The following is a 143277-nucleotide window of genomic DNA, read 5'->3' on the forward strand; positions in this document are numbered from 1 at the left end:
TTCAGACCTTTCTCGCAGCAAAAACTTGCTGTGTGAGAGCCGCTGGGCGACCTGCTGCAGCATCCCCGGGCTGCTGGTGGTGTTCCCACCCGGGTACACCATCCGTACCCGAGGGTCTGTAGAGGTGTAAGTATGAATAAAACAGACGAACTGGAGAGGAAAGCATTTTTGCTGCCTCCTTTTTAAAAGCAAACCCTGAATCCACAGAAAAGTGGGGCTTTTTGTTGTTTTTCCCCACTTCCCGCAGCCCGTGTGTTTGGAGCAGGGCTGGCGATGGCACGGCGCAGCACGGCGATGCGCAGCTCTTCCTGCCAGGGCAAACGCTCAGTGTGGTGAGCTGTACCGTTGCTCTGCAGCGCTAAAGCAAGTGCTGAATTAACCATGGAATGAAAGGGTGACTTATGGGGACACCCCTTCCAACACCAGATCAGTGTCTCCGGTTTCCCGTGCCTTGCCCGCAGCGTTGCCCTCTGCGAGGACTGGGGATCTAGCGTCGTACCAAATCTGTGCACCAGGATCAAATCCTTCTGGAAACAGTTGGACACAGCAGGATTTTGGTTTTCTTTTGGCAGCGCTGCCCTGCAGTGCCGCACGCAGGGAGCAGTTTGCCAGGTCTCTGGGGACGGCAAAGCGGTCCCTGGTTTACTGTGCCCATCTGTCCTTGCATCCCCATCTCCTGGGCTGTTGTTGGGAACGGTACCTGGTTCCTTCAGCCCTGCTGGCCTCTCTTCGCAGGCTGCTGCTTATAGAAGTTCTGTAAGATGTCCATTAACTGCTTACGTTAGTCCTACAGCCAGCCCAAGCCTTGTCTTGGCTTTTTGTGATTTTATTTATCTATTATTATATTTGGCATCCCTCGCAGCGGTGGCCCAGGCTGTGGTCCCCTGTGCTGGGGGGGGCTCTGTGCCTGTTGCCCAGTGCCCCAAACCCCTCCTGCCCCCCAGGCACCCCCACCTGCCCCCCAGTGCTGCTGTTCCCAAGGCTTGTTCTTTATGTGCACGATTGATTTCCCTGGCCAGTTTTACTGTGGGTAAGCATATGCAGTATACAACTCCAGCCACCGCTTACTTGGCAACTAGTAATTTGAAGTTTTACTGTACATTATATTACAGCCTACAAAGTCGTCGTCTTCCTCTGGTTGATCTGAAATGCACTTAAATCATGGCTGAATGAACATATTTTTCAAAGATAAGCCCAGAGCAAATGAATTGGATTTATTTTTAATGCTGACTTGTTTCTAATGCCCGGTGACACATGAACAAACGATTGCCATCAGTTGTCCTCTTTCTCTGTAGGATATTGCTTTGGGCAGGATAATATCAGTGCATTTAGTATTATAAATCATCCCTCTGGCTTGATATTTCTTCTTTAAGGAAGAGGCTTAGATTCAGCCTCCAGAAGATAGATCAAACCTTGCTTATTGTCCTGGTCCTGCTGGAATCAACAGCAAAATTCATGAGATTTGACTGATTCGGGGACACCAGGACGTGGATGCTGCTCCATTGACTGACCCTGTGTGAGGACAGGGAGGGGACACTGATGGGTCCGAGTGTCCCCAGAGCCCCCCTGGCTCTCCAGCCTATCTGGAACCAGAGCTCAGGGCTTAGGCACGGTCTGTTTGGTCCTGGGTGTAAAAGCTGTCCTGTACTTCTGCTCATGCCCCATGGCTTGTCCAGCCCACTGCACCCCTGGGCAGCTGGGGGACAGTGACAAGGCTCTGAGGCCATTTCCAACGTGCAGAGGCACCACAGCTTTTACAGTGGCCTAAGGATGTTTGCTGCCTTACTTTTGCATTCCTTTCCTAGCTTTTTAAAATACTGCTTCGGCTTTTGTGATTTTCTGCTAAGCACAGAGCTGGTATTTTCGCAGAGCTCTCTTATACCACAGAGTATCTGCCAGGGAAGATGGCAGCTCCTTTGGGAAGGAAAGCGTTTTGCTAGACTCACACGTGTGAGCCGTGAAAAGAACATTCCCTTGTGCTACTGGAAATGGTGAACAAACTAGATTAAAATACACCGAAAGCACAAAAAGGTTCCCAGGAGCGCATCTCCAGGCACAACAAAAGCATCAGCATGCTCAAGGACGGTGATCCTGTGATCCTGGCCACGCTGCAGTTCTCCTGCGCTGCAGCAGCATCCCTACCGCGAGCTCACTGTGTTCAGGTAACGTCACCTTTGGAAAGCGGTAAAGAGCCCCGAGCGCGGCAGCAGCACGCGGGTGAGGTGGGGTATAAGGGCATTAACGTGCGCTCTCAGCGTGTCCTGAGCCTGCGGCCCCGGCGCGGCGATGGAGAGCCCAGCGCGGGCAGCAGCTCCCGGGGGTTCTGCAGCCACGGCCGAGGTATCGAACCCACCGCTTACAGTCTGTCTTCCTTTAGGTTTTAATCCCTTTTCTTCCAGCAGAGCGCCTGTTTTTCGACATTTAGGCACGTTGTGCCATATGTTGTTTTTCACGGGGTAATGATGTGAGGCACCTTAACGATGAAACTCTGGCAACCTTCCCGAGAGGTAAAGCAATAGAAACTTCTTGCTGCTGGCGGTCTTTGCAAACTCACCGGGTGACGCGAGGAGCCCTGGGTTCAGTTCAATGGAATGGGGCCGCCACGTGAAATGCCGCTCAGGTGTGACGTGCCCTGGAGCCGTGGCACACACATTTGTCACTTAATTGCAGACGACAAGTCTGGAGGGGACGCGGTTCCATGGGGACGCTGACCCTGTTTCCATCTGTGCGTCCAGAGACCCCCACGCCGGGCGCTGGCGCAGACCTGACCCCCCAGCACCCTCCCCAGCGCTGCCAGAGCCTGTTTGCTTTTCTATATATCACTGTAACGGTATTAAATGGCTTTTTAAATACCCTTCAGAATATATGCTAGAGACCTAAACAGCTATTAATAGAGAGCATTTTAAATCTCTCTAGTATTGTTTATGGCAGCCTCTTGTGAATTTGCAATGAAACGATAACTCTGCTGGGGAAATCAATTATGCCAAGCAGTTTGTTACATCATTTTTCAGTGTATTAATTTTAATTTCAACAGAGAAAATGACACAGTGAATCCATCTATCATTTTGGAATGAGGTGGTGTACAATGGCCTCTTGGGACTATTCCAGTTCTGCAGTCGCTGCTATCAATAAAGGGGAAGGAGAAATTTGGGGTAATTTCCATATATGATAAATTATTATAAATTGGAGTGAACCAATGAGTGCAATTATCACAGCCCAGGTTTGTTCTCCGTGCTGCAGATAAGCATCCATTGGCTTGAACTGAACGCGTAAACGCAGATAACGATTTGGGTGGACTTGCACTCACATATTTCAGCACCAGGGCAGGAGGTTCACTGCTGCCTCATTTGTTGCAGTGGACACCCCTGCCCTTGTTTAGCTGCAATGTGCCATTGAACCTGAATTTCGTTCATAGAGTTACAAACTCTTTTTAAAGAAAAATCACTTAAAATGTACAGTTTACTTCATGACCGTGGCTCTTCCACCTTGCATAACGTAGCTACTCTGCTTCTCTCTCATTTGCTGGATTGGGTACATTAAAAGAATTACTAAAGTTACAGAAGGGCCTTACATGCCCCACCTCTATATTATTTTGAAAGTCTATACACCAGCTTCCACCCACACAGAAATTGTTTCCAGGACGAGTAAGATAAAAGTGTTTTTTGGAGCTAGTGCAAACGTAAAGACCTCAGACTGATCCCACGGCTCTCTCTGAGGTTCTTCCTTACCTAGAGACTGATATTATCTTTATATTGGTACTTTTAATAAGAAAACAGGGATTTTCTCATGCTCCATTTTTATCACTGCAGTCACCACTTCCCCATATTTTGTCACTTGTCTCTATCCCACACAGCTCTGCTGGTACTAAAATGGAAGAAGGGGTGAAAATGAAAGTTGAAATTTTATCTTTTTATTAAAGTCTACTGTTTTATTATATGGAAGAGGAAGAATAAATGGTGACATTAACCAGAAAACCGGGAGAATTGTTCTGGTGTGACAATAGGAGGGATGCGGTAGGAGGGCAGAGGTGATGATGCTCGTGCCCTGGAGCGATGCCTGGACCACTGACTCTCAGCTACCCCGTTTCTGCTGACCAGGTCACTTCCCTGAGAGGCTCTGGGGTCCGACATCGAGTCCCAGGCCCTGAGCTCTCACACCAGTTTCCTCTCATGCAGCTGCTTTGGAGCAGAACGACGTCCGCTGCTGGAGTGCAGCTTTGGGGATGGACTCCCAAGGAGTTACGTTAACGTTGCTGTAGCCTTCGGGTGTGCCAGGGAAGGTGTGAGTTCGTGCACATGGCATGGGGGGCTGTGGGGGCAGCACCGCGTTCAGCCCAGCGCTGGGCACCCACCTATCGCCCATCCAGTGGAACCTGGATCCGGGTGCGGATCCAGCCTGACAACAAACAGGAGATCCAGCCAACCGAGGTAGGTTTTTTTCTGTGATTAATTATTCTTAATTGTTGGAGAGCAGGAGCATTAATCACGCTTTGTGCTGCCTCCTCTATTCCCCTGTGCCCCGCTATCTGCAGCGAAGCAGAGCGGCGCGGGGGGAGCTGCGGCTCGCTCCTGTCCTCGTCCCCTGGCCCTAAGAGCCCCTGTTCGGCCCCAGGACAGGGAAGGAGGGGAGAGCCCGGGCGGCGGGAGACACCAGCATCCCCAGAGGTGACGAGGGAAACCAGGAAGCCCGGTTTTCAGTGCTGCAGCCCCCCGAGAGCAGGAGCGCTGGGGGGAGCACCTGGGGCAAACGCATTAAGCGTGCAACCTGTTAAACATGGAAAATCAAATGATTGCATCCTTCAAGATGTGTGTGTAATACACAAGCAAAACATGCATATTCGGTTGATATAAACCATGCATATTTATTTAATATATTATATATATGTGTATACATACATATACAATCCATACGTAGTTATAAAATCTTCAGCCTAATGGCCAATAATCCACTGCTTATATTTTTTTTACTGCAGTGAAAACATAACGGCTTTTTGTGATGCTTGCAACAGATCAAACGCAAAATTATTCAGGTTAATCAAACTTCCAGCTGAATGTTAAGTGTTGCAGAAGGCGCTTATGATACCGAATAACTGTGGAATAAAATGGCTGATGAACTTTTGTGTAACAGTGAACAGTGGTGTCCGGGAGAGAAAGATAACCTGCATTGTACATCTGCAATGATGGGCTCCAGCTAGCGCTGTGCAGAAAAGTGGTATTTTCTGTGCAGAACAATGAGCCGTTTCCCTGCAAGCCCGCAGTGCCAGCACATCTGCAGCGCCAGGAGCGGCTCCGGCCACCACGTCTTCTCCAGGAGCCATTGTGGAGCCCAGCGCCCTGAGGGCAGAGGGAATGGACAGAGCCCTGGGCAGCAGGTGCGTCGGTGACCGTCAGACCTGGGCGTGTGGGTACAGCTCTGGCTCCCAAAATCCCCACCTGTGGGGTACAGACACCATCCCGCCTCCCCAGAGCTCCCGAACCTCCGCTCCCATCCTCATCGTGAACCATCCGCTATGGATCCCGGTCCCACTGTCGCATCAAAGGTTTGGGGCTGTGAGGATGTTTCTGGAGTTCTTCTGGCTCGTGTCCAGTGTGCTTCGTCACCAACAGGTATGTAACTCCAGGAATCACCTGTATGGCCGGGGCAGATTCCCCGTGACTTGCACGTCACCGGTGCCAGCGCAGCGGTGGGCACAGCGCAGTGGCAAAGCCGCTGTCAGCTCACCTAGCACAGCTTCTCCCTGGCTTCGAGGCTCTTCCCACCGCAGAGAAACGTTTCACTTAGCCATTTATTCAAACGTAATGTCCTTTTACGGCGTTTTTATTTCTTAACTGTTGTAAACTCGCAGCGGATTTTTATGGTCTCAGATTTCTGTTGCACCAGTTGGATGGTTTAATCCCAGGGCGAAACGCTCCAGTTGGAAATTCGGGATTTTTATTCCATCATAAAGCCTATGACGGCAGACGTGAGCGGCAAGGGTGGTGTGGGTGAGGAACACCCCGATGCTGTCTGCACGCCGCGCCTTGGTTGACGCCACCATCACCCCCTTTCAGGTGCTCTGAGGCTTGTAGGTGTCAGTAATTTGTTTCTTGCAGCGAGTACTCAATTCAATCAGCAGGATGAGGAGCCTCAGGTGACTGTTGGCCGAGCCTCGGGTCTCTGTGCCGTGATGCTCTGCTCTCCTGGTGTGTTGCCGGGGCTGAGGGCAGAGAAGAGGTGATGGAGGCAGGAGCGTCGCGGTGTTTGTCCCGTGCCGCGGTCCCTCCTCCTGCACACGGGGCTGGCTGGGCACCCACAGGCGCTGTGCTGTCCCTTGGTACCCAGGCCTGCCCCTTTGGGAACTCTCAGAGCATCTCTTGATCTCGGAATGGAAAACAATTATCTGCTATAAACCCAGCTTTGATTTAACTATAGGCCAGGCCTTGATTTATTCTCAGTCATTTCAGATTGACTTGATGCGTGCAAGTACCCTGTTGGTTTGAGGATTAAATCCAGTCTATTTTGTTCGGTCTTTCTTTAAAGTTTTTAAACACCCCAACGAGACCAATAGATTACTGGGGATTTATGGGGTTTTCAAACCACTAAAGGTTATAAGTGGCTGTAGGTGCTCTGGGAGCGTGATGTTGTCTCTGATGGGGCTGCCTCCATCCTGGCGGGACCATGGGCCACAAGGATGATGTTCCTCCACATGTCTTTAGTCCATCTTCACTTTTCTTGCCCCTTAACAGCAAAGCTGAACTTCTGGGGACATAGTGTTTTACAAACTCTGCCACTCCATGAATAGCACCCACTGAAAGGTTTATTGCATGGAATACGCTTTAGAGCTTTTCCTGGCTGAAGCTGTAAGAGCACCGGGGGATGCAGCGTTTTGGGTGGGATGCTGGTGGGCGCAGATGTGCCAGCTGCAGCGGGCTTGGAGGGAGCAGGAGTCGGTTTGGGGCGACCTCCCCACCCGGGCAGCTCGGGGCCGTGTGGCGGCTTCTACCGGTGGGACCGGCTCTTCCTCCTCATCCACGGCAAACTCCGTCTCTTTAAAACAGCGGCTTTACCAGAAGTGTGAGCTAGTTGCCTGAGGTTTTACAAGAAGCTGCTAAAGACTGCACTTAGAGGGTTAGTGTATATTTTCGTCATCACCAGAAACACCTTCTTTGAACTCCCCAGAAATTATTTTCATACTGGTGAATGCGTTATCTCATTTCTGCCCATGCATCTCTGCCGGGGAACGTGTTGTTAAAGTAACAGGAATTATGCTGGGAAGCCTGTTAGCTAATGGCAGGCTGCTACGTTAATAGTTTTGAGATTCAGCCCGGGGAATAATTTGGCGACTGTCGTAAGGGGAAGGGTTAAAATGAATTAAAGGTGCCGTGACATTGGCGCAGGACAAAATCACAGCGGAGCCGTGGCAGACACAGCCCTGAGCACCCTGAGCACCGTTCCGTGCACGTGGGTTGGGGAATCGCACCCAGACCCCCAGGTGACCCAGCAGCAGGGGAAGGTGTCCCCGTGACACCCACCTGCACTGATATTCCCCTTGAACTCCGCTGGTGCTGTTCAGGTTTGTTGCTAAATTCTTATTAAGCTGAACGCTCTTTGACAAAATCCCTTGTGAAAGTGTCTTTTAAGAAGTGTGTTGCTTCCTCCAGGTGTGTGGAACAATGACTCTCCCATGTACATATTTAGACAGCTTTTTGAATGGTATTATTTGACTGAAAATAATATACAATATTGGATAAATAATGTGTGCTTATTTTAAAGCGTATCTTGTTGTTTCCACGAACAGACAGCTGCTCTTATCAACTAAACGGATATTTGTGACAGGGCAGGATGCTCCCGTATTGCTGCTCTGCGCTTTTGCTCCTGCACACAGGGCGGTGCAGGGAAACGGCTGCGATGGCCCTGCAGGAGTGTAACCCCATCTCCTGGCAGGTGAGGTGACAAGTGGGCTGACAACAGGCACGTTTGATTCATTTTAACGTGTGCACGTCCCAGCTGACTGTGTGGAGGAAGAGGCTGCACACTCGCGGTTTGTTTCTGATAGTTTGTCATGACTGGTTAAATGCATCTCGCTCAGGACTTTGGGGGTCATCTGTCAGCCTCTGGCCTTTTACAAGGACCAGTGGCTGTACTGGCGCTGCTGAGCTGGCACTGGGAGTTTGTCTGGAGTATGACTGTAAAATTCATTAATATTGAAATAAAGAAATAAAACCCAACAAGATAAAAGAAAAGCCAGTGGCATGGAGCAACACTCAGCAGCAGACAGGCCCTGACCGATTTGTGGAGGTGTCACCAGGTGCCACCGCTCTGATACCTGTGCAGGATGACGGGGAAAAGCTCCGCAGGTTGTTCCGTGCGGGGGTGATGCTGGGAACTGGTGAGACAGGCCAGGCCTCATGCCATGCACACCGTGCACACCCTGCACACCGTGCACAGCATGCACACCATGCACACCCTGCACACCGTGCACAGCATGCACACCATGCACACCCTGCACAGCATGCACACCATGCCCACGCTGCACACCATGCATACCATGGACACCACGCACACCATGCACACCCTGCACACCATGCATGCTATGCACACCGTGCATGCCGTGCACGTCCTGCACACCCAGCACACCATGCACACCATGCACAGCATGCACAGCCTGCACTCCATGCACACCACGCACAACCTGCACACCCTGCGCACCCTGCACACCATGCACACCATGCACACCGTCCACACCCTGCGCACCCTGCGCACCCTGCACACCCTGCACACCCTGCACACCATGCACACCCTGCACACCCTGCACACCATGCACACCATGCACACCCTGTACACCGTGCATACCCTGCATGCCCTGCATGCCATGCATACCATGGACACCACGCACACCCTGCACACCATGCACACCGTGCATGCCGTGCACGTCCTGCACACCCAGCACACCATGCACACCATGCACACCACGCACAGCATGCACACCCTGCACACTCTGCAGACCCTGCAGACCCTGCACACCATGCACACCATGCACACCGTCCACACCCTGCGGACCCTGCACACCCTGCACACCCTGTACACCGTGCACACCCTGCACGCCCTGCACGCCTTGCACGCCATGCACACCACACACACCCTGCACACCATGCACAGCTTGTCCTGCAGCCTCGTTCAAACACTTTCCAGCCATGTTTTTCTCGCTGGAAAAGGGGGGGGAAAATAAGCAAAGCAAAACTCTGCTGATGTGGGGGAAGCCCGGCAGGAGCCCTGAGGGGCAGTTGGAGAATCTGCCGGCTTAAAGGCTTGTTAAATATGGTACCTGCGTGGTTGTTTTGCTGCGTGTTTTAACACAGCCTTTTGTCATTGCTTTTTGGGGCTTCTCACCGTGCTCCTTCATGTATCATTAATCCCAGTTGTGTCTGAACAGAGATCTCGGGTTTTCCGGCTCGGAAACCTGTGGCTGCAATGGAAAGCAAAGGGACAAAAAGCAGTTGTGCAGTGAAATGTGTAAAGTGGCTGAAGGGAAAAACGCGCTGCACCGGGCACCGTTACCACCGGTGTTCTATCCACGGGCCTCATTGCACTGTTGAAGCTGGAGTTTATTAGGATTTGAGGTGGTTTGAAGTCTCTGTGGGTGAACAGACCATCCCCAGCAATAGTAACAGTAGAACCAGAAACGTTGCAGGTGCTTTTGCTTCAAAGTGTAAGCTGTCCACAATGCAATGAGCAGCAGGGAGCAAAATGCCGTTTATAGGCAATTCCTTTCATAATTCAACATAACTTTCATAACTCAACAGGCTGAACGTGAGGAAAATGAGGTGTGCATTCCAGAGAGCAAGCGGCTCCTCTTCAGGGTGCTCCCGTGGTTCAACGACTCAGGTTCAAGGGGCAAATACTTACAAAGACTTTTTTGTGCACAGATTCTCCGTTTTCCGCTGGGGTGAATTAGATACTCAGTGTCTGTAGCCAAAAACCGGATTTGTATTAACCAAAATGCATATCTGCAGTTTCACAGTATAGTTGCATATTTAATACATATTCTAGTATCGCTTTCATTGTTTGCTCAGCCACGAAGCAGAAGCGAGCGCGGGCTCGGACTGGCGATACCCACGCTCTTCTCTTTGGTGTTTCTCTGCATCATTGTAAAAGATGAACCTTTGAATACAGCCTCTGATTAAATAAAAAAGCCAAACCAAAAAAATCTACCCTATGGTCCAGTAAAGCATACCCCAGCAAAAGAAATATATAGAGAGACAAATGAATAGAAATGGTCTGATTCAGAGGATGCTTATCGCACATGGCACAAGCCTCATGTTGATTTTAGAAGAGGGTCAGACTGTCTTCCCCACCAGTAACACCTTCCAGCTCTGACATCCAATATATTTCTATAGTATGTATTTATATTTAAATATGAAGAAATGGAAACATATGTATACTTCTTGGTAAAATACATATATAGGTAAAGAAAAAGAAACATGTTAGAATAAACATTTTCAAGAAAAAGAAATATACATGGGTATGTATTATAGATAAATGTAACAATGTATATAATACTCATAAGTACTGTTTGTCTATAGTTTGTATACATCATTTTTATGTGCAGCATATAATGTCATTCAATATGTCGTTCAAACCCCTCGCAGGTTTCGGACAGGATTCTGAGGTTCAGCCTCCCCTGCAGCTCCATGAGGACAGAAGATGTGGGGCCGTAGCGGTGAGCAAGAGATAACCGGTTGCTCTAAGCCCGAGTGGCGCTTGAGCTGCAGCGCCAGGCTCCAGCTGCTCACACTGCCCACAGAGCCAGGAGGAAACCCGGGCTGTGTTTAGCTTCCTTCTCCCTTTTTCTCTTGTCACCGGAGCTGGTGACCAGCGTTCTTAAATGGAGATAAACTGCATGAGTAACATAACCGAGCATTGAAATAAAGGCAGATAATAGCAAAGAACAGAACGCAGCAAAGAAAAGGCGTTCAGATCCTCTGCAAAAAGCAGGTATCAAGAACGGATGAGCAGCATATCAAACCATTATCTTTTTTAATGTAAAACCTGCACAATGTCGGAAAACCGTGGAAACAACACTAGAGGAGATTACCAGATTTAAACATCTGCAGCAAAGAAAAGGGGAGGGCAGAAATATGTGGCTGTTGATATTTATTTTTAAAATAACTGATTTTGGTAAATGATGTTGGAAACAGGATAAATTTGGGGTGACAGTGACTGTCCTTGCAGGCAGGGGTTGATCAGCACAGTGTGACCAGGAGATGCACGGTGCTGGATCCCCTGGGCAGGTGTGGATCCATGGGATGCTGAGCTCCTGCATCCCCCAGGCAGGTGTGGATCCATGGGATGCTGAGCTCCTGCATCCCCCAGGCAGGTGTGGATCCATGGGATGCTGAGCTCCTGCATCCCCAGGGCAGGTGTGGATCCATGGGATGCTGAGCTCCTGCATCCCCCGGGCAGGTGTGGATCCATGGGATGCTGAGCTCCTGCATCCCCCGGGCAGGTGTGGATCCATGGGATGCTGAGCTCCTGCATCCCCCGGGCAGGTGTGGATCCCTGGGATGCTGAGCTCCTGCATCCCCCAAGCAGGTGTGGATCCCCGAGATGCTGAGCTCCTGCATCCCCGGGCAGGTGTGGATCCACAGGATGCTGAGCTCCTGCATCCCCCAGGCAGGTGTGGATCCCCGGGATGCTGAGCTCCTGCATCCCCCAGGCAGGTGTGGATCCCTGGGATGCTGAGCTCCTGCATCCCCAGGGCAGGTGTGGATCCATGGGATGCTGAGCTCCTGCATCCCCCGGGCAGGTGTGGATCCCTGGGATGCTGAGCTCCTGCATCCCCCAAGCAGGTGTGGATCCCCGAGATGCTGAGCTCCTGCATCCCCTGGGCAGGTGTGGATCCATGGGATGCTGAGCTCCTGCATCCCCCAGGCAGGTGTGGATCCATGGGATGCTGAGCTCCTGCATCCCCTGGGCAGGTGTGGATCCCCGAGATGCTGAGCTTCTGCATCCCCTGGGCAGGTGTGGATCCATGGGATGCTGAGCTCCTGCATCCCCCGGGCAGGTGTAGATCCCCGGGATGCTGAGCTCCTGCATCCCCCAGGCAGGTGTGGATCCATGGGATGCTGAGCTCCTGCATCCCCTGGGCAGGTGTGGATCCATGGGATGCTGAGCTCCTGCATCCCCTGGGCAGGTGTGGATCCATGGGATGCTGAGCTCCTGCATCCCCCAGGCAGGTGTGGATCCATGGGATGCTGAGCTCCTGCATCCCCCAGGCAGGTGTGGATCCATGGGATGCTGAGCTCCTGCATCCCCCAGGCAGGTGTGGATCCATGGGATGCTGAGCTCCTGCATCCCCCAGGCAGGTGTGGATCCATGGGATGCTGAGCTCCTGCATCCCCCAGGCAGGTGTGGATCCATGGGATGCTGAGCTCCTGCATCCCCCGGGCAGGTGTGCATCCCTGAAATGCTGAGCTCCTGCATCCCCCGGACAGGTGTGGATCCCTGGGATGCTGAGCTCCTGCATCCCCTGGACAGGCGTGGATCCCCGGGATGCTGAGCTCCTGCATCCCCCAGGCAGGTGTGGATTCCCAGGATGCTGAGCTCCTGCATCCCCAGAGAGGTACAGGTATCCCCCTCCCCACCCCGTGCTGGGACCCTGCCGCTCACCCCACCCTCCAGAACCCGAGTTTGAGCTGGGATGCACCAGTTCCACAGTGAGGACTGAAGAATGGAGCAGGCTGGCGGGCGTTGTTTGTGCCTGTAGAGGAGAGAGCCCGGCCTTTTGCATTGACACACAGCCATAGCACATAAATATTGATGGGAATCTATCAAAGAGAAAAAGAGCCGGTGAATTGAAACTCTTTGAGACAAACAGCTATTTCTCTTGCTGAATGGCATCGAAATACCAAGCCCCAAAGCTTCAAAATATTGATGACATTATTAAAATGGGACCTTTAATTTTGTGTTACAATCATTTTAACATTGGTATTCAGGAATTTAATTATGCATGAGCCACAGCCTCAGTTCGTTGCCGAAATTAGTTTGCAGGTTTCATTTATACTTCTACACTCCGTATGTAATTTAGCCTCTTGTATAAAAGGTCTAAATCCTGCTAAATGCCTGTTTGTGGTGAGCTGCAGTAATCCCTTTCAAATAAACTGCAGATATTGCACTCGCGAATAAGCGTGGCACGCTATGAAGAAAAGTGGGAGCCAAATCTGGGAAGTGGATGCCAATGGGGCACAATTGAACACTCTGTGATACGAACCCTGAGATGTCGTGGTCTGTGGGGTGCGAGGGGCACAACTGAACACTGTGATACGAACCCTGAGATGTCCTGGTCCGTGGGGTGCGAGGGGCACAACTGAACACTGTGATACAGACCCTGAGATGTCGTGGTCCATGGGGTGTGAGGGGCACAACTGAACGCTGTGATACAGACCCTGAGATGTCCTGGTCCGTGGGGTGTGAGGGGCACAACTGAACGCTGTGATACAGACCCTGAGATGTCCTGGTCCGTGGGGTGCGAGGGGCACAACTGAACACTGTGATACAGACCCTGAGATGTCGTGGTCCGTGGGGTGCGAGGGGCACAACTGAACACTGTGATACAGACCCTGAGATGTCCTGGTCCGTGGGGTGCGAGGGGCACAACTGAATGCTGTGATACAGACCCTGAGATGTCCTGGTCCGTGGGGTGTGAGGGGCACAACTGAACGCTGTGATACAGACCCTGAGATGTCCTGGTCCGTGGGGTGTGAGGGGCACAACTGAACGCTGTGATACAGACCCTGAGATGTCCTGGTCCGTGGGGTGTGAGGGGCACAACTGAACGCTGTGATACAGACCCTGAGATGTCCTGGTCCGTGGGGTGTGAGGGGCACAACTGAACACTGTGATACGGACCCTGAGATGTCCTGGTCCGTGGGGTGTGAGGGGCACAACTGAACACTGTGATACAGACCCTGAGGTGTCCTGGTCCGTGGGGTGTGAGGGGCACAACTGAACGCTGTGATACAGACCCTGAGATGTCCTGGTCCATGGGGTGTGCACACACCTGCGAGTTTCGCTGCTGCCGTGAGGTGTTGGCACCATGGAGATGTGATGCGGAGGCACCTCTCAGGTGCTCACCATCCCTGTTGTTTTTTGTCTCTGAAATGTGATACGCAGTCTTTTTAAGCTATGAAAGTCACTGGAATGAATTAAACGATTATTTTTTCATGTTAGATCCTGCATGCAGTTATTCTGGTCATGATAACCTTGGTGGAGGTTGCACACGTGTGGATGAGCCTGGAGCTGTCAATGGGGCAGCTGGTGGCTCTTCAGCCCTTTTTGTGCCCCACTGTCCCCGTCCCCACCCACACACCTTGGCTGGTGCCGGCACCAGGTCCCCCGTGTCCCCTCATATCCCTCCGTGTCCCCCATGTCCCCCCATGTCCCCTGTGTCCCCCGCTCCCGAGGCAGCTCGTGCTGAACCGGGAGTGCAGAGCTGAACTTCTGCTGCAGGTTCTTCCTCTGACTAATCCATCTGAAGCTTTTGGCAGATGACTAAGGGTACCTTTGGTGCCTTCCTCCTACATATTTGGGTAGGAATCTTTAAGTATTGATTTTTAAAGTGTACTTCCTAGGGAATCTGTAGTTTTTTCCCCAGCATAAGTGCCTGGGGAATGAAACTTCTGTTCGTAAAAACTAAGTCTGATCTAAATCCAGCTGGTTTAGATTGGAGAAGAGACGGCAGCTTAGCTCAGAGAAAAGGGAAAACAAACTGAACAAAACAGAAAAATCAACATTCAAATCAATCTGCACTCCATACGGTGTTTGCTCGTAGTGCCAGAAGTACGTCTGTAAAAATAACATCTGCATCCATGTGAACTGAGAGTCCTCTGGGGAGCAGGCAGAGCTCAGGACCAAAGGCAGGAGCTGGGGCACAAATCCGTCGTGCTGCTCTGGGCGAACGACCGAGAGCGTGCAGAACTGCACAACTTTGCCGTAAGGATTTTCCCTCCGGGCCAGTGTTCATCTCCTCTCCTCTCCGCTCTGAGCTGGTTCCATCTCCACAGTGGCCGTTCTGCTGGTGCTGCCACCGGTGTGAGCACCGGAACGCGGAGCAGCAGCCGGGACTGGGTTTGGCGTCGGGGTTTGGGAAACTTGGGTGTTCATGGGAGGGTGAGGGACAGCAGCCCGAGCTCCTGCAGCCGCCCTGTGTAACCCTGTGTAACCCCGCTCCTTCCCGTGTGTAACCCCGCTCCTTCCCGTGTGTAACCCTGCTCCTTCCTGTGCACCTGGTGTGTAACCCACCTCCTTCCTATGTGTAACCCCGCTCCTTCCCATGTGTAACCCCGCTCCTTCCTGTGTGCCCAGTGTGTAACCCCACTGCTTCCCATGTGTAACCCTGCTCCTTCCCATGTGTAACCCTGCTCCTTCCCATGTGTAACCCCGCTCCTTCCCATGTGTAACCCCACTCCTTCCCATGCGCCCAGTGTGTAATCCCGCTTCTTCCCATGTGTAACCCCGCTCCTTCCCATGTGTAACCCTGCTCCTTCCCATGTGTAACCCCGCTCCTTCCTGTGTGCCTGGTGTGTAACCCTGCTCCTTCCCATGTGTAACTCCACTCCTTCCCGTGCGCCCAGTGTGTAACCCCACTCCTTCCCATGCGCCTGGTATGTAACCCCGCTCCTTCCCATGTGTAACCCCGCTCCTTCCCGTGCGCCAGGTGTGCAACCCTGCTCCTTCCCATGTGTAACCCCCCTCCTTCCCATGTGTAACCCCCCTCCTTCCCATGTGTAACCCCCCTCCTTCCCATGTGTAACCCCGCTCCTTCCCATGTGTAACCCCACTCCTTCCCGTGCACCCAGTGTGTAACCCCGCTCCTTCCCATGTGTAACCCCGCTCCTTCCCGTGCGCCCCGAGATGGAAATGTTTATTCAGAGTGCCTGCACCTTCAGAAACATCAAAGGAGACGGTAATAAATCAGCAGCCCTCTCTGGTCATGGAAAATTTAAGTTGTCTTAGAGATAATGCACAATTTTAATGAACTTTTCTTGTATTTCATGGTGCTTTAGCATTTCAGTGAGAAAAATGTTAAGTTCGGTATCCCAAGAGGGGTTTGGAGCAGCTCTCACTGGCCCATTGCTGGGGTCTGTGTGAGGATGATCTCCCCGCCATGCCTCTGGTCAGGTTAACAAGGGGAACGTGGATTCTATACCACTCACACATTGCCTTGATTGGTTTGGGGTTTGTTTTTTTAATGTTAAGTGTCTCTTACACCTGTGGCATTTTCGGAATAATTACATTTCTGGTGTTTTAACAAATAGTTGTGAATTAAAGGAGCTGAAGTCAGAGTAGATGGGCTGAATAAATTTATTGATTTGGGAAGAATACCAAGAAAAATAACCTCCCTTTTAGGGTAGGGAACAAGAGAAAGGACAAGCGAAATGAATCGAATAGTCCAGTTGTGGTCAGAAAACTTGGTGTGGACTCAGGAGAAGCTGATGGACCGGCGGGTGGGAGAAGAGAGAGGGGAGAGGACGGCAAAGGGGGGGTTACAGCGCTGCGAAGGCAATGGGGGCGCGCGGGTGTGCAAACCTGTGGGTGTGCAAGCCTGCGGGTGTGCAAACCTGTGGGTGTGCAAACCTGTGGGTGTGCAAACCTGCGGGTGTGCAAACCTGTGGGTGTGCAAACCTGTGGGTGTGCAAGCCTGCGGGTGTGCAAACCTGTGGGTGTGCAAGCCTGCGGGTGTGCAAACCTGTGGGTGTGCAAGCCTGCAGGTGTGCAAACCTGCGGGTGTGCAAACCTGTGGGTGTGTCACAGGACCGCAGAGCAGTCTGGGTCGGAAGTGTAAGGAACATTTAACGAAGAACTGTTGTTTTTACATAACTGAGGACCTGGCACCTGACCCTAGCAGGGGGGAAGGACCCAGAGACATCGGACTGTGAATCCTTAATGTAATACACAGTTTCTTCCCAGTATACGGACTGACACCTGTATACATACTGATACCTGTATTTACTAACTCATCTAGAGGGGAAGGACTGAGAGACATCGGACTGTGAATCCTTAATGTAATACACAGTCTCTTCCCGGAATATGTACTGACACCTGTATACATACCGATACCTGTATTGATAAGTTAATTTAGGGGGAAGTGCAGCCAAAGTACCAGGAATCCATATCTTCAATAGACTGATAAGGGGAAGGGTATTGTGTGCGGGGATGGTCTGTAAACCCTGCAGTACCAACCAATGGGGAACAGGGGAGGGAAATTGCAGCCGGGATTTTTGGGAAATATAAGCAGGGGCTTTTTGCCCTATTCGGTGTGCCTGCCGTTAGGTAGAACACCCGGTCTTGCAAAATCGTTATTAAAATACGCTTTGCCAAGGGATCCTGCCTGGGCCTGTTATATTTGCAAAAGAATTGTTTCCTACGGAAGGGACCTTCAAAGGCCATCTAGTCCAACACCCTTTCTTAAACTTTTTATTACTAAATATATATTTTTTCCACCCCTAAAGGGGTGACCATTTATTCCTTTCAAATGTTACAATACAGCCCACACAGTTTGGTGGGGTTTGGTTGTTTGGTTGGGGTTTTTTGTTTGGTTTGTTTTGTCGTTGGGTTTATTTGTTTGGTGAGGTTTTTTGTTTGTTTTGTTTGATTTTTTGTTTGTTTTTGTCTTTGTTTGGGTTTTTTTCTAGAAGTTAGCAAATTACAAATGGAGTATCTTAAACTGAGGCTGGACACGGCACTCAGTGCCATGATCTGGTCAATGGGCTGGAGTTGGACCAAGGGTTGGACTGGATGATCTCTGAGGGCTTTTCCAACCCAGTCCATTCGGTGATCCTATTGTGGGCATTAAACAATTCTTTGCAGAAACAAGGATGTTGCCGCACATGCTACAGCCGGCAGCCCCCTCCCTCCGCCCCAGGCACTACAAGTGACCCCTTAGCACAACGAAACACAGCAGACTGGCGAGCTTTACTGTTTCAAGCCAATAGTAAGAGGTTACAAAACACCTGGGCAGATCAGCGTTTGAGCCATTGACTCCTATAAAGAGCAGGAGAAGCTGCTCGCGGCCCCCAGCTGCGGCGGCTGATGGGCCGGGCGGAGCAGGAGCCGGAGCCACAGCCACAGCCACAGCCACAGCCGGCGGGGGCCGCTCCGCACCGGAGCCGGTTCCTCCGGCTTTACTCGCGGTGCAAGGGCCGGTTTTAGCAGCTACTTCGCGGTGGGCAGCCCGGACCCTACCGGTGCAGGTAAGCGCAGCTCCTGCTCTTCCAAAACCTGCTGCTTTTTCTTTTGAAACACGGCACCTTTCAGTCTCTCCCCTGGGCAGCTCCGACCTGATGGGTGGCTTTTAGAGCAGAGCCGAGAGAATTTTCTTGGTGAGATAAACAACTCGAACTACTCCAATCATGGGTAGCAGCGCTTAGTGCAGTTTATTAGAACGTGTTTGATAAAGCATAAGCAAAACAGCGCTGGGTGCGCAGGGAGGCTGCGCTCCATCAGCGCGCACAGTAACATTTCCAAACTGGCCTTTTTTATTGTCCTTGAGTTCTGGATTTGGGTTAGTTTTCATTTCTTCGGTGTTACTTGTTCTTTGCGCTCTTCAGGAGGCCTCCCTGCGGCTGGTCATTCTGGAGGAAGTTCCTCTTCTTTCCTCCGTGTCTCCTTGTTACCTTCTAGTTTCACAATTAGCCTTACGGTTGGTTTAAAGCAAGCCAGGTTTACAATTAGCTACACAGTTTGTTCAAAGCTTAGCCGTTATTTCCTTTGTCTTAGCTCCATGCCTTATGTGGTTAAGAGGGGGTCTCATTATCAATCACAATGTCTTTTGTAACTTTTGTGACGTCCTTTTTGTAACTTTCTGTGCAAGTAGAATAGCTGCGCTCTTTTGGCACGAATCGTAGTCGCATTTTTCAGTTGGCTTTGTAGGAAATGATCACCTTGCCAATAGAAGAGGCCCAGGCAGGATCTCTCAGCAAAACACACTTTATTAGTGATTTTGCCAGGCCGGGTGTTGTACCTAAAGGTCGGCATGTGGAACAGGGCAAAAAGCCCCCACTTATATCCCCCCTGCTCCAATCCTGCTGCAAATTCCTTCCCCTGTTCCCCACTGGTTGGCACGGCAGGGTTTACAGACGCCCGACCCTGCCTCATTCTTGTAATTCTGAGAGCCCCCTCCCCTTAGTGATTTATTTAAATCACGGCCTCCTGGCCCTCTGGCTGCTCTTCCCCCAGCTTAACCTTCCAAACACAGTCAGCAGTTTGCATTCCAGGATTAGTTCGAATAGACTTTGTTTCACTCTAACGATTCACAGTCTGATGTGTCTCAGTCCTCCCCCCTGCTGGGGTCGGTTGCCAGATCGGCTGTTAAAACAACATTCCTTAGTTAAACGTTCCTTACAGGTTTCACACTTGTTCCTGGGCTGCTCTTCAACCCCAGCAGCATTTCTCCTGCTCAGTGTTTTCCCATTTCCAGGCAGCAATAATATCGATATCGTCACCCCAAACCAAGCCGAGTCAGCGGTGTGGAACGGGCCAGCCCGCCTGCCCAGCTCCCCAGCGCCCGGGGGTCTGGGGCCCGGCGAGTTCAGCTCCTGTTCGCCCGATAAGGGCGGGGGGGCTCAGCCCCCCGGGAGAAAACGGCAAACCCCTGTGCTTGCTTTCCTGTGTGTGGGCTGGGGTGCACAACCATTATTGTCTTTTTTCACATCGATTAGCAGAACTCCGAAGCATCCTCTCAGTGTAATGGCTTTGGTGACAGTTCGATTTCCAGTTGCCGCGGCCCCTGCAATGCACAGCGAGGGTTTTTTGGGGGGTGACCGGCGGCAGAGCCGCCTCCCCGCAGTCTCTTTTGAAGGATGCAGGGGCCTGTTTCCCGGCCTCAAGGATCAAAGTCTTGTTGTATTCCTGCCCAGCAGAGGCGGGTGTGCTCGGCTCCTCTGTCCCCTCGGTCGCCCCGGTGCTGCTGTGGTGTCCGGGCGCAACGAACATCCCGCGGCTCCGGCGCCGCAGAGCTGCCCGGAAAGGGTTTCTCCGGCATTTATTCCATAGATCTGTGGACATTAAATCAGCAGAGTTACTGCAGTGCTCCTGCCAAAGCAGCCGCTGCATCTGTGCGGTCATTTTCAAGTTCATTTAGGGAACTGCTTAAACCTGGAACGGACGAGGTTAGAAAAGGAATGAAACAGAATACGGGTATCATGAAAAATATCTTTTGAATGCTGTTATCTAAGCATTTTTGCAGCGGTTTAGTAGCAGGCTGCCGATGGGCATAGAGGGATTTTTTGTTGTTGTTTATATTTTATTTGAAGCTTTAAAACAGGTAAAGAATTCGAATTGAACATACTTGATCTGTCCATGACACACTGAGAAAGAAAACAGGATGGTTGTTTTTGTTGGCTCTAAGTGAATACAGTATGCAGGTCGCTCATGGTTTTGTCTAATACATTGAATTAAAGTAGATTTAACTGTTTTCTGTGGGCTGGTCATAGAAACAGAGAAGTACATACTGTGATGGGGCATGGTGTATGTATAGATGCGTAAAGAGAAAGACCTGTATATATGGAGAACATGCTGGAGAAAGTTTTTTGATGGTGAAAACTGATTTTTGGACAATATATTTGAAATGGAAGCACCAGAGTCTCATAACATTTAAGAGGATCAAATGACTTCTATGTAATATATTTCAGAGGATAAGCCAGCTGAGATGTATGCATGGGCTTTGAGGCCGGGTTAGCTGTCTTGCCAAGCAGAGAGAGTCAGGGAGTTTTATTTTGCTTTTAGAAGTTGACACTGTCTAGATTTCAATTCCCATATTAGCTTTGCAGATTAAAAGCACAGGAAGAGCTGCTGCAGCAGGGAGCGCGATCTGCACCCCCTGGGCAGGGTCTGCTCTGAGTGACGCTGCTCTGAACTGGGGAAGCGGGGCTGACACCAGTTTGGTTACTTGTAACCAGAGCCGGGCACGGGCAGGGTGCGTAGCTCTGCAGGCACAGGGTGCACGGGGCTGCGTAATCTGTTGCTGTCCCCACACACATGGGTGGTGGGCTGAGGTCCCTCCTGGGGATGGAGACCTTGGCACCAACCGCAGATACCTGCTCCCAGGGCATCCCCGTGCCCACTCTGTCAGCTTTGATTTATCTGCTCTGATTTACCTCCCCTTCCCTGCTCCTGCCCAAAGCCATGAGTGTGTGGAACACGCTGAGCCAAACTGGAGGAGCTCTGGGCTTCTGTGCTGGCAGGGCACGGTTGTGCTGCTGCTGCTCCTGCAAACAGCTGCGAAGCATCCCACGCACCCTCCGTACAGCCTCTCCACTTGGCTGCTTTGCAGACTGGGGGCAGGAGAGTTTATCCCGCGGTGCAAAGCCCAGGAACCAGCAAGCTGGTGAGGAACCTGTGGGCGCAGCGTTGGCGCTCGCTTGGTGCCTTTGGGGGCCCATGTCCCAGCAGCAGCTCGCCAGGGTCTCCTGGGGGGCTCCCAGCCCAGCATCAAGCTGTCTGTCTGCAGAGCCTTCCAGTTGCCTCCACATCTGCTCTGGCTGCAAGTCAGCACAAACACATCAATAAAGAGAATTTCTCCTTCAGTCCCTGCCTGGGAATCGCATCGGTAGCTCAGAGCGCTCCCTCGCCCTGCCCGAGCCCCCGTGGCACCCGCCAGCCGAGCAGGGCCAATGCTGCTCTTGCAGTGCACACTGAGAGCTGCAGGGATCAGGTCCATCTGCCTTGTTCTTGCTGTACAAGCTGGACCAGGAGGTTTTGTAGCACCTGCTACAAGGTTTAACTCGGGTGTGCACCGTTCACTACACTGGATTGCTCCAGCATTTACCAGATAAAACCTTTCTAAATTCCTATAAATCTGTCATGTATCCAGTATTAATCTAATGATGTACCGATGCAGCTGTGATTATCTGCCATAGACAGGAAGCCACCCGGTGTTTGATGATCACTTCAATATTACAACAATGGTAAAACCAATGATAGGACTCTGGCTACACAACCGTAAGAAAAAACTCGGCCTTCTGAGCTGCTCTAATGTAGTTTTCTATGTTGAAATATGTTTTGTCTAAAGTACAAAAGGAGCACTCAGTAAATAGCTGCTTTGGGAAGCAGCGCTGTGTCTATAGAGCTCACAGCTGGATCACAAGGTTGTGACGCTCCAGATGTGTTTTGCTCTTTTTAAATGTCAGGAGTGCCGCGTGGCTCCCTGCAGCCCCACAGCCCGTGTGTCTCCCTGGTTTGGGACGGTCCCGTAATGTCAGGTTTAATCGGAGAGGAGCAGCAGTTCCCGGGGCTATATGGGAAGATGGCTCAGAGTGGCGTTGCTTGAAGAGGTTACGTGGGGTAGGGAACCTCTAAAAGGGAATCCAAAGCCTTCAGAACTGCTGCTGGTGATTTCTGAGGGTTTTCTAGCTCTGGTCACCCATATGGTGGGTGCGTGCACACAGCTGTGGCCTCCGCCTCTCTGTGTCCAGCAGAAAATGGACCAGAGGAGACTGCGCTCTCTCTTGCCATCGTATCGAGTGAAGCGAATGGGCCTGATTCAGCTGGACTGTTGCTGTGTGCTGTCAACCACAGGCTGCTCCCTTCGCAGAAAGCTTAACAGAGTGATTGCATAAAATATGAGAAAAAAGGGTGGCTGGGGGCAAGAGAAACAACCTCACTGTATCCAATACTACAGTGCAGCATAGCAGATCCCCTGGATATTCTTTTTGTAAGGAAAAGATTTGAGACTCATCCGGAGAAATTGTCCATCTGGAGTTGCTGAGCGCTGGCCTGTGCTGCTGGAGGATGCCGTGTCACCTGCTGTCACCTGCTGCTCGTCGTGGCTCTGGGTGCTTTGGGCGCTGCCTCCTCCTGCGGTACCTGCGGCCTCGCTGAGCATTTCCCTTACTTTTCTTTCTTCCCCTTTTTAAAATCTGCATGCGGAGCCTCTTCCTTCCTCTTGGTAACCGCATATAGATGCATACGGAGCCTCTTCCTTCCTCCTGGTAACCGCAAATAGACACATGCGGAGCCTCTTCCTTCCTCCTGATAACTGCATATAGACACCTCCCTGCATCCGAGAGGAACATACAGCTCAACACCAAAGGTGTGATGGCAGAGCCCTCCTATAGGGAAGGGAATATCTGCTGGCTCCTATGGGCTGTAATCGACCCTATGGAGGTGACGCTATCAGCATCATGTCGCAAAAAGTGGCACATTTGCATGGCGGGGCAAGAGGCTTCGCTTGTGCCAGGCTGCTTGGCCAAGGTGGACGGAACGGTTGTGTCTGCGCCCAGCAGCTCTCCGCAGTTGCTGGTCACAGCCTCTGCTGGGAAGGACAGTGGAGCCCAGTGATGGGACAAAGCTGCTTCCAAGGGCTGGCCTGACCTGGGGACACCTGAGCTCTTCCCAGTGTCTCATGGTCAGCTACTGATCACCTCTTCTTCTGGCCTCAAATCCCCGAAGGTTGAGTCTTCCCATTTTTTATGGGGAGGGTCACACCACCGTATTAAAATGATTGAGGCATCTATTTCCCATCATCAGGTCCTACCTGATGGCAGGGCAGGAGTTCCATACCGCACTGTAGGTGTTGGGTCTGTCTGACTCGCCTCAGCATGGGGACACGAACGGCTGGAGAATTACAGGTCCCAGCACATACGGGCTGCCCCCGTCTTTTTCTGGGAGGAATTAATAGTTCTGAGGATTTGCATATCATTAAATGGCTCTGATGTAGTTAATCTTGGCATGCTGCATCTAATTTTGGGAACTAGACTGTAAGAAAGTTATATAAGGGTATACAAGGGAGAATTCTAAACCAGCAGCAGCAGTAGGAGCTTTGGGAGGGATTGCAGGCTGGGCAAGGTCAGGCGGTTTTCCTGGCGCCCGCTGGAGAGGAGGCGCGTGGGGTTCGCTCTCCGGAGGTTGGTGCAGAGGGGCTGTGCAGCATGGCCAGGGAGCAGCTTTGTGACCGTTCCAATGGGGTTTGTGCCCCACAGCAACCCCACAAACCCCAGAATCTACCCACAAAGGCTGAGAGCAAGATGATGTCTGGTAGGAAGAATGAACGCAGGAGCGAAGGGTAAAATATTAAACCTCACTGGTGTCTCAGTTCTCCAAAAGCGAAGTGGAAGTTTCGAAGGAAAATGTATTTGCTTTCATAATGAAATTTCTGTTGAAAGCTTCTTCTCACCTCAGGTCTTCATGGAACTCCATTTTTAAGCTAGAGGACTTGAAAGATGTATTGGTTTAAATTACTATCCCTTTTAATACAAGAGGAAATACTCAGAATTATCAAACGAGGAAGCATCCAGCAAAGGCAGAAAGGATACGCACATTTTGCATAGATTTTTATGGAATTTACCTTGAATCATTAGGAAAGTTTATAGTTTAGTAGTTACGTGTACACTGATTTGCATTTTAGGCTGCATACATTTTAATGATCTCCTTTGAACTCGCTGTAATGCCTTTGATTTCGACAGTGAGAGATCTTCCATGTTTCTTCCTTTATCGCTTTGAAATAGCTTTGCCCACCGCTTGTGTTCCACCGCAGCAACTGATTCCGCAGCCTGATTCTGAACTTCATTAACGTTATCAAAGATTTGCGTGGGGATGGCAGAGATAATTTAAAGAACATGCAGGAAAAACCACGATAAATCTGCTTTGGAAAGAATAATTAACTTCAACTCGTGCTCGGTTCAGAGTTTATCAGCAAGGTCGGGATGAAGTGTTTTAAAAATCTATTTTTAAGAAGATTATAGCTTCATTATGAAAGCCCTGATGACCTCTAACAAGGGACGCATTGCTCTCGGTCCCCGTGGCGCTGGGGTGACCGGTGTGGGTGACCGTGGCGGTGGCCCCAGGGAGGTGACGGGGATGCGGGCTCTGGCTGGGCCTCAGCAGTGACTCATGCATGGGAACATCAATAATGCATTAGAAAACACCCGTAAACGTCCTGTGATACGTTTTGCTGAGACCGAAGCTGGTTTTACGTTTAGTTTGTGCTTTGCAGCTGCTGGGCGAGTGCCAGGGGAACGGTTGTTAAATGTAGGGTTTTGTTGTTGCCCTGAAAACGGGCTCAGCGTGGGCTGAAGCGCTTCCCTGGGCATTTCCATGTTCTCTAGAACCCCACACAGCTCTTAATAACATATTAGGCATTTTAAGTAGTAACCATAACAAGTTACTAAATCAGGAGTTTAGACAGAAGAACAGTTTTGGAAACCTGATAGTCACTTGCCAGTTCTGCTGTAACCTTCTGTCAGACCTCATATGACTGCTCGATTGGTTTGTAGCTTGTTCTTTACAAAAGAGCAATGACAATTCTCTTCTGGACACTATTATTATTATTACTTCATAGATTTTAGCTACTGATCTCCCTGATGGATGATTTTCTCTGTAGATCAAGTGTCCTACCCTGCTTCTGCTGTATTTCACAAATAGTGTTTTTTCAGCAGAAAGGAGATGTGAGCTACAGCTCATGTTTGACTCTGTTTATTGGGCCATCAGGAATTTTACACTGAAACATGTGCATGTGTTTTTGAAATGATATACAATCAAAGCCATTATTTTTTTTTTTTAAAGCTCTTTCAAAACATTTTTGTAATCGGTAGTGTTGAAGGGTTTTACCTTAAGGGGGTTGTGTTCCTGCTCCAGCAGGGGGATTGGACTAGATGATTTTTTGAGGTCCCTTCCAATCCCAAACGTGCTGTGATACTGTGTAATAGCTGGAGTTGGAAGGGACCTCTGGCCAAGCAGGGTCAGTGAGAACAGGCTGCTCAGGACCCATCTGTCAGGTTTTGAATATCTCCGAGGATGGAGTCTGCACAACCCCTCTGGGCACCCTGCTCCATGTTTGACCCTCCTCCTATGGGGCTGGGGAAGTCTTACATAGAAAGAGAATTTGCTGTGTTTTAATGTGTGACTGTTGCCTCTTGTCCTGCTGTTGGATGCCACCGGGGATACAGGCTCAGTCTTATTTCCATCCCCTGTGTCAGGTGTTTATCCACACGGATAAGACCCCTGAGCTGCCTCTTGTCCAGGCTGAGCACTCCCAGCTCTCTCCACAAAAGAGATGCTCCAGTTCCTCCTTCTCTGTGGCCTTGAACTGAACTCTCTCTAGTAAGCTCAGGTCTGTCCTGGGAGCCCAGTACTGGTCCCAGCACCCCGGCTGTGTCTCCCCAGTGCCAGGCAGAGGGGCAGGACCCCTCCTCGACCCGCTGACCACGCTCTGCCCGGGCAGCCCGGGAGGATGCTGAGCATCCTTACTGCAAGGGTCCGTTGCTGCTCATGGTCAGCCTGGTGTCCACCAGGACCCCAGGTCCTTCTTGGCAGAGCTGCTTTCCAGTCAGTTGGGCTCCAGTGTGTCCAGCACATGGGGTTTTTCCTGCCTGAGAACAGTACTTGGCATTTCCCTTCCAACTCCCGCAGGTTCCTGTTGGCCACTCCTGCGGTTGAGACCTGGAAGCCCCCGGTGTTGCCCAGGGCGGTGCTTTGCTCTGGTGTGTACGTGAGCGATGGAGGGCAGCTGCTCCTAGCTGCAGAATGCTCCCTGCACCCTCATATTTGTACCAGTTCCAGGTTTTGTCATACCTGTTACTGAAATTGGTGGCATGTGTTACCTGGTTAGGACTTTCCCCTTTAAGCATGTGGACACGGCTGGCTGCTTCGCTCTCAAAGCAGTGGACATGTGTGTTGAATTAAAACCCTATTCACAAGGGGAAGGCACGTGTTTATCCGTGGTACATGGGCCGGGGGGACTGTGTTCGTCACATCCTCGCTCTGGGTTGTACATGACCAGAAGGCAGAAGCTTTCAAGGCATTGAGAGCATTGGCTCGAGCAGATGTGGGGAGAGGGCTCCTTACCTCCTCTTCCCCACAGTCACCTGTGAAATTAGGCCCTTGGGTGAGTTGTAACCAGATGTGGAAACATTTTATTGTCTATTTATTTCAGCTATAGTAGCAAGAATGCTCTAATTTATTTTTATTTAGCCTTTGCTTCTCGCCCTGCGACAGTGTAGGAGCCACTGCAAGTGTCAACACTTGCCATCCTTTTCCACCTCCTAACTTAAATGCCCAAGTGTCACCTTCTGTGATCCCCTCAGGTCTGCAGCCCTGGCTGAGGGTGTCAGGGACCATGGCAAGACACCTTTGGAAAGGTGCCCTGGCTCAGCATGCCTTGGTCACTTGGGGAGATGATGCCTTTGAAGGTGTCAGGACTGCTCCCATTTTCTGGCACCTTGCTGTGAAGACAACAGAGCTGCAGGGGAATTAGAAGCAAGCCAGCCCGGCTCTTGCTCTTGTTTCCACACCGGCTCAGCAGGGCAGCGATGCTGGCACCCAGCTCCATGCTGCTGGTGCAACCAGCTCTGTGGTGTCTGGGGGACCCCAGTCCCAGCTTTGGGGTGTCCTGCTTCAGCCCCAGCCCCAGGGTGTCTGGGGGACCCCAGTCCCAGCTTTGGGGTGTCCTGCTTCAGCCCCAGCCCCAGGGTGTCTGGGGGACCCCAGTCCCAGCTTTGGGGTGTCCTGCTTCAGCCCCAGCCCCAGGGTGTCTGGGGGACCCCAGTCCCAGCTTTGGGGTGTCCTGCTTCAGCCCCAGCCCCAGGGTGTCTGGGGGACCCCAGTCCCAGCTTTGGGGTGTCCTGCTTCAGCCCCAGCACCAGGGTGTCTGGGGGACCCCAGCTCCAGGGTGTCCCGGGGACCTCAACACCAGCTCCCAATGGCTCTGGAGGAGATGGACCCTGTGGGACTGAAGTTCTTTGACAAACCTGTCTCCCAGTGACTGAGGATTCTCAAAGTGCCTGAGTTGTGGTAACGTTTTCCATTTGGAATTTCAAGATGCTTTTAGATGCTTTTCAAAGATCTAGTCCTGTAGCAGCAAATGAACAGATTTCAGGGGGCTGCATTGAAAACTTGCATAGGTGAGGGTAGGAAAAAACTGTTTTTTCTCTGAAACAGCTCACCCATGGCAGTTCAGCATGGAAAATTTCAAACCAGGATGAGATTTTCTATACCAAATACAGTGGACTAGGCTATTATTCTTCTATAAGGAAACAAAACTTGCAAAAACTTCATCTTTAAATTACTGTTTCACAGCCTTTTTCTAACACCGTCTACTTCCATTATCGACAGTCAAAATCTGTGTAAAGGTATCAATTATATCTGGAATTGCCATCAACATGGGGACTCTTCTTTTTGTTTCCTCCCAGAGCTTTAGGTGCTGCTATATGTCTCGGTGCTGTCTTACGTATAATAGGACATTCAATAACGCGCTAACAATACACTGTTATACTTGACACTTTTAATATATTCCAAATCTCAGTTATTTTCTGACACAATTCCCCGACAGACATGGGTATGAATATGCATTAACCCTTGGTTTACACGAGATGCTCCGTGAGGAAAAGCTGGGCAGACGAGGGCTGGAGCAGCCGGAGGTTTGGTCAGCGGGGGGAATTTACAGGCTCTAAAATGCTGATTTTTAAGGCAAGATGCATTGACTCTGGTGCTGCTCTTTGAGCTGTTTCACGCCAGAGCAGAGATGTACGTGCCTTCAGCTTGCTCGAGGATAAAGTGAAAGCATGTCTTAGGGCTTAAATCCAGCTTCTGTTCAAAGGTTTTAAGCAGCAGTGAGTCAACTAGGCTTCTTGGTAAATAGTGTTGTGTAATTATCTTGGTAGTTGCAGCAGGATTGTACAAAACAGTTTCTTTTTTTGGCTGAGATGATTCCCGCAGTGAAGTTTCTCTACTGGAAAATTGTAAGAGGGAATGGATGTTTCACTTGTCCTTATTTCCCCTACCTGTGAAACATGTAGCCTTGTGTTGCTTTGATCCCAAGTGACCAGTGTCTTCTACTGTAGAGTTGTCCATACCTACCCCCAAGTATTGACTGAAAGAGAATGCTGGGTCCTTAGCTGTTCCTTTTCAAGGTCTGGCTATTGTGTGATGGCTCCTTCAGGTTTTCTCCTGTGGCTTCTCCTGCCGTTGCCTGGTGTAGAAGGGAAGGGCTGTAGTCTCCACCACTGAAAAGTGCAGCTACCGAAGCCTGGTGGTTGGACTTGGACACACGTGTGTGTGTTATGATCGGACACGATGGTGTAAACTAGTACATCTAGTACATGCTGAACCACAACCAGAGCTGACCTGTCCAGGGCTGGGTTGGGGTGAAGCCCATGGTGTCTGGGTTCCCAGCTCCCAGCGTGGTGTTGGGTCGGTGCCTCCTCCAGCAGCTCTGCTGCAGCCATCGCTCACGTTTCTGTTCACCTCGAGGGGCTGGGAGGTCTGAACAGTTTAGGAATGTTTTTGTGTGGATTCCCATTTATTTTTCTTCTTGGGAAGGGTGCAGTAATGGGAGAACTTTTATTCCTTCAGTGCACTAAATCGACCTTTTGGACTGGTTTTCAAAGACCTGGCAACACAGTCTTTTTTATTAAGATTTGGGAGATGACACGTGCTTTTCATCAGAGCTGCAGGGAGTATTTTTTGCCCACGATGCCCTGAATTGTGGGGCAGGTGAGCCATGGCCCCACTGCACCCTCTGCTCGGCCCCGCAGCAGGATCAGCCCTGCGGCTCCACCAGGACTTGTCCCTGTGACACCGTCAGTGACGATCCTGCCCCAGCAAACCGAGGTGCTGGGACCGGGGGGGTGGTGTTCAGACATGTGCCTGCCCAACAGAGCAGTCTGAGTATTGATTTGTTCACAGAATCCCAGAATGTGAGGGGTTGAAGGGCCCTGGAAAGCTCACCCAGTGCAATCCCCCATGGAGCAGGAACACCCAGCTGAGGTTCCACAGGAAGGTGTCCAGGCGGGTTTGAATGGCTGCACAGAAGGAGACTCCACAACCTCCCTGGGCAGCCTGGGCCAGGCTCTGACACCCTCACCAGGAACAAGTTTCTTCTCCTCTTTCAGTGGAACCTCCTGTGTTCCAGTTTGCACCCAGTGCCCCTTGTCCTGTCGCTGGTTGTCACCCAGAAGAGCCTGGCTCCATCCTCCTGACACTGCCCCTTTCCATATTGATCCCCAGGAATGAGTCCCCCCTCAGTCTCCTCTTCTCCAGCTCCAGAGCCCCAGCTCCCTCAGCCTTTCCTCACACGGGAGATGCTCCACTCCCTCCAGCATCTCGGTGGCTGCGCTGGACTCTCTGCAGCAGTTCCCTGTCCTTCTGGAGCTGAGGGGCCACAACTGGACACAATATTCCAGGTGTGGTCTCCCCAGGGCAGAGCAGAGGGGCAGGAGAACCTCTCTGACCTACTGACCACCCCCTTCTAACCCACCCCAGGTACCATTGGCTTCCTGGCCACAAGGGCCCAGTGCTGGCTCATGCTCACCCTGCTGTCCCCAGGTCCCTTATTATCCCTGTATTGCGTTTTCTGAGTAGTTCTCTGTTTGAACGTTTCAGAGGGGCTTCAGGCTAGACCAGACATACTTTAATCTAAAAGATTTGTATTTTTAGTAACTCATGAGTTTACGGAATATCTGTCTTTTGAAAAGAAAAGCTCCCAAGAGAATATTTTCCAGGTGAAATGTGTCCAGCTCTCCCCTGGAGTCGTTGGTCCCCTGCTGCTTTCCCAGTGATGGGATTACCGCATAGAGCTTTTCCTTCTAATAAACCGCATCGTTCTGGACGTGGTGCTCAGCAGAAACAGCCCATCTTACCATGCAATTGTTACCATGCAATTAACTGCAGATTTCTCCATAGGAGAAGTGATACGGTCACTTATCTTTCTCTTTGTGCGCATGATGGGGTGGCTGGTGGTTGCTTCCTGAGCTAGTTATTGTACCTACAATACCAACAATTACATGAAGTGCTTTCGCACATCACAGTTAATTGCTATCTTCTGTAATCTTTGGACTTAACAGGAAGGCTGCCCTTGTCAAAAGTCAACGCAAATGTGGCTCTGAGTAGCTGAGGAAGGAGCTGATTTATTGGTAATGAATTAAATTAATTTTTGCGAAATGAGCTGGTGGCAGGGTTGCTGTGAATTATTGTGGCTTTGTGCTGGACCTGCTGTTGTAGAACACCTGAACTGTTTCCTTGCTGCTGAGCTGAAAATGAACGTTTGCAGGCAACAAAACCCAGCTTTATTTCAAGTGTACCACTACATTAAAACAAGTCCCTAAAATGTCTTAAGGAAATGGTGTCTGAAAAGGTTTATGGAAGGTGCTGATGAGTGATTCTCAATCAAAGCACCATGAGTGTTTTGGGCAGATCCTGAACGCAGTTACCTGGCTGTGCTGCGTAGCTCTCCTGAAGGCACTCAGATTATTTGCATGGGTAGCGGCAGCAGAAGAGATTTTCTATTTGCACAAGAAAAGTAATTCTAGAAAAAGATTTAGTTCATGACAATAGTTGACAGAGTCAATACTAAATTCACGGTTTAAATACTCAATTTTTCTATAATCAGTTCTAAAAAGGTAAAATAAAACATTTTTGGAGGGGGAGAAGTAGCTGTGGGTCAGATAGAGTACTTAGGTTTGTTTCCAACTTTTGTATATTTTATGGTTTTTAGACCTATTTATTTTCTAATAGAGGGTTTTCTGGAATGTTATGCCATTTCCTAAAACATCACCGATTTCTATCCAGTGAGAATGTCGGAATGCGATGCTGTGGGTATTTCCAAGTTCGGAAACCCGCCAGCAGCTGTGGTCTCTATTTTCCCTCCAGCAGAGATGGGCTTGGACTAGATGATCTTTCAAGGTCCCTTCCAATCCCTAACATTCTGTGGGCTGGGGCCAGGGGAGCAGCCCCTTGTGATGCCACCAGGCTGGGCTGCGCTCACCCACCTGTGCAGCGGCCAGAAACGGCCCATCAGTCGCTCTGAAATACTTGTCAAATATGTTGTCTGATGGAACAGAAGTAATGAATATTTTAGAGAGTCTTAAAACATAATTTTGTATTTGTGCATCATTCTAGTCGCTGCTTTCTGAGCCATCAGCCAGCGCGTTCCTCCTGCTATTTCAAGGACAAGTGAGACCTGAATCTCTGCTCGCGCATCTCTCGGGAGCAATAGCATCAGCATAAATCCAGGAAACTCAGCTTTATTTAGGTCACTGACTGCTGGAGAAGGTTTTAAAATTAATATTACAAGCCTTAAGTTGTTTCTTCGCCTCCCTGAAGAAGTGGGAGGTGCTGAACAGACCCATGGCTGCTCTGCAGAGATGCAAACAGGAGCAGAAGGGCCCTGGGGAGCACATCTCCTGGCACAGCCACCTGCGCTTTAACGCAGAAATGCGGATGCCTCTGAAACAGGGTTTTCTTGGGCTAAATTTTGCCTCCTTCATAAGAGACAAAGGAGACAAGTGGTAATGAGGAAGGATGTTTCGATTTGATGTCTCAAGAATGAAATAAAACGATCACTAGGGAAAAGTTATTGCTAGGGATCCACAGAAGATGTAATTAAAGCAAATCCCAGAGAAAACACAAGGGGATGCTCTGAGGTATTTAGAGAGGGGTCTGAATGGACTGTTGGAGGAAAACCAGCGATTAGCCAAGCGAAGGTGCGGTGGCAGCGGCGGGTGGAGGGGACAGTGGTGTGTCGGTGTGGGACGGGCCCTGGCTCTCCTGGGGCAGCAGGGATGTGCCCGGGCCCTTCTGTCCTCGTCCCCCAGCCTGTCCCTGGGGAGCAGCTGTGAGCAGGCAGCGGCTGTTGGGTTTGCTGCCCTGGGCTGGGAGCTGGAGCCCTTGGGTGGCTCACAGATGTCCCTAACCGGGGTCAGTTCCATGGATGTGTCACAAGGGTAAGCGCTTGGCCGGGTGCTCTGCACGAGGTCCAGGAGCATCTCGCCTCCAAAGCTGGGTCCTGCGGGAAGCCCCGGGCTCTGCAGGTCAGCAGCAACCGCTGAGCAGCTGTTTCTTCCTGACCTGTTTTCCCGAAGGCTGCAGAGAACGCTTCTGCTTTCCCCAAGGCTTTTATATCAGGTTTGCAATACGCAAACCCTGCAGCCAGGCTGTGTGCTGCCTCCGGAGGGACCGTCCCGTCCCTTCCCTTCCCTGTGACGGGAGGAAGGAGCTCCAGGCTGGGCACGCTGCTGTGCAGCCGCCTCCGCAGGACAGCTGGGATCTGCTAGTGCAGGACTTGCCCAGAAATACCTGTGCAAACCATGCAGCCGGGTCCCCGAGCTCTCCTGCACCTCCTCTGCAAGGCCACCACCCCTGAGGACGTGGTGCTTGGAGCCCTCCGTCCCCCTCTCAGCGTGGCTTCCCGCGGGTCTCCTGTGCCTGCCCTCCTTGGCCGAGTCCATGCGGCTCCAAAGACATTTAGCTTCTCCTGACTCGATATGCTGATGTTTTACATGTGCCGGTGTGGAGTGGGGGTGTCCGGGCAGTTCTGTAGTTCAGAAGGTTCTAGCAAAAGAGAAAGAAAACATTTATTTTGTGCTTTGCTTTTGTTCCATGAACATTCTGAGCTTGCTGATATCACAGCTCGGCAGCCCTGGGCACTGAAAGCCGGAGCCGGCTGGGGACCAAGGGAGGTTATCCATAGAAAACACCACATAAACCTCTTGGGAGGTGCAAAAGGAGTTTTTAGCTTTATCTTCTAAAAACTTGCCCATGTCGTATCTTCACTCAGACCATTTATTCTATGCCAAATGGTCTGCTTTATTTCATTATACTTAACACTTTTTATTAAATATACATTGGTTATATGGCTGAAAATAACATTGGAACTGAAACAGTTCCTAATGTTTTGATATTCTCCACTTTTTTTCCCCTCAAATTATTTGTCTTGTAGGAAACTTCTGAAACTAAGCTTTCCTTTCTGATTTATGTTCTTCTTTTCATTCCTTGCTTTTTACAGGGTTTCCCTTGGTACTGAAATTTCAGACCACAGCCGGCTTTGCTAAAAATACACTTGTTAAAAGGTTTGGATTTCATTTCAATATAGAGTGTGCTCGGCTGTCTCTGGGCGCGGGGATTCTCTGTAAGACACCAACTATTGATGGCGGTGGCAGCTCGCAGGGGATGCTCCCGCAGCCCCGCTCCGTGCGTGGGGTCGGGAGGAAGGAGCGGGCGCTGTGTGAGCCCCAGGGCTTCTCAGCCAGCAGGGGGGTATGGAACCAGGTGGGAAAAGTCAAGGGAAAAAGGCTGAACTGGTCACGAGAAGGTGGAGAACGGTCCCAGGGTCCTGGTGCTTGGGGTGCAATGGGAGGGTTGGAAGTTGAACAGGTTCAGCCTTTGAGGCTGGCGAAAAGCGTTTCTGTGCATCTGTGTGTGTTAGTGCTGGTGTAGCTGAGTTTGGGCAGTTAAAGGTTCATCGAACGTGCTTTTTCTTGGGTAGCTTTGTCTGTAAGTGATGTGCGTGGATGGGGCCCTCGGAACAGGAGCGCGTTCTGTTGGTGACCAGATCCTGAACCAAAGCGTGAACTCTGGGTGCTGTGATTCCGTGTGGAATGTCTTCATGCTTATGGTCAGGTATGAATTCCTTTAATTTCTGATCTCCAGAAGGGCTGGAGAACATTTGCAGGTAAAACCCATGAGTTTTGGTGATGTCTTGATTCTGGCTGCTCATAGGCTGTCTGGGCTGGAAGAAAATAGCTGCAGTTCACCTTTTAGAATGGCATGAAGCACTGGGACTGGTCAGCTGGACAGATGGATGTGGAACAGACCATGGGATAAGCTTGTTTGCAAAATATGGATGTTTTAACATAGCCAGATGGAGGGATGCGTCGTGAGCAGCCACAGTAGCCGGTACCTGTGCGAGAGGTGGAGCCGGAAAGCTGCGGGGTGCGAGCCCATAGGAGAGCTCTGCTCCACCTCTATGTGCCACGGAGTGCGAGTAAAGCTCTTCATTCCAATGAGGAATGGCAATACAGCACGTGCTCCGCTTTACTGTGCGTGCCGTACAAGTAAAACACACTGAAAATTCAGATTACAAAAAAGGCCATTGAACTATTTTGTGAGTGTAGCATCAATAAACTGTTACAAATACTTTGATATTTACCCACGTGGCTCTACTAAATGATTATTATTGCAAGCACACTTTCTACTAGTCAGATGAAGGAATAGATGCCATTAAAAAGTTAACTCTAATTTTCAATGTAATATTGTCATTACATTTCTGTAAATTAAAATGGGGCTCCCTCAGGATTTTAAAGAGATTGGCCCTGCAGCGAGCAAAGCCTGCGTCTGCTTAGCCAGTATCAGCACGCGCTTAACATTGAAACACGCTGCCGTAATTCTGTGTAGTTTGTATTTCCTTGGGATATCTTATACTTTGTGTGTGTAGTAAGAAATCATTAAACAACAGCCGAGAATGGATGGAATTTTTGTGGAAGCGTTTGGAGGACAGAACGTTGTTAATATAATGAGTAAAGGAAGCGTGTAGCAGGTGAAGCCCGTGCGTGGCCGGTGCTGCAGTGCGGCGGGGGCCGGGAGGTGGGTGATGCGCGGCGGTGCCGATGGGATTGAAATAAATAACTTATGCTTTTTCTATAGATAAACAACGTTTAATCCAATTCCTTAATTGTATTTTTTTTAACGTGTTCATTAGAGCATAAGCAAAACAGCGCTGGGTGCGCGGGGGATTCGCTCCGCCCAACACGCACACTCTTAACAATAAGAAGTGTGTTTAAACACAGTAAGGTATTACATATTCATAATGACCCCAGGAACGCCTGTACATATTCATGACCTTTCCTGCTTTTTATGAAAATGAGTTTCATATAACCATCTACATATTCCCCTCCTTGACCCTCCCCTGTTCGCCTGCGCAGTGTCACTTGGTGAATTTGAGGAAGGGTCTTTAGGGGTCTTTGGATGAAGGCTCCTTCAGCTTCGTCACAGTGGACTTTTTACCTTTTGCTCATTACGAAGAACTGGCTGGAACCCAAGCTACCAAACCGACTGAAACCGGACTGGCGCCCCCTTTTTGCTGTAAATCTTGGCTGTCTTGTCTCCTCAAGGTTGCAGCTGGTGCTGTAAAACTTCTGATCTCAGCATTTAATGAAGTCCTGCTTTTTTTAGCACAATTGGTTACATATAGCTCTAAAATAGATATTAATTATGTGGTTTAAATGTTAGCTTGTTAGTAGGCCCTTATAATATAGTTGCTTAACCCTTAAAATATTAGTTCCCTCTATCAATATAACTTCCTAAACAAGTTTCGTAATTTTTTTTTTATACATTGAACTTAGCCACCTTTTTCCCTTTTTCAAGTTCAGAGTCCGTGCCTCATTTGGTTATACCTCTAAACATTAAACATCTTAGCACGAATCACAACTGCATTTTTCACAGGATCAGCAGCACCTTGCTGGGTTCCCTCGCTCTGCTGTGCCCGGGACACCCATCGCTGCTCCGGAGCTTCGCCCGTCCTGTCCCCCCGTGTGGTGTCCGTAGGTCCCGTGTTGCTCTGAGCCTCCGAGCCTCAGCCTGCAGCGTTAGTGCCTTTTAGTCCCTGGTCCTCCCCAGCCACCCCCCGGGAGCCACGTGTGCAAGTGGATGATGCCTCGTGTTGCACCAGGGGACGGTGACAGTGACTTTTTTCTCAAAGCCTCTGCATGCTTTAAATACAGTGAGGTGAGGCAAAGCTCATCCAGGTTCTTCTTGCACCATAACCTGCTGGGAATGCACCACCTGGTGCTGCAAACTCCTCCCAGAAATCTTCCGATTCTGTGTTTCTATGGAAGGTGTTCCCGTGGCTGGGGACAACACAAACAGCCTGACAGGGAGAATTAATGTGGTTTTATCTTCGCTGAGCACATTTTCTGTAACGATTTGGAAATGTATTGTCTGACTTCAGCTGGAAACAGCACATACGTTACAAGAAAAAGGCAAATTCATCAGTGTATAGCTCATGTCAAAGCTGCCACTGGCATGGAAAACCCAAGTTATGCAGACAAGCACAGTTGGGCTGGTATGAAATATTCTACTTTATGATCCACCACGAATTTGGCAAGGAATGAAGTAAACACTGTCTTTGATCCACCAAGGGTCTCAGTATTTCCGAGGGTTGCAGCTCCGACAGCCACGGTTTGGCGTACAGCTGGCCAGGGCTCGCTCTGGTCTGATGGACGTGCTGTCAAGCTGTAAAGAGGCAGTGTGGTCACACAAAGTCTGCAGATAAAATGGTTTAATTAGCGGACTCCACCTCCTGCTGCTCTGCCCTCGAACTCTGATCACTGTGAGCAGCTGGGAAGCGGTGCCAGACCCCAGTGCTGACCTTACATGCAGAGAGGAACGTTTGTCCTGTAGCTCTGGCAATAGGTGGGGCTTGGGAGCCCGGGAAGTTGTGCAGCTTCTCCATGTGTCTCAGTCCTTGCTGGGGAGGACGGTCCGTCCCTTCCCTTCCCCGTTGCGCTGTGTTGTCCCCATTGTGGCCCAGAGGACCACCAGGGCAGCAGGGCCAGGCTGTTGTGCCCAAACAGGGCACAGCTCTTGATGGTCATCTGTGGATCAGCCTGGGAGGGCTCTTGTCAGCTCTGGAGGCATCCAGAGAAGTGCAGGGTTTGGGAGGCTGAGCTGCCACCTGTCCATTTATCCATTGGTGTGGGCTCCAGTGAGCCAGGGAGGGCAGGACCATGGTGTGAGACGGGAAGGACACAATGGACTTGGGGCCAGGTGGGCTCAAAGTGGGTGAAGGTAGCTGCAGGGGGTTTATGAAAGAGGAAGGCAGCTGGAGCATCCCACCACACATGGTAAGGCTGTCCCAATGGTGTCCCCATGGGCTGTGGTGACCCCGGTGTGCAGAGAGCCGGTGCTCTCCATCCAGCACTGGGGTCTCTCAGCTTTGAGGGAATCAATCACTGGGTCCCTTCAAAAGGCCACAAACCCACAGGAATGTCCCGACTGTCCCCAGGAGAATGTGGCATCGCCAGAATCCAGGTGATCCTGAGCAAAGACCTCAGATTCATACGAACTGCAGGGACAGACGCAGATGCACAGGGTGTGCGCATGTTGGGGGTCCTGGGGAATGCAGGAGCTCCTTCAGGAGCAGGAGGACCTGTGGATGTTCACCATCCATTCTCATTGCTGCTTGCTCTGATTGGGCAGCAGCTTGGCTCTGCTGGTCCGGGCTCTGCTGGTCCGGGCTCTGCTGGTCCGGGCTCTGCTGGTCCGGGCTCTGCTGGTCCGGGCTCTGCTGGTCCGGGCTCTGCGACCACCAGTGGAGATCCCTTCCTGGGCCGCACAGAGCAGCCCCAACAGGCTGGAGTTGAGCTGGATTTCTGGTTCAACTCACAACCAGAGGTAGTAAAAATGAATCAGCTCCTCAGAAGATGGTGTGTGCAGTCAGAGACCTCCGCGATGGCAGCAGACATCTATAAAGTGAGTCTCGTCTTCCCGCAGTGTCTGGAACTAATTGGAGAGGGGGGGTCAGATAGGGCTGAGTTAGGAGGGTAATTCTTGAATATACAATTTGGTAATTGCTTTACTCTTGTGGTTTGAAACGTTATTATCAGACTTCAACAACGGAATTACGTCCTTATTAATCTAAACACGTTGTGTGGGAGGAGATGAGGTGACTGCCGTTCTTTGGGGTGATGGGAGGACTCCTGGTGCTGTTTGCTGTCGGTCACCCCGGGCAGCACAGCAGCTGCAGCAGGAACGTGCATGGGCTCCTTTCCAGCTTCAGAGGTGTTTCTGGGTCTGGTCACAGTCTTTGTCATGACTGTAGGGAATAACAGTGGAACTGATTAAAACTAGAGGGTTTTTGAATTCAGACCTCTGTCACATACTGTAAACGTAGTTTCTGTAGGAGTTGTTTTGAAACATGACCTCGTTAACAACGCCTCATTTATTCCTTCCTCCAGCTAACGACCAACCAAGGGGTGGGGGGATCTGTAGTCATCTCCATGGAGATCCCCACAGGAGATCCAGTAAGAAATCTTGGAGCATTGGCCTGGGGTGTCAAACCTGTGGATGATCTGTTTGGAGAAACAGCAGAACAAGGTTCTGTGTGTCCCCCCGACCTGCATGGGGAGGACGCAGCACGGCAAGGATGCAGGGATGCTGATGGGAAGCTCTTGTTCTGCTGCTAAGGCTGGCTCATGGGGGGTCCTCCTGGTGATGTGGGGACGTGGAGCCAGCGGTGGTGGGACGTGGAGCCAGCGGTGGGCTTGCATGGAGACAGGCTGCAAGGTCTAATTTTTGTTTGAAAATGAGCCTTTTTGCTACTTGACATACGAAGCTAAGAAGCTGGCTGCTGGGTTTGGAAAGCAGATGTAAGGAAGCAGAGTAATAACACGTCTTATCAGCCAGCTGTATTTGCGCTGATTCCCCAAGCGTCCCCGATTTAGAGGTTCCTGGGGCCGGGTACCTGAGCCGGGCTGCGTCCCCCCACTCCAGCCCCACATTGGTGCTGGGAAAGCCGCTCTGCCTGGGCCTCTGTGTGTGCAGATCCTTCCCATGGGGCTGCTGCAACGCAGTGCTCTGATTAAGTTGATTGGGATGTCGATTGATTAGCCTCCTGCTAATGAAGTGTTGGCTGATGCTGCAGCAGCTCTCATATTCAGAACTTATCTCAAGCAACTGCCTGATCCAGGCAGCTCTCTTGTCAACAGCCGATACCTGCCACCCAAAAGCACCTTTGCTGGGTGAAGTGGTGCCAAAAAGCCTCACAGTACCAGTCACCTTGGTGGAGAAAATGTAAAATATTCACTGCAAAGCGTCATACATGGGCAACTACGTGCAGTGTTCACACCTGCAGCTTCCGACACCCCCGGGCTCCCGTGGGCTTTGTCACAGCTCGTCATTTGCATAGTGTGTTTGCATTCATTGCATGAAATAAACATGCGGGGTGCATATCCTTGGTGTGCAGCGAGCTCAACCAAAAAACGCCCAACTGCCAGAGCTCAGCTGTGTCACCCTGCCTGGGAAAGCTGGTGGCACCGCTGTGACACCCGCGCTGCCAGGGCGCAGACCCACATGGGCAATGTGGCACCGTGCAGCAACCAGCGGTGTTGCTCCCAGCACATTGGGGGTTCCAGGTACCCTTTCTGTACATTTAGAGATAAATGGATTGATCCACACATTAAATATGGTCACATACACGTTGTGTATGAAAAATGAACTCTCTTTGCGTACTTGACAGTGGAATTAGAAACCAGCCTCTTGGATGCAAGAGTGAGGAATGGTTTAATTTTTTTTCTTGGGAAAGAAGTTAAAAATGGAAATGGAAGCTACTGTGCTTTTTTTTCCTAATTATGAATGTTCAAGCTGTTTACGAGGCATGATGACAACAAACCTACTTTCCATTTAATGAGCTAAAGATAACTCTAATTGGTATGTGAGTCAGACTGGAGCCATTAAAACAAGTTTTGCACCTGCATTTTTAAGGGTCTGCAATATGGTGGTGCTAAGGATGTGTGTCCTTCCACGTTTATAGATCCTGGGCATCACTCTGATAATGCGGTTACCTGCATTTTTAATTTAAAATGAATACCCGAGTTTATCCTGATCCAGCAGAACTTGCAATTTCTTATGTGGGTCCCACAGAATCACTGGGTCTGAAACAGTGCTTAAAGCACGTGGGGTTGCTGTAGGATGGATGAGAGCCTATATATAAGATAAAGGATGTACTTAAGTAGTTAGCTGAACTTAAAGATGGGCTTATTAAGCAGTTTTTATTCTTCCTGGTTTTAGATAATTTGAAGCGTTGAAAGTCTGCATGATTCAAACTTTATAACATCTGTAAATGCTGGTAACAGAATGAAAGGATCCTTAAGACTTTTGTCTTCAAAGCAGAATGGTCTTTAAAGCTCTCACTGTGCAAGGATCACCACAAGTGTGACACTTTTGAAATAACCACCGCCTTTCTTTGATTTGTCACTTGACAGCTCAGATTTGCGATATGGAATAACGGAGGGAAGAGCTGGTGCCTCGCTGTGCCCCCAGCTGGTGGGTGTCTGGGGGTGCGGGGCAGCCGTCCCTGCCCACCCCTTGGCCGGTGGGTGTCTGGGGGTGCGGGGCAGCCGTCCCTGCCCACCCCTTGGCCGGTGGGTGTCTGGGGGTGCGGGGCAGCCGTCCCTGCCCACCCCTTGGCCGGTGGGTGTCCAGGGGTGCGGGGCAGCTGTCCCTGCCCACCCCTTGGCCGGTGGGTGTCCGGGGGCGTGGGGCGGCTGTCCCTGCCCACCCCTTGGCCGGTGGGTGTCCAGGGGTGCGGGGCAGCTGTCCCTGCCCACCCCCTTGGCCGGTGGGTGTCCGGGGGCGTGGGGCGGCTGTCCCTGCCCACCCCTTGGCCGGTGGGTGTCCGGGGGCGTGGGGCGGCTGTCCCTGCCCACCCCTTGGCTGGTGGGTGTCCGGGGGCGTGGGGCGGCCGTCCCTGCCCACCCCTGTCCAGCACTGTGGATCCGCCACCGTGAGCGGGTGATGAGGGATGAGCTCAGAAAAGCACCGCAAAGGGACTAATTAAGGTGAGCAATTTTCCTTTGTTTCCATTCCTCACAGCAGCCTAATTGGAACGTAGAGGCATTTTCACTTGGAGAAGGATTAATTTTAACTGATAAATGCCCCGGTCTCAAATAATTTTCCGTAGGCTGCTGCGGTGACGTCGTTTGGCGAGGAGATGGCTCAGACTGCAGCCCAGCGAGGCACTTACATGTGGATCAGAGTTTCAGCATCCAAGTAGTTGTGATTAATAAGAAGTAATTTGGTTAGAAGAAGCTTCTTGGCTCAGAGTTTTGTGCCACTAATCCTCAGTTAACTTCTCCAGAGCGGTCCAGAAAAGCAGGGTCCTTCTGCAGGAGGAGTCAAGCAATATCATTAAGGGTGTGTTGGTCCTGACTGCTGCAGAAGAGGCATTAAAATGTCCAGCCCGTGGATGTCGTTGCAGTGTGCCCTTGTTAATAGGTAAAGGAGCTGCTTATGGTTTTGCTCATGAATAACATGTGCATCTTCTAAAGTGAGTGTGGGGCCTGGGGACCCCACAGTGGCATCTGGGGACACGCGTGGCCGGGGGAGCTGTGCCATCCCCGTGGCCTCTGGGCTGCGGCAGGCACTGCTGTGGGGATGCAGCTCTGGTGCTTGTCCATCACATGGAGGGAAGTGGCCCTTCCTTCACCCCTCAGCGGGATCCCCACGGTGTGACGGGGTGACGTCGCTCGTTGTCACTGACGCTGATCCTGCCGCACTGATGGCACGTGCATCACACCCGCCGTGCTTTGTGGGGCCCGGAAAATGAGCGTGGGGCTTCCCTCTTTGGGAAGGGTTTGTCTGTCTGCAAGGATGGGTGGGTGCAGAAATGGGGAGTCTTGCTCCTGCTCTGCAGCCCTCACGAGCTGTCCCTGTCCCCAGGTGCCCCCTGCTCTCCCAGGACACCACGCTGCGCTGGCTGCACGTCTGGAACAACCGATGGGCAGCACCGCGTTTCCAGGCTTGGTCTTAATATCTGCAAGATGAGACCTTCAGATGCTTTACTGCTCTGTCATCATCCCTGTGTTTGATGAGTAATCTTTATTTGATTCCTTTTTAAATTTCGTTTCATGCAGAGAAGGAACAACCTTTTGTTATTTTACTGCTTGAGATTAGGATTAGTCCTTAAGAAGTCGGCGGGTGCTTTATGACCCGTTTCTGATTTATCTGCCTGCTTTTACAAGAGCACGGTTCGTTTGGAGAACTCGTAGCTTAGGAATGTGTAGCTGGAGAGTCTGTACTTTGTGTGTTGCGTTGCTGGTCTGTACTGGCGCCCTCTGAACTGGGGAACCATGGGCAGGTTGCAGGAGGGGAAGCAGTGAGGTGGAGGTTGGACATGGACTCCGAAGGTCTTGGGGTATCTCCTGCCACCGCAGGGCTATCGCTGGAGCCAGCCCGGCTGCTCCGGGCTTCTCTGGTGCTGGGAGGCAAACAGCACCAGTGCCCAGATGGGACCTTACCAGTGCCAGACAGAAGGGAGCATCCACCCGTCTTGTCCATGTCTCGCCAGTTTGGCTCTAAGGGCTGGTCAGGCACAGCTTGTCCTTCACATCTCTCCTGGCTGTTCCCATCATCTCTTTGTGCTCCGTGCACGCAGCCGCAGCCTCAGAGGTTCTGCTCCGTCTGCCTCTCGTGGCCTCTTGAGAAGCTGCACTGGTCCATAAACTGCGTTGGTATGGCACAACCACCTCAACTCAAACTTTACAGGGAGTTGTCTTGCCTGTTCTGACCTCTTTACCTTCTTCCCCTCAACCCAGGGAGAGACCATGCACGGACTTTCTCAAATAAGTCAGATATTGAAAAATATCATTTTTAATAGTCTGTGATGCATTCAAGCTGTGTCCCATGTCTTGTCTGACGCAGCAAGCAAGGTCAAAATGAACATGCTGCAACTTCCAACAGTGGAGCGATGGAGGAAGCAGGTTTGTGCAGCGGAGCGAACAGCTGGTTCCGTGCTGCAGAAGGTGGAAGTGTTGCACGCTGCTTTGTAACAACAAACACACAAGATGCTTAAAATTACCAGGCTGCTATCTATTGTGCAATTCCTCAGTAATGGCAACAAAATTTAAGCGGCTTTTGCACACAGTGATAGTTTTGCAGAAAACCGTGTTGAGCAGTGCTTAAAAGAGGAAAAAACTAACAATTTGAAGGACGAGGGAGGTAAAGGACAGGAGTCGTGCTGCTGGCAACAGTTCTTCGGGAATCACTCAGAGTTGCTGAAATCAGGGTTTCTCGAGCTGAGATGGAAGCCACACAGAGAAGTGATTCTCTGCCATGAGCTTGGGCAGCTCAGAAAGGTTCATCCAAAATCAGTTTTTCTTTTATATGTAAATTCTGACTATGACTTTTCCAAGCAGCTGCCTGCAAGCCGTGCATCTGTGATCCGTTTTGGCCCCTGACCTCAACATTTCAAATGAATTTGTAAGAGTGTGTAAGGATTTCCTGAGATGGAATATGCTTGGATAATAGTGCTGATTCCGTCTGATTCCACTTTTTTGCTGGATCGGGTGACACGGCTGATAACACAGTGGTGCTTTGGGATTTGTTCAGTTATTTGTTTTCCCTCGAGACCGCACGTGGCGCACCAGGTTTGGTGGGCTTGCAGCGCTCCCAGGTATTTCGGGGGAGAGATTGAAGATGCCATGCCTATTACAGTAATAAAAACACTAATAATAGATGTGGAAATACAGGACATATTTTGGATTTCAGCCCGCAGCCTCCGTTCTGTGATGCTCCTCACCCAGTGCGTCTTTCTGGCTCCATCCCAGTAGGGACCCGCTTTCTCTTTAGTCCGATAAGCACGACTGTGAACTTGTCCCCTTTAGAGAGAGCTGTCCTCTGTGCAGGACATGTGCACGTGGAACTCTGGGCCCTTGGACACCAGAAGGGCTAGATACATTTGGAAAAACAATTAAAACCAAACAAACCAAAACCCAAGCCCCACACCGGCTTGTGGGTCAGTCAGAGCTGGCCATCCAACACAACTTTGCAAGCCCCACACCGGCTCGTGGGTCAGTCAGAGCTGGCCATCCAACACAACTTTCCAAGGAAAAGTGTTTTTTTCATTTTTCTTCCTGGCTTTAAACATAAAACTGTTTTTCTCTCTATTTTTCTTTCCAAGAGAAGTCCCTGGAAGGGCTGGCTCCTGCAGTTCCCGTGTAAGCATCAGGTGCAATTTCAGAGCCATTTGGCCGAAGACGCGTGTCTGACAGAAAGGCACAGCTGTAATTTCTCAGGCCTAGCGAGGGATGCCAAATAAATCTATATCTTCTTGACAATTATATCTTTACAGGAGCTTTGGAAAGAACATCTGAAAAGTGAACTTATTGATAAGCTTTCTTATTAGAGGAAAGTGCTTTGGTGAAGCCCGTGAATGCAGTATTTAATGATGGATCTCTTGGAAGAAGCAGCTGTGGGAGGCCAGTTAGAGGCAGCTTTTTATTGACAAACTTTTATTTTAGAAGTTCTTCTAACAAAGCCTTAGCTTGAGTCACTTCGTGGTGGATCTGGAAAAACAGATAGGAAGCATATGTAATTTGTGCTTGAGTCAAACCACAAAGTAAATTGGCTTAATGTCCACGCTGATGGCGCATTGACTGGGTTCACAAAGGGGTGCGTTTGCAGGAATGGGGGTGCAAACACACACCCAGCGGTTCTGCATTGACTGGGTTCACAAAGGGGTGCGTTTGCAGGAATGGGGGTGCAAACACGCACCCAGCGGTTCTGCATTGACTGGGTTCACAAAGGGGTGCGTTTGCAGGAATGGGGGTGCAAACACACACCCAGCGGTTCTGCATTGACTGGGTTCACAAAGGGGTGCGTTTGCAGGAATGGGGGTGCAAACACACACCCAGCGGTTCTGCATTGACTGGGTTCACAAAGGGGTGCGTTTGCAGGAATGGAGGTGCAAACACACACCCAGCAGTTCTGCATTGACGGGGTTCACAAAGGGGTGCGTTTGCAGGAATGGGGGGGATGAGAACACACACCGAGCGGTTCTGCATTCGTACAACAACAGGGAACCGCTGGATGGGGAAAACTGATCGCAGAACGTGGTGTTTCGGTGCTTCTGCCAAAAGCTGCCCCGTCCCCCTCCCTGTGCCCCCGTGTTGGGAAATTAGTGACTTTGAGAGAGAACAGGGCTCGTTAACAGCTCCTAGGAGTAACACTACATGGCAAACGGGAAGTACCTCCAAAGTCAGATATGAGATTAATTAACGTTACCTGTGATCTGCTTACACAGGAGAGCTAAAGGCTCCGATTTTACTGCTCGTTCCGTGTTCGTGACTCTCCCGTAGCTGGGCTGTCCGAAAGGACAAATGTAGCTTAATTCAGTTTGCTATTTAGGACATCTATATATAAACACAGGAATATAGGATGTGACCCCTGGGAGGACCTTTATGCACTCCTCCTCTATTTGCCCTACTTCTGCTAATGATGTTTTCCAAGTAGGTGCTTATTCATGAAACTCCTCTTGCAGTAAACGTCTGTAAATTCTGCAGGATGTATTTTCTGCTGTCCTGCTAAGGCGTTCTTGAATCTGAGCAGACAGCTATTACCTGCCAGCGGTGTAAAAATGTAGTTCCTATGTGTCAATGCTTTCAAATTTCTGTGCTTTGACCAGGACCTGTTAGGGCTGAATCCTCCTCGCCGTCCTCGTGGGGGTTTCCTGCGCACCGATGTGGCACTTTTTGATTATTCTCAGCCCCAGTGAAATTCTTTCATAGTCTTACAGCAACTTAGTAGGAACTGAGCTGGAGAAATAGGAAGGGAGTTCACCTGCCTGGAGGAGCTTGCAGGAGTCACAGCATCCGAGTTCTACAGAGAGCAAAACAAACCAAACAAGGACAAAATAAATTCAAAGATGGAAGAAAAGCTGGCAGGATTGAGGTGGTATGGGCACCAGCTGGCCTGCTCCCCCTCTGCCGGGGAAATTGAGGCTGGAGATGAGAAAGCAATTCTGTGCAGAGAGAGTGGTCAGCATTGGAATGGCTGCCCAGGGAGGTGCTGGACTCACCGGCCCTGGAGGTTTTTAAGCTGAGATTGGACATGGCACTTAGTGCCGTGATCTGGTCAATGGACTGGAGTTGGACCAAGGGTTGGACTGGATGATCTCTGAGGGCTTTTCCAACCCAGTCCATGCTATGAGCAATATTGGAGCAACGATCAAAGCAACGCAGGGCGTGAGCAGTGGGCTGTGCGGAACAACACAGGCGAAGCGGGAGGGAAGCCCAGTTTTTGAGCAAGAAGGGAGCAAATGTGGTGGAATGTGGACATCCAGCTGGGGATGGAAATGCACCCACGTGCAGTGGCTTCCATCGGTGTTGGAAAGAAAGAGCCTGGTGAATGTTGTGCTGCATACAGGGGGTGGGAATCCTCTGCTGGGGTGGAGGATGGACATGAGAGTTTGAAAAAATGGCATGGTATTTTGGAAAAAAGCAGAGCCAAATATATAACTAGCTACACAGATTTGCCTCGCAGCGTTTCTGTGGATTGAAACCCCACACTCACGTGGGAAAATCGTACTCTAGTTTTGATCTTCTGACCGGAATGGTATCTGGGACTGTGAAATGCTAAAGAGGATTAGAGAGGTTGCGAGGATATAAAAGAAGTAATAAAAGATTTCAGTTATCAGTGTCATGCACAGGCTACATTTCTGGATGCAATAAACAACCGGTGTTTGTTGGAGCAGGCAAAAGAGAAAAGCAACTGCAATTTAGTCATGAGCAACATGGAGATGGGGCTGCAGATAAAGTTATAGAAGAGCCATATTGTGATGGAGATGAGGGCAAGTTAAACATGCTTGTAGAAGTTAGAAAGTAAAAAATATGTATGATAATAATACCTAACTTCAGAAGAAAAGCTCTATAAAATGGAGCAAAACAATTAAAGGATCAGGTAATGCAGCAGAAATGCCTATGGAAAATAGGTGAGGTGGGATGTAGCAGGCGAGAGGCTCCGAGTGCCCCAGCACATCTGCTCCCAGCTGTGCCCCCTGGCACAGCTGCATCCAGCTCTGCCCCCCCCCCCCCATCTGCACCCAGCTGTGCCCGCCCCCCCCACCCCACCCCCCCTGGCACATCTGCACCCAGCTGTGCCCCCAGCAGCCCCACACCTCACAGAGGGTGAAAGTCAGAAGGCAGCCTCCAAAAAATGCATAGCCCACCTAAAGAAGGAAAACAAAGAGCACAGGCATGAGCTAATTACTGCAGATTTGCACTTAACAGGGCTCAGGAAATTTCTGGGGAGCAACAGGCTTGGAAACTAATAATAAAACTACTATTATGGGAATCAGAATTGATGTGTAACAAAAACTTGAGGCCAAGGTGTAGTGAAGGCGGGGGGGGAATCCAGCAGAACTTGCTGACCCCTCGCGATGAGCTTGGTGGGAATTGCATCAGCAATTTAATAGGAATGGTGATGAAGACGACCAGACTCGGACTGGCTTCTGTAGAACATCCGTGTGTTGATATCCGCTTTATTGCGCTGCATTCTCGCGGGATGCTGTTCCGTTACAGAATCATGCAGTTTCCTTCCACCTTACCAACTCTTTCCATATATCTTCTGATCCTACTCCTAATGATTCCTCCGTCTTCCCTGATGTGGGAATTGCATCACATGGAGGTGAATGTCCTTTTAAATGCGAATGTCAAACTTGTATGGGGTAACCCAAAATGTTTTCATTCTTGTATAACGATTTTCAGCAAGTTTCTAACGTGACTCTGCTGGCTTCGTGTTTTCCAGCCCTGTGCAGTTTCGCCTCCGATTTTGCCATTTCTGTTTGCTCCCCGCTGGCAAATGTCGCTGTTTGTGTGTGCGGGGTGACGCAGGTGGGGCTGCGGCAGGGCTGGGTGCTGGGGCAGGGCTGGGTGCTGGGGCAGGGCTGGGTGCTGCAGGGCGGGGTGCTGGGGCAGGGCGGGGTGCTGGGGCAGGGCTGGGTGCTGCAGGGCGGGGTGCTGGGGCAGGGCGGGGTGCTGGGGCAGGGCTGGGTGCTGCAGGGCGGGGTGCTGGGGCAGGGCGGGGTGCTGGGGCAGGGCGGGGTGCTGGGGCAGGGCTGGGTGCTGGGGCAGGGCTGGGTGCTGCAGGGCGGGGTGCTGGGGCAGGGCTGGGTGCTGGGGCAGGGCTGGGTGCTGGGGCAGGGCTGGGTGCTGCAGGGCTGGGTGCTGGGGCAGGGCTGGGTGCTGGGGCAGGGCTGGGTGCTGGGGCAGGGCTGGGTGCTGGGGCAGGGCTGGGTGCTGCAGGGCTGGGTGCTGGGGCAGGGCTGGGTGCTGGGGTAGGGCTGGGTGCTGCAGCCCCTTGTTTCTCCACAGCATCCAATTCACTTAGAGGAGTGTTTACATGTTTATCTTGCACAAAGCAGTAAATCTTGGTCTCTTTTCTGTAGCCATTTCTCAGGTTTTATCTCCCCTTGTGGTCTGACTCCTTAGCACTTTATTCATCCTTCATGTCCTGTTTTTTCTGTTGTTTTCCCTGCGTGTTCCCCCATCATTTCTGCCCCGGCTGTGCAGGACAGGAAACTCCCCGTGGTTTCCCTGGGGGTGCTTCCATTTCCGCAGATATGTCCCACTTAGTCCCGGCACTTCCCCGTGTTGTGCTCAGTAAAACGTGCCTCCTGCTTTGTGTCTTGTCACGTTGAAAATTGCATTTGCTTTTCTTTTCTTCTGTAGCTTTTAGTGTAGCAGTAAAATCAGAAAGACGTGATTGTGGCCCCCACAGCTCCCACTTTTCTGTTTGATCTCCAAGCAGTTTGCATCTTAACCACGAGCAGGTGTTGCAGTGGACTATGCAAAGCGTTGATGGGGTTGTTTGTCCATCGGAGCAGGTGGAGCTGCTCTGTGGGGTCTGAACATCTCCAGATGCCTGTGGGGACACTCGGGGTTGTCCCGTTGTTGTGGAGGGGCAGGGAGAAGGGACCGCTTTATACTACTTGCAAGGGGAGCATCCTCTGCTTCGTTTATTACTTCTTAAAATTGCTTGTTATTTTGCCTTTTCTCCTATGTACAATGCAACGTGGTCTGAAACGGTCCCTGCTGTAGAAGTCTGACAGACCGTTTTATTATCCAGATGCATATCTGAAATATTCCTGCTCTCGGGAGCTTTCCCTGTTCTGTGTTTGTAGCTCGCTGTCTGTGCTGTTTTGGGAAGCTCGGCTGACCACTGGCTGTACAAGGTGCGCGTACAGCTGGCAGTGTTTAGATCTCGGCAGAATGACAGTGCAATGCAGTGATCCCCACGTTACACACAGCAGATGCAGGAGTGAGGTCCTCCCTGCCAGCCCCGCGTGTCCCCTCTGCCCAGAGCCCGGGCCAAGCTGGCACAGAGCATGGCCCCTGGGTAGAGCCAACATCACGAACTTCACCACACTCTGTACGACCCGAGGGCCAAAGGCTTTTGGAAGCCATTTGGATGCTGCTTCGCTCAGGAGCGCCAGCTAAATGGCTTGGATGGCTAATACCCACTTTGAAAAGTGACTTTGGCACCAAGACCTGGAGTAGCAAATCAGCTCATAAACTCTTGTAAAAGCTTTACCTGAACTTCCCCGGGTTGCTGGGAAAGGAAACAAGGGGAAACGTGCCGGGGGAGAGGCAGAGTGGGTTCCCAAGGCTGGCACGGGCTCTGCCGAGGGTGCTGAGCACCCAGGGCCGTGCTGGCTCACAACACACCCTGAGCGCCCCGGGAATGGAGCCCCTGAGCTGCGCACCTCTTCAAGGATAATCTTTTAATGAAGTCTTCAAATGGTAGAGAGCCTGCTCCACATTAGGTGAGCTGCTTCACTGCTTAATTAACTTTATTCCTACTCTGGATTTGTTTAGTTTCACCTTCCAGCCTTTGACTCTCATTATGACTTTTCTTTTGCTAAATTGAAGAGCTGCCTGGTATCAGAATCACCTCCCCGTGATGGCACTGAAGAACACAGTGAAATTGGCTGTTACTCTTCCCCTGGATAAATTAAAAAGGTCAAGTGCCTGTAACCTGTCTCTGGGTACAAAACTGGCTTTGCAGGCTTCAAATCACTCTCACCAGCCTCTGAATTCATCGGGTCGCATCCTGGTGCCCCAGGGCTGGACATGTGGCCGTAGCAATGCAGCATCACCGTGTTCCCTGGCACCGGGCACAGCGCCCTGCCTGCACACACCGGTGCCTGGTGTGCGCCCCCGTGCCTCGGCGCTCCTGGGGACCACAGCTCCCTGGAAAAGAACGGCAGCATGAATAAACATCAGGAGTAATTTTCTGAGAAAAGCACAACTTCATCAGCGACTGTAAGGAGCGGGGCAGGATGCAAACGCTGATTAGAATATTTATGCAAACCAGGCTTGATGAGATCCATCCTGACAAAATAGTCATAGGTCAATCCATTTTAATTTCCCTGCAGAACCTGGGGCTGGAGGGCGCAGAGCTCCCTGTGCTGCCGAGCTCTCCAGGAGGACAGATCCTGCACATCACCAAGTCTTGGTGATGCTGAGCAGGACAGTCAGAGTCACAGAATCACAGGTGGTTTGGCTTGGAAGGGACCTTAAAGCTCCCCCAGTGCCCCCCCTGCCATGACAGGGACATCTTCACCAGCTCAGGGTGCTCAGAGCCCCGTCCAGCCTGGCCTGGGATGTCTGCAGGGATGGTTCAGCCACCACCTCTCTGGGAACCTGGGCCAGGCTCTCCCCACCCTGGGCTGTCTTAGCTAAAGCTTTGGGAATTGCTCTCCATGTCAGTACCTGGTGGGTTTGGGCGTGTCTGAAAGAGAATTCTGTCTGACCTCTCCTCTAGCGGGTTGGTTTCATTTTGGGTTACTTCTTGCCTTTTGCTTACTGGGGCTTTTGGGGCTGGTAGGAACACATTTATGTAAAGTCTCTGACAGCCCCCAGGAAAAGCACGAGGGGTGCTCTGGGCAGGACCGGGGCGGCACACGAGTGGGTCCTGCGGGAAGGGTCAGTGCTGTGGCTGAGAACAGCAGATTCCCCCATTGCGTTGTTTGTTTTTCCCCACCACCCCCAATTCTGATGTTAATTTATTGTATCTGTGATCACAGCAAACCGCGGGGATTTTCATAGAAGTAGATGAAGTGTCAGGCAACAGAAGATTAAAAAAGGAGGCTGCTGGATAAATGAAGGGGTGGATTAGAAACTACATAAAGCAACTTCTCCTTGCATTACCTTGTTTATGGTATTGGTTAATTTTCTTTTTAACCTCAGTTTTCTCTTGTTTTTCTGTGGTGTGTGTTGTGTTATTTTTCCTATGTACAGGTTGAATGTCGTGCTGCGAGAGGAAAGGGTGCAGTAGAAGTGGTGGACAGCATGTTTTTTATCTCTGGTTTCTATGATAATCCCAAGTTTTCACAACAGAGCTGTGTGTGTTGAGGAGCCGTCTGTGCGATGAGGCTGTTGTGCTGTGAGAAAGGCTGGAGAGCTTGCTCCAGCCACGCTGTGTGCGTGTACGCTTGGAGACTGCATGGAAATGATGTGAGGCTGGACCAGCTCTGCTGCGGGACGGGCTGAGAGAGACGGGGTGCTCAGCCTGGAGAAGAAGAAGAAGAAGAAGAAAGCTCCAGGGAGACCTTAGTGCGACCTTTCACTATATAAAGAGGGATTATAAGTAAGATAAAGACATTTTACCAAGCCCTGTACTGACAGGAGAAGGGACCATGGTTTTTATTTAACCGAAAGAGGGCAGATTTAGATTAAAGGAAGAAATGTTTTACACTCAGGGTGGTGAGAGCCTGGCCCAGGTTTCCAGAGAGGTGGTGGATGAACCATCCCTGGGGACATCCCAGGCCAGGCTGGACGGGGCTCTGAGCACCCTGAGCTGGTGAAGATGTCCCTGTCATGGCAGGGGGGACTGGGGAGCTGGAAGATCCCCTCAACCCAAACCCCGCCGTGATTCTGAGGGGTGGTGCTGGGCATCTGCTGCCTCCGGGCAGGGTTTTGTCTGCCCCTGTACGTGTGGGATCTGCTCTGGGGAAGCAATTCTGGCTGTCTGACCGCAGACAAGTGACCTGGGCTTTGTCTCAGCAGGCGTCAATGCGGGGGACGCGCACGAGGGGGTTTTAATAATACTCATCACGAACATGCGGGCAGGTGCTTGCTGGGCATAATTGCAGGGGATTGAGCGGACAAAAGCGCTTCTGCGGTCATCTCTGTTATCTGTGGCCATTACCTTCAGTGATCTGGAGAAAATGCAGACACGCTAATTGTTTCTGCGCTTCAGCCCCATGCGCAGGGGTGAGGTTTCCATCCCACACCCCACGGTGAGGTTTCCATCCCACACCCCACGGTGAGGTTTCCATCCCACACCCCACGGTGAGGTTTCCATCCCACACCCCACGGTGAGGTTTCCATCCCACACCCCACGGTGAGGTTTCCATCCCACACCCCACGGTGAGGTTTCCATCCCACACCCCACGGTGAGGTTTCCATCCCACACCCCATGGTGAGGTTTCCATCCTACACCCCACGGTGAGGTTTCCCTCTGCACCCATGGTGCTCCCCACGGTACGGGCAGCCGAAAAGGCCCTGCTCTCTAGAAAGCAAAGCCAGACAAACAAAACCGTGCATTTTTAAACCCGTCGTGGCCCTTATTTCAATAAAATTTTGCAGCAAAGAATTAGAGCTAATTATATGTTTTAGGGAAAATAATAATTTTATTGCCCTGAGTTTGTCACCTCTTTGATTAAGTGATTTATTTGCACTCTCTCATTTATTTTCTTCTTATTCTTAAGACCTGTTTTTAGGTTGTTATTCTTCTGACTGGTACAGAGGACACTTCATATTCTGGTAGTGCCAAATATCCCAACGAAGGCCTGGCACCTATAGATTTAACAGTTTGCACTTTAAAGATACGAAGCAAAGCAACCATTATGTGGGAATACACAGGAACAGTGCGTGTGGAAGATGGCTCCCTCTGGATTTTCATGTACTTAGTCACTGGAGCTAAACACACAGAAATAAGGAGGGCTGTTTTATGGACGTGTTCCTCCTGCTTTCTGGTGAAATCCGCCCTTGTCTGTGGTGTTTTCAGGTCTGCGCTTTCCCCGGTGTGCACAGAGTGTGTTTTACAAAAGCAGCTGCATTGCTGGTTATTGCAACTTGGGCTTTAAGTGGTCAAACTCATAGAGGGATGGCCAGCAATATAGACACAGGATATAAACAAAGCAAACTGCTAGGGAGAAATATATATGTATATATACGTATTGTCTCTGCAAAATAAATCAGCTGGGAAAATGCTGAGTGAATAAAGCTCACTTCCAGCAAGCATCCTTATTTCTGGTCAGGAGATATATTGCTGGGTTGTTAATTGGACCTCTAATTGTTCCCTCTGTGTTGCAGCGTTTGCCTTTTGAATTCCGCTACCAGCGCTCCCGGCCGTTTCTCTGCCTCTCTCTGTCTCCTACAGGACCAGCAGCTGAAAAGGGCCCGGGGTGTTCAATACGCGCCGAGGGGTGATGTGTGTCGGCAGGTAACTGCTGCACTGCCATCAGGGCTCCAGGGCCACTCTTGGACTTTCTTCTGCCAGTGTCCCGAACCCTCGTTCCTCATTATTTTCCACCTCTTTTTGTAGAGGTGGGAAAAACAAGAGGTTCTGGTGTCGCACAAGTATTCCCAGCACATCTTCAGCTATATAATGAAGCACCACCGAGCTTGGCAGGAGTTTAGTTTCTCTGCTAATTAAGATTAAAAGTGGAAGTGGTCCATTACACAGAAAGCAACTCTTAATGAAAATTTAGAAAGAGTTGAGAAAGAAGGGGAAAACCCATTTTGCTTAAGGAATCACGAGCGATGCAGTGCCCTCCTCACAGCACGTCGGTTTTGGTGTGTGATGGGCGTGATTGACCTTGCCAATGAGAGCTGTTGAGACAGGACGTGCCAGTCGGAGCCCCCCGTGTGCGGCCTGGGGTGACGGTTCGGGGTGTTCTTTGGATTCTCTGGGGCTTTTCACGGCAAACTCAAGGTGTTGATTTTGGGCTCGGTGGGAAGTGCAGCAGCAGAGTGAGCAGAAGGTTGCGTGATTCATCTCCCAGGAAAGCACACGTGGAGTCTGAGAGCTCGGAGAAGGTGGTGAATGCGGTTTTGACCGTGGGGCTCCCTGTGGCACAGCTCTGGGGACGCTACAGCCACACAAAAACTGGGGATGCTACATGGTCTTGTGGAACTGGCCTAAAGGACTGTGGGATTATCTCAGCAGTGAAAGGAGAACTCTTTGCAGTGTGATCCAGGGAGAAGAGGAGGAGATCTGTGCTTTATTTCTTAGAGAAATGGGAGTGACTGTTGTATGCTGGGTGGTCGCTGTAATGTGCCCTATATCATCAGTCGTGTGAACTCTGTCTCTCGGGGGCTATGTAAATCTGCAGTAACTAAGTGCTCTATACCAGTCCTATACTCTCCACAGCCAGCTGTGGTGGGATAGGTGGATCGGTACCATCTCCAGTGTGCATCGTGCCCTATCTACTCAAGTTCAAAGTGAATTTGCAAACGAGTTAAACAGTGAAGGCTGAGTAAAACCAGGCGTGTGCTTTTGTGTGGGGTTGTGCCCTGAACAGATCCAGCAGGATCTGCATTTCTGTCTTTCCCAATTTGTGGATTCAATTACATCTTTGCAGATAAAGCCCTTTGCTTCTCCAGCAGAGCCCTGTGGCACAGCCGGGATGCTCCACAGGATCTCTGGGGCTGATGTGGGTCCTGTGATGCTGCCCAAGCCTAATCTGCTTTTCTAATACTTTAATTACCAGTTCTGAATGAGTCCTGGCGTCAAGTGTTGCCGTTACTGCTGTCTCGGGGTTGGCAGCGCAGGGGTGAAGTTACTCCGTGTAACCGCTCACCTACAGGTTTGAGCTGCTCCAGCGCTCAAGAAAACTCCTCAACAAAAGCAGTAAATGCAGCTTTCACCTTCCCACAGATCTGATGCAGCAAAGGAACTGTTTTCACAGGCTCTTTGGATGTTTTCTGCTGGGAATATTTTGTTCCAAGCTGCACAAGAGTGCTCCACTGAAGAACAAATCATGCTATTAGGCTTGCACTTTAATCTTCCCTTTGGGAACACAGAGCTTACTAATGTAATCTTGATGGCACCGAAAAGCATTATTATAATTTTAATGCACATAACAAATTACCATTGTCCCCTATTTGCAAAGGTGAAGGAAGATATCTTCTATGCATATGATCGAATGAATGTAGGAAATTCCGTTCTTGTTTACCCTGGTTCAGCCCTGGCCTTACTGCAGTGAAAGCTGATTTTAAAGTCAATGTGCTCTGGATAATCACTGTGAATTATAAAGTTAAGATATGCCCTTACAGGTTAATTGGGAAACAGCTGTATTTTGTGTGTTATCCTGGACTTCATGATAAAAAAGCTCAAACTGGACTTCCAGCCTGTGCTGAAAAGCCCGATCTGCACGGCGATTCAAAGTTGGCACATGGATGCCAACGCTCAGGTCTGGCAGAGATCTCCCAGCAGCTGACCGCTCCCATTTCTGATATCAGTACAGAATCATCTCACCCAGAGCGGAAAATGTGTGTGTGTGCAGTTACCATGAGCATCCTGTGGTCTCTGGGGGTAGGGAAAAAGTGCAGTGGGCATATTGTGTTGTGCAAAGAGCCCACAGACTGGTAACAAGACATGGGTGGAACTTCATAAACGTCCAGCCGTGAAGAATGACCAGACTTTATTTTGGCAATATCTCCCATTTTTAAATAGAAGATCTACATTTCCAACCGTGACTTTTAACAATTTTAACAAACATTCTATCAGTGATATCTTTTGTGGAAAAAAGAGTGTTTTTAGGAGCACCACCTCAGCGCACTGTATATCAGATAGAGATGGGGATCGGAAATGCAGCCCAGCTCAGACCTGCAGCGAGAGCTGTTTGTGGAACAGCTCGGGAAGGTCTGTCTGCAGCAGTCGCTCAGCTGCAGGCATTTTAAAGTAAAGAATAAATGTTCCTCAGCAAGTTATGCACAGTTTCAAACTGCTCCTGATTGAAAAGGTTCCATGGTCTGGGCAGTTGTCTGCACTGGTACTGTGATTCATTAACCTACAGTTACAGGAGAGACTGAGGAAACGTGTGTGTCAGTTCTGGATGCTCTAGGTTGCTCGGGGAGCATCTCCCTCCTTGTCTCTCTTTGTGGGAAGAGTAAGAGGTGCTCCCCAGTGGAAGGATGATGGGGGCAAACATGTTGCCATGTACCCACCCTCCTTGCAGTGTCCGGCACATCCCCACAAGGAGATCCCTGATCCTGCATCGCTGTAGCTGTTGCCTGATAAAACCTGGGCGGAAATGGCTCAGGGATCAGCTCCTGTGAGCAGAGGTGAGGGTGTGTGGCAGTTTCATCGGACTCATCTGCGGTTCTCAGGTTCGCTCAGTGTGTGTTCTCCTAATATGTGTCCTGCCCAGCTGTTCAGGAAACCCCTTCAGGGCCAGTTCCCTTCTCTGCAGCAGAGGGGGCAGCTCGTTATTCATTAATATCCCGCCTGAACTGCTCTTGGTGTGCTTTTGAGCTGTGCTGAGTATCTCAGGGCCCTAAATACTGGTGTCCTCAATAACATATCCTAGTGAGCTTCATAGCAAAACTAGAAAAACTGCTAAAATAAAACCTGTAAATGTTCCCACAGAGGTGCAGACCCTTTTTGCTTGACGTGGAATCGTACGCCGTCGGGGTGAACCTTCAGCAGCCCTTTAGTGACATGGACTTGACGTCCAGGAGATGACTGCGTCGTGTGGGATAGTGCAGGACAGAATGGGCCGGAGATTGCCACTGTCTGTAATGTCTGGCAGCAGTGCTGGTGGTTTGGGGAGAGGCGCTAAAGGACAGGAAAGCACCAGGCAGTATCGTTTGGCCTGAGGAGCAACACGCAGCTCATCTCCCTCCGGCAGGTTCCGCGGTGCAGCCTGGCTTACAGCCGATCCTAACAGACAGACCGGGTTGAGACGCATCGGTCTGACCCAGGCTTGCGTGGTCTGATACTACAAAGATACTGCTGCATAACCTCAATGAAGAACCTTACCATGGATCCAAAGGTGGCTAGAAGGCAACTAAAGTTTCCAAGGGGAAACATAGTGGTGAGGGATAATTTTAGTATCCTCATTTTGGTGCTGTTCTGGATTCCTTTGCTGGCTTGGAATCGCGTGTGTCATCCCGCGATGGGTGTAAGGCAAGGAGAGGGGTCCCGCGAGGGGCCACGGGGACCCGCCGGTCCCTGCGCCATCGGGGCAGGACGGGACGGGGGGTGGTTACACCGGGTTTGCCAGGTACAAACCGTGTCCCATCTGTCTCAAAATTCACGGAGCAGAGGTTCTCCATTCGCTCCATAAGGAAGTTCTTCCCCAGCTCTGCGGAGAGTCAGAGCGGCTCCTCTGGGCGCTGCCGGCCCGCGCAGGACCCGGTCCCGCCGCTCCCGGGCACCCTGCCCCTTCTCCAGCGCCCGCGTCCCTCCCGAGACGCGATGCCCAACGCCTTATCAGCCCTGGGGAGAGCGGGAACCTTCCTTTGCATATCTGACACATCCTGCCAGCTTCTGTAGATCCCTGTATATTACTTTTGTGACAAGATGACATTATTAACTCATGTTCAGTTTGTTTTCAGCTGTCACCGCTGCTGTTTTTTCCCATCATGCTGCCTAGCAGGCGATTCCTATTCTGGTATCTGAATATTTGTTTTCCTCTCATTTGTATGTGCACTTGTCTGTATTGAATTTTGTCTCTTTGATTTCAGACGATTTTCCAATTTATCAAGATCACTTTGAATTCTAATCCTATCTGCCAAAGCACTTGTAATCGTTCCCATACCGATGTCATTCACAGTTCCCTCACTGTGTGGCTGAAGTCATTAATATTTAATAGAAGCACAACCAGTAGGGTCCCTGCTCAGTAGTATTTAATATGTCCTTTGCCAGGGAATCATTTGTAGCAGCATTTTCAATGTGTTTCTGGTCCATAATCTGTTCTGACAACCAGCTGCTAATGATGCAGATAATGTTTTGATTAACCTAGTATTTAATGATAAATTTAGATCATTGACAGTTACCTCAGGTTGGTGTCTCTAAGGTGTTTTTCCTGCTCGGTTCCTGCTGCCATCCTTCTCAAACAAACACCTTCGACTTGGTTCCAGGCGTAGAAACACATTCAGCCTTTCCCGTGGCATTTGGCGTGCAACTTCTTTGTTAATGGGCAGCTTTAGACTTCATCATTCCCCCTTGCTGTTTGTAAGTTCTGTACCTTAGTCTTTGGATTTGGGTTCCTCCTGGTCACCCTCAGCCAAGTGTCCCTGCGGTCACGGTCCATGGATGTGACCACTGTTTCCAGCGATGGAAAGGAACCAAGCGCACTTGGGTACGTGCCCATGTGCACTGTGAGCTGTGCTCGCAGGACAGGGCCAGGCCTCGCAGGGCTCTGCTTTGGCGCTTGTGGCGGATGAACACGGTGACATAAAGGACTCCTTTTCCTTTCCAGTGATTCTTAATCCACACGCACAAGAAGGAAAGGAATTGTTTCTTTTTTCCCTTTATAGTCCACAGACTGTTGCGAGATTTCCTTTCCTAGCTGCTGTGAAACTATAAGCCTTTTAAAAGCCATGTTTAGCCCACATTCAGCTCCAATATTTGAAATCAGATTGTTTTCGTGGGCACCTTTTCAGGCCAAGGACGGGCTGTTTGCAACGTGTACTGCGGGCTGGGGCTCGAGGGGCTCGGCACGGACCCAAATACATGTGAGATGATGCTGGTAGGACGCACAGTTTCTCTCTGATACAAGAGCACATCTCCTTAGTATTTCACTTTGTGCTGGCCCGGGAAGCAAACTCACACTCGATAACCATCTGGGGAATTTTTTCAGTAACTTGAATTGAGAGCATCATGTTTTTCAGTGATTGATGGAGCTTGGATATTGAAATGTGAATTAAAATTGACCAGCATAAATGTTAAGTACAGTTGAGGAGTTTTAATTAAGCTCTTTGCTTCTGTAAAACTAGAAATTGGTATTAGTCTTTTTGGAGTTTTCGTCTGAACAGATTGGTTATGCTGATGCTGTCCAACCAAACACTTCCTCATGGTGTTGGGCAAACTGTGTAGTCTGTATAGCTTCCCCAGCCAGGTCTTTCTTGTCATTTTGGCAGGTTTCATGGTTGGAAACCACCTGTCTTGCTGCTGCAGCAACAGCCTGATCTTGATTTGTATCCCACCCTCTTCAGAGCAGCAAAAGAGACAATCAAACGATAACGTAGTTCACCATGCAGCAGCTGCAGCCGGGATGGTCCTGGCTGGGTGGGACAGGACAGGACAGGACGCGCCTGCAGAGCTGGTGCAGCCGGAGCCGGGGACTGGGCAGGGTGGCCCGCTCAGAGCACCCATGGGTGCCCTTCTCCTCCGGGACCCTCAGCCCCAGCACCAATGCACGGCAACGCTTCCCAGCCAACCACCAGCATGACGTTACCTTGATTGTGCTGGAGAACTCGCGAAATGAGTAAGAGACCACTGAACACAAAAACCAGAGTGTATCTCCATGAGGACCGGTGGGGTCTGTTCGTTCCACGCCGTGGGCTGACATCAGTGAACCGAATCTGGCACTGGTAGTTTGCTCTGATAGCAAAGGTGAATCTGCAGAAAGGTGAAAAATAATCAGTTTTATAATACGCAACTGGGAACAGTAACTAATTTTAGGATGGATATTTTGCAGAGCAAAATGAATAGCTAATGACTTCACTATTTTAATTACTTTAGGAAAGGTTGCCCTGTAGGTTATGTAAAGGAGTTTGCCTGGTTAGATGAGTATTACAGCTGAGATTGGAGAATATTATTATTACCATCTATCATAAAATGCACGTGATGCGACCAGGTAAGTGGATACCTCCAGTTTTATTAACTGCATTTCAGTGTAACTGATGAGGTTCCAACCATTTTGAATAACTCTTTTGTCTCTAATGGGCTTGTAAGATGTTTCCATCATCCCAAGCCGGTGGGCAGCAGTGACAGGAGAGGCTGAGTTTTGCAGGCGATATCGTTAGGTCATGGATTGTGGCTTTGCAGAATGCGTTCTGTTCTTCATGGGGTCGACGGGGCAGGGGGCCGTGGTGCACCGGACGCAGCAGGGGAGGAAAGGGCCTTGCTGGAACATCAATTTTAAATACAGTTTTCTTTAAAACAAAAAGGCAAACAATCAAAAAGCACCCCTCTTGCTAGCAGATTTGAACACGCATCCGACGAAAGCTAAAGACTGTTTAAAATTAAATGGAGGCGGTGGATGGAGCGATACTGAGTTGGCAAGAAATGGAGTTGGTGGAGCATCTCCCGGCCACGTGGAACATCACTTACGCATTATCCATTCACATCAAGTCCAGGGGCTCCTTCCCTATGCAACATGATTAATTCATAAAATTATTTATAGGGTTATTAAAAATACAGCTTTCCCAGCTTGCTTCTAGCTTTTTCCTAGGCTCGGTTGTTTTTTAACAAGATCAGTTGGTTTCAGCACTCGCCTAAGAATACAGCAACAGGTAAAGTACTTTTGTAGTTTGTTTCAGTTTTATCAGGAATTATCAGACAGGAACTCCAAGGGAACACTTCATTATGAAAAGCTGAAAATCAGCTCTACAAAAATAAAGTTTAATGGGCTTAAGGCCAGTCTTCTGACATTTTCTGCCTAATTCCTCGCTCTGTGCTGTGGCCCTTACTCAGGGCCCTCGACAAAAGCATTCCAAATAACTCCACTATGACTGCCAGTAGCTATTATTTTATCAACTGTGGGGGCGTTTCTGAACACAGAAAGAAAATGAAAAACAGGATTCTTTTTTATCTTTTGGGGAAGAAGGTCATGTTTTGAACAACTTAATTCGTGCCTGCTATGGAGTATTTTCACTTAGAAGCCAACGTTGCCGTGACACTTGTGCGGTCTGGAAAGCCGTTCCGCTTGCTGTTCCTGCGGAGCATTTAAAACCTGCTCTTCTGGCTTTGTGTAATTACACTGCGGTGCTGGCAGACTGTGCTTTTTACAGTTATCATATCTACTGGATGTCAGCAGCACCCAGAGCAGAGGCGTGCTCAGCCGCCCCGCTCCCTGAGAACTGCAGGATCCAAGGTGATGGTGGCTGGCATGGCCAGTGCTGCTTTGGTCCTGCCCGGGCACCAGCCGCGGCACAGCTCGGTGACACAGGTGCCACCGCAGCTCGGGAAGTTGTTATTCTGCTCGGAAAAGTCCAGGGTAGGAATTGCTGCTGAAGGATGAGAACGGGCTCTGTAGCTGGCAGAGGATGGGTGAGGTGGGGAGTTTATCCAAGGCCGGTTGTTCCTTTGCTGTTGGCAGCAGGTGGCATGGGGGCTTGGGGACGCGTTGTGTGTTCAGGTTGTGGCTGGTGTGCCCAGGGCTGCGACAGCGGCTGCTCCAGCATGAGCTGTGAGGTAGAAGGAGCGTAGGTGTGGGTTACGTTACTGCCCTTTGCAGGGGACTCCGATAACAGGAGGGGAGCGCAGGCTCGTGCCAGGGCTGGGCAGCAGCCCACCGTGGGCTGCAGAGCAGGGCCGTGCTGAGAGGGTGCTGGAATAGCCATTTCCACATCATTTTTCCCAAGATTTGTGCCCCTGTCTGCCATTGCAGCCCCTGCTGAGCCTCGGTGCTGCTGGGAGCCGTGTCCCGGAGCCCGTGCCTGTGGCGCCTCGTTGGGTTCGGTTTGCTGCGTGCAAACCGCCCGCTGCCCGCTGTGGAAGGGTGATTGAGCTCAGAGGGGTGGAGACACTTGCACTCAAGTCCTAGTAAAGGCCTCTACACTGTTAGGCATCAGATTTTACAAGGATGAGGATAAAACCAGCTCTTAGAAATGTGTCCAACAGCTCTGCGACGTGAGATGGTTCATGTGAAGACCTCTCACCAGCAAAGTGACACTGTTGTGCACACAGGAGTAAGAGAGAATTGCACTTCACTTGGGCACGGTGGATTATACATTTAAACACCAATCGCTTGAGAATCTTGGCAGCTGTTAAGCGGATATTGATGGAGGTGTGACATGCGCAACAGGCACGTTGTACCACAGGCAGCAGAAGCAGTGACCTGGGAAGGGGCTGTGACCCTCACCCCGGGAAGGCAGCGAGAGGCAAAGATGGGGATGTCCATGAGCAAATCCCTGAGCAAATCCATGAGCAAATCCCTGAGCAAATCTCTGAGCTGATGGCAGAGGCTCTGGGGCCATCATGCAGCCTGTGCTGGACGCTCATCTCCATCCTCTGGGTGTCTGGGCTCGAGCTGCGTGTTGGGGTGTCTCTTCAGCTAACCAGAAATGTGCGGTGCTGGGGCAGCTGCTGCCCTTTGTGGAGTGACTGGAATGGGAAAATTCACCGTTTAGATTTACTGATAGCTAATCTTTAACCCTTTTTTCTGGGTAGAGAAAAAAATGGGCTTTTCTCCTCTTTTCATGTCTTAGATCAAAGCTTGCTCATTCTAACTACTCTCTTGATATTGCATTTTGTCCTTTTGGCTTCAGAAGCACATTACACAGACACAATTCCTGCTCTGGCTTTGAGCTTCTCTGCACGAATCTCCTGATGACAGCACTTGTACGAACTTGCCGGGAGAGCTGCCCCACCATTTTCAGGACAATACCCGGCGTGCGAACAAAGCGTTTCTGTTGCTGGGAGCCCATGGCAAACTGCACAGTGGGGCACTCTGGAACTTCTGCCATTTAACAGCGTCCAAGGGAAAACAGGAGGGGGGATCAGCACCTGTTTTGTGTCTTCTCTGTAGTCTGGACAGTCTGTGCTGTTAGTCGGGTTTTGGGCGGCTGCTCTGAGCCAAGCGCTGCCCTTGTCTGGTGTCATAGAATCCTAGAATTTGGTTGGAAGAGACCGTTAAGATCATGGAGCCCAACTGCCGCTGTCCTGGGAGGGCACCGCTCAGCGAGGACTGGGATGCTGGAGAGGAGACTGCAGCCTTTCTCCATCCCTTCCACTCGTGGTTTCTGTTTCCCTCACACGAGCTGCACACTGGGGAGCCCCCATGCTGAGAGCTGGGGTAAACCCACGCGCGCTGGGCCCCTCGTGCTCCGAGCTCCCCGGCTGCACCAGGTGCCGCGATGTGCGTCTGACCCCGTGCTGCCGCACGCTGCGGGCACAGCCCGAGCAGGGGGCACCGCCGGCCGCGCCACGGGGTGCTGCTGGGTTGGGAACCGCAGAGCACAACCCCAACGGTGAAAAACAGAGTGATATTCTCCTTTTCTTCCCAAAAATCCCTCTGTCGATGTGAAGACTTTGGACAGTAGGGAGACAGAAATTCATAAAGCGAGTGATCAAAGAGCTGTATGAGCTGATGGAGTCGGTGCTGTGACGAGATCAAATGTTTCACATCAAGGCGCCCATCAGAGAGCCGCGTTCCAGGGAAAACAGCTGTCAACACGTTGCTTGTTTGCTCCCTGCATAGATGCTAAATTTGAGCAATGAGATCGGTATCTGTGTCCCCCTCCAGCACCCTGTGGGGCGCCCACAGCCCCACGCCTGCTGCGGGCACCGGGGGGGCAGGATTGTCCCCTTGGTGTTGGTGGATTTGGCGCTCACAGAGCTGTTGTGCTGACACCCCTGGGAACAGTTCCAGCAGGGGGCGTGCTGGATTTGCCCCTGCAGCTCTGGTAACACTGTCCCTCACCCTGGCTCCTGCTGGCTTCAGTGAGACGTATCCTCCTTTCTATGCAGACCAGTCGGAACACTCGGATATCTGTGTGCCCTGCAAGCCGTTTCCTCCCCAGCACCCTGCAGCACTTTGACAGCAGCCTTTCCCTCCACCTGTCAAAGGGAGCAGCTCTCCTTCCAGCCTGGTGCTCGGGATGGGGCAGGGAGGGCAAATTCGAAGAGCTGTTAGGCAGATGTTTGCACAGAAGTCTGTAATTCCTTGAAGGTATCCATACCTGCTCCATGGTGCTCATCCTGAGCTGCCAGTGGGCTCGGAGAGGCCGTGCTGGGAACGCCGGTCCCTCTCGTGCTGGGACGGGGCTCAGGCACCCTGGCTATGAGCCCCCGTACGACATGGGCAGGGGTGGCACAGACACCCCTGTGGCTGAGCTTTCCTGCAGAGCACCTCTCCCATCCACCTGCCAGACACCGATGCTTTTTCCCCAGGTTGGTGCAGGCTTGAGCCAACAGATTTGTGGATGTGCTCTGAGTCTGAATCCACCTCTTTTCTCGGAGACATGAGCCCCTAGAGCGCGGTGTGTGCACCGCGTTCCCCAGCACAGCCCAGCCCGGCGGGTCCATCGCCGAGTGGCTCCGAATCGCGGCCGGTGCCATAGCAAACGACACAAGGATAAATGTCCTCTCGCACCAGTGCCTCTTCTATTGCCGGAGTCACTAAAGATTGCTTCCCTGACACCAGATCTCTTATTTAATCATGCAATGTATTTGCCAGTGCATCATTAAGTGTAGATTTGTATATCCTTAAATTAAATTTAGCTACTAGGCCTGAGCTATTTCCTTCCTGATTGCCCATTTGTATGAAACAATAGCCATTAATCTCTCTTGGTTTTCTGGTGTGCTACTTTTAGAGTTTACCACCTGAGGGCTTGGCAGAACAGAGCAAACGCTGTCATTCCTTGGTAGGAGGATTCGGAGTGCCCTTCTCCTGCTTTCTACTCAACCTCTGCAGATTAAAAAGCCCCTATTCTACAGTTAATTTCTTCTTCGCTCTTGGTTTCTGACTTTCATGTGAGATGATTGAAAATATGGAGCTAAATACGGGTCTTTCATTTGAACGAATGCAAACTGTGCCAAGTCCCAGGGTGTGACTATAAACTCGTCATGGTGGTAGGGGCATGGCTGGGGGCGATGCTGCGAGCAGGGGGAGCCCAAAGGGAAGGCTGTGATCCAAACACAGGCTGGGGAAGCTCTGCTCACTGCTAGCGGGGAGAAATAACCCTGCAATTAGGAAAACGTTAATTAGAGCAGTGAGCTGTCTGTCCTGCAGTCTGTGAGATGGGCAGGCTGGAGGGTGCTGTGTGGTTCGGTTTGGGGTGTGGGTGCTGGGGGTGAGTCCCGTGTGCCCCTGGGTGAACCGGCTGTGGGGCCATGAACTCCCAGGTCCTGCCGGACCCCCTGAGCTCAGCTTTAGCCCTGGGCGTGGGGCTGGCAGGAGCAGCAAGGGCTCGCCTGGGGAAGGTGCCGGTGAGACGCGGTCCGTGGCACCCGCTGCAGCCCATGCCTGCGGGTGTCCGTGGCCCTCCCTGCTCTGTTGATTACAGCTTTCCGACAGCTTTCCGACAGCAGGACTTCCAGTGCCAATAGGGCTGTGAAAGCCCCAACGCTGGGGGACAAGCCTCGCCCAGAGATTGTTTTGTCCAACCCCATTCTTCTGTTGGCAATTACGATTTCTCGGCACTGCTTCCTAAGCTCGGCTCTCGCTGAACTCACCAGCGGGGTTAAACCGCAGAGACACCCCAGCACAGCCGAGTCCCCCTGCAATTGCTGGTCAGACCCTGCATGTTCACATTTATTGAGAGCCAGCTCCGATATGGCCATTGGGGTCACCGTTAGATCCTCTTGGAGATGCTGCAGGTTCCCAGCCCAGGGTTACATATAAGAGTCACCAAAAAGGGTCAAAAGAAGTTACAAAACTTTTCAGCTGAAGTGAAATAGGGCTAGAGGATCTGGATGATTTGTCTGTGTAAGATGCAATATATTGGGCTGGATTTTATTGGTAGTTTATTTGAGAAAAGTCATTGATTTTTCTGTTTGCATCAAAATACACTTTATTGGAAACTTATATTTAATACCTCTTCCAAAAGACTAGAAATTCATGGAACTTGTATCCACCAAACCCCCTTTCCTCCCCACCCTCCTCTCTCCACCCCCATGTATTAATGGTACAGGAAAACTGGAAGGCAAAGCACCCGGCATGCGGATCCCAGGGGATATCCAGGCGGGAACATCCGACTGCGACTCTCAAATGCATTATTGTCTTCAGCTTTTCCTGTTGACAAACCCGTCGCTATGGCTGCAGCACAGAGACTTGTGCTCCGCCTCTATTGATTAATTGCACTCGAAAGCCGGGAGGTTTCCCCTCCTCTGCTGTGTGGCACGGTGGGCAGCCGGGCTCCGGCTCTGCACGCTGGCACCTCTGCAGCAGGGGCTGTTTGCACCAAGAAACGCGGCTTTTTCATTAGCTTGTCTTGCCCCTCCTTCCATCTCCAGTGGTGGTGAGATGCCATCACCAAACCTGCATGAAGCCAGGTTGGGTTTCAGGAGCGGAGACACGGGTTTCCATCATGCCTCACAAGTGACCGTGGCCACATTCGAAGCCATGTTTGCAAGATAAAGTTCAAGAATATCTGAAGTGTGATTTCTCATTTAGTTTCCCTCTAAAGCAAAGGGAAGGAGATTTTAATGGCATTATTTACAGATGCTCAGGTAACCTGCTAACGTGCCTCCCCTGAAAAAAGAGGTCTCCCCCCTCCCCTTCTACCCCGGCTTTTAACCACCCACTCTTGCTGCTCACTCTGGGGCTTGTCAGAGCCTCCCGTGAGCTGATGTAGGTCACAAAAAAATACTTAATAGGAAAATAAGCAAAATAAGTGATAGGTGTTCATTAAACCTGCTTGGGATCGTCCAAGGAGGAGCAGAGGGAGGTTCCTCGGGATATGGTGGATCTCAGTCGGGTAGCAATGAGGCGCTAAACCTGCTAAAAGGCTGGTGAAACTGCTCCTTCCCACCACACCTGCGCCTTCCACCGCTCTGAAAGAGCGGTGGAAGGCGCAGGTGTGGTGGGAAGGAGAAGGTGGGGTCTGTCCCACAAGGTGGGGTCTGTCCCATGTGTGGGATTCCATCCTCGGCCAAACCCACAGGGAGGATGCAGGTCAGGTCCTCCCTGAGCATCCCTGGGGTCAGGGCAGGAGGAACCACAGCCCTCCTGCACGGGTCCGGCTGGCACCGTCCCCCAGCACTGTGACATTGCCACCTAACGCTTCCTTGAACATCTGGCATTGTGAAAAGTCTCTTTTCTTATGCTTTACTCTCTTGGGTTGGCATGCAAGTAAACTCGAAGTACAAGAACTTGGTAGTGATGGAACCCCTGTTCTCCTCTGGCTCTGGGTGGTGCATCACGGCGCTGTGGGCAGAAATTGCCATTGTAGAGAACGGAACATCTGGCTGGGGCACAGACCTGAAAGGCTGTGAGAGCTGTAGTGTGAAGATCATCCTCACGCCAGCATCAGAACCAGGTCACTGGGACTCTGCTGCATGTTTGCCTTCTAAACACAATTAAAATGAAACTTGTGGGCTTATAGGGTCAAAATGATGATTTCAAACTTTAGGGTATCTTTTTCCACTTAAAAAAAAACCCCACCAAACAACAAAAACTTTGCTGAAATAATTTATACTCTCTAATACTTTTGATCCAATGGGTTCTCATTTTCCAATGGAAAAAACTATTAATTTGAAAGAGTGTTGCCCTTCTCTCGCAGGTCCAGACCACGAGTGGCAGTGAGCCCAGATATCAGCTGCTTCCCAGGCCCCAAACTCCTCACTTGTCACCCGCTTGAAGAGCTAACATTTTTTTCAATACCTGCGACAAGATTGTGACGGGAATCTCTGAATTCTGCACTGCGCTTTGTGTGTTCTCCTGACACACAGCAGCGGGGAGATTTATGTTTTGTAAACTGTATTGATGTGCGTCTCAGATCAGCGACTCCATAATAACTCCATAATGCCATGCAGAACAAGGGAAGCTGCAAGAAGGGAAACAAAGAGAAGAGAAAATAGGAATAAGATACAATCTGAGAAAATACTGAGAGCACAAAAGAGAAAGAAAACTGTTGCACAGTGGAATGACAGCAGGGCAAGCTGCACACAGATGCTGGACCCAGCCAGCTTGGCGCGGTTGGGTGACCATGGAGAGGGGTGCGAGGGATGGGGGACAGGAGAGGGACCCAAAGCGCTTTGCTGAACCCCAGAGCTGCACCAGAACTGCTGGTGAGGGCCGCGTTTCACACAGCTGCGCCCTCGTTGCCTTCGACACTGTAATTTAAGTTCCATGAAATCATTAAGCAGGTATTCATATGTTGAAAAGCAGACAGAAATAATGAAGTATATGATGGAGAGGGCCATCATTCATCCAATTTATTATGTTACAACTTCCATCTGATTGAATGATGGTTGTGAAACTACTCTCTGTCCATATATTATCCTATGTTTAATGTATAGGATACATCTGTTCAGTTTAGGATGGCAGACTAGGGACGGTTTATTTCTGCAGGCCTTGTTCCTGTAACTAAGTCTCCCTTTTATCACCTGTGCCGTCGCCAACGGGCGCACGCTGGGGAAGGTGCTCAGCGGATTTAACTGCTGCGCTCTGCAGTCGTGGCGCCCCTTAGAATGAAAAATCAGTGCTTGCAAAGGTGGCGAAATCGGAGTTGGTGCCAGATCCCCTGCGGAGAAACTCAGACGTGACCTGGGCGTCCCCTCTCACCTCTCGCCGACGTCTCTCCCGCGGGATAGGCTGCCCTGGGGTGCTGTGTTAAGGTCACTGCGGAGCTAATGTGTCCACCTGGGCACTGGGTTCCACCTGTGAGGGACAGGACAGGCTGCCCTGGGCGCTGTGCTAAGGTCACTGCGGAGCTGATGTGTCCTCCTGGGCACTGGGTTCCACCTGTGAGGGACAGGACAGGCTGCCCTGGGCACTGCGCTAAGGTCACTGCGGAGCTGATGTGTCCACCTGGGCACTGGGTTCCACCTGTGAGGGACAGGACAGGCTGCCCTGGGCACTGCGCTAAGGTCACTGCGGAGCTGATGTGTCCTCCTGGGCACTGGGTTCCACCTGTGAGGGACAGGACAGGCTGCCCTGGGCGCTGTGCTAAGGTCACTGCGGAGCTGATGTGTCCTCCTGGGCACTGGGTTCCACCTGTGAGGGACAGGACAGGCTGCCCTGGGCGCTGTGCTAAGGTCACTGCGGAGCTGACGTGTCCTCCTGGGCACTGGGTTCCACCTGTGAGGGACAGGACAGGCTGCCCTGGGCGCTGTGCTAAGGTCACTGCGGAGCTGATGTGTCCTCCTGGGCACTGGGTTCCACCTGTGAGGGACAGGACAGGCTGCCCTGGGCGCTGTGCTAAGGTCACTGCGGAGCTGATGTGTCCTCCTGGGCACTGGGTTCCACCTGTGAGGGGCAGGACAGGCTGCCCTGGGCGCTGCGCTAAGGTCACTGCGGAGCTGATGTGTCCTCCTGGGCACTGGGTTCCACCTGTGAGGGACAGGACAGGCTGCCCTGGGCACTGCGCTAAGGTCACTGCGGAGCTGACGTGTCCTCCTGGGCACTGGGTTCCACCTGTGAGGGACAGGACAGGCTGCCCTGGGCGCTGCGCTAAGGTCACTGCAGAGCTGATGTGTCCTCCTGGGCACTGGGTTCCACCTGTGAGGGACAGACAGACAGCTGCGTGGCAAAGGGCACCTGGAGCAACGAGCAGACCAGAGCTGGGTGGGGGGGTCTGGGGAAGCTGGCAGCCTTGGCCCCGACATGGGATGTGCAGAATGAAGGATGCCTCTGCTGTCTGCTGGTGGATACAGACTCAGTGTCAGCCTATGGACTGGTCAAGACTGCACCTTTCTTGGAGCTAAGTGGATAGGAGGCCCTCCCGCTCGCTTCAGAGCGTGATCTCAGGTCAAGCTTTGGCGCTGAGCCCGGTCCCAGCGCAGCAGAGTGGGCGCAGGGGGGCAGGACGTGCTGCTCCATCACCAGTGCTCTGCTGTGGACCCATCACCTGCTCCTCCTGCACCCTCCCCGCCTCCTGCCAGCCTGTCCCCTCACGCAGAGGGCTTTGAACACCCCTGCTACTTATATTGTATATAGGTGATGGATGTGCTGCCGTCTTGTGGGGCCAGGATCCCCAAAGTGAGCAAAACCCCAGCAGTGTTAGCAGTGGGGGGCTGCAGGGACCCTCTGGGGCTGGGGTGTGCCCAGTACAGGACTGCAGAGAAATGTTTGAAACCCAATGTCTTGTGACAAGTGAGAAGGATTTAATGGTCCTGTCTAGGCTTAAACTCTATAAATCTAAGAAATGGTGGCAAACAGCTGCCCTGGGTAGGAGCTGGCAATTTAAAGCTCAGTTATGTATTGTCAGCTCTAATTCCCGGCGGGGATGGCTGAGCCTCTCCGCTCGCCCTTGCTGCGCATGAGGAGATAACTCAGCTTTCCGCTAGAGCCGATTCAATCCCGCCGGGTCAGAACCGCAGGAGATTTGAGGCTGGGAGAGAAAAGCCCAGCTCAGGCCAAGCGCAGCTCATCGGAATGCAGGGAACTCGTAACGGGCTGGGGGTTTGGGCACAGTGCCCAAATACCCCGGAGGTTGGGGGGAGCGCTGCGCTGCCCGCTGCTGTCACCCAGGCGGTGCCCTGGGGACCTTCTCCACCGGTAACTCATTCCTTAAGATACTTCAGCCAGGTGAAGGTACACACGCATGAACTGTCATTATTGCAAAATGGTAAATGAGATGGAAAACTTACAATACAGATTTTTTATTTAAGATTCATTTATACTGAAATTACTTCTCAGCATCTTATTGTCTGTCTATTTCCGAACGGCTGCTCCTTTGACATGGTGACACCGTCTAGTCATTTCATCCCATGAAACACACATGGCGTACATAAACAGATTCTTAAAGGAATGTGTGCTTAGGAGAAACAACTGGAGCAATAATTACAATTTAAAGTTTATGTATATGTAAACATATAATTATGTAGAAACATATACAAAATTTATATAACATATACAGTGTTATAATATAAATATCTAACTAGAATATTGAACCCAAAACAAACGTTTTCCAGCATATAATGGAAGGGTTGAAAGGCATCCTAACACTTAATTTAAAAGGGTATATTTCAAATGATCAATTACTACGTGGTTTTGATATAATGTATAAGTCAGATGCATCTTCCGGTGCCAGCACACGAGGCAGAGCTGTGGCTTCATCCCATCCCACCCCATCCATCCCATCCATCCCACCCCAACCCATGCCATCCCATCCCATTCCATCCTATCCTATCCTATCCTATCCTATCCTATCCTATCCTATCCTATCCTATCCTATCCATCCCACCCCATCCTATCCTATCCCACCCCATCCATCCCCACCCCATTCATCCCACCCCATTCATCCCACCCCATCCCATTCCACCCCATCGCATCCTATCCCATTCCATCCTACCCCAACCCATGCCATCCCATCCCATCCCATCCCATCCTATCCTATCCTATCCTATCCTATCCTATCCTATCCTATCCTATCCTATCCTATCCATCCCACCCCATCCTATCTATCCCACCCCATCCTATCCTATCCCATCCCATCCATCCCATCCCACCCCACCCCATCCCACCCTATCCCATCCCATCCCATCCCATCCCACCCCATCCCATCCATCCCACACCACCCCACCGCGGTGCCCCTGCAGAAGGGGGTGCTGCAGGGCCACCCCAGCCGCAGCACAGACCCCAACAGCAGAAGGCACCTGAAATGCAGTGAAAGCTTCCCGCTGAGCCTGGCACTTTTCCGAGCTTTCCCCAGGGAAGAAATAATGCTGTGGTAGAATCTGTCTTCCTACAAAACTGCTCCGCGTGGGAAAAGCAGGTTTGCTGTCAAAGAAGCATTTAAGTAGGCGCTTTTCAACTCAATCTGCTTTTAATCTTGCAGGATGCTAATACTGCTGTTCTTGGGCTGATAATACCTTTCTGTCACCAAAAAACCCACAACTTCAAAATCTTTTACAGGCATCTTATTCTCAATCTTCCTGTCATACAGATAAGTAGAGCTGTTTTTATAAATCATCGTACGGAGACGTTTATGAACTTCCAAGGACAGAAATAGAAGATAGGATTAGGGTTGAGCTTAATTGTTTTTTGGGATCTGATCTTTTGAATGATTTCCATTTCAACGTGGGGCAGGTTGTTCCAGACCCCGATGTGGTACTGCGGGCTGCAGGTTGGTGGGGATTCTGCATACAGGGCGAACGCACCCGAGTCTGGACACAGCTGCCAGTGCACCAACAGAGCTGACAGCAAAGCCTCCCTGCCCCGTCTCTCCTGCAGTAATGAGTTTTACCACCTGGCACCGATTTAATTTCAAAGGTGTTAATTGATTGTGGGAGGGGGTGAGGCTGAGCATCACCTACATATGGAGCCACAGCAGCTGCTGCAGCCCTGGGGGCTGAGATGAGCCTGGGGGAGCTGGAAACCAGCACAGAATACCCAGAGCACCCAGCCCAATGTGCTGCTGGGGGTTTGAGCCACCAGGTATCCTTTCCTGGAAGCACTTCTTTTTCCCGGTAAAGAATTGTTGTGTTTTGCTTATTGAGCTAATTGCTGTTAATGTAAAGTACACGACACTGCCAAATTGGGGCTCTTTGGAAGATTTTCCTCCGAGTGTTGTTTTCACACGTGCTGTTTCATTGCTAACTGGTTTTGGAAGGCTCAGTAGATAGTTATGGAACATATGTCCCTTCCTCTTCACTGCCATGAATTTCATTTTCAGGCTGTAAATGTATTTTTCTCCTTTTGTTGGGATATTACAACACATCTCTCTCCTGGAGAGGATTATCTGGGACTGCGACATTAAGTGGCAGGAGATTTCAGGTTGGTTATTTGTTGGTTTATTTTTGTGCCTGTCTTCCCTGTGTTTCTCACCCTTCGCCTATTTGAGTTCCATTATTAGTTCTTCAACCCAAGCAGCTTTACAATCTAATCAGAGAAAATAAGGCTGAGTTCTTGCAGATCATCTGGGCCATTTGTCCAACAAAAGGCCTGATAAACTGCATCTCGGTTTTCTGACAGGGGCTTTTCTGACTTGTTCTTGGGGAGAAAACATACTACCAACAATAATAATAATAATAAAAAAAAGAAGTTTTTGGAAAAAAAAAAATCTGTTTCAGTGCTTCGGCCTTCTGCTTTTCACGCTGATTTTCACAGGATTTAACCTGGATCTGGTTTGCTGCAGTCTTTTCTGTCTGTGGTTGGTTTTGTGGTGGTTCTTGGGTTGTGCGGGTGGTTGTTGTTCCTCTGTCTGTGTGTCGGTCCGGTTTTGGTTTGTGGGATGTTTTGTGTGTGGTGTTTTGTGGTGTGCTGGGTTTCGGTGTTTGGTTGGTGTGGTTTTTTGGCTTTGTGGGGGCGTTTGGTTGGTTTTGTCTTCCCTATGGCTGAACAGGGAGCAGCCGCTCAGGCCGTGCCCCGTTGGGTTTGAGTGTCTCCAGTGATGGAGCCTCCAAACCCCTCTGGCTAAGCTGGGCTTTGTTTTTCTTACGGGGTTTATGATATATGTGAAGACTATTGCCATGATTGCCCTCTGTTCTCTCTAATTAAATAACACCACTTCGTTTGGCCTTTCATTATAGGCCAAGTTTTTTCCCTCATCCGTGGTTCTCGTTTGGATCACATCTTCTTTAGAAATGTGGTGTTAAATATAAATCAATCATGCTGTTGTCTTGGTTTGTAATTGCACATAACCCCAAGACGCTTCTCTGTAATCCTTCACCTACCTTCTCGTTCATCTGGGCAGGAATGTTGCTTATCAGACTTCATCCTGATGTTAATTTAAACTTAGTGATATGGTGGAACCCCCTTGAGGAGCAGTTTTGTTTCCTGGGATGCCCGCATCCCTGTCCCATTAGGAATCGCCTGCAAGTGCAATAACTGCGCTGTCTCACCGGCCTGGCCTGTGATGGGGAGAACACCGGGCTGTGGGACCCCCCAGGACCCCAGCCCCATCTTCCATTTCTGATCTGCTTCCTGGGTGATGCCAACCCACCCAGCTCTAATGTGGTCTATCAGGAGCAGGTTTCCCACCCCTGCTCATGGTGTGGGAGCATTAGCAGGTGTGTTGAGCTCAGTTTAGCAGGACCTGCTGTTCCCACCAGGTCCCTGTCCCCATGCACAGCACAGGGCCCAGAGGAAGGGAGATGGTGGGGTTGCCACGAGTCATTCTTGACTAAAAATCACTCATGTTACTCATCTCCTTGGTATCTTACAGGGGTTTGCAGATATGTGGTTTGATTATTTGATCCCAGGAGCTGAGCCTGCACGAGGAGCATTGCATAGGCAGTGGAAGATGAGCGACCGTTTGCCTTTTTCACAGCCTTTCAGTCTCGTTCTTCCTCCAGAATTTCTCTGAGATAGCAGCAGGAGTTCTGAAATCACTCCAGTTCTCAAACTTCAGGAAGATTTCAGCAGGCTCAGCTTATCTGAAAACATTAAACTTTTCTGCCCTGTTCTTTGCTGTTGTAGCCTGAGCTCTTACTCTTGTGTCAATGATGCTAATCACATTACGTGGCTGATTGCAAGTGCCCTTTTTTGAGTGAAGAAAAGCGGTGAAATGATTAAGCAGTGTGTTTTCCAGCATGACTGGCCAGCAGCCCCTCTCTGTTTATTCACCTTTCTGGTCTCTCTCTCACTGCTGCGGGTCCATTTGCAGAACATTCCCAGCTGCTCCGTGTGCCCCCAGCTGGATTTACCTCCCTAAGCACCTGAACTCCTGGCTTTTCTCCCTCTGCTCAGCCCATTTTTTCCAGCACTTGCCCTCAGTACCAGTTGAACCAGTTTCTGCTTTCTCTGCTTCTACGTTGTGCCTGGGTGATTTGGGCAGGTGATGCTCTGTCCTTCGCGCTGTGGGAGTTTGTGGTTTTGCCATCAATATCCCCCCGCCTCTACAAAACTGCCCTCCCCAATTACATTTTCCTCTGGTTCTCTGAGATTGCTTGCGTGCATCCTGAGATCATCCTCTTCAGCGCATCTTTTTCAGCAGGCTGCCTTTCCACCTTCATTTTCGCAGCTCTTCCCCTGTGGACAGTGGTCACCTCCAGCAGAGCTTTTGTGGCTGAAAGAGGCGCTGCGCCTGCTTTTGCTGTCAGGTGGAGCTGGTCTGAGTGTGGGTTTTCCTGGGACAAAGCTAGGCTTTGTGCAGGCGGGTTTAGCAAGCGTGGTGTGGTGTATCAGCGCTGGTGACACAGCGCGCTGCAGCAGCGGGTGCCCATCAGCAGCACAGGCACTGCTTCCCAAACCACTGTTTCCCCAGGGAAATATTGCTCGGTGAGCACATTTACTTCCTTAGGAGTTTATGGCAACCTGTAATCATTATGGAGGTAGGTGATGAGACCAGGACCCGCTCCCCTCGCCCACCCCGGGCTAGTCCGGGGCTGGAGCAGCCATGTGCTGTTTGGCAGCTGCACCAAAAGTGACTTAATTTACCCCTTCAGTTAATGCCAGTCAGGCTTTCAAACTCAAAGCAGCTCTAATGCACAAACATCACTCAGCTTAGCACCATGTGGCAGCAAACAGGATTGGGGTGCACCTGCCCCATGCTGCATGGGTGCTGCTGCCCCAAAGGGTTGTTGGAGAAGCTGACACCCAAACTCAGAGCCTCCCATTCTTACTCTGACCTGCTTTCCTTAGCACTTGGGGTTACAAGGCTTTGTTTAATTACTGCTGCTTGTGATCTTATCTGTATTAAGAAAAAAAACTTAATTACTTCACTAGTAATTTAGACCTTTTCATGGCTCTCTTTGTTTCCATTAACCATTGTGAAGCCAGCTGCCTGTTACTGGGGTTATTATCGATGCAGGGATAGGGGTGTTTGGGCTTTAATAAAGATAAAGCCAGCTATCAAACAAACAAAAAACAATCAATCAAACAAACAAAAAACAATCAATCAAACAAACAAAAAACAATCAATCAAACAAAAACCAACCGAAGAAACGAACAAACAGAAAAACCCCATCAAACCTGCATTTCCGTGCATGTACATGCTTGTATGTAGGTGGTTGTGCTAGGCTTCCCATGGAATTCCCAACCGATGTTTCTGTGATAAACACATGTGAAAGAGATCCATTTTCTTCAAAACCAAGCAGAACTGGAGATTAGGAGGATGAAAAGCGGGTGGCACTGTGTGCACAGAAAGAATGAGGGACAAGTAAATTGCAAGAAGGAAACAGAGGGCTAGGAGAGGACAAAAACCTTCAGACATTCTATTTAGAGGTCCTGGCAGTCGTCAGTTTCTTCCTATAGCCTGTGGGTCCTCCAGGGGAACCTTTGCTCTCTGAAAGTACCTTTATTAGACTGACCTATTTTTATATGTTCAGACCTTTGACTTCCCATTTTCATTTTACATCTAAGAGGTGAAACTCAAGGTCCAAGAGCTCTTCAATGGAAGCAGCCTGGAACAAAACATGCCGCAGCTCTCCTGGCGAACGAGGTGCTGTGGCCGTGATGCGGGGCTGGAAGCTGCTGGGGGGACCTTTTCCTGCAGGGTGCAGCACCTCAGTGGGGATGGTGATGCTGCTGCTGGGGGTCCCAGCACCCCATGGTTCCCCCCTGCCTGCCCCAGTGCCCGTGCAGCCCCTACTTGCCCCGTTGTTGGCCATGTTCCCTCAAAGGGAACTGTGTCTTTGCAAATCGAGCCACAAATAAGCATTTAAATTACCGCTGTAGCATTTTTCCGCACATCAAAAGCCATCAAAAGAGCAACCGGTTGCATCCGAGCAGAGACACTGATCTGTGGTTGTTCCAGTCCCTCCAGCTTTCTGTTCGTGGGCAGCTCATGAAAAGGCTCTCGGTGCCTGATGGATCTCAGTGGGGCTGTTAATCACTGTCAACAGCGCCTATCATGCGCACACACGGTGCTCTTGGATGCACCGTGTAATTCCGGGCTGCATGTATTGCCCCCCTGCTGCTCATGCCTGTATTTGTAACAACTCTAATTTTTGTTAGATTCAAAGAGCTTTCTGATCATGTTTTTGCTTTAGCTGCATGACACAGTCAAATTACATTACAAAAGTCTGTTGTAGCGTTCAGCGATTGTGAAACAGCCCAGTTATCTCACAGGGGCACATTTAACACATATGAAATAAGGTTTTTCTCATAGCCCTGCAAAGGCAGATGAGCTCTGGCAAATTTATTTGCTTGAGTAGTGAAGACTTGTAGTAAAATCTTTTAAAAGTATGTTTTCTTGATAGTTAATAGGTTGGTAGTGTTGGATCCTAGGGGAACAAGAGTATATGTGACACCTCGTGATTTTTCTGTGGTTTTGGGGGATTCATTCCAATGACATTATGATATTCCACATGTGTAATCCTGCCTCCCAACAGTCCCTGTCTGGACTCAGTTTGCACGTGGTGTATTTGGGAACACGAGCGTCTCTGGGGCCGGTTGCTGGGCAGCCCTGAGCTGGGTGGCGACAGAGCAATAGGCGCTTTATGGGCTGGACACCGCAGGTCTGCTTCGTTTCTTTGAAGTATTTTGAGCGTTGTAGCTCAACAAAATCGGCCTGATAAATATGTAGGGTCTCGCTCTTGGTAGCGTTGAAGATAAAAGCAAATAGCTGCATTTCTTTCTTTCATCTTTATGTATCCTGCAAAAGTAATGTGCATCTGCCGGTGATGTTAATGTTCATCTTTCTGTGCTTTCCTCTGATGGAGAGATGTTTCACTAAGTATAAGCCCTTGGCAAAATATAGTTGGAATAAGTATAAAAAATAAGTCTAGCTCTTAATTCTTCTTCCGTGTTCCTCATTCAGATTTAGTGATCGGATCCTGAATTACTTGGTATAGTTTACCTTCTCGAGTTTTATCCCCCTCCCAGCAGTGCTTGTTCTTTGGGTTGATAAACTTGGAGACCTCCCGGCTTCTGGGGACCACGGTTGTGTGGGGACTGCGTTTCAAATGCAGAATCTGCACCCACTTGGAGACAGTGGCACACCGTGTGCTAGGAAAGTTGTAATCGTGGCCTTTGGAATTACTTTAATACCTCAAGCCATCAGTAGTTAATGGGAAAGTTTTCCTTGCTAGAAGAAAATCTCGCCTATCCTGTCCTACACTTTTCTTTTTGAGCTCAAAGGATGCCTCTCCCCAATGATTTGTACCTGTCCTGTGTTTAATTAGTTTGCTTTTCTTTTTGCATGTCAGACTGAAAAATTCCAAGTTTTCAGAAGAAGTTCATGTTATTTGATCCAGAGTTTCAACTGTGGAACTTCAACTAGCTTGTATTTTTACTCCAGGTTTTTTATTCAGATAGTTCATTTCCACCATGGTAGAACATCCTTTTACTCGTTTAAAAGTCAGACTCATGATTTTGCATATCATTTTTCTTGCAATCTGTTTGGTTTTTAATGCTTCCAGGTACATACAGGTGTACTAAAGCTAGATACATGTGTGCACAATATCTGTGGGAGTCAGTGATGCCCTCAAGATCCGGGACTTTTTTAACCTTGTTTGTTAGAATCAAGTGGAGGCCACACACTTTATTTTCCTCTGATTAGTTCCCACAATGATACATCAAGAGCTGTCAGCCAGCAGGAGCATGAACCTTTCCAGACATCAAAACACAGAATAGGACAATTCAAACGTAATTTCATAATGCCATCTAAATCCATACTCGTTGGGTGGCCCGACACCAGGACCCTGGGAAATGCAGGTCCAGCTCGTTCCCCTCTCCGTTGCCCAGAGATGCTGGCCTGTGCTCCTGCCTCACCTCCTGGCGCGGGTGGTCTGTGGGGAATATCAGCATAGTGAGGAAACATGAGACTGTGAGACCAGCACCCACCTCGAGACCCCCGTTAGAACCGTTTTGTGCTTTGTGTCGGCTGTGCCAGTGTGGTGTTTGGAATCGGAAGGTGTTTTGCTCTGCTCGCTGCAGAAGGCTGCGCAGACTGGTTGGTCCCGTGTCCGGAGCAGGAGGCTGCACGGGACCCTCCTGCTGGCTGCGTTTTTAAGCTGGAAAAGCCCCAATGTCACCGGCTGTTGGGAACTGTCCTTGAGTGTGCTGGCAGTGAATCCCTGGAGGTGCAGGGGGTTTCTCTCACTGTGGATCTGTCACCCAGTGAAGAATCGAGCCAAAATCTGACCTGTTTTTTAAATATAAACCAGTGCTTCCAGTGGGAACCCAAACTGTGCTTGGTGGGTGTCTGTTCCCATCCCTTGAGATGCCCAGACAGTCCTTGGGTTGCTCTGCCTTTTGTGCTTTGGTTCATACTGCCCGTGCCTGCCACTTAGGTCAATATTCACACTCTTGTTATTCATAAAGTGTTTTACAAGTGTGCAGCAGAGGCTGGGGAGATCTTTCACCTGATGTGTTTCATGGGGAATATGCCCTTCTGTGTAAAGCAAAACCAAAGGTCACAAACGTGGCGTATCTGCAAATGCAATTTATGAATCCTATTCATTTTTGTGATGCATATTCAAATCCATGTAAATGTAACATGGTGGTAACCGTTTGGAGGAATGTCCTGATCTCCTCACAGGCTCCCTTAAGCACAACTATTTATTGGGGAAAATAGAGAGATGTATTTGTCACACTTCTGTCAATGAAGGATTAACTAAAATGGCAAGACGCACCTACAGGAGAATTACGGCTGTGTTGTGTCTCAGGACTCTGTTACTAAAAATGAGTGAAAGTCTTAGTATTAGATTTAGTACTAAATTTGCTGTTTAAAACAATTGTTCAGAAAGCCCATAAAGTCAGACAGTTACTAATGGGCAATTTAAGACAACTGGATAACTGAAGTGTGAACAGCTGAAATGCCCAAAAGGTCAGATGCCTCAGATTTGATTTTTCTATCCAGTAAAACTCTTAATGACTACTTTAATTAAATGACATGTTATAGCATGTTGGTTCAATGAATCCAGAGAAGTTAGAAATTGCAGTTTCCTGGATAAATCATTTGAAGATAAGTTGAATTGTTAAAATAATCATCGCCTACCTCAAAAGGTTTCCCCTGGCGCTCTCACAGTTCAGAACTCAAACACGAGCCAAAGCCTCATTGAGCCGCCAGCGCTTAATTGGAACGTGGTTTTGTAAGTTTGCTTTTCCTCTCTGATAACCGGACCGTGAGGGATACAAACAAGCTTTGCAACTGAAGTTGGCCACGGCATTGTTTGGAAGTGCTTTATTCAGCAGGGTGGGTGTTGATGCGTCCCAGTCACATATCCCCCTTTGCTCTGAATAACGTGACTTACCCCACTGGTTTCTACTGCTGCAGCATCGGAACATGTTGAGGTGCTTGCTGGGTTTTTTTGGCCTTCCTGAGAATAAGTTCTTATATAGATGGACAACTTCATCATGATAAGGCTGAGGTCCTTGCAGATATTAAGGCTGCTGATTTTAAGGTGATTTCAGCCAGCATTAAACACCAAAGACCTGCTGAGGAGCTTGGTCTGAAGTGCTTGTGTCAGGCCTGGCAAGGAGCCCCTGCAGGATCTCATGTCATGTTTCTCCCGTTTCTTCTCTTGAGACAGAAAGAGGAATTCTGTATTAGCAGCAGAGGCGTGACCCGCATGTAAATGCCATTTAGGAGTGGTTCAGTTTCTCCGTTGCCTGGATGGCTGTGTACAGTTGTAGCTGGTGGAGAATTTCCGAGAACAGCCTCCATAGAGGTATATATAGCACGTAAATGAGTGTTTTCCTCATTGTTAATAACACAGCTTTATTTTTAACTTCTTTTCCCAGCCAGTGGCACACAGAACGAGGATAGCGACAGGAGGAGTGAGGAATACATCTAGAAGCTGTTGAAATGCGGGGGTGAAGCGGCGTAGCCGTCAGTAGCGGGATGTTCAGAGCCCCCTCCGGGAGCTGCGCCGGTGCAACTCCTGCGCGTAGTGATGGAGATGCCAGCCTATTTCTCACTTGAGCAAGCAGGCACAGAGGAGCACCGTCTGACATCATTTATTTGGGCTTTCAAAATGTCTTCAGCCGAGTCCCAGAGCACCGAGTAGGAATAAATGGCCATTGGACTGTGGCGAAAGGTTAACAATGGGGTGTTCAGAGGCTTCCACATGGGGACTGTTGCTGCCTGGCGTGCTAATTAACGATGTGGGGAAGGGGATGACTACTGATGTGGTACATTTACAGATTATGGAGTTGTGCAGATCAGCCAAAGCTGCGGTTCTCCAGTCTGAATGGATCCCAATAAGGCAAGGTGATGAACAGGACAACAGCAAATAAGACTCAATGCTCAATGTTATGAGATATAGCGTAGTAGGATGATACAATTTGGAAAGCTCAGGTGTCTGGAACTAACAGCAGCATTGTGAATCATAGAAATATTGTTTGGAAGGGATCACTGGAAGTCGTCCCACCTTGAAGCACCAGTGCAGGTCACCTGTGATTTTTGTCTCGCTGGGTTTGGCAATCTCCAAGGATGGAGACTGCAGCACCCTTGGGTGCCTCTGCCACCCAAACATCTTGTCTAAAGCCTCCCAGATTGCAGCTTGCAGCTACTGCTCCTCACACTGCCGAGGAGGGTTTGGGTTGCAGCTGCCCTTGCGGTGGTGGGGTCCCGTCAGATGTGCGGAGCCCTCGTTGGAGGTGGCAGGGCAGTGGTGGGATCCCATCAGATGTGCGGAGCCCTCGTTGGAGGTGGCAGGGCAGTGGTGGGATCCCATCAGATGTGCGGAGCCCTCGTTGGAGGTGACAGGGCAGTGGTGGGATCCCATCAGATGTGCGGAGCCCTCGTTGGAGGTGGCAGGGCAGTGGTGGGATCCCATCAGATGTGCGGAGCCCTCGTTGGAGGTGACCGGGCAGTGGTGGGATCCCATCAGATGTGCGGAGCCCTCGTTGGAGGTGACAGGGCAGTGGTGGGATCCCATCAGATGTGCGGAGCCCTCGTTGGAGGTGACAGGGCAGTGGTGGGATCCCATCAGATGTGCGGAGCCCTCGTTGGAGGTGACAGGGCAGTGGTGGGATCCCATCAGATGTGCGGAGCCCTCGTTGGAGGTGACAGGGCAGTGGTGGGATCCCATCAGATGTGCGGAGCCCTCGTTGGAGGTGACAGGGCAGTGGTGGGATCCCATCAGATGTGCGGAGCCCTCGTTGGAGGTGACAGGGCAGTGGTGGGATCCCATCAGATGTGCGGAGCCCTCGTTGGAGGTGACAGGGCAGTGGTGGGATCCCATCAGATGTGCAGAACCCTGATTGAAGGTGACAGGGCAGTGGTGGGATCCCATCAGATGTGCAGAGTCCTCGTTGGAGGTGACATACCCTTAGCCCCTGGCCATCGGGATGGCTGATTAATGAAGTTTCTGTAGTTTCTTTGCTAACAGCAAAGCAACTTGTTGAACCCAGGTCAAAGTTAATTTAAAAATTGTGCAAAATTAAACATTTTTGTTTTTTACTAAATCTTGTAGGAACTTTTCACTGGAAATCTTTTGTGACAATGAGCTTTTCTTATTAATCAATGTTTCTAAAATGCCTGCCTAGAGCTATGCCAGCTCTGCTGGACCCCCGCGCTTCTCCTGCCCACCCAGGCTGGTTAGAAGCTGCCTGCTCCTCCTGACGATCCCTGAGCACACGTCTGGGAGCGGGGTTGGCCAGGACTCACCTGTGTGGTTCAGGTATGGGCAAGGTACCGGTCCCATCCCACCGCTCGTCCCCATGTCCCCCCAGCACCGCGGGACCCATGTCCCCACACCCACCTGCAGCTCCCGCGGCTGCTGATGAGATTAATGAATGTGCCGTGGAGTTAACGAGAAGTGACGTGGGGAGAATGAAGCAATGAACATGCCTGGGGTGAAGCGGCGTAGGAGTTGTGCGGCGGGTGTAAAGGTGAGCGGGCGGCAGACGCAGCGCGCCGAATATTGATTTTTCTGTATGACAAGTACTATTTCGGTAATCTTGACTGTCTAATAAACAAAACCCACAATACAAATCGAGGGGGCATGTCCAATAAATCCCATGTTTATAAAATAGCTGGATTCTACAGGGCGGATTAATTATGGATGGTAATTAATTTGAGCTGCTAACAGCTAAACCCATGAATATTTTAGTGGAAGTCCACCTACAGCACCGGCCCTGGAAATTAAATCCTGCGTTCCAGTGCCTGCTTTTATTCTGAAAACATTGCTTCCATTTGTGATGGGAAGCAACAGCTTATAAACACTGCACTAATCGCACAGCGCCACGCGCTTTCTGCTGCTCCGTATGCCGTGAGTCATCTGGCCTGTTTTGTATTACAATGTTATCAGAATGGATCTCATGATGTTATTATAATGCATGTAAAGCTTAGCAAGAAAACACTATATAAATTTTTAATATAATTTTCTATTCAGTGCTCATGTTTTGTAGTGCACAGAGGCAAATTATTTTAACCAGTTTATGCCTGAGCGCATGGTTGCTGCCTGGGTTGCTTTATCTCCACCCTCCAAAACTCGCTGTGATGAGAAAACACTTGCTATGTAATTTTATGAATGTTCATGCTATGTGAAGATTGCCCATAGTATATAAGCCTATTTTTCTATTTGAGTTTTTATTTCATCCTGCTGGTTGTCCAACAAGACAAGATTTTCATAGAAATCAAACATTTTCCATCATGTGGTCCTTCAAATACAGGAGTATCTGAAGGTCAAAGAAGCTTCAGAAAGACGATTTCCACCTCCAAAAATTTACCAGCCCAATGATCGGGGTTTACTGATGTCCTCCGCGACCCTGTATTTATTTTTCATAGTTTTCTGTTTCTGTATTTGGAATTCCGTATTTTGGCTGTGAGGCTGTTAGAGGGATGATGCTGGACACACAGTGTGTGAACCTGGAGCGCTGGATGCTGGACACACAGTGTGTGTGTGAACCTGGAGCGCTGGATGCTGGACGCTGGACACGCAGGGTGTGCGTGAACCTGGAGCGCTGGATGCTGGACACGCAGGGTGTGCGTGAACCTGGAGCGCTGGATGCTGGACGCTGGACACACAGGGTGGGTGTGAACCTGGAGCGCTGGATGCTGGACATGGGTGTTGTGTGTGAACCTGGAGCACTGGATGCTGGACATGGGTGTTGTGTGTGAACCTGGAGCACTGGATGCTGGACACCCAGGGTGGGTGTGAACCTGGAGCGCTGGATGCTGGACACGCAGGGTGGGTGTGAACCTGGAGCGCAGGATGCTGGACACGCAGGGTGGGTGTGAACCTGGAGCGCTGGATGCTGGACACACAGGGTGGGTGTGAACCTGGAGCGCTGGATGCTGGACATGGGTGTTGTGTGTGAACCTGGAGCACTGGATGCTGGACACCCAGGGTGGGTGTGAACCTGGGGCGCTGGATGCTGGACACGCAGGGTGTGCGTGAACCTGGAGCGCTGGATGCTGGACACGCAGGGTGTGCGTGAACCTGGAGCGCTGGATGCTGGATATGGGTGTTGTGTGTGAACCTGGAGCACTGGATGCTGGACACACAGGGTGGGTGTGAACCTGGAGGGCTGGATGCTGGACACGCAGTGTGTGTGTGAACCTGGAGCGCTGGATGCTGGACACACAGGGTGGGTGTGAACCTGGAGGGCTGGATGCTGGACATGGGTGCTGTGTGTGAACCTGGAGCTGCTGCAGAGGGAAGAATGGTGACTCTGACTCTTTGTTCTGCTTCCCTGGGCACTTTGCCCTTCTGCTGGCTCATCATCTGTCACAAATAGCATGAGAAGAAATCGCCTGGGTGTGGAGTGGTCTAGCCTGACGAGATAGTTAATTAAGAGCAGGCTTCTCTCAACAGGGGAAGCCAATGATATTGGAACAGCAAACGCAACAGACCTTGAGGAAAAGCAGAGAGAAACTCTCAATGGGGAAATAATCCGTGTCTGCTCCCAAATACTCTGACAATGTCTGTTCAGCCCCGCTTGAGCTGAAGGGTTGGCACTGAGGGGTGGGAAATGGAGGGGAAAACGAGCGCCGGGGAGCTGATGGGGCAGGGGGAGTTTTCCCAGGGATGCAGTTGGGGTGAATGTGATGTGGAAAAGCTCACAGGAGCAGCTGAGGTTTATGTAAGGGAGGCAGAATGTGTTTTTTCAGGTGTACCTTTTGGACTGAGAGCGCATATCCCGTGAGTTTGCCTGTTCCCGCTTGTTTCAGAAGGGACCAGTCACCTAAATGTCCTGCTTTTGGGGACTTGCAGAGGGAGAAAATCTCAAGGTACTAAACACAGTTGGGCTTGCTGTGGAGACTGGACAAGAAATAGCCTAAAATGGCTGTAATTTGTTTTACTCATATAGAGAAAGGAGACAACAGCGAAATCTCCAGCAGGATGCTCCTGGGATGGGAGGACAAAGATAACGGCAAAGCTGCAGCCACATGGATCTGCCCTCTGGAGTCTGTGGCTCCGCGTCCTTCACTGTCGAGGCAGCTGGCACAATTAACTCGGTGTTAATGACGCCCCTTGTCCATGCTCGGAGCAGAACTTCCCAGGGAAGGGAAAAGAGCAGCTCGTCAATATTTACGGTTGGGGTCTGGTGGTGGGAACACGAAAGCATGGGACACTCTAAGAGGCTGCTTTATTCTTAGACTAAACGCTGTTACTTGGCAAGTCATCTTCCATAAAAACACAGACAGAAGAAATCGTATAAATAGCAGGAGTAAAGGTCAGACTGACTGCTCCCGTATGCATCAAAAAGATGAGTATTTTGGAGAAGACACGTCAGGTCTCCCAGGTTGGGTTCTCACCCTGTCTGTAAGTGACTGAGGAAGGCAGCAGATGCTCCTCTTTTCTGCGGCATCTGAAGAAGTGCCCGGCCACAGCCACACCACTCATGTTTTCATTACTTTTCATGGAGTTCTTCTCTAGAAAAGTGAGGAATGAATGGTTTGGTATCACAAAGAACATAATCTGGATTTTAAAAGAGGAGCTCTGCTTTGTTAAGACTGGTTTAATTCAGATTCTGAACACTTATCTGAGAAGAAAAGCTTTCCTTGTGGAAGATTTGCATGCCCAACTTTCTCAGCTGCGGAATAAGAAAGCCTTTTTAGACTTTCTGGTTAAAGCAGATTAGATGAGATTTAATACTCTTGATTTATTTGTTTACGTGTTTATTTGCTTTTTAAACCTAAGGGTAAAAAAACGTGGGCAGATTTTAAGTTCTTTCATCTCCAGGAACAGTAATTTATTTTAAACCTCGCTTATATAACACAAAGCAGCAAGATTGTGATTCCCTTTTCCATTTAAATAGCCTTCAATATTTATTGCATGGAGTTAACAACCCCTCGATCCTGCGGCTCAACATGCGGCAGATCAGTCAATTACAAAGCCAGAAGGAACTTCTGCTTGATACCGGCCGTAAACCTCCCCTGAATTAATTTCTTTTTAACTAGAGGAGGTCTTTTAAGAAAAAAGTCCAGTTTTGATTTTTAGGTTACCATTGACTCTCAAAAAAATGCTCATAGGTTTTAAGGTGACAAATGTATCTTAAAAAAGGAACAAAGGAGTCCTTGTCCCTTTGTCTCCAAACCAAGGTGCCCGGGTGCTGTGCCACGCCCTGCTCAGCCATCCCCAAGCTCAGCACATGCAGGTCCCTGCATGGCCAGGTGGCCCTGGGGACACCTGCCCCTATGGGAGTGTCCTTGGTGGCTTCCAGCACAACAGAGGACGCGGTCCCTGTGGCAGTGGTGCACGCAGCAGCTTCCCCAGCTCTCCACTGGTCTCTATACTCATGAAATTGGCATTGGTGTTTGTGGCCGAGGGGTGGGTTGGAAGCTGGTGTTGGTGCCCACCTGCCATGGTTCTGAAGTCATGCTCACCATGCTCTCGGTATGGTCTCTGCCTCCAGGAGTGGCCTCAGTCCTTCGTTCCTGAAGCCAGGACGTTAAAATGGGCTTTACGGTTGGCTTGCCTGTAGGTGAGTGATTCGCGTGTGCCGGGCTGACCAAAGGGCAGCAGAACTCTGTTGTCCCGTCATCCCATCTGCATCCCCGCAGTCTTTGTGCCATCTGCAGGCTCCATACAACGTGGGTTTATGTTCCCTCCCAGGCCATTGGTTGAAATGCTCAATAACCTGGGCTGAAGAGCAGTGCTCGGGTACCCTGTTAGCGCAGAGCCCACGGCCGCCGTGCCCCCGAGGCCCATCAGCCGGTTCAGATCCCCACAAGCGCGGTGCGGAGCTGCTCTGCTGAACCCGCGCTGCAGGAACCGGGGAAGCCACGTTTCGCTTCCTACAGTAAAACCTGACTGCTGGGGCTTGTTTTTCCTGCAGGCGATGCCTGTGATGGAAGGGAGGAGGCCTCAGGTTTCAGCCGCATCCCTTTGTGTTGAAGACAAAGGGTGGTGGTGAGGAGCGGGATGGAGTTAGGACTGCAGTCTGCAGCGAGACAGAACCACTGTGTGTTCTATGCTAATATTTCAGGAAAACAATTTGCTTTTGTTGTGCTCAGGACTTCTGCATTTGTATGCAAAAGAAAAAGGACTGATTAATGCCTGAATCAGTATACTAAGTCATTTACATAATCTATTCATACACTATATTATGTATTTCTGACACTTTTAGGGTAAACTTGTTTTAAGAATTTCTTAAACGATTAAAATGTGTTGAAGCAAACATTTTTTCAGTAGTTTTCCCGTTTAGAATAGAAATGTCAGGCATCTCCCCAACCTCAAGGCACTTCTTTCTCAAAGTCAGGAAACTGAGATTAATATTCAGGTAGCCACACAAGCACCAGTGATTTAAAACTCCAATTAATATGATCAAGATACTGACATTTCAAATACCATTTACTTGATGCTGCCAAAATATAAATCTCTGCCTCAGCGTTAATGTTTGGTGATTTAATACGTGGTATTGCAGATGTCTCTTTCTTCTGCTGGGCTGCAGACCGAGGATGGTGTCCTGCTGTGGTGACAGTGACCCAGGCCATTGCCACCAGTGCTGTGACCTGGCCCCTCTGGCCCTGCCTTGGTGCTCAGAACCCACCTCTGTGGGCAAAACACAAAGTGGTCCCTGGGCTGTTTGAGCTGATCTGCACCAGCTCCATGTCAATGTGTGTCCCGCTCCCCACCAACCTGCTCCAGACGCGCTGGGGAACGGTCCTTGGAAAGCAGCTGTGCTTTGCTCGGCTTCTTGGAAATGTGGAGTGATTGTTTATAGCCAAGATGCAGGAAGGAATTGTTGGCCCTGAGGGCGGTGAGAGCCTGGCCCAGGTTCCCAGAGAGGTGGTGGATGAACCATCCCTGGAGACATCCCAGGCCAGGCTGGACGGGGCTCTGAGCAACCTGAGCTGCTGAAGATGTCCCTGTCATGGCAGGGGGGGCACTGGGAAGGTCCCTCCAACACAAACCGTCTGTGATTCTGTGAAACTGTAGTGTCCAAGAAGGAGATGAGGTGTCTCACAGTCTATGGGAAGAGTGCGACCAGTCCAGCTTAGGAATGAGAGGTGGTTTGAGGGGCTGAGGTGCGGGGCCAGCGCTTTGCTCTGGAGCTGGAGGAAGCTGTGATGCCCCTTTCATCTCTTAGGGCTGTGATCAATGTGCCATTTGTATTCACTTCTCCGGTGTCAGAAGTGTGGACCAAATCCGTGAGGAGTCTCAACCAGGCGATTGTCTCAGGTACAGTTAAATGAAATAATTGAATAAGGGGGCCTCCTCCTTTTTAATTAGATTGCATCAGAGCTTCTTCCATCATGGAGATGATGATTTGCTTCAATTAGCTTTATTCTCAGATGTGAAGCATTCTACCATACTTTTTTTTCCCTTTGTTAGATTAATTTAATTAGAAAACACTATTTTTATGAAACAGGCTATTGTAGCTTCAAGAAATTAATTTCTGTACGCAGAATATTTGAAAAAAAAAGTAATAATTTGGATAAGTAAGCGTCAGACGGAATATCTCTATTGTTGCTCATGCCCTGAGGTTATATTTTTAATTGCATGTAATAAATATAACTTTATTAATTAGAAATTATCTGGAAAAGAAAGAGTGCTTTTTTCTGCTTTATGGTATACAGAGGCTTAAAATAAAATTACTGTTCTGGGGTAGATGCATCTAATCCACCTTTCTCTTTTTGCTCTTAGACTGACAACAGAGTCAAGGATATGAAATATTTTCTTGCTTGTGTTTTTTTTTTTTCGGTTGGTTTGGTTTTGGTTTTTTTTTTTGCTGATTGGAAAGCCGTTTGTTAGCTTTTAATTGGAGGAAAAGGGAACTTGGGGAGTTTCTTATGTGACTGTTTCCCAGAAGACTCTCTTCCCCAAGTTCTTGCCAACAAACCAAGGTGTCCATGCTTGGTATTCATTTTGTGCTTGTATCAGCTTTTTATGTCTTATTTCTTGCACAGTGTCGATGTTAATTTTCTGTTCTGCAAGGTGTCTTCCATATGCAAAACCCTACCTTGGGGGTGATGATTGGATTTAGGATCGAGAACTTGGTTGTAGGTTATGAGAGAAGGGGAAATAGTGAGGCATGGCATAGCTGCTTTGATTTCTGCTTCTCTCCAGCTGCTTTGTTGTTGTTTGCCAACAAGGAGAGCTGCTTCCAAAGCACAATAATCCACAGACTTTCTTCCTAACAGCACCAAAAAATTCATCTTCCATCTCATCCTGTGCACCTTATTTTGTGTGCCTGCATTTCTCAACCCAGAATCTAGGTACGTGCTTCGATTCTTGTTTGCAAAGGAGAGCAGTTTAACTCAGCCTTTGCTTGGAGGGGAGCAGTAAATGAATGGTGATTTTGGGCGTCCTCCTGCTGGAGCCCCACCAGCCGCTCATCCAGCCCCACGTCCTGGGGCCATGCTCCAGCGCCACCGCGGTCCCGTGTGGCTCAGGGGTGCTGCCCTTGGCGCACCGGCTGGCTGAGTGCCTGGGGACACGTGCAGCAGCATCCTGCTTTCCCCCAGATTGGTACCATGTTTTACTGATACCAGTTTTAAGGTTTCTTGGTCCTCAGGAAGGAGGGGAGTGCTGGGTGTCCTGTGTCACCAGGGACCCACGGAGCCCTGCCTGTGTGATGGATCCTGCGCACGAGCAAAGCCAAGGGAAGATGTGGCCAGATCCAGATTTTAGCCACCTTTGGGACGTTAACGTCAAGAACGTGCTGAGAGCTGGGCCGGACAAATAAACACAGCATTCAGTTGGAGGTATTTACCTGGATTTTTGAATGCAAAATATTCTGCCGTTACTTCTGTGAAACTGACTTTAGGATTGGTTAATCTTTTCCTGAAAGCTCAAGAAAAATCTCATCAGGGTCCAATTTCAAACCATTTCCCACCCAATTGGTTTTTTGCTATCACAGACACCAAATACAAAAAGTTAGTAACCTGGGAAGATACAGGCATGTATGCACTGAACTCCTTCAGTCTGAAAAGGTGATTATATCCTGGAGAATATTCTAGAGAACTCGTAATTCATTTTAAAATGATAGTAATAGCAGTAAGTCCTGCTTCTCTGTGACCCTGAGACTCGCAGCTCCAGACTTGGCCCAGCAGGGCTCAGGTGAGGGGACCTGGGCTGGGGTCACACACACACCGTGTGTCCCACCTCCTGCGTTCCTCTCGCTGTGCTGCCAAACCTGCCTGTGCTCAGAAACAACGTCATTTCACATAAAAACAGGTGTGTGCATCTGTAGAAAGGGACGGGCAGTGGAGCTCAGCAGGGCAAGGAGGGGTTTATTATTCTCTCTAAATAAATAAGCCCCCAGCAGTGTGACTGGGCAAGGGCTCAACGCTGGGATACAGAGAGGCTGGAAGCCCTGAGTGTGTGCTCATGCTGAGCAAAGAAACAGGATGACTTACTGGTGACTTACTGTGATAATGAGATGCTTTCTGTTCCATCTGTAACTGGGGAGGATGTTAAAGAGCAACCGCTCTCCACTCCTGAATCAGCAGGACTGGCATCTAACATCGTTAAAAATGGGCAGGAATCTCCGGGAGCTGCAAACCTCGTGGATCTGCAAACCTCGTGGATCTGCTTGTCTGCTGCTTTGAACAAGTGAAACATTGGGAGAGATCTGTGGGAACAGAACTGATGTCATGCCAGTAGTTAAAGGCAATGGGATGTCCTAAAGTGCCCGAAAGTCCGATATGAATGATGGTTATGGATTATGGCAAGGCTGATGTGATTGTCTAATGTTTGACCAGACAGTATCTCCTGGTTGGTTATCTAATAATATTTGCTAGGATGTTATGATGTATTCAATACTAAGTCACAAGGTCACAGCATAGTTATTGCCAATCAGCTTTGCTTAATAGAGGGACTTTTCTTAAATCTGGTTCCATTTTGGCTGGTATCGTGCATTTACGTGTAAAGATAACTGCAGTATCTCCAAGTGCCACAGCAGCTTTGTGCTCATGCCCCTGCAGCATGCAGAGCCACTTCCACACGCTCCGAATGACCGAAAACAGAACACACAGCAGATACGTTTGAACAGTTGACAGTTCTGCAGAGAGTTTCTCCGGTGGCTTTCCAGGGCTCTGTCCTCTGCCCAAGAATAGTCAATATCTTCACCAAAAACATACACCTGATGAAAAAACCCAACTTATTTTGCCAAGAATTTGTTAATATGCAGCCTTAGGAAGTGTTGTGCACCTCAGATTTGTATTCCACTTGGAGACAACGAGAGAGAGATGACACCTAGAGGGACGTGAGCTGCATGTTCCATGGCTGGCAGGAGAACTGGGGTTACCTGGTGTGCACACTGGGGTGGCCCCCACACCACAGGCACTTCCAGAGCCAGAGGATGCTGGTTTGGCTGTTGAGAACTGGGGTTACCTGGTGTGCACACTGGGGTGGCCCCCACACCACAGGCACTTCCAGAGCCAGAGGATGCTGGTTTGGCTGTGGAAATGCAGAGGGATTACAGGAGAAACTTTGCTCCCACAGGTATAACAGGGCCCCTGTAACTCCTGAGAAGTTGTGAACTGAAGGAGACTGAGGCGCCCATTTGCTAATCTGTTTAGTGATGGCGCCAGTTTGCTCTCAGATCTGTCGGTCAGGGGCCACATGTCCTGAGTGTCATTCCCTGTGCTCTGTTTCAGTTGTACTGGTACCTGTTTGACAGTTTATTACTGATATTTGCAGAGAACGGGGTTCAAATGATTCGCTGGGGAAGCAGCTGGAGTGTGAATGACAACGTGACACAAGGATGCACCCGTAGCCCTGGGTGGCAGCAATAACCAGTGGCTGTGCACCCAAAACCTTGGAGCACGTTCTCACGCAGGAGGCAGAAGGCTGAAGGTGGTGTTGGTCGGCACAGTGGGTGCTGTCACCCAGCCGGGGTGCCTGGGGCTGCCCGTGTGTCCTGCATCCCACCCAGCGCCCAGGGAGGGGATTCTGGGGTTAACAGGGAGGGGGCTGCCAGTGTGTCCTGCATCCCACCCAATGCCCAGGGAGGGGATGGACGCCCTGGCCCAGGGGGCCTTTTAACTTCAGGCTTTTGGCTTTGCAGGAAACAGCTGAAAGCCTGTACAGAGGGCTGTGAAGGCAGCAGTGCCGCAGGGGGAATTGTCTGATGCTCAATCTCAGGCCAGCGTGAAACCGGCTCTGCTCCCCAGGGCTGCCCAGGGACTCTCAGTTCTTAGCACGCTTAAGAAAACTCGCATTTCTTTTTAAACCTCTTAAAAAATGCTTCAGGGTGTTGGCTCAGTGGAACTTTGCTTTGCGCAGAAATATCCAGGTGCTTCGAGGTATAACCGCTGCTGCTTTACAGCTACATGCGGTCTTTTATATTGCGTGCCATGGTTGTCTAAAAATAAAGGGATTTTGGAAGGGTTTTCTGAGCCAAAGGTAATGATCTCTCACGATCTTAGCAAAGAAGTGATAAGCTTGTAAGTTAGCTAAATAATGAGTAGAAATAAAAACTTTAAATGATATGTTAAACAATGCTTGAAGGAAAAGATGAGTCCTGGAAGAACTGCCGGGGTCTGACAACACCACTGCCGGGGTCTGACAACACCACTGCCGCTGCCCTCTCTCTTGAGCCATCAGGGCACTGGCACGGGTGACCATCAGCGTTTAACGAGCCCTTAGGAGTGCGACAGCAGCCTGGGGAGGGGGATGTTTGCTGCTCTGTGGATTGCTTCCCTGTCTTGACTCAAACCCGGTTTCTGGGGCTGTAATGAACACTTTTGGCGGGGTGGTTGCAGACCAGGGAAGGGTGTTAACACCTCAGCGAAGCCCAGCCGCCTGTTCCAGAGACTCAACCCCACGGCCCGGTGAAAGGATGGGGAAAGTGTGTTGTCCAGCAAACTAGCATGAAATAATTAACCACCGGCTTTGATAAGCTGGTACTCACAAGTGAGCTGTGAACAAATCCAGCAGAAACTGTGTATTTAACTATATGCATGTTTCTATATATGTATAGACATCTGTATAAATCCCATGCATCCTCCAGTTGAACCCTGGCCGGAGCAGGGGAGGGCTGCTGTTAAAGGTGAAACCGTACGAACATTACAGGCTTTTAGTAATCTAATATCTGCTATCTTTAATTAGCTCACTGTTTTATATAAATCCCCATTTAATGAGACCAAAGCAGCAGTAGTGATGCCATTTGTGACCCCTTTGCCCCACAGCGGACCCCATGCCGCAGGAAGGTGTTTTCCTGTGAAACTTGGTGCCTTTTGGTGGTAAAACTGCAAACTGGAAGGAGGGTGAAGGGAAGGAGCTCCCAGACACCCCACGAGGTGCAGCTGGGCCAGCCCGTCCTGGGAAGCACCGGGGGGGATTGAGGCTGTGGGAGGTGCGTTTTGGGGACCCTCTTCCCATGGGGGTGTCTTCACCCAAATTGTGCGTTTTTGATGGGTGCTGGAATTTGGGTCGTGGAGCCCAGAGCGTGGGGGGAGCAAAGCTTTAATAGTTTGTGTTGGGGGTGCAGGGATAGGGGAGGGCGGGGAAGGTTAAAAGTCTCTGACAATAGGCAAGTATTTCCCAATAGTATCCTTTCACACTTGGTTAGAGAGTCTCCAATCGTGGTTATTACGCATAATGATGTAACTGTAATTGCTTCTCTGTACAATGGTATTAAATTAAATTCACAAAATGTCAAGGTCCTTTGCGTTTAAGTACTTTCCAGCAAGGGTTTTAATGGCTATTGCTTTCAGTGCTTTAAATGTTTTGAATGGACTGATGTCAGTTGTTTGTCCAACTTCTGTCGGCAATAAAACCCTTGAGGGGTGTGGCATCCCCTGCCACGGATGTCACCGCTCTCCCTGCTACAGGTGCTGTTGTGGCAATAACTGAGTCCAATAACGTGCTCAGCGCTGCATTTCCCAGGCTGGGAAGGAGGACGTGGCCAGGGCTGGAATGTGGGGCTGTGCTGGCCCCTGGAAGGAGGGAGGGACGGTGGCTCAGCCCAGACGTGACCGGTGTCCCCAGGGCGGGTGGGTCTGGCTGTTGGGACCAGGTGCCCTGAATATCAGGTGTGATTAGAGGTCACTTTTTGCAGTGAGTTTTTGCTGAGTTCATCCAAAATTTAGACGTTGCTTTTTTATCATTCCAGGTTATTGCAGGCAGCACAGCAGTCAAGGTGGGTAAAAATAATCCCCATTAAACACAACGGGTTTTTTAGACCTAGAGTTATAAGGTGTGTAAAGAGGTTGGGAAAAACATCTGTTTCATGGGCAAACACTCAAGCAAAACTGACAGATGACTGCAGCGGCTCCACAGATCTATGGATGCAGATGGCCAGCTAAGTCTGTTTCACATCCTTTATTAGAGCTGATGTTCTACCAGGGCCTGTAATGGCTGCATAAGGGGCAGTGATTTTGAAACTGAAAAAGAGCAGATTTAGAGTGGATAGAAGGAATGAATGTTTTACTTGAGGGTGGTGAGGGGTTGGAACAGGTACCGAGAGGTGGTGGCTGAACCATCCCTGGAGACATCCCAGGCCGGGCTGGACGGGGCTCTGAGCAACCTGAGCTGGTGAAGATGTCCCTGTCATGGCAGGGGGAGCACTGGGGGAGCTGGGGAGGTCCCTTCAACACAAACTGTCCTGTGATCCTATCCATTCCGTGAGATGATTTGGGAGCCCATCAGTGCTGATGGGCAGCAGCAGCAGATGTGCATAAGAAAGCCAGCTCTCTGCTCTCCTGCTACAAACGTTGTGTAAAAACCCAGATGCACGGAAGTGCGAGGGCAGAGGAACTGATCCCTCGTGCTGCCTGTTCTCCACGCCCTTTGCAAAGCCTTTTGTCTGTGCTGTGCCGCAGGAGCTGCCGGTGCTGTGCCAGGGCTGCCCGGCCCGCAGGACCCAGGGATGGGGAGCAGGAGTGGTGGGCAGAGCAGGGACACACGTTCTGGTGCTGGCAGGGCATGGGGACCAGGGTGACAGCACTGTCCTCCCGGGGATGTGGGGCAGGAGCGATGGGCAGAGCAGGGACACGCGTTCTGGTGCTGGCAGGGCATGGGGACCAGGGCAACAGCACTGTCCTCCTGGGGATGTGGGGCAGGAGCGATGGGCAGAGCAGGGACACGCGTTCTGGTGCTGGCAGGGCATGGGGACCGGGGTAACAGCACTGTCATCCCCGGGGACGCAGAGCAGGAGCAATGGGGAGAGCAGGGACATGCGTTCTGGTGCTGGCAGGGCATGGGGACCGGGATAACAGTACTGTCATCCCCGGGGATGCAGAGTGGGAGCAATGGACAGAGCAGGGAGGCGTGTTCCTGGTGCTGGCAGGGCACAGGGACCAGGGTAACAGCACTGTCCTCCCGGGGATGTGGGGCAGGAGTGATGGATAGAGCAGGGACACGCGTTCTGATGCTGGCAGGGCACGGGGACCAGGGTAACAGCACTGCCGCCTGCACACCTGTGTTCCTGATTGAGTCTTCAAGTGCAGAGTAATGTGAGGTGAGTGAGCACAGTCCCACGAAATTGCCTTTCCATTAAATTCCTTGTCATATATGAGAGGGAAGGTGGTTAATTCAAAGCAAAGGTGGATGAGATGAATTTGCTGTAAATGCCTCCTGAGCTGCCCCTTTAAGTCTTGAGCTTGCAGCAGCACATTCTGTACCCTGTGGCACCAAAGGCTTTTGATCTGGCAGGTCAATACTTCTCTCCCTTTGAACTGATGCTGCAAAGAATTGCTTCATCTTCCTCGGAGGGAATGCGGCATGTCACTGCGCCGGCTCCCACAGAACCTCCCACTCGTGATCTCATCTATGAATGAGGCCCTTGATTAAATTACCATTAATGGATACTGCATACGAAGCAAATGTCAGGAGGATTATTAGCGAGGGGTTCTGAAATATTGAATGACTTCTATTGTGCTTGTAGCCAACACTGCGCTCATTGCCTGGGGCCAGTGGGACCAGGGGGCTGGGGAGTCTGTGTGGCACTGCCAGCAGAGCTGTTGGGACCGTCATTGGGCTGGGGATGGCCATTGTCGGGCTGGGGATTGGCATTTGCAGCAGCAGCATCCTCGGGCAGGCGTCTGCCCCCGGGAGCAATGTTTCCCATCTCACTGTTGGGGATGTGCTTTCCCTGCTGCAGGGCTCTGCTGCGTCCTGGGACAAGGAAACTCTTTCTCCAGACCTCTGCCACTGACCTGGGTGTTTGTCCTGGTGCCTCTGCCGCTGCTGCTCTGAGGACGTTGCCGGGAGCAGCTCCTGTTGCCGGGAGCAGCCCCAGGGCAGCCGGCTGGCCCGTGGCTGACCACAGGCTGCGGTTTCCCCGGCTCCCCGCAGTGCTCTGCAGGCGCTGGGGGCTGCGGGGAACTGCCGGGGAGCACAGGGAGCGAGGCCCTGCAGTGCTGCCCGGGGGGGTTCGGTGCAGCTCGTGCGCTGGGGGCACACGGCACCGCAGGGGCTCTGAGGTGGGGTGGGAGTCTCACTGCACGGCTCTTCCCTCATTCCCTTTGTGCTGCCCACAAGTCCCATTTGCTTGGTCTCATGTTCTGCACAGTCGGTGTCTTTATTGGTCCAGAACTCCTCCTGAAATGTTTGTCCCCCGGTCCCCATTCCTGAGCTGCTCCGCACTGCTCTGCGTGCCCCATCCTGCGGGACGTCACAGCTCCGCCGTTGCGTGTCACATGATGCTCTGTGCAGGGAAAATAAACTTCAGGGTGTTCTTTTTCTCTTCGGTAAAGAATTCTGTGCTTCACGGATAATTTCACACCATCCATTTGTAACGCGTAAGGGTGCCAGGCAACTCGGGCCGTTTCTCTCCGAATCTTCATTCGCAGCTCTCCCCCATTCCTGCTTTTCATAGAGGGGAACACACCTGGGGCACGAGGGGGGTGTGTAAAGGGGGGCATCGCGGAGCTGGGGACGGTGGCGTGTTCTGGGGTGCACCCAGCCCACTCGGGGTCGTTCTGCCGGTGGCAGAAAGCGTGGTGCTGTTAGTCCATCCGCATCAGAGCATTAAATACCATCGGAGTATTATATACTGCATTTCAAGATTGTTTTCTGCCAACTTGAAAGGAAAACTCCGTACGCGTAGGTGTGTGCAGCTGTGTGTCACGCTGCTGGGGGGCCAGAAGAATGTGATTGCATTGTAAGGTCATGGATGTGTGGGGACATCTCTGCATTGTATTCCCGTAGTGCAGGTGTTGGTTGGATGATCCTTCACGGTGATTTGAAAAGGCAGGTGGGCAGCTCAGGGCAAGACCCTGCAGTTTTGGTTTCAGAGTCTGACTTACTGTGTGATTCTAGGGAAACAATCTCGTTTCTCTCTGCCTGTATTTTCCACCTGTAAAGAGGGGGAAATATTTTTAAATGGTGATGGCAGCTGCTTTTGCAAGAAAATGTGACTGTTATGTGGCTGAACAAAGACAAAACACATCAACGCTACAGTGTTGGAGAGACGTGTGGTACTGAAACCCCAGAAATATTTCACTGCAGTATATATTGGCACAGGGACAAACAGACCAGCGCTTGTAGTGCGCACAGACGGTGCGATCTGGTTCCGTCACGCTGGAGAGAGGTTAACAGCTCCAGAGCACAGCTCATGGGAAGGGAAATCGAGGTACGTGTACGGCCAAGTGTCCCTGGCTGCGGGGGTGGCATCGAGCTCTGCTGGGTGGTGCAAAGCGCTGGGGAAGCCATCGTCCTCAGGGGAGCTGCTGGGTCCCAGCATCGCACCGGCTGTTCGGGACAGCTTTGGACCCTCCTCCCCAGCATCCTCATCCGCACCAGGCTGAGCGCGGGCAAAATGCCTCAAAATTACAGTGCTGGCATCCCCAGCATTGCTGAATGGTATGTATGTGATGTATGCATATGTATAGTTGTATATATGTTATCTGCACACAGAGGGACGCACAGGCATGCTTGTCTGTTCTATCCTGAGCTCTCCAGCCCTGGGCAATGCACCTCTAGACATATCCAATGTTGATGATGCTGATTTGTTTTCTTCTGTGGCTACAGCAGTAAATTATTGAAGATGAGAAGAAATAGCTCGTGTCTATCACGAACAGCAAACAGGTTCATCCCCACCGAAACAAGAAGTAGTTGGGCTGAAGCCTGGCCTGGAAGATATTAAATGCACCAATAATGAGAGAATACAATAGAAGCAATTGTACACTGAAAAATAGGAAAGAAAAAGAGAGAGAGAGATATAATGTGAATAATAAATGAGAAGAACACAAATAGCTGTAAGTAGGCAGCAAATTGGGAGATAATGGTATCACTTTAAATAAGGATAGTAAGAAAAGTTCATGCAACTGGCATAAAGGTTCACGTGAGATTGTTGTGCTCTCTTGAGCCCCTAAAATCCATGAAATGTTCCAGTAAGAGAAGCCCTGGACTAGAGCTTCTATAGCCCTCCTAAATTCATGTGTGGGACTATGGCTTCTTGCAGCCCGGGGTGGTTACTGAAACTCTCCAGTATTTTATTCATCATCAGAGCTATTGCTTGAATTTGTAAAACATTATCAGATCTATAGCTGTTTTTTGGACAGAAATGCTATTACACTTTTGAATTTGATATGTTCCACACATTAGAACAAACAAAAGGTAGTGTCCAAGAGACCAGACAGATATAATTTCTCATTATACTGGATGCCTTAATGACCTTTAATGATTTAACAAGCTTAGCATAACGTAGTAAGAGTATCCTTTCAGGCAAGTTTCAAATCTTAAACCCATTAACTGTAAATTAACGTGTTGTGTGGAGAAAACACATAACGAGAATGTGTATGTGGAGCAATACACCAGCTAAGTTGTTAGCAAGTTGTGTTTTCCTTGGGCAATAAGGAGCTGTCAGCAGCCTGACAAAAAGGTTCTAAAAGATGAACATTACAGCAGGAATAGCTGGGGATGAAAACACCTCATGGCACTGGGAAATTCAAAGTGTGGAAGAGAAACGCCTGCAGAGGTCCCTTCAACCCAACCACTCTGTGATCATCGTGATAGCGTAGATTTTTCATTTAATAATTACAAGCCGTGTGGACAAATGTGCTGAAGTGCTTTTGAATGCTGTACTGCATCATACATGCTTCAAGTGAACCGAAATAAACAACTTTGTGGTCTGAACCAAAGGGTGGGGATGCTCATCCATCACCTCCCAAATTCCATCCCTGCAGTAGCACAGAGCAGCTGAGGATGCCAAGAGGTCCCCACACGCCGTACGTACAGATCTCATCTCTTTTGAACAGCGTCTCACAAAGTCCGGTACTTATCCCCTCCAGAAAGGACGCAGGTTTCTTTGTGCCTCAGATCCAGGAACACTGGGAGCAAACACCGGGGCTTGTGTGTTACTAGATGTCATTTTTACACGACTGAATTTTCCTTTTATTGCGATCTAATGGTCTCAAACACTGAAAAGTGCCTGGCACATAAATTGCTTTCCTCTTGCAGGCAAGTTTCCTGAAGAAATTAAATAGACGTGTCTGTGCTTTCCATTTGCACATCTTTCTGATAGCTGAACCAGTGTCAAACATTTGCCAGAAAGGAGATAGACATTAGGTTTTGTTGGTTTTTTAGGGAAATTTCTGGGTGTGAGCCCATCAGATATCTGCTCTGTCTGTCCAGTAGTGGTGGTGGTTGTTCTGGACTAGTCACCAAACACCCTAATGCCACCAAACACCCTAATGCCACCAAGCACCCTAATGCCACCAGACACCGTAATGTCACCAAACACCGTAATGCCTGTCAGTGGCACAGGGAGGAACTGGGGACCAAACAGCACGAACTGGGAGGAAATAGGCTGTGGTGTCCCAGTGCCGCTGGAGCAGGAGGTGCGGGTGAGGTGACGCGGTATCCCATACACAAGGGATGCAGAGGAGCAGCCCCGTTACCAACCCGCACAGCTGCCCCCAAACCCAGCAGGAAAGGGGCACCAGCCCATCCCTTACCTACACAGTCACCCAAGGAAAGGGGAATGTGCAGTTGGGATATATTTGTGTTTAACTAGGTTCAGATCTGCTAATAAAAATCGAAATTAAAACAGTTAGCAATAATGTGGTAGAGAAATTGCAGATTTTTAATTTCATTGCAGATTAGAGGGAACTGGGACTTCGTGTGTTTGAGAAATGACACACTCCATAAATATTTAGTGTGTCGGATCGGCCACTGCAGATGTGTCGTAACAAAATCGGAAGAAAATGGGTCTTCCTCCAGCCGTTAATAACTTCCAAGCAACCCATCACCGCAATGAGGATCGACTGGTGCCAGATGTCTGAGCACAAAACGGCGGCCAGTGACCCCATCCTGCCTGGCAAAGCCTGGTTTGGGCGCTAAGGCCTAAACCTGCTCCCTGGGAGCCCCCAGGAGAAGCTGCACCACAGGGCAGAATGCTTTGTAGACGTTTTTGAAACTATTTTAGATTAATTACTGTTCTTCTAATGCACCCTTCACCTACAATTTCTCTGTCTCTTTCTGCAATATGGTTGATGAAACTTGAGGCATGTGCTTTATCTTTCTTCTACCTCTTTTTCCTCTTTATTTGAAATCCTTGGTCAGATCTACATTCTCATCTTGTGCAAAATCTTATGTTACCAACCCTATGGTGTATCTTTAGTATACATTATGGGTTTGCTCCAAAACTCATTGAAATTAACAGGATCATCTTCCTTTGCTGCTGTGGGTCGGGAAGAAGGACACAGCTCTGTCTGGAGACATGAAAATGCTCTCGAGTCTCATTTCAAAATGTAATTCCACATAAGAAGTGTTCGTGAACTCAAATGCCAAGTGCCCAAGTGTTACCTCTGTGAAACGCTCACAGCCATCATGCTTTACCTTCCCAAGCGCTCGGTGACCTGCCCTGCATTTTCATTAGTAACTCCTAGAAGTTTTAGGCAAAAATGCGTAAAACCAAAGTAGCAAAACTTGAGGTCAGTTTTTCAGTGTATCCTATAAGGTTAAGATGCAATATGCGGTGACGTGGCAAGGCAATGAGTTGGTGGGGTCAGAGTGATAGAATACACACCGCACCTGTATGGCTTTGAACCGTGGACGCTCCTCACTCATCTCCCGGCCCAGCCGCTTCCAGGACAGCGTTCTATGGGAAGGTGGTTAGAAATCTGCAGATGAACTGGAGTGTTGTTCTGGACTGCAGCCTCCCACAGGCCATTTAGTGTTGACTCTGATGCTTCCAAATGGTGATGGACTTGAATTTAGAGAAACAAGACGGCACTGACAGATGCAAACCATTGCTTGTGGCAGCTGGGAGCCAAGCAGCTGAAACGAATGGTGTTGTGCTGCGGAGCTGGAGAGCTTGGCAGCAGCCCCGGCTGTAAAACCCACCGCTGCTGCTGGTGGATGGTTTATAGTCTTCACAGATCATCAGGCTCCAAAATGGGAAGAGTCATGGAATTTGGAAAGAAGAGGCAAAACAGTGGTGATGTGCCCTTGATAACTGGCTCCTGCTCTGCCAGAGCGAGGTGGCGCAACCCAGGGACATTCAGCGTTGTCACCACTGGGACCATGGAGTTCTGCTGCTGAGGAGAGCCAAGGCAGCGGGGAATGAACAGAGGAACAACGGGAACGTTGTAGCTGGAGGCTCAGGGAAACTCCAGAGCACCAACGCAGCAGCTGCTGGAGGAGCAGATGTCCCCATCTCTCCTTCTGGAGAGACAACGACAACCCAGTAACGTCAGTGACGTGGAAAAAAAGGCTTAAACTGAACAGGAATGTCACAAGAATTACTTTGTGTGCCCGAAGGGTGCATTGGACAGCAGTTCAAGCGATGGCTGTGGCCGTACCCGTGGAGCCCCGCTGGCCGTCCGCCCTGGGCACAGGGAGTCCACAGCTGCTGCTGGGCTCCTGCTGCCATGGTCCTTTCCCTTTCCTTGTCCTTTCTCCTTTTTTTTTTTTATTATTTGTGCTTCTCTTCTCTTTTTCTTTTTTCTTTTTTTTTTCTTTTTTCTTTTTTCTTTTTTCTTTTTTCTTTTTTCTTTTTTCTTTTTTCTTTTTTCTTTTTCCTTTTTCCTTTTTTCTTTTTCCTTTTTCCTTTTTTCTTTTTTCTTTTTTCTTTTCTCTTTTTCCTCTTTTTTCTCTTTTTTCTCCTTCTCTTTATATTTTTTCTTTCTCTTTTCTCTCTTGTTTCTTCCTTCTCTTTTTCTTCCTTTTCTTTCTTCCTTTTCTTCCTCTTCCTCTTTTCTTCCTTTTCTCTCTTTTTCTCTTTTCTCTTTTTCCTCTTTTTTCTTTTCATTTCCTTTTCTTTTTTCTTTGTGTTTTCTACTTTTCTTTTTTCTTTTTCTTTTTCTTTTTCTTTTTCTTTTTCTTTTTCTTTTTCTTTTTCTTTTTCTTTTTCTTTTTCTTTTTCTTTTTCTTTTCTTTTTTCCTTTTTTCTTTTTCCCTTCCCTTCCCTTCCCTTCCCTTCCCTTCCCTTCCCTTCCCTTCCCTTCCCTTCCCTTTTTTCCTTTTCTTTTCCTTTTCTTTTTTATTTTCTCTTTTCCTCTTTTCTTTTTCCCTCTTTCCCTTCACACCCACACAATCTCACTGCCAAAACCATTTCCTCTTCTCTGATTGCTGTTACTGTATTTCCCGCCGTGTGCTGGGTGGCGCTGAGCCTGGCTCTGGGCTGTGCCCCTGTCCCTGCATGTCCCTGCGTGTCCCTGTCCCCGCGTGTCCCTGTCCCTGCATGTCCCTGTCCCCGCTCCACCAGAGCAGCCCGAGGGCACGTCCAGCCCCGATGGGCGCACAGGCATGGGAAGGAGTTTGCTCTCTATAACATCCCCTAGCACAACGTGCCAAGCCGGTCACACCGTGCTTGCACCCACGCTTTCCCTCGCCCGGGTGATGCTGGTGTGACGGGGACACCAGCGCTGGGCGACGCTGCGGGGGAGGAATCCCCCACGGCAGCCAAGTGCACCATAAACTGTGCTCACTCCTGCACGTAAGGGAGAAGCAGCATTCCCTCTCAGTCGTGGGCTGCAGGAGCCATTTGTGAACCAGATCGTGTGGTTCGCCCCTGGTTTTCATCACACCGGAAAATCTCGGTGTCTGTTTGGACAAATCTGGTGGGAAACACCAAACGTTAGGGCTGCGAGTGTCTCACAGCTCATTGTAGCCAACTTATTTCCTCGGAGTGCCGGCCAAACACGACACTTAATTCTTGTGAAAATGTTAAAGAAATAAATTATCTTAAAAATTTGTTTTTAAAATGGGATTTTTTAACCAAAACCCTGCGTTTATAAAACATGATCTTTTAAAACCTGTCTATATACAGTGTGTTCATGTGCATCTGTGCTTGATCTGCAAACCTCACAAACACATGAACATGCAGCTTTCTTCCTCCTTTAGAAGTACCAGCAGTTTTTTATTGAATATATAAACAAATCTTTAGCATTTAAAAGAATTAATAGAGCCCAATGGTTTTGTTTTCCTGTGCGCTTTTCTACAACAGAAGCTTTGCTTCTCAGCTCTGCTTTCCCACAATAAGATATGATAGTTTGCTGTGCTGTTACAGAAGGTAACTGCGCTGCAAAAAGGTGTAAAATCCAAGATCGTTTTCTGGTTGTTATGTCTTAAATTAGAGCAAAGCTTCCTGAGGTGAAAAGAATCTCTTTCCATTACCACGCTCTTGGCTGTAAAATGTGCAGGTTCCATCTCATTATGGCTTAAGAAATTGGCACCTGGGGGCCGTGAATGACGAGCTGTGGGCTGTGAACTCTGCGGACAGTTTTACGGGGTCAGCGATGCCCTGTCCTGGTGTGGCACTGGCACCTTCAGCTCTCGGCCCTGTGCATCAGCAGAGCACATTTCTTCAGGCCCTTAACACGGGGTTAGGTTATTTAGAGGCGTTTCTCTTTAGAGTTAAATAACATTCCTCTAGATAAAACTTGTTATCTTTTTGTGTGTGTTTGTTTTGATCCCAGTACCATATGGTCCAGTGGATGTTGTTTAACTGCTATAAATAATTTAGCGGCAAGTAGGTGATGTAAAATATGTGCCCTGGCAAATGCGCGAGTACTTTTAGCGAAATTTATAATGGAGCGAAATGACAAAGCGGAATGGAGAAGACAGTGAAATATGAAAATCCTTTTATACAGCACAACTGTAATTGACTTGTGTGCTGTGCAATAATGGGCTTAGCGAACAGTGCTTGCAATATGGATGTTCAATAAATTACATAACCGCTTGCTGTATCCTCTCCTTTGGGCTGCCGTCCAGCGATTTGCAATCGCTCCGAATTGTACGACGGTGCCAGAGTCAGAATTTGGAATATCCTAAGTGATGTAGAGGTTTAAGCAATTAGGAAGCTTAAAGCAATTTCATGGGAAAGTTGCTTTTCAAGTTTTTATCCCGAACTTCCCGCTCTCAGAAACAATGTGCCGGGTTTCCTTCGGAAAGCCCTTTCACGGGGAGAATGCGCTGGCCTTGGTTTTCAGACTAAAGCTCAGAAAACTTCCTTTTATTACCATTGGATTTATATCTTATTGATCATTCTTTTGTTTTCACCAGAGGTTCCACAAGGCTTTATTTGGAGGGGAAAAAAGTACCATTTGGAAACAAATGGAATTGTTCTTGATTTGTGTCCTGGGGCTGTGGTGTCCCAGTGCCAGTAACCCCGAGAGCTCATGGGGGCCATGGGGTGCGCGTCACTGCCTCCCCTGCTCTGCACCCACACGGGGCAGCAAACGTCTGTCTGGGCCAGAGAGAATGACGACGATTAAATCAACACGGGTAGGATGGGAGGGTGGGTTTGAACAGATTCTTTATGGCTTCCCCCACTTATGAGTAAGCACACACTGTTTGTACTTACACGTAAGTACTGTTTGTGTGAATAAAAAAATATATAAAAAAGTATATACATGTATATTTATGTATAAATATACATATACACGTGTGTGCCTGTCTTTGTATATGAGTGTTTATAGATATACACAGAAAAAGTACTTATAGATAAGAAAATCCTCCTCCAGTCCAGCGAATGCCCAGGTACAGCCGGTACTTGTGCAGACCCTGCCTCCTTAGGCCAGGTTTAACTCCCAGCCCATGTCGTCCCCGTGTGTCCAGCGATGCCGCAGACGGACCCACCAGCTCCCAGCCCACGTGTTGAACACTTTGCTGTGCAGACTTGTTTCTTAAAAAATTCAAGGTTTTCTTTGGAAATGCAGCATGAACAAGTATTCCTGTTCTCAAGCAAATTAAAATGATATTTTCTAACACCTTAGTATCTTGTGCATTCTTGCTTATTACCACATCAGTTCCTACATGTATTGATCTGTGTGTCTGTGGTGCGGGCAGGCTGGGAACCCCCGCGGCTCCCGGGCAGGGAATCTGCAAAACCCTCTTCAGATGTTCAAGGGAAATTACCATCCTTGAGCTTTACACACACTCCTTTGATTGCCATCATCATTTTTAAAGTGAGGGAACGTGTAGAGCTGCGGCTGGAGATCAATTCCCCTATTTTTTCTGCCCTTTGTCCCTTGCTTTAGTTCCAGAGAACTTGATGTGTGCCCAGAGGTGCCAAAATCCGTTTGGGAAGCAGGAGATTCTGCAGGACGGTTTGTTGGCCGACACAGCGATCGTGACGGGGTTTTGAGAGCTTGGTCCAAGCTCTGGGCCCCTCAGTTCCAGAAGGGCAGGGAACTGCTGCAGAGAGTCCAGCGCAGCCACCAAGATGCTGAAGGGAGTGGAGCATCTCCCGTGTGAGGAAAGGCTGAGGGAGCTGGGGCTCTGGAGCTGGAGAAGAGGAGACTGAGGGGGGACTCATTCCTGGGGATCAATATGGAAAGGGGCAGTGTCAGGAGGATCGAGCCAGGCTCTTCTGGTGACAACCAGTGACAGGACAAGGGGCAATGGGTGCAAACTGGAACACAGGAGGTTCCACTTAAATATGAGAAGAAACTTGTTGGGGGTGAGGGTGTCAGAGCCTGGCCCAGGCTGCCCAGGGAGGTTGTGGAGTCTCCTTCTGTGCAGCCATTCAAACCCGCCTGGACACCTTCCTGTGGAACCTCAGCTGGGTGTTCCTGCTCCATGGGGGGATTGCACTGGATGAGCTTTACAGGGCCCTTCAACCCCTGACACTCTGGGATTCTGTGATTCTCTGTGCTTGACAGATAATTTACACCCAAAAAAGGGGATGTGCAGATGGTGCTGCAGTACAAACAGACAATACTTTGTGTCTGCCAGCGTGTCAGCTCAGAAGGAAAGGAAAGGGAAGGGAAGGGAAGGGAAGGGAAGGGAAGGGAAGGGAAGGGAAGGGAAGGGAAGGGAAGGGAAGGGAAGGGAAGGGAAGGGAAGGGAAGGGAAGGGAAGGGAAGGGAAGGGAAGGGAAGGGAAGGGAAGGACAGGCAATCGGGAGGAAAAGAAGGACAGAGAGAAGAGAACTGGGAAAATTCAAAATGCTTTACTAATGCTGCTGGTAAAATAGAAAAAATAATACAAACTCTACCAAACCAATCTGGAAAGTCCCGGCAACTGCAGAGCCGGCAGCCGAAGTCCTGGACTGGACTCTGCAGCCAACCGGAGCTGGATTCAGTCTGGCACTGGCCTCGGTTCGCAGGGACGACTCGCAAGGTCCTCTGCTAATGTCACCATAGGGAAAAGGGATGAGATCATCGTGATTTCCCACTTTTATATGAAGTATCAGGTGAATGGGGTGTTATACTCAGTTGGTCAGTTTTTGGTCACCAGTTTCTCGTTGCCCCTCTCCCGAGATGTCCATCCATGCTTATCAATGACCTCGCATTCCATTGCTGTGTCTACCAAAACATGGATCTGGCTTTCAGGAAAATGCAGCTGATCTGAACCTTGAGCTGACAGGCACATTCACTAAAAGAGAAACCTGGTTTTAACAAAACCAGGACAGGAGGACACTTATTTCTTCTGTTTTACCCACGTACTGTCCAGAGGTGTTTGGCCCTGGTGAGGAAGAAAGTGCCATGGCCCCCGGGTCCCTCCTGCCCCCAGTAGCCACTTCTTCCTTAAAAAAGCCTCAGGTCCCCAACTCTGTTATGCAGATCAACATTTACTGATATTTACAGCACAACATTTTCCTGGGCTGGAATCCCTCCCTGGCCAGCGTTGTTCTGAGCGAGTTTGCATCCTACTGACTTCAACAAATCTCATTTTGGTGAATCAAATTCTGCAAAACATATGATTTTCCTTGTCAAAACAATGTGAGATTTTGACATTAGGGTTTTAGACCAAACACATATTTTGATTGTGTAAATTTAAAAATACTGTCATTTATCAATCAGTTTTTCTCAGTTTGAAGGCAGTGAAAAGTGATTGATACGTGGTTGGGAACTGCTCCTTCAGTCTTGTCATTAAAAATAAATTGCAGTTTAGTCCATGGCCTGTGCATTTTTCTTCTGCGAAATTTTGCAAGGTCAAGGGATTGTTGACATAACATCAATATCAACTATACATTATACTGTATCTTGAGAATGAGTTCAGAAATAACAGGTTTGCTGCCAGTCGGGTAATACCAACCTACGGCTGTCATTTATCAGGAGCTGGCATTGATAAAGAAGAAAATATCTTGCGAACATTGTGTGTTGGTTTGTCGGGGTTTGGTTTTGGTTTGGTTTGTTGTGATGTTTTAAGGCCGTCACTAATCTCTTCAGCAATACAGCTGCTGCCAGTAGGAGGCTTGGAAATGGTAATTTTCAATTTATAAATATTGCCCGTTTAGCTTTAAGGTACACCAGGGAGTATTTTATGGGGTCATTAATTCTTGTCTCGAGTGTGATATGTTGGTGTCTTCATTCCCTTGGGGCACTTCATTAGCAGTCCCATGAAACAGGCCTTGAAGTATCTAACAGCAATTAAAACATGTCCCTTTGTTCCTAAATCCATCTTTCTAACTCTCTTTTAAAAACAATTTACTGAAGGGTGTTACGTATAGCAGAGTTCTTGTACGCAAGCTGCAAACATAACCCAAAGATGCTCTTGGGACCAAGGGTTGGGGTGATCAGTCAGGTCCTCTAGTTTGTGCTAAATTAGCTGGAGTTTTGTCATTTCAAAGTTATAGAAGGAAGAAAACTTGAGGCCTGAGAAGTTTCGTGCCGTAACCAAGTGGCACGATGGGGATGCCGCGATGTCCTCAGCACCAGAGGCACAGTGGGGATGCTGTGATGTCCTCAGCACCAGAGCTCCTGTGCCTCCATCGTCTCTTTGCACATACAGAGAAGCTGCGGGTTGTTTCCTAAACACTGGGTTCTGCTTGATAACAAAGCGCAGGGTTAGACAGCAAGAGGAACGTGATCGCGGCAGTAAGTTACTAAACGGGATGTGCCTTCAACAGCAGCGGTTTGCCTGACCCCTGTGAGACAGACACAGGGTCAGTGCAGCCAAGGTGGGCTTGGAAATAAAACTGCACATTAAGCAAATAAGGGGCAGATGGTATGCGTATAGATCAGTGATTTTTTTTGGGGGGAAGCTCCTCAAAAGATTTAAAATGCGAACTCCACCTCTTAACGCCAGTTTAAAATAAATCTGTGGTTGCAATAATTTCAGTGCGATTGATGAGAACCGGTCTGGCAGAATTACCTGGTCTTAATTAGGCCCCGCCTAATGTAAATGCAAGCTGGCAATTAGCACCTGTGGGAGGGCTGATGGCCCTTCAAAGGGGCAGCCGGGGGCAGAGCCCCTGGTCCGGCGGGGCAGGATGGGGCAGAGCCCGCGGTGCGGCGGGCAGGATGGGGCTGCTGCCTGCGCGCTGAGTCCGCGCTCTAACGTACGCGTGGGTTAAAGCTTGGTTAATTCTTCCCATTTCTCTGCTGCTGTAGATGATGCTGATGGAATCCGGTAGGTAGTTCACTGTGTTTTAACACGAGTTCGAGGAGCGGCCTGGAGAGGGAGGTGTGAGCACATGCGGCGCTCCAGGGCGCTGCTGGGGATGGGTCTTGTTCGCTGGATATTGTGGCGGTTGGGGCACACACGGGCCGCCCCGGTGGGGAAAGTGCTGTGGGGCTTGCAGAGAGGCGGGGAGCTCGCCCAGCGGCTGTGGGGGGGGTGTGATGGGGAAACCTCTGTGTTGCAGGGGTTTAAACCGCGTCCTCAGAGCCCCCCAACCGGTTCGGTACGAGCCCGTGCTGTCTGCCGGCTTTAGGTGTCTGACCTCACTGAGAACAAGGGCTTCTGGTGGTGCAAGAGCCCTGTAAGAACTGGTACGGTGTTGGTTGTTGGTGGGGTGGGGGTTTTTGGTTTGTTCTCCAGCAGTGTAGCTTACATGCTTGCGGCAACAAAGCCCGGGGGAGGGGACACCGTGATCTGCTGGGGCCGCTCTGTTTCGCTCTGTCACCCCCTGGAAGCCCAGTTTGTAACTGGGGGACGCGGGGCTGGGCTGCAGCCCCTGTGCGGTCCCCAGGCGGTCAGGCTGGTGCCGGGCTCCCGGGGGCGATGCTGGGAGGAGGCGGCAAAATCCCCTTTGTTTTCTTTTCTATGCACGTAGCACTTCGATTTGCAACAGTTAATCCTCTTCTTGTGATAATGGAGGTAAATATTTGGGTTTCTTATGTTTTGTTGAAGTCCCTTAGATGGTTGAATGGCTGGAGGAATGTTAATGATGCTCCTCTTGTGGTCACGGAGACTCCCTGTCTGCCTCTTACTGCTTTTTGTTGAGTTTGTCTTCGGTTTATATTCTTTCTCATTTAAAACGGCTGAAAACGTATGTAAACCAAATAGCGTTTTCTGTGTTCTTCGGATGGAGGTGATGGTATCTGCTCTGTGTACATCCCTGTGACCAACTGCCCCGTGTTGGTGTGCGTGTGAGCAGATGCAGCGTGTGAGAATCGTGTTTACGGGCCGTGATGGTTTCACAGGCAGGCACAGGGATCCTGGGTTTAAACTTGCACTCTATGAGGATCGTTTTGTTGCTGCCTTTTGTTAGTTTGTTTTTAAATCTGATACCCTTGGTTCCTGCCATCGTTCCTACCACTAGCTTGTTTGCCTCTTCCCAAAGGTAATCAGCCATAGGGGAAAATGTGGATGTTTGTGCTCCCTCTGGAGAGCGGGTTTCATTCATTTCACGTGGAGAGTGTCTTATTTGCAAGGTGCTTTTTTAACCTTTAAAATCGCGTGATCTTTATTGTGCTGGTATTGATGTGGTTGTTGATAAAGCTGAACGGTGGGTGCGCTCAGTCTGCCTGTGCGCCTGCATTGTCCCTGTGGTTTAGCTACCGCTGTTCATGTGATTTGACGAAAAATCTCGATCCTAAAGTTAGTTTTGGGGAGCTATTACGGCCTAAGTAATGTCTAAGGAATTTTCTTTTAACTATACCTCCTATTTCAGATGCTACAAGGTTGTTTTATCTTTCAGCACACTAATAACTTGTTTTTCTGTATGTTTTTAAGGGGGACAAAGAAAGTGTTGTAGCCTGTGTTTACGAATGCATTGCCAGGCTGCCAGAGTAAGAACAATGAGCAGGGCTGGGTATTGTTTGTGAGAGATACTGTGAGGTGCAAAATACAACGATACTGTGGGGCCAGGTAAGAACAGTGGGATTTTTGCAGGCGATGCCTCAGACTGATGGAAGAAATGTGGTGCCAGGGCTGTAGTCCCCAGGCCCAGGTCAGCCAGCAATGCCACCCAGATGTGGTGTTGTCCAGATGTGTCCAGTGAGGCCGTGAATACGCAGAAGCCCAGCGGGTGGTTTTAGGGGGAGCGCTCAGGTCTCCCGTAGGGCCTGGTGAGTGTCTGGGCAGGATGAGGCACGGAGCTCAGCTGCTGAAGCACTGGGGGATGCTCCTGACCAGTGTCACAACAGGGATTGCTGCCTCGTCCTTGGGAGGCTGGTTCAGCAAGGATCTGGCATAGCGGGTGGTGGCAACCATGGTACAGGGAGCTGCAGCACAGCAGAAAAGCATAAGGTGAATACCTACAGACAAACACTTCAAAGGAGTGGGTTTGAAGAAAACCTCTGGCAATTAGTGTGTGTGTGATTGTTGTTGTTGTCTTTTTTTTTAAGAGCAACTCAAAAAGCAACAAGCCTATGATTGGTTGATAAGTTGATTGTTAATAGCTAAAGTTTCTGTATCTCAGCACCATTGGCTCTCTTAGAAGTGATCACAGTATCACAGGAGTGTCCCCCCAGCTGAACCCAGCCCAGTGCACCGCTGGTGACCTGGTACCGCTGTCTGTGTCCCAGCAGACCGAGGACTCTGGTGCTCAAGGAAGGAGCAGAGCCAACAGCTCTGACTTCTTTATCTCTAAAGCCCATCAGTTCCCTTCTCAAAAGAGCCCATGTGAGGCTGGGAGAAGCAGTTAACTTATTTCTCCTTCCATTGCTAATCTTAATGTTTTGCCAGATTTGCACGTCCCTCGTCTGAGCAGTCGGACACTTTCACAGCCTATTTTCTTTCTGTCCGCTCTGATTTCTGGTTATTTGGCCCTAACAAGGAGAGACTGCTGCTACTGTGGAAGGTGCGTGCAGCTCTGGGCTCCTGGTGCTCTGACCATGAATGGATTTCCCTGTTCCTATCGCCAGCTTTCTCTCTGTTCTTATCTAAAACTGTTTTGATCACTGTGATCCTGCAAGGACCAGAAATAAGGAACCATTAGATCCGTGATCTGACCTCTCTGGCCAGTCAGCAAGACCACCTGGTCGTGTTGGGAAGTGGTGTGAGGAAGGGAATTTAGATGTCTTCCTTTTGAGCACCGTCAGATACCTAAATGGCTCTGTTTTTCACTTACTCTATGCCAGTGACACGTGTGGATGGGAAGGAGGGTCCGGGTCCGATGCCAGGACCCCTGACAAACCTGCCCCCCCCCCGGGCGCTGCCGGGTGCTGCTCCCCCTGCCCCCTCGGGCGCTGCTCCCATCAAAAGCCTCAGCAATTCTGCAAGCGTGTAAACTGGTGTGGGAACAACCCCTGAGTGCCCTAGGAAGTGCGCGTAGAAACATAAATGATCTGATCTCCACAGTAAAATAATAACTGTGATACGAAGGAGGTGCCACTCAGTGAGAGGCTGGTTTTTAAGAACAAGTTAGTAGATGGTATGGATAAAACAAAGTGTAAGAGCCTGTTTTCTTTTGCAATTAAGATATACTGGGTGAGAAGTACAACTGAAAATTGCTTGTCTTAGCAACTGCCTGGCTGGTGGAAAAGCAGATGGTTATATAGCCTGGTAAGGAGGAGACGGTGAGCAGAGCCAAAGCGCAGTGACTGTGTCCTGCGGTATTAAGCGATGTGAAGTATTAAATGTATTGGACAAGTAGAGAGAAAACGTCATACCTGACAAACCTGAATTTAATCAGGTCCATTTTTAGGACTGTTTCTCTAGTCCTTCAGGAAACGTTACTGGACACTTGCAGGGCAATGGGCACCTGCTGCTCATCCTCCGCTTCCCCTTGCTCCCCAAGCCCTGGGTGTCCCTGGTTCTTCAGGCTCTTATTTCAACAAAGCAGCACTTCCCAATTCACTGGGGAGATGTGCAGTAGCTGGGCACTCTTAAGCTTTTTCAGCTGAACTTAATTACTACTGACTGTGCTTCCAGAGGGCACAGGTCCCTGCGCCTTTCTGCTCTGAGCTTGCTCCAAGCTTGTGTTTGAAACAGGGACATATGCAACCGGTGGAAACCGTCTTTATTGTCTGTGATTCAGAAAGTGTTGGTTTTATTACTAATCTCATATGGAAATAGTATCCGAGAAGTGGAAAATCAGAAATCCAGCTCATGCTGATTTAACACAGCCCTTGGACTGAGAGGTTCTGCTTGCCGCTGTGAGAGCGCTGCGGCTTCGTTAGAGCTGTAATAAGAATAGAATGAATTACCGTGGACCACTTTTCTCTTTCCAGGTTGCCTAGTTTGCAAAGCTACATAAATCTGTGTGAAATACTCGCACACGTCTTTCATTAGCTCCGCTCACCCCTCAGAGGATGCGACCTGCACTACCCGCCTCGCGCCAATTCCTCCCCCGAGGTGCCAATTCCTCTGCTCTGCTGGCAGCACAAATCCGAATTGGCCGCGCTTATGCGGCAGCATCAGCCCGGTTTGGCACCTCCCAAGCTGGATTTGCCTCCTGGAGAGCCCAGAGCCGCGTCCGGGGGTGATCTGCTGCCCCCATGGGCTGGGAGCACCATCCCAAAGGCACCCTGGGCTGGGCTTCTCCCAGGGAAACCTGCTCGTGCTCTTCTGCTTTTGTAGCAGAGGATTAAATACGCTGCAGTGAACATCAGAAAGGCCTTTTCGATCTCCCGCAGCTGGCTGAGCGCTGGAACACGGCGGCGAGTGGGGCACGTCGCCCAGGGTCCATCGCCCAGGGGGTGTGCCGGGGATCAGCGGGGATGTGCGGCGAGGGCTGTGCGCTCAGACCGGGGTTATGTACGAACACCACGTGCTCAGAGCTCTCAAACGTTGCTGAGAATGACTGACTGCGCATTTAGCCTATGAATACAGTAATTAGATGAGTGGATGATGTATGGTAGCCAACGGTATGGAATCTCAGGTTTTGCTAAAGGACAGAAAGCACTTGGGTTTTCAGCTTTGGATGGCAGGGTGCTGTGCTGCATCCTCCGTGATACAGGGAACAGGGGTATCTCAGATATGGTCCAACTAAAGACAGCGAAGGTCGTGGTGTTGAGCAAGTTTATTGTGGGAGTTCAGAGTGGGTTTTGGGGGCCCTGGCTGGTGGCAGAGGGGAGTCCGGAGCACTCGATGCCTGGAGCTGGTGAGGGCTCTGGTGGTACTGAGACGAGTTGTATCCTGGTGAGAAATGCCCCGGATGCTGCTCAAAGGTGATAACCTCATCCTCTTCCCTGAGGGAGTCTGTAGTTAGTAAAGTGATTCATATTGAGGAGAAATACTTCACTTTTGCAGTGCCAGCAGCTGCATCATGATGGCATTTGTCAGTAGGTATTGCCTTGTGATTTTAGTGCCTGTGCACGGTACAATTTGATTCAATAACTCTGTGATTAAACAGTAGAATGGAGGGGAAAGATCCAGAAAAGCTCCAGCTGAGCAGAGTCCACCCTTGTCCCCCTCATCTCCTTCCCAGCACTAAGGGGAGCAGATCCCTTATTGTAAGAGTCTAACGAGGCAGGACAAGAGTTGTCTTTTCCACATCACTGGCTCACATTGCTGGAGAATGTTTATGGTGCCCCTCGAGCTGAATTGAACATGTTTGTGCTTAAATATAAAAACAATTTAATGAACATGCGTTGGGCAGAGTCCAAGCACGAGATGCAGTTCTACGTGGGGTGTGCCGAGATGAGTTAAAGCAGGTTCTTTACAGGTGATATACTTGCCCCAGCACTCATCCTGAGCGTGGCTGCATGGGGCACCGCAGCCTGGCCATGGGTCCAACCCTGAGCCCAGCTCTGCCCAAATGACAAAAATAACAAAAGCCCCCCAAACCCCACCCACATCAGAGAAACCAAATGTTTCTTGGCAGCTGATTGACACAATTTTATGCCTCTATGGCAGTTTGCATCTTGATGGACTTGTTAATCACTCTACAGCAATAAAACATTACTTTCTTATTTTTATTACTGTCAAGCGCCTTACCGGTGTACTTGCTAACACGAGTTATCTGCAGTATCAACTGTATCTAACAGCAGCATCTGTCCTCCACAACCAGCGCCGTTGCCCATCCTCGAGGGCGCTCTCTGAAGCGCAGTCAGAACCCGCTTGTCTGCGGTGAGCGCGGCTCCGCGGGCGGTGACTTTGGGACTGGTCCCGCTGAGCGTCCCTGTGCCGCAGCCTCTCTGGGCACGTTTTGGGTGACATCCCCAGCTGTGCGGCTCTGGAGAAGCAGCACTGTGCTAAACCCAAAGGGAGCTCATTGCCGTCAGTGTCGCTGTCCTGGGGGCTGGGGACCAGCGTCGCTGCAGCACCAGACCTGCACCAGTAAATCCCAAACTGGGCCAGACTGTGCGTGGGGAGCGCAGCTGTCTTGTGAGAGTCTGCAGCACTGAAATCCAGGCTCTAATTAAAGGTACTTAAGGACCATTAGCCGAGCTTGTAAAAATGCTTTTTAATCCAGTTTAATAACTGGGAGTCCTAGTTTAATTGGCATTATGAAAATTACATGTGGACTGTTTTCTATAGGAAATTATAGGTGGAATTGATATCCCTGTGATGTGAATTGGTGCTACCCAGGCTTCAGACTGCCGCTACGTACTGAATGTCACACGGTCTGTTGGCTGTCACCGTGCCGTGCACCACAGCTGTCACCAAGCGCTAATGCCGTCTCAAGGTTTGCCCAAATACTGGAGCCACGCTCTATCTGCTCATCATAAGCTTATCCTCCTGTAAGCAGAGATTTTTGGTATGAAATATTTTATTGAACTGCTGCTTCTCCATCAGCTCTGGCAGGACGGCCTGGATGGAGGAAAGCCCATTTGGTCCCAAACTGGATGCTTCTCTTTTGGGTAGCGCCATGGTACTGATGATTTTTACTCTAAGTTCTCACCCACAGGCCCATTGCCATTTCTTTCATGGGTGAAGCCTTGATTCTAATGAAGTCATTGGAATTTGGCCCCTAGGTTTGAAGGGAACAGTCATAGCAGTGCTGTCATAACTAGATTTAATGTTCTTCTCTACTATCCCCAGAACAGCAGTGGAGAGTAATGAATGATACAAATTTATTTCATACAGAAAAAGGACATTGCTTGTCCTTTTGGTTATTCTCTCAGTTTCAGAGGAAAACGCTCTGAAGTGTTGCACTTGAGTCAATTGTTCTCCGTACATAAATATACACTTTAAACCACAAATTTTTATGTTACAAGTGGAAGTGGAGTTGGTAATATTTTAAATTCCTGTAAGTCATGACAACACTGGTATCTTGGTGCCCAGAATAGTGCCCGGGGTTGCCTCCTGATGCTCCAGGTTGCCCTGCTGCAGCGGAAGGGTTAAGGGACAGACTTTTTCAAGACACATTTCGATAGCTCTAGTAACCTTGATAGCTCTAGTAACCTAGTAACCTTGATAGCTCTAGTAACCTCGGGCATTTTCTTGCTTAATATTAGTGTCTTTTGTTTTAAAAACATTTATGGTGATTGCTCTTGTAAGGAACATTTAACAAAGAACTGTTGTTTTTACATAACTGAGGACCTGGCACCTGACCCTAGCAGGGGGGAAGGACCCAGAGACATCGGACTGTGAATCCTTAATGTAATACACAGTTTCTTCCCGGAATGTGTACTGACACCTGTATACATAATGATACCTGTATTTACAAGTTAATTTAGGGGGGAAGGACTGAGCGAAATCGGACTATGAATCCTTAATGTAATACACAGTCTGTTCCTGGAATATGTACTGACACCTGTATACATACCGATACCTGTATTGATAAGTTAATTTAGGGGGAAGTGTAGCCAAAGTACCAGGAATCTGTATCTCAAATAGACTGATAAGGGGAAGGGTATTGTGTGCGGGGATGGTCTGTAAACCCTGCAGTACCCAACAAATGGGGAACAGGGGAGGGAAATTGTGGCTGGGATTTTTGGGAAATATAAGCAGGGTCTTTTTGCCCTATTCGGTGTGCCTGCCGTTAGGTAGAACACCCGGTCTTGCAAAATCGTTATTAAAATACGCTTTGCCAAGGGATCCTGCCTGGGCCTGTTATATTTGCAGAAGGATTGTTTCCTACACTCCTGTATTACTTCAGTAGTGCTTTTGTGTCAAGTATGCTCAAGTATTGTGTTAAAGTGAGTTATCTGAGAGGCCGGGCGGTGGGTCTGACTCTGGGGGTGCGGAGCTGGGGGGCCCTGCGGCGGGTGGGAGCCACAACCCCCCACATTTACCCATTCACGGGGGCGGGTGACAAGGATTTTATAAACCAAGGCAGTATTTGTATGTGGATGGCCGAATGGGGTTCTCCCAGCCGCAGGGTGATGCTGGAACAACCACATCTCGGATCTGATGTATTGAATTTCCGAGAGCCGCTGATGCCAGGCTCCTCTTTCTCCTGATACTGCTACTGTGGCTGGAGGGAGAACGTCACAGTTCAGAGATCACGGCGTGCGTTGCTGGCACCTTAGACAAATAAGTATGTTCAAAATCCAGCTCTGCTGCTCAGCAGAAACAGCCAGGGGATTCCAAAAAGTCCAACCCCAAACCAAACAAAGGAGAGTTGACTATTCTTGGCAATCCCTCTTCTGCGCACCATTCCTAAACCAGTGCGTCCTGCAGAGCCAGAGTGGCTCGGTTCAACAACACCGCGCTTGCCCAGACCTGGGGATGGGGACTCTGTCCAAACTGCCTTGGAGCGTCTGTGCTGCTCCCAGAGCAGGTGGGCAAAGGGGCAAATGAATGTCCCAGTGTGCTGTCCAACTGTATTTGAGTGATGTGATTATTGGGGTGGGGGTGTTTGACAAGGAAACATCTTGTGAGCGGTAATGGGAGCAGAGCCTGCAGTGATTCACCGATTACACTCAAACTTGGCACAATTATGGAAGTGAGACCAAAAGCTGATGTAAAGCTGATGACAGCCCCATGTCCGCAGTGCGGTTCTGGTGTTAACGCTGCCATGCTGAAGCACCATTTATTTAGTCTTGCCAGATAGGCTCGACCCAGCTGAGCCGGGGCTGGCAGGCGAGGTCTGTCCCAGCTCGCCAGCGCTGCGCTGGGTGCTGTGGTACCAGATGATCTAGTTCAGAAATTTGGGAGGGGTTTTGTAATTATTGCTCTAATTTACCTTGGGTTAGGTCAAACTATAGTTCAGTTAGTCACATGGATCGTGGGACCATTTCTACTCATAATTATGAGAAAAAGAATTGAAAAAGGGAAAAATGAAGATCACCAGGGCAAAATGATACAGTAACCTGTCTTGGTGTTCTGGTTACCGCATTCGTTTTTAGACAGAAAGGTACTTTGTGGTACATTCAGCCTTTTCCTTTCCCTTTTCCCTTCGGAAAAGTGCTGACGCTGCAGGAACAGGACCCCCATGAGATCTCTGCCACTCCGGCAGGTGTTGGGGTTCGAGTCCCTTCCTCCCCAGCTGCTCTCGCCTTCAATTCCGTGCTGGGGTATTTTTGTGGCTTTGTTGTACCCATCTCACTTTGACCTTCACTTGCTAGATATCCCTTTACAAAGCAAAATGTGGGATTGCAGAAAGGCTCATTGCTGCTTGCGTTCGTTATCCATCGTGTTTTAAACTGCGGAAGCTCCCACTGTCTCTTTTGCAAACTTCTGCCAGTGGTGCCGCCGGTAAATCCCCTTTTCCCTTGCCATAGCAATTTAGCTGTGCCTGTTCCTTCTGGGTGGAAACCTGCTGGTGTTCAGTTCCTCGGCAGTTATTGCCTCCTTTTTCCTGTGCACATTACAGCAAAGTCATTCGATCAGGCTTAAACTTGATTTCCTTTGTTTCTCTATCTGGTTCTTGGGCTTATGTGCGTCATGGTCTTTAATCTGTTCTGCGCTTAACAATATTTTTAGGAAGAGCAATGAATGTTAGATGCAACTGCGTGGTTCTGTAGACAGTAATATAACTTAAACAAAACGCCCAACAAACCCAAAGAACTAAAAAACCACAACCACAAACCTCAAAAAAGCCCCTCAAACCACAAAATCCAGACACACACCCCCCCCACCGCTCCGGAGGGGCCGTGCTGTGTGCTTGCAATGAAGCTCCCATGGTGTGTAGTCCACACCTTCCAGCACCCCCACCAGAGTCATGGCCAACAAACTCCAGTGGACACAAACTGGCCTTGATTTTTCCAGACTTAGGGCCTTTATGACACCCGTTGACTCTGAAAGCTTCACCCGGACACAGTGATGCCCGAGGCAGCCATCCCTTCACACAGCACACTGACCACCGAACTGGAATCGTTAGGTACAGACAGCTCACTGTGGTGGTATGAACGGAGGGGTGGAAAAGCCCTCAATAAGAATGAGAATGATCAAGGAAACTAGCTTTTGGCACAAGTTTTATAGCCAATTTTCTCTTGCGTGTGGGTCCTGAGGCTCCAGGACCGCTCTGAGCGGTGGCACCCGGTGCTGGGCCTGCCGTGGAGCGCTCCCCGCAGCATCTGTGTCAGCTGGGGCTGGTTTGTGGATGTGATTCATCCTGCAAACACTGAAATGAGAGCAGAAACCACCCAGGGGTCAGACCTCCAGGACAGGGACTTGGTGCTGGGAGTATAATATCTATAATACCCAACCTCAGCCTCCCCTGGTGCAACTTGAGGCCGTTTCCTCTGCTCCTGGCGCTTGTTCCTGGGGAGCAGAGCCCGACCCCCCTGGCTCCAAGCTCCTTTCAGGCAGTTCAGAGATCAGAAGGTCTCCCCTCAGCTCCTGTTCTCCAGCTGAACCCCCAGGTCCCTCAGCCGCTCCCATCACCCTTGTGCTCCAGCCCCTCACCAGCTCCGTTCCCTTCTCTCCACTCACTCCAGCACCTCAAGGCCTTTCGTGGTGTGAGGGGCCCAAAACTGCCCCCAAAACTTGCGGTTTGGGCTCCCCAGGTCCCAGCACGGGAACGGTCACTGCCCTGGGCCTGCTGGCCACACCAGTGCTGGTACCAGCCGGGATGCGGGTGATCTCTTGGCCACCTGGGATGGAGCAAAGCAAAAGGACGCTGGTGCACGCAGGTGCCCCCGACCCCCTCGCCGGGCAGGCTCCTGTGGTCCTGCTTAAACTGCTTTTAATCTCCGCTTTCATCTGTTTTCCTGAGACTCTCCAGTCACTGGTAATTTCTCACCACCGCACAGGGCTGGTGTGAAGTTTTCCAGCTTTGAAGCTGGGAGAACAAAGGAAGATTCCCTTTCCCTCTTAATTTCTCGCTTGGCAGTGACAGGGGCTGATCCTCACACCAGAATGTTTTGCTGTGTGTTCATTTCGCGCCTGAGGCTTAAATGTTCCGGGGCAGCTGTTGCTATGTGTGGTCTCGCTAATGTTCCTGATGTAATATTTATAATAACCTGCAAATAGAGCCCCCAGACCCCAGCAGCTGCTGCTTCCCTTTCATTTCTCCTGTCTGCTTGCTTCTGGCAAGGCCAAAACCGGGGAGAAGCGGGAGATGAGCCAGTGATGCTGCCCAGAACAAGGGTTCGCTTTCTGCGCTAATCTCTGCGCCGCAGCCTCCCTAATAGTCTCTATATGGAATTATTATGCATTGGCAAATAACCGCACCTGATGAATGCTGGTTTTAGAAGGGCGAAAACTCAAGCAAAATCTGTTTCAGGAACACAATCTGTCAGTGCGTAATGTCAGGTCTGCCCTGATAATGTGGTTTGGTGTGTTATTTAGGTGATGCTCAGCCCTCTGAAGTGCGTCATGCCCTCCGGCTGTGGCTGCTCTGAGCAGTTGTGTTTCTCTCTAGGTAGAGCAGCACCATTTGTCAGGCGCCGACAGGCAAAGCTGGGCTTTCTCTGCTCAATATGCAGTTTGTGCTGGTACTTAATGAGAGGAAATAAAATTAGTTCAGCTGACCTCATGGACCAAACTGTGTCTTTGCACCACAGCTGGGATTCAGTCACGTAACTGCAATTTCAAAAGACTGTTCCACCAAAACAGCGACAATAAAATGGGTGAGTGACAGTGCTAAAAAGAAAATGTATCAAATGTGATTAGCATTCTTAAATAGTTCATGCAATTAAATAAGAAAGCCTTTTTGGGCATCCTGACTTCTTTTGTTCTGTAGTTCTAGGGGGTGTTTTTCAAGGCCAGGAATGAGAAGAGGAAGAATTTGGTTTTGCACACCAAATTCAGACGTGAAACCTGTTCTTGTTTGCCAGGAGCAACATACAGGTTGTGTCACTTGCACACCACAGGTACCTGCAGTGGGCAAAGCTCGGCTGCATCTCTTCCCCTGCCCCTTGGGCTGCTGCAGCAGCTGTGCCGTCTGTCTTCAACACCACGAGGTTGCTCTGGAGGTGGTGGGTGACCCCAGAGGTGACCCTGGGGACCAGGAGAGCTGCAGCATGGGGCTGGACTGGGAGCGGAGCGGAGCAGAGCTGGGAGCCCGTGTCCCCATGGCTATCGGGGCTGGACTGGGAGCGGAGCAGAGCTGGGAGCCCGTGTCCCCATGGCCATCGGGGCTGGACTGGCAGAGGGACAGAGCTGGGAGCCCGTGTCCCCATGGCCATCGGGGCTGGACTGGCAGAGGGACAGAGCTGAGAGCCCGTGTCCCCATGGCCATCGGGGCTGGACTGACAGAGGGACAGAGCTGAGAGCCCGTGTCCCCATGGCCATCGGGGCTGGACTGGGAGAGGGACAGAGCTGGGAGCCCGTGTCCCCATGGCCATCGGGGCTGGACTGGCAGAGGGACAGAGCTGAGAGCCCGTGTCCCCATGGCCATCGGGGCTGGACTGGCAGAGGGGCAGAGCTGGGAGCCCGTGTCCCCATGGCCATCGGGGCTGGACTGGCAGAGGGACAGAGCTGAGAGCCCGTGTCCCCATGGCCATCGGGGCTGGACTGGCAGAGGGACAGAGCTGAGAGCCCGTGTCCCCATGGCCATCGGGGCTGGACTGGCAGAGGGGCAGAGCTGGGAGCCCGTGTCCCCATGGCCATCGGGGCTGGACTGGCAGAGGGACAGAGCTGAGAGCCTGTGTCCCCATGGCCATCGGGGCTGGACTGGCAGAGGGGCAGAGCTGGGAGCCCGTGTCCCCATGGCCATCGGGGCTGGACTGGCAGAGGGGCAGAACAGGGAGCCCGTGTCCCCATGGCCATCGGGGCTGGACTGGCAGAGGGACAGAGCTGGGAGCCCGTGTCCCCATGGCCATCGGGGCTGGACTGACAGAGGGACAGAGCTGGAAGCCCGTGTCCCCATGGCCCCCCTGCTTCTCAACTTGCCGTTTTCAATCTGCTTATCCCAAGTCCAGCTGCCCAGAACAAGTGGAGCTCCAGGTGAAATGTGCTGGTGTGAGCTTGTGGCTGAAATGTGGCTCAGGGTCTTTGGGAATCTGATCTGTCTGCTTCATTTTTCTGGGGAAAACCCCACGTTTCCTGCAAAAACCTGTGCTACAAATAATGACAAGAAAAACTTAAAACATGTACTTGTGTTAAGTAATGGTTTAGCTTTAGGATTTCTTTATTTCTTTTTTATCCAAAACAGGCTTTCACAGGGGAAAATCCTTGTTTGAGAGTCTTATAGAGCCTTAAAATAGTTTCTTTCTTCAAGGAAAGGAGAAAAGCTGGTTGATATGCTGATTAGTGAATCTGATCCTATTTCCTTGAGGACTGAACAAGACAAATATATTCATAGAAGGGAAAGCAGCAAGAAGAGCAAGGCTAACGGCAGCTTCCATTAGTCCCTGTCTGAATCAGCACTTGGCTTTGCGGGTTTCTCCAGGAGCAGGTGAGGATGAATCAACATCAGGCTGTGCAGGAGCTGGTTCTGAGAGGTGTTGAAGGTGCAGAGTGATGCACGGGGCACAGCCATGCTGTGCCAGCTTTAAAACTCTATTTTCTTTAAGAAGCGATAGATAAGAGAATGAAAGGAGTGAAGACAAAGACGTAATAAAAACGTCAGATAAGATCCAAGCAGAGGTGCCACTCTCACCTTTGGTAATACACACCTGCCCACCCGCTGGGACGCGGGGCTGCCCCCAGCGCCACCAACACTACCCTGTGCTCCTGCTTCCAGGCACCGCAAACCCATCTCTGTGGCTTTCTCAGCCCTGCTCTGGAAGGCACCGGATCAAACCCTCCTGCCTCTCAACCTCAGCTGCCCATTGAGCGACCTTCTGCAAAGAACCGGCTCAGATTTCTGCTGCTTTGGCTGCTCTATGAGTTAATCACCAGCAGCATCTGGAGGTGCTTCCCAGCCCTTGGACCTGGCCGGAATGTTGTGCCCCCCGGTGCTGCCGCCTGTCCCCAGGGAGCTGTGGTGCAAAGCTGAGCAGCAGCAGGGTCACCAAGCTGGGACGTGCTCCAGCTCTGCCCCTGTCACCGAGGGGCCAGCAGACGTGGTGCTGAGCACACGTGTCTACAGCTGCTCCTGCTCTGCGTGGAGACAGAAACCATTATTTAATGAATAAATAATACACCATTTTACCCTCGCTGGCACATCTGAAATTTGGCCCTGGTATCTCTGAGAATTTAGCATATAAATCCGAGTAGAGCCACTGGCATGCAGTCAGATTTTCTGCTCGAGAGGAACAGGTTTAACAGATGTTTATGCAAATTAGTGGCAATCGAATTAAAAAGTGATTAAGTGACTTAGGAGCAGGGTTGGTTTTGAAGGAGGTTGGCGGTGTGGCTGGGGTTGCGGTGCAGGGAGCGCTCCCTGTCCTGCCGTGGGACGCTTCCCGGGCGGTGTGGGTGCTGCCGTGCCCGTGGAGGGGACGGGGTCCCTGTCCCACGGCAGGGGCGGCGCAGGCGAGGGGCTGCTCCCCAAGGCGCAATGCACCCCCTTTCCTGGCAGCTCCCCGAAGCCCCCCGGCTGCAGCAGCCATCTCGGAGCAGCTGGATCTCTCACCCGCATGTGTATCGTTACAAATCAAGGCTTAGCAGCAAGATTCTAAACTTCAGATGGTTTTGTCCTTTGAATACCAAAAAAACCCAACCAATACCCACATCACCCAAACCCAAACCTCCGCTGTACGTTTGACATGGTATCTTCCTCTTAGCAAGAGCTACTCAGAAATATTTATACCGTGTCTTGTTAAAGCAGCTATAAATAATACATTAGTGTTGCAGAAATGTCTGCTGTGGTTCCTTTCTTCACTGGAGGTGCAGTCTTTTCCTGAGACAGGCTTCTTTTTTCCTTAACTCTTTAATTCTTGAAGTGCTGTTGTGTGGACTATGACAGATATATAACGTGAGCTACAACATAGATCAAGCTATAACTTAGCGAAAGCGTGTCCTGAGGCTTCTCTGATAGTACATGCAATGTTTTTTCCCTTAATTATCTTGTCATGCTAATTGCCTTTAATTATCTTGCCGTAATAAATCCAGCAGGTGAGTTAGTGCAGGATACTCACTGAGCAACACCGGTAATTTCCACCGCTTTGGATTTTCTGTCAGTGCTTTTGCTGACGAGTCAGGATCCCTTTGCTTGCTCCGGGAGCTGCTCAATGCGAATAGTGCCCTATTTTATGTCCCCTGTTTCTCGGTGACAAAGGAGCAGGCAGAGCAGGGGAAAGGCTGCGGGGGGTGCTGTCCCTGTTATTTTGCTCCGTTAGGGCTGTGGGAAAGAAAACTTTGTGGCAGTTGGACCGGAGAAGTTCTATTATTACTTTTTTTAAGAGTTCGCTACTGCTATTTGTTGTAAAGGCTTTTTTGGACACAGTTTTTGAGGTTAAAAAAAACAAACCAAACCAACCCAACCAAACGTGTCAAAATATTTCTCTTCTGTATAAATATTTAAAGGATTTAAGGTATACAGAGAGCAACTCGAGTTTAACAAAACAGTGTGTTCTGACAGCCCTTGTGTTGCTGGCACAGCAGGAGCTTTAATTTGGGCTTTGCTGTTGGAAGGAGACAGGGAGGGAGGGAATGAAGCTGGGGTGGGAACGGCCTGTCCCCCAGCCCCTTCCCGTGCTGCTGGGCAGGACTGGCCCGGTGGCCACCGCTGAGCTGGGCTTAGCCCCCTCTCCTCACACGGCCGAGGCAGCTAGCGCTGATCCTAACTCCGGGGGACAGGGGAAAAAGGACCTGTCTCTTTCTGATCTCGTTAGCTGCAAACTGAATCTGGGTCTCGTTAGCGGGTGCTGCAGTGCAGCGTGTGCTGGCCCATCAATCAGGCTGCTGCTCAGCATCCTCAGCAGGGCCGCAGCAGCTTTTAAGTACAGACAGCCTGAATAAGGCCCTAACACAGTCTAAATCGATAATTTTAATCCCCTTTTTATTTTTCCAGAGCTGGCTGATTTAGTTAGGTGCTGCCTCAGGCACAGATTGTTGGTGAAGGCTGTCGTGGTCATCCCAACACCTTCTTTGCATGCTGCCTGTTGCCTTCTGGCTGCATCTTTTTCTGTATCCTGCTCTATAATTCCCCAAGCTGCACGGCTACGTTGCTGATACCAATCGCCAAAGCTGGTGAAGTTCAGAGGGTAACGAAGTGCCCTGGCATCTGCCAGAAGTGAAAAGGGGCAGACAAAACCTACAGACTGATTTCACTCTGTTAAATGAGGTCCTGCTCTCCCGCAGGACCCATGCGGTGTCACGCCGGGCTGAGGTCGGGTCTCTGAGCAGCTCTGTGCTGGGGGTGCCCCCTGTGCGCTGGTCCCGGCGGGGGGCTCGCTGTGTCCTTCCCAAGCGCACCCGCTCTCTGCATGCCAGACAAGGCATTAAAAATTCATGGCTTGTGGCGTTCTGTTGTAAAGCCGGTAGTTATAATGACGATTGTTCTCAGGCAGCACAGCGCTCTGGATGTGCAGGAGAAGAATAAGTGGCTGGTGAAACATCCCTTTGAAGCATGTGAAGAAACAGTAAGCCTTGTTCACAACAAACATCTAGATACAGCTTTTCATTATTTTTAGGTGATTAGCCTGTGGAAGAACTCTCTTTTGATTTGGTTTCCCATGTGTTTGCTGGAATTGAATCTGCACACCAATGCGGTGCCGCACTGAAGCCACTGCTTTCTTCTTTAGGGACAGGTTCTGCAGTGCATGATTTTAATGACAATTTGAAGGGGTCAGTGAGGCCCTGCTGACGTGCCACTGCTTTCTTCTTTATCTACAGATTCTGCAGTGCATGATTTTAATGACAATTTGAAGGAGTCAGTGAGGCCCAGCTGACGTGCCACTGGTTTCTTCTTTATCTACAGATTCTGCAGTGCATGATTTTAATGACAATTTGAAGGGGTCAGTGAGGCCCTGCTGACGTGCCACTGGTTTCTTCTTTATCTACAGATTCTGCAGTGCATGATTTCAATGACAATTTGAAAGGGTCAATGAGGCCCCGCTGACGTGCCATTGGCAGGGGGGCTTTCCCACGAGCCCAAGCTCTAGAATAAGTGCTGCTGCACTGTCGCTTTTGGAGCGGCTGCTGCAGGATCCGGCCCAGCCCATCCAGCTCGTTGCACTGATGCCAGGCAGGTTCGTCACTGCAACATCTCAGTCTTCTAAAACCAGTGTGACGTCTCAGTCCATGCCTTCTGCTGGCTTTGCTTGTTATTTTAGCTCACTGTTGCTGGACAGCCGTGTTTCCTCATGCCAGCACGTCGGAGGGGACTCTGGTGTCCGGGGTTTGGAGCAGAGCGGTGGGGATGGGAAAGCACCTCGCAGGGCAGCATCACCCAGTGCCCCTTCAAACCTGGTAGTGCCAGGAAGAAAGGGTGATTCTAAGTGAGAGAGACTATGTGGGAGTCTATAACCTTCTGTATTGGATTTTAAACGCACATTTATGCCTTCAAACTTTATTGATATATTTCTCTGGTACCAGGTTTTGTGGCACCCACCCTTTGGAGCACCCTGTGCCCCAGGGCAGGCGAGGGCTTTCCCTGCGCTGCACTGAAGGACAAAGTAATACCGTGTTCTCAAAGTGACTGGTGGTCTTTGATTAGATAGTAGGAAAGAACAAAGTTGGCCATGCTTCTCAGAACCAGCGGCTTTGCAGGCTGTGGTGGTAAAGCCACGCGATGCTGTGGGCTGCTCAGCTTCCCTGTCTGTCTGTCTGTCTGCCACACGGCTGTGCCTGCTGCCTCCTCCTCACCCATCCTGATGCTAATGTGCAGCAGTTGCTCAAATTTAAGGTATTTCTACTTTGATGAACTGCAGGGGAAAAAAGACATATATATAGATATATGTGTATATATATATAGTGTCTATATTCTAGTTCAGCACCCAAAGTGCAGATACATGCTCCTTTCCTGGCTGGACACCATCTGAGAATATAATACTGACATTTGGAGTGTTCTAGATGAGAACGCTATAGAAATATTCTCAGCATCCACACATGATTTTGCAGTTGTCTTAGACGATGTAAATGCATGCAGCAAGCTGATGAGACCCAGCAAAGGCCTGAGAAGCCGTCTGAAGCAGTTTGTCTTAATTTCTGAGCCTTGTAGGGTCTAGAAGAACTTACTCCTTAATTTGGACCAAAAGGTCCTGTCCATAGAATTATCAATGGATGAAGAACAGGCGTGAACTGAAAATGCATGAGCAATAGTAATGCAAAACTAGGAGTTCTGGTTATTCTAGAGATACTGGGACCAGGGAAGAAAGCAATCACAGCAGGAAATGTGTAGGTCGGGGTTAAATGCTGCTGCTTCTGCTACTAAAAGTGTATTCTACGATTCACTAAGCTTTCTTAAGGGTAAAGGTCAAAACAGTCTGAAGACTTAATTTTATGTAAACAAGGTAAAGAAAAAGTAATTTATGCTTGGAATATAGCAATGGTAATAAAACTCTCGATATGTAGATCCTGATCCATCATCTATTCACGTTAGTGGAAATTCTTTAATTCTTTGCATTAACCTCACTGATCCTGGGATTCGGGCATATAAAGCTCCTCTTATTCACACTCTTGTATCCTCTCTAGAAGTAAAAAAAATAAAGCGTGTTTGTGGTTTTATTCTATTTAAAAGAAAAATAAACCAAACCCCTCATCTACGGTGGTTTCTAAGCAACAAAGTGCAGCTAAAAAACCAACCACCAAGTAATTTTTGTTCCCTTGTATGTGGCTGTTAATAATGTTAAGCGATGGGGCTGGTTTCTCCCGACGGGTAAGGATGCTCGGTGTCAGTCGACGCTAATTCCTCCGCACCATCTGCAACTCCGCAGAGAGATCGGTTGAAAAGTTGCCGACTTCTCTGGCCCTTCAAAAGCATCAGAGAAAAGCACTGGAACACGCTAATTGAGCCTCCTGCAATCAACAAGAGACCAAGAAAACATTCAGCGAGTTATTGCCCTGGGAATATGGCTTGAGATATTTACAGGCTGAGCATGAATGGAGCGGGAGAGCCGCTAATGAACCGTGTGCTCAAACGTGGGGACAGGATCCATCGCCTTGGGGCATCAACCTCTGCTCGTGGCTCTTTAAAGATTAAGCATCCTCACCATATTGTTGTTGTACAGTGTGTGTTGGACAAAGGGCCTGAGTTGGAGTGCGGCTTGGGCACCTCTGGAGAGTCAAACCCGAGGATTATTATTGTTCTGTTTTATTCTGTTAGGTGGGTGTTAGACTTTGAGGAGCGGTGTGGAGGTCCAGCCAACGCAGTGCCCTGTGCCAGGTGCTGTAGGGCGGACACAGTGACTGTGTGCACTCTCCTTCCCGCTCCGCTCTTCTTGCTTCCCGGTTTTCCTGGTTAAACACATGCATTTTACAATATTTTTCAATGTAATGAGAGCTGAAATTTCAGGTTTTCATTTTTGGGCCTTTAATGACTTCAAACAAAGCAGTCTTGCCCAAAATACCCAAACCCCAGTGCAGCTGTTGGTGACTTGGGCTGTGTGTGAGGAACCACCCTGAGCAGCATCTCCAGCTGTTGGTGGTGACTTGGGCTGTGTGTGAGGAACCAACCTGAGCATCATCTCCAGCTGTTGGTGGTGACTTGGGCTGTGTGTGAGGAACCAACCTGAGCAGCATCTCCAGCTGTTGGTGGTGACGTGGGCTGTGTGTGAGGAACCACCCTGAGCAGCATCTCCAGCTGTTGGTGGTGACTTGGGCTGTGTGTGAGGAACCACCCTGAGCAGCATCTCCAGCTGTTGGTGGTGACTTGGGCTGTGTGTGAGGAACCAACCTGAGCAGCATCTCCAGCTGTTGGTGGTGACGTGGGCTGTGTGTGAGGAACCACCCTGAGCAGCATCTCCAGCTGTTGGTGGTGACGTGGGCTGTGTGTGCAGCACCTCCTGGTGCTGCTCAAGCAGGGTGGGATATGCTGTTGGGGCCCTGAGCAGGGCACCGGGCGGAGGGGAAGCAGCTCTCTGGCAGGGGGGCTGCAGTGCAGCCCCTGCTCATGGTCAGCAAGCCAGTGTCCTCCCTTGGGCTGGAATTAGTTTTTACTGTGAACAGTAACATAAAAGGGAAATTTGACAGTGATGGATTTGCCTGGGAGGGCGGTGACGTGAAGGCATCCATCACGCTGGCAAGGGGCTTGTTTCTGCCATCGCTGCTGTTTCCAGGGTCCCTGGCTGTGCTGAATAGAGCTGCCTAAATGTATTTCATCTGCTGAAGGCATTTTTTTTTCTGGGCAGGGGGGAGTGGTTTCCTACCAAAATATTTTACCGCTTTGAGTTTCTTTGCACAGGGCTAATGGGAATGGTTCACTTCCATTTCTAAGAGCGCGTGGTTTGTCACTAACACAGGGAGGAGTGCACTGAGCCCCCTGGGCTCCGCTGCTGCCCCAGCGCATCCCCAGCTCCTCCAGCACCGATCCTGCAGGGACTGGTGCCTGGGGCTGCTCTGGGGGCTCCGACACAGTGTCGAATGCACAGAGGCAGGCAGTGGGAAGACAGTTTCATAATCGCACTTGGCACACGGTGCTTTGCCCCTCCAAGCACTAAAGCAGCTCGAGTGCCGTCCCCAGGGCTGTGCATGGGGCAGTCCTGGAGCCGAGCTGACGGGAGGCGTTTCAGACAGCCCTCTGGTCAAGGCTTTGGTCTGAACGTCTGGATTGCAGCCACCCTGGCACGCTGATGCCGGCTCCTCTCTGGGCAGCATCGCCAGCCTCTCTGCTTGGGGATTTTTCTGTATCTGAGCAGCAGTCGTGAGGCCCTGGGCAGTGCTGCTGGGATCTGGGCTGTGGGTCAGGCAGGTCCTGGGGCTGTCCCCGTGGTCCTGGGGCTGTCCCCATGGCTGGGGCTGCTCCAGAGGCTCTTTGCAGCTACCGTGTGCTTCAGGGTTACCAGCCCTGGTCTTGCAGAGAGATCCTGCCCATCTCTGGGTCCCTGTGCAGCGCGCACAGCCGCTGGGAGCACATCACCCCAAACGCGTTTTGTTCTCCTTCCCGAGTGGCCCGTGGGCCAGGTGGTGGCCCCAGGTGGTGCAGTGGCTGCTGCTGGGGGGATGTCCCCACGCCCGGAGAGCACGGGGGCTGGAGGCCACTCTGCAATTCATTTAATTGCTTTTGGCCTGGTACGTTGTTTTGTAGCTGCCAGTAGCAAACCGCCGGGTTTGAGCAATCTCGTTGAGCAACAGCTCAAGAAAGTGACATTTAGATTAAAAGGGGATTTTGATTTTTGCTTTTAAAGTGCTGTTAGCTTCCCTCTAAGTGCATGTTGTTCAATTTAAATGTATGGCTTGCTCGCTGTGAGTGTTTTCTGCTTTAAAATATGTTGTAAAAACTTGCGATGAGAAATTAAAAACACATTAAGAGAGCCACAAATCATCCATCAGTCCAACTCATCTGTGGGCTACCGGAGCTCCAGACCTGGCCCCTTACTTCTGTCTGTAAGGGCAAGTGACATCAAAATTCTAGTTTTACAGAAACAAAGTGGAAAATAGCGACTCTCAGGGTTTCCCATAATTCATGTCCTACAGATAAATAAACACCATTCATTATTTTGGTTCCCTGTTGGCAGCAAAGTTTGCGAAATGGCAATGCTTCCCTCAGAAGAACATTTGGATTAGCAGCGTGGCATCGTTAATGGCGCTGGACCCAGCGCCTCTGCCTGTTCAACATCACGCACATCTGGCGGAACGGTTCCTCCTCGGGAGGGGACGGGGCCGTGGTTCCGCCGGCTGTTCCCCTGCTCCCCTTGGAGCCCCAGCCCAAGCCTGTCGTGTAAAATACTTTATAATATTATTCCATTTTTCAGTAGAACACACCTAAAGCTTGTGTTTATACATGGGGAACATTTCCTGAGCTCGCAGCAGTGGTACTGAACAAAATCAGCTCATCTCCCTTTCTGTCTGTTTGTTTTTACCGTGGATGTTCTGCAGCAGTCGCAACAGTACGAGGAGGAACACCAGGTACTTCCCACAGGGCCCTTGCTAATCGCATGGCAGCTTCTTCTCTAAACTGTTCCTTACCTACAAATATCAGTAGAGAGGTGGTTTTGTTTGTTTGCTTTCTCTTATGGAGAACTTAATTATTAATAACTCCAGTTATCCTGTTGCTTGGGTGTTTTGTGATGTGGGACTTCATTGCCCACTAAACCCCCAGCCGTGGTCCATGTCCGCTTGTTTCTTCAGGTTGCATCAACACAGAGAAAAAGGCTCAGACAGGCAGAAAAATAACCTCTCATTTTCTCGTCAGCTTCAGCCCTCGCAGATACAATAGAGCAGGAACACAGTGATTTTTTCCCAATTGGCAGAACTGCCACTTCAGGCCACTTAAAGGCCATTTGACTTCTCGCAATAGACATAGTTTTGAATTGCAGCCTTCTCCGCAGAACTGGGCGCACATGGATATGTGGCATTGCCCACTCGTTTCTCAGCACCCGCGGGTGCAGGGACCTGGGGACGCCCCTGCGAACAGGATTAAATTCCCACCCAAGGGCACCCAAACCTTAAACAGTAAGGCCAGCAATGCCTCTGTGTTCATCCCGCTCTGCAGCACCAGGGGGCAGTGCTCCCAGGTCATTCAAAACGGGACGAAAAGAGGCGGTGGGAAGCAGTGGCCAAAGATGGAGCACGTTACAAAACGGGCTCTGTTGCCTCCAGGTTCAGTCCCGTGAAACTAGAAGAAAATAATGTTAGCTTTTTTAAATTAAAAACATAAATTAAAATAAAATAAATGAATGATTTCTTTTTTTTCCTAAACAAACAAAAAGCCCCCAGTTAATTATCCGATGTTAAGCAGAGCACCAGGCACCACTAGAACAGGGAATCAGGTGAGACTTTGCAGGGAGATGCATGAGCAGAAGAGCGCACCGTGAGCTTCAGCATCAGCAATTCCCCCAAGCCAGGATGTGACCGTGCCCTTGGCAATGGCTAAAACGCTGGAGGATTATTATTTAGCATATTCTAAAAGACCCACAAGTAAGCGGGGAAGTGCAAGACGGGCAGCAGGAGGCAGCCTTGGGTTTCCCTCGGGGGCGGCATCAGACGTGGCCACGCAGCCTATTTGAAGATAAAATGGAAATGAGAAGAGCATGGACATCAAGCAAAACTTCTGCTGATCCCTGAGACTGTGGAAAAACTCGTGAAACCCTATTCCACCAAGCTATAATGATTTCTGCAGTTAATAACATTCTGGGACGCACTCGTGGGAATTGAGTGGTTCTGTTTTGCAGGCGGGAGTTAATTTCTAAGTTTTGACTTGAATTATTCAGGAACAGAGGAAAGCTTACTTAGGCATTCGGTAATGACAGGCTTCCTCACAAGTCAATAAATAAGCCGACATGTAATCTTGGTTTTTGATTAGAATTAGTAAAATCCCTGAGCCTGGCTGGACCGCAGGTGGGTGTCCAAGGAGGACCTGCCCGCGGCTGCTCGGGCTCCAGCAGCCGTTTGTCTGGTCCTGTAAATTCGCTCCTGTTCTGCTGGTGTTTAACAGCAGTAACTCACAGCCCCGAGCTACTGAGAAGTAAAGGACGTTTGTCAACAAAAGAAAGCGACTTTAAACAATCTGTTTCGTCATAACTGTCCTTTGAATGTGACACTTAAAAACTGAATTCTTGCTACTTGAAATGTTACCTTCTGTGTCTTCAATATGAACGCACGCCTGTGCTTCACTTGCTGTTCGGCACGGACACCGCAATTACGGTGAACTGTGGGTCCCGCGGGTGGGTTGTGACACCCGACACAGCCATTGACAGTCCGTGGGACGGGTGTTTGTGTCCGAGTGACACCGCTTGTGACACCGCATGTGCTGGCGTGGGGAACGGCGTTCAGAGCTTCGGGTCTCCTCGGTGAACAGCCAGAAACACCCCTGCTCTCTGCGTGTCCTCATGAACTATCTCTAGCAGAAAAGTCACTTTCAATAACGTGACTGCACCTTCCCAAGCTTTGCCTTCCCTGTATCTATATATCCTACATACCGCCACCACCACGCGGTCTTTGGAGAACAGTGTGACACGAACAATAGAACCTACGGGAACAATGAATCATTTTTGTTGAAAGCAATAATAACTTTTCATTTGATCACAAGGTGAACACTGAGTGAAAGTGTTGTCCTGCAGTTCCAGCGTGCATGTTTTATCCTAGGGATCTGGCCATGTGTGTACAAGTAGTGGAAAGAGCATTGTTTGATGATCGTCGTTGCATTAGTGAAAGAAGTTTGACTCATTTACCGCTGCTCCAACCCCGTCGTCTTCTGCAAATCAGATCGGCACCGATTTCTCCCTGCAAGGCCAGGGCTGGGCAGCCCGGGCGCCCCCGGGTTCTGCAGAGCCGGGGCTGCGGGGGCTCCATCGGGACCCCCACACAGCCGTTAATTGCTTAAAGACCGTGCTATTGATCCCGTGTTTGTCTGCTTGCTCGGTGAAGAAACTGCGTGCTATTGACTCAAATCTTCACTATTTTATGTCGGTACTGTTTTGTCTATCACCAAAGGGCATGTAACCTTAGTTGAGAAAGCTGTTTGGCGATTTCTACTGCGATTAGTTACCGCAAACTCAGTGTTAGCTGTTATTCCTTATATTATTCAAAAGAATTAGCTACATTTTTATCTTGCATTGATTTTACTCAGGTCAACAAGAAACTGCACTTTCTAGATAATTATTTTCGTCCTTTTAAAATAGCAATTGATAGTCAGTTTTTTCTTTCACGTTTCTCTGCTATTCCTCTTTTTCCCCTCTTATTTCCTAACAGTTTAAAAGCACTTTATTTTCATAAATACTGTTTAGTAGCCTTTTTAGTGACTGTAGAAAAGGAAGAACGGCCTGGCTGTTGTGGACACGTCTCTTCAAACACTAAGGAGCAATCCGTAGCAATACTTTCTTCTTGTTGATAGTGGCACTGCTTCTGTGTGTTGATGAATATAGCTTTCAAAATCCCTGATGAAATTTTAAAACCAAACTCATGGTTTTGTCTCTGCTGGCAGGGAGTTTTCAGGTATGATAACTTCTCTGATCAAAATCCCTGGGTTTACATCTATTTTGATATGTTCCTCCCCTCCTTATCCAGAACGCAGGGCTGGATTCTCAGCCGAGAGGCTCCTCTGGGCACAGAGGCTCTCTTGGTCTCAGTTCTCCCTCTAAAGCTGGTGATGCGGTGCTTCCCTTGCGCGTTGTGGCTCACGCAGCCGTGCGTCGCCGCCTTGTTCTTCGCTCGCGTTCCACCAATGTGACCAAGCCGTGGGCTCCTTGTGCTGAGCCAGCACCTCTTGTTCCGTGCTGATTCTCCTTGTGCACCCCTGGTCCTGTGGCTCGGGACGGCACCCATGCACCTGAATTTACCAGTGGTTCCTGACAGCCTAGGGTCCTCTTGCCCCCCTCGCCCCTGCCTGGTGATCTGCGGGACACCTCGAAGTTACAGCTTCAAACATCAGCCTGCTCAGATACTGGAGAACAGTATTCACAACCTGAAGTTAGCCACGTGAGCCTGGAAATGCTGTCCTTAGCAATTCCTGTGAGTGCCTGTGCAGAAAATACAGGATGAAGCTGCAGAGCAGCCTGAGAACCTTATTTCTCATGTGGCTTCAGCAGGAAACTCCACTCCTTTCTGGTTTAATGAGTCAGGAGATGCTGCACAGCTCTTCTCATCGCGCTGATCAAAGGAGCGGGGCTGGGTGCAGATCAGACCTGGTTTTAAAACACCTTTTTTTTTGGGGGGGGTGAGGGGTTCACTTTGTCTTTCTGAGCCATCTGTGCTTTCTAAAGCAGGACTAATGTTCTTACTTTGTTGTGAAATTTTCCTGACGGTCCCCGGCTCGAAGGAGCAGAGCAAAGTGGAGGAAAGCTGGTGGCATCCACAGCAGATTGATTCGTATAACTGGTGACAGCACGGGCTCGTCCTGCACCCCCAGAAAGCAAAGTGCTCCGGCCAAGCGTGTTCCTCGCTGGCTCAGGGTCCGCTCGTGGCACCGCGGGTGGGGATCCGGCCCAAAACGCGTGTCTGTGTTACCAGAGACAGCGTTTCCGCTGGTTTGCTCTCACCGTGTGCTCCAGCCTAAGGTCAGCTGCATTGGAAATATGAGTAATTGTTCCCCAGGCTCTAGAGAGGATGCCAGTTTCTTCATCTTGAGCTGCTGCTTGCTCTAGGTGATCTGTACTTCTATAGAAAGCAAAGAGTGAAGAAAGCAGCAGCTAATAACAAAGTGTGTGTTAGTGCTCAGCTAACTGTGCTGGGATCGAGAGGGGAGCTACAGGAGTCTGTTTCCAGGGCACAAAACATCCCTGTAATTTTCCAGGTGCGATACTTCGGTGTTGTGGGTTTTTTTTGCCTTTCTTTCCTGTTCTTCGCGTGCTGCAGCGCGGCTCGGTGCCGGAGCGGGTACAGCGTTGCATTGATTTCCCCGCCGGCTCAGAGCAGCATCCAGCATCGCTGCTGTGGGTGTGCGTGGGCAGCAGAGGAGACGCGCGGCACACGGGACCTGTACGGGGATTACTGGTGCCTGAAGAAGTGTTTGTAACTCCTATTGAATGGCAGTTCAAAACCACCTGGCATTTTGTACGGTCTAATAATCCGGCCTGGCTCTTATCTGCACACTTTTGCGGTGAGATAGCAGGAGGATGGTGCACTCTGCCCTCCACCTGCAGCAGTAATTAGCCGGACCAAGATGTCTATACTCCCGTTTTCCCCTCCAACGCTTCTCAGTGACATTTGATGGGAAGATGAACATTGCAGACCGGTTTAAGAATAACAGATATAATCTGGGGTTTTGCTGGCTGCTGTGGAGAATGAAATTAATTGTAGCCTCAGGGTTGTTTTGTTTCCTGGTGTAGCTGCAGTTGCAGTGGGATGGGCTGGGGCTGGCCGTGCGTCCCCAGGGAGGTGCAGGTCACGGACCGGGCTGCAGGGGGTGACAGCCCAGGCCTGGCGGTGCCCAGGGACGGGCTGTGGGGACGAGGATGCTCTGGGCATCCCCTGCCCTCCGATTCTTCCTGAGCCAGAACTTGTCCTCTCACAGCACCCACCATCAGGTTAATTAACCTGAACTCTGTTTTACTCCTTCAAATATTCTGGTGCAAGCAGAATTGGGTTTTGAGATCTCCTCTGCACCTTTCTCAGCCCTTCCCAGCTGCTACAATGCCGTTCTGATTTGTGTCCTGCACCCAGTTAGGAGAGCGCCTTGAAAACCCCACCGGCTAAACCTTGCTTGAGCGTGGGTCAGGCTTTAGTGTGGTTCACTGTGCTCTCGGCATTTGCGCTGTTAATGTGTCTTGAGAAAGAGAGCAGGTTATTCCACTGGAGACAGAAACCTCTCTGTATGAAGTTTTCCCCAAATTTCCAGTTTCGGTGGCCGTTGAGCAGATTTGAGCTAAGAGGTCCTGGAATGATGACGGAAAGGCAGCAGCTAAAGCCACATGCAAGCCTCTCCATGTGGGAGCCCTGCCCAGATGAAGATTGCTAATTAACGGGATGGAGGTTACTAATTAAGGGGCAGTTAGGAAAGGCAGTTGCCGTCTCAGACAAGTCATTGTGAAGTGTAGTGACAATGAACCCTCAGACAAGTCATTGTGAAGTGTAGTGACAATGAACCCTCATACAAGTCATTGTGAAGTGTAGTGACAATGAGCCCTCAGACAAGTCATTGTGAAGTGTAGTGACAATGAACCGTTGTCCTCCCTACCCTACCGCACCTTTCTGCTGAGAACAGATCAAACCGGCACCTTTCTGCTGAGAACGCATCCAACGCCTGGTAGCAGAACAACTCCAGGGTTCTGCATGAGGCAGGACTTGGGGTCACCTCCCGGCTTGGAAAGATTCAACATTTGGCCCGTGCCGTAGGAAACAAAGGTCTTCAGGTCTGGTAATATGGAAAAAAGCCCCATCGATACTAAAAAATATCTTTCTAATGCCACGAATTCAAAATGCTTTTCAATCTGACAAATATTTTAGTGTATTATGAATCGTTTTTTTGCTGGTTAAGTGTTTTTAGCTGTAGTTTAAACTGCAGTTTAAAGTTCTGAATGTGTTTCCACACTGACAAGAAGCGGTACTAGAGGCAGCGAAGTGCCAGCAGGACTTAGATCACCAATGCACGCCAGCGCCTACGCCTTACATCGGACTATTTGAGAGTGGGGCAAAAAATACACTCCTAAAATTAAACAGAAATCAAACTAACGAGCCAACCCGAAGTGTTCTTTTTAAAGCTGCCTATGAAAGAAAACAAATGAAATGTTTGTAATTGCACTTGTTAGAGCTTAACCACAGGTAATTTTTGAACGTTGTATAGAAGCAATTCATGTTAGCAACGCTGATAATTGGCTGCAGTGCAGCAAATGGATTTCACCTGCTATTTTCCACTAGAGTGGATGACCCTTAGAACTCGCCATCCCAATCACCGAGGCTGCGTGGTGGACAAGGGGTGAGGAGATGGTTGGCATTGTGCAGCAGAAAAGGGGTGGTTTGGGGGCAGTGTTGCAGAGGAGCAGGTGGGGGACACAGGACTTCGACTGTGGGGGCACTGGGAGCAGCCCAGGGACGTCCCAGGGGTGAAAGCTGAGTGCTCGTGTCCCCTCACCTCTCTGTACGTTCTGTATTAACCAGTCCTTAGGGCTCCCGTGTTTATGCTGACTCCATTTTAATGTTTAATGTTCTTTTGTGATATGGTGCTCTGGATATTCCTTAGTCCTGGATTTGTGCGCATGTTAAAATACTGTCTCTTATTTATTTAACTGTAGTGTTCTCGGTGAGCACTTGGGTATAGTTTTGCATGTTTTAATTTATATTTAGTAAAGATATATCTAAGATGTTAAACATGAGGCAGTGTGACCAAACGGTTACGTTTCTGTCTCTAGTAATATCCTCCTTATCTCTCTTTTTTCACTTGTCCCACACTATTCTCCTATTAGGATGTACTCAAAATACATCAGCACCATCCTTCAGCTCTGGGGAAGGTGCAATAATATGTCTCGCTTGTTGATTTCCTTTTACTCTTTCATTACCTACAAATGGTTTGTTACTGGTGTTCCCAGAATGGGACAAAGCAGTGTCAATATAAATACTATAAAATGATGCACAAAGTAAGTGAAGTTTCATGGGGAAAAACGAGCTGGAAATTAGGCCATTGTTTCTTTGGCAAACAGTTGTCCTTCAATGAGCAGGGAGTTGGACCTGATGATCCTCATGGGTCCCTTCCAACATGGGATATTCTGTGACTCTACTACAGAAAACAGAACTTGACACCATTTAACTTGACTTTTCACCCAAAGCACCAGGTTTTGGGGAAGGGCCGGCAGCAGCTGCACGTGTGGCTGCTGGTGGCATCCATGTGCTTCCTCGTGTTCCCACCACTAAATTACGTCCTTAATGAGGAAAGACGAGCCCTGCCCACAGCTGGTGGTTCTGTGGCCCCAGGGATGCGAGGCTGAGCTGCGGTACCCGTGGTGCAGATGTTGGTGCAGATGTTGGTGCGTGGTGCAGGTTCCACGGTGCATTTTCCCTTCCTCACAGCAACGCGGGGCTGGTGGGACCAGGGGTGACAGTCTGGGTCACCCTTTGTGCCGGTGCTGGGTCAGGTCACCCACTGGGACAGCACTGAGCTTCAGGTGTCTCATGGACCCTCAGAAGGGCGAACCATGTAACTGAACTCAGCCCAAGTGAAGCGATTAAGATCCACTTAATTAGCTCAGGCTGCCGAGGGCTGTGAGGACCCGTGAATCGTTCCTGTTTGACATCGCCGGTAGCTTACGAAGCTGTGAAAATGTGCCTGTGCAGCTGAGCCCCTCCGGCTGGTATTAACCTAATCCACACAAACAAACGGTCAAACAAAACCCAACCTAAACCAAACCAGCCTCCTGCAGAACACAGAGCGGGATTTTTCCTTGGCCAGCTGGGGGTGCTGGTTTCTCCCCCGAAATCCAGCCCCGATGCCCCTTGCTTCCCTCGACCTGGTGCCCTTGTCTCATTTCCCGGAGGATCCATTGGTGCTGCTGCTGTAGTGCGAGGGTTTTCCAGACCCCACACTCTGGGACAGAAGCTTTTGCAGGAGGTGACGCAGACCAGGACACACGGCACAGCTGGTTGATGGGAATTGCACCTTTCCCGTGCAGGTGCTGGTGTCACTGGTGCTGCGGCCACCTCCAGAAATGGGGATCGTCAAGGGACATGAGGAGAAGCCGCGTTCTGCAGTGACACTGTGGGTCAGCTTTCATATGATAGTTTTGCAAAGCACATATTGTCTGCAGTGCGTCCTGCTAACAGACAGTAGTTTAGTTTATTTTGCTAACCGAAGTACTGGCTCTAGAAATAGGAACGGACTTCGTGTTCTCAGGAGTCGGATTCCCTGACTTGGGCTATTTTGGGCTGTTGTGCTGTTGTTTCATTGCTGTTTAATAATAAAAGGGATGACAGAGTTAAGGAAGTTTGATTTTACTTCCACCCATCCCACGATATAATGAACTCCCAGTCCAATTAATTTCTGGTTTTAGTGTTTTTGTTTTGTTGGTCCTTGAAACTACTCAGATAACTGATCCGATTACATCTTCAAGTCGGGAACTAAAGTTGAAATGAAGCTAGGACTTGCCAGAATCTTTTTAGGTAGATGTATTTTGAATGAAATGGTTTTTACTACTTCCCATACCCATTTCTAATATTTTCCTGGATGTTTACGAGTTCAACTGGCAGCACGTTGGGTGAAGAGGCTCAGGGACAAACTGTGCAGCCAAACTCTTCGGTGCTTCCTCCGTCTGCTTGAGGTTTGAAGCCGTGGAGCTGATCAGGGGTCACTTGTTGGTGAAATGTTCGACTGCAAAAGCAAGTAATGGCCTCACAAGCTTCTCCAAGGAAAGCAGCAGCTATTTAATAGAGGAGCTGACAGAGACCTTGTCCTGCTCACCACAGCTATTTAGTATGGGAGCTGACAATAAAGACCATGTCCTGCTCATCACAGTTATTTAGTATGGGAGCTGACAATAAAGACAATGTTGTGCTCACCACAGCTGTTTAACGGGGGAGCTGACAATAAAGCCCATGTCCTGCTCACCACAACTATTTAGTATGGGAGCTGACAATAAAGCCCATGTCCTGCTCACCACAACTATTTAGTATGGGAGCTGACAATAAAGCCCATGTCCTGCTCACCACAGTTATTTAGTATGGGAGCTGACAATAAAGACAATGTTGTGCTCACCACAGCTGTATAACGGGGGAGCTGACAATAAAGCCCATGTCGTGCTCACCACAACTATTTAGTATGGGAGCTGACAATAAAGCCCATGTCCTGCTCACCACAGCTATTTAGTATGGGAGCTGACAATAAAGCCCATGTCCTGCTCACCACAGCTATTTAGTATGGGAGCTGACAATAAAGCCCATGTCCTGCTCATCACAGCTATTTAGTATGGGAGCTGACAATAAAGCCCATGTCCTGCTCATCACAGCTATTTAGTATGGGAGCTGACAATAAAGCCCATGTCCTGCTCACCACAACTATTTAGTATGGGAGCTGACAATAAAGCCCATGTCCTGCTCATCACAACTATTTAGTATGGGAGCTGACAATAAAGCCCGTGTCCTGCTCACCACAACTATTTAGTATGGGAGCTGACAATAAAGCCCATGTCCTGCTCATCACAGCTATTTAGTATGGGAGCTGACAATAAAGCCCATGTCCTGCTCACCACAACTATTTAGTATGGGAGCTGACAATAAAGCCCATGTCCTGCTCATCACAACTATTTAGTATGGGAGCTGACAATAAAGCCCGTGTCCTGCTCACCACAGCTGCCTGGGGTCACTTCCCTTTGCCATTTCCCAGCCCTGGGCGACTGGTCCTGGTCCCATAGGTGGGTGCTGTGGAGGAGGCAGCAGCAAAGAGGTTGGAGATATGGCCAGAAAACCTTTTCCTGTTGTTTTCCATCATCTGGACGTTTGAAGATCACCAGTGAAGTAGCTGGAGGGTAAATGAGGAAAGGATGTCATATTCTACAAGTTCCTCATGGAAGGAGTGTAGCATATACATTAAATAAATATTAAATGGCAATAATTATCAAGCTGTGACTGAGTATATCAACATAAAATAGTAATCTACGTAAAAGTACTTCAGTGCTCTTTCTCTGCCTAATTGATTCATTTAATAAATCCATTAGAAAGAACCTGAAAGGGCGTTTGAATTACAGAAGTGAGGAAATTGCCGAAGGGAGGGAGGAAGATGGGAGAGATCCTACAGGTGGGAACCTGGCACTCGGTGTGGACAAAGCAGCCACTTACTCAAGGCGAAACTCTTAAAGAGAAAATAGCTGAGGCTGTGAGAAGAAAAGCAAAGGACCAGGTCTGCCCTTCCGCCACCTCAGGTCGAAATCCAAATATCCCAACACAGCTGCTTGTTTTAGAGACTGAAACCGCAGATATGAGCACGTTGTGTGATGAGGGGAGTTCCCAAATGAAAGAGGCCTTTACAATGCTCTTTGTGGTCAGGAAGCCTTTTATTTGATAATTATTAGGTTACAATAGCAGCAGCTCCATATAGGCTCAGGCTGAAGCGCTCGGGTTGAAGCCTGTGGGGACAAACACAAGTGACTGGAGAGAGGACACTTGGTTTTCAAATGGAGTGTGCAGTCATTTTACTCACCAAAAGTTAGTAAGATCCAATAAAGACATATTTATTTTTTAATGGAAACAACAGCAATGGAAGAACTGTTTGATCTCTGGGGAAAAGCAGCGAGTTACAGGGCTGAGTTCCAGCAGCGATGTCCCCGTGTCCAACCCCATTGCACCAAAGGCACTTCTGGGCCGACCAGCAAGCGCCCTGCTCAGCGCTAGCTTTGGAAAGACCTAGAATGATGATAAATTCAGAGGCCCTGGCGGTCACTGGTGACGTGAGCTACTCAATGAACCATGAGCAGGAGCCACTGTGCCAAGCTAAAGAGATTGGTGCTGTTCTGAGGATTTCAGAGCCAATTTAAACAATGTAATGTTTAATGCCATATACTTTGGGCTTTCTTTGTTTTTTCTCTATTACATTAATAAGGTTTTATAGTATATCTTGAAAGGTTTTATTCTAAATTCTACTGAGAACTTGGCTCCACATGCCCTGTTCTACTTCCCTATTTTAGTTTTTACAACTGTCTTTGATTTCCGAGGCAGATATACGTAAGGAATTAGGTTGACTCTCTCTCCCTGGAGACCATCAGAATTTGGGAATTCTTTGCTCTACAGTTTTGAAATACGAGGCTATGTCTGAGAATTTTTACAAGCTTACATATTGCTTCCATGCCTTTTGAATTCCTCTTCTGGTACTTTGCATGGGGGCATTAAATTGCCCAGGTCAGGCATTCATTTGATCCCCTGGCAGTGACCTCCTGTGTTCTTGTTCTCTGAGATGTGGTGATGTCTTTGCTTTTGAGGGTCTCTCGCTCTTCCTTTCAGCATAGAGGAGGGAACCCCGCACGTGGTGTCGTGTCTTGGAGGTGGCTCAAGGGTCTTTGTGCACAGTCACTCTCCTGCCCTGCACGGGCCACGCTGCAAAGGTTATTGCTTGTTTTTATGTGATTTACAGGTGAGGGTAAAGAGTAATATTCTATATGTTGTACATGGATGGGAGGAGGGGTGCTGGCAGGGCTTTAGAGGGTTTGAAGGGCTTCTTCCCCGTGCAGGGGGTTCCTGTGCTGTTTCTCCCCCCCAGGTGCTCCAGGCAGGTACAGGCCCCTCTGATCCCTGGGGTCCCTCCCATGCCTGGGGTCCCTCCCATCCCTGGGGTCTCTCCCATGCCTGGGGTCCCTCCCAAAGCGGGAGCTGGGCTGGAGGCGATGTGGCGAGCTCAGGACACGGTCTGCATCCAGCCACCGGGACACGGTTGCGTTGCAGAGACCTTCTGGCCAGCTCAGCACCGCAGCTCCAGCATCCAGGACCTGCGTCCAGGTTCGGATGGAGATTAGAGCCGTGTTTTCAGTTGCACAGTGCAATCACTCAGTTAAGAGAGCTGCAGTGCAAGCCTCTGTCTTACTGCTGGTGCGGAAAAGCACTGACCTTGTGGAAGCTGAAGTGTTTAAGAGGAGGCGCGGATAATTACCGGCAGCCAGTTGAGACTGGTAGCAATTACAGCAGTAACTTAAAGATCACAAGATATTAGCTTTCCATATTAAAGTGCATGGGGGCCAGCCAGAATGCTTTATTTGGGGCATTTAATGATCCTGTTTAGCTCCTGTGTTGTAACTCTCTGGCCGAAGATCTGCCCACGGCCGTTCCCTGCGGTGG

The 143277-nt window shown here is 49.9% G+C and overlaps 2 long non-coding RNA genes across 2 annotated transcripts; both read left to right on the forward strand.

The window, feature by feature from the left end:
- The first annotated feature begins 2961 nt into the window (after positions 1–2961).
- LOC139828034 (uncharacterized) lies at positions 2962–8197 on the forward strand. Its single transcript, XR_011739202.1, has 3 exons — positions 2962–4427; positions 4973–5606; positions 7778–8197. It is a non-coding gene; the product is annotated as an uncharacterized lncRNA (long non-coding RNA).
- Positions 8198–18112: 9915 nt separating this feature from the next.
- LOC139828035 (uncharacterized) lies at positions 18113–93793 on the forward strand. The gene is made up of 4 exons (XR_011739203.1): positions 18113–18230; positions 89891–90080; positions 92020–92175; positions 92387–93793. It is a non-coding gene; the product is annotated as an uncharacterized lncRNA (long non-coding RNA).
- Positions 93794–143277: the final 49484 nt, after the last annotated feature.

The sequence above is a fragment of the Patagioenas fasciata genome, chromosome 5, assembly GCF_037038585.1.
Source record: "Patagioenas fasciata isolate bPatFas1 chromosome 5, bPatFas1.hap1, whole genome shotgun sequence".
Classification (NCBI taxonomy): Eukaryota; Metazoa; Chordata; class Aves; order Columbiformes; family Columbidae; genus Patagioenas; species Patagioenas fasciata.